Raw genomic sequence first — 130,425 nt, 5'->3', positions numbered from 1 at the left:
GGGGGGAGGGGTCGTGAGGGGGGTGGGGGGGAGGGGGGAGGGGTTGGAGGGGGAAGGGGTGGGGGGAGGGGTCATGGGGGGAGGGGTCGTGAGGGGGAGGGGGCGGTGGCGAGGGGGGATGGGGCAGTGTGGGAGTGGGTGGAGTCGGATACGGGGGAGGGGTAGGAGGGTTTGGGGGCGAAGGCGGAAAAGGGAGAGTGGGCAGCGGAGAGGGGGAGGAGGGCATAGGAGGTGGGGGTGACAGTGAGGTGGAAGAGGAGCGGGGGGTAAGGGAGAGGGAAGAGCGGTGTGAGGGAGTGAGGAACATCCTCTATTCTCTGGTCCAGAGAATTTCAAAGGCCAGTAACCGTCTGGGAAAGAAATTCCATATTATGTATCTTGGATGTGCGCTTGCTTATTTTAACTGTGCACCTGAGTTGTAGATTCCCTACAAGTCCATAGATGTGAGGGTTAGGTTGATTGGCCAAGCTGAGATGCGTAGGTTAGAGGGATTAGCGGGTAAATATGTAAGGATATGGGGGTATTGGCTAGGTGGAATTGTGGTCGGTGCAGATTAAATGGGCTGAATGACCACCTTCTGCACTGTAGGGTTTCTATGACGAGGAAATGTCTCAGCCTCTACATTTTTCAAGCCCCATGAGAATCTTGTATGTCTTGACAAGATTACCTTTCTTCTAAATTGCAGTGAGCATATGCCTAACCTGCTCAATCTCCTCAGATAAAACGCACATCTCAAAATCAGCGTTGCAAACCTCTGAACCACTTTGAGTACAAGTATACTCTTCCATAAGTAAAGACACTGTACTCTTTGTGCCATCTTACCAGTGCTCCTGCACACTTGTAGCAGGACATCCCTACTTTTATCCTCCACTAAAGGTCAATGTTTGGTGAATCTGCACTGCATTTCCTCCAATATTCTTATAATTCAATATTACTTCTGGTAACTTTCAGTGATTTCAGTTCCTGAACCCTAAATCTAGTTCATAGAGATGTAGGAGCAGAATTAGACCATTTGGCCCATCAAGTCTGCTCCGCCATTCGATCATGGTTGATCTGCTCCTCATCCCCGTTTTCCCGCCTTCCCCCCCCCGTTTTCCCGCCTTCCCCCCCGTTTCCCACCTTCCCCCGTTTCCCGCCTTCCCCCCCGTTTCCCGCCTTCCCCCCCGTTTTCCCGCCTTCCCCCCGTTTTCCCGCCTTCCCCCCGTTTTCCCGCCTTCCCCCCCGTTTTCCCACCTTCCCCCCCCCCTGTTTTCCCGCCTTCCCCCCCCCCGTTTTCCCGCCTTCCCCCCCCCGTTTTCCCGCCTTCCCCCCCCCCGTTTTCCCGCCTTCCCCCCCCCGTTTCCCGCCTTCCCCCCCCCGTTTTCCCGCCTTCCCCCCCCCGTTTTCCCGCCTTCCCCCCCCGTTTTCCCGCCTTCCCCCCCCGTTTTCCCGCCTTCCCCCCCCCCCGTTTTCCCGCCTTCCCCCCCCCGTTTTCCCGCCTTCCCCCCCCCCCGTTTTCCCGCCTTCCCCCCCCCCGTTTTCCCGCTTCCCCCCCCCCCCGTTTTCCCGCCTTCCCCCCCCCCGTTTTCCCGCCTTCCCCCCCCCCGTTTTCCCGCCTTCCCCCCCCCGTTTTCCCGCCTTCCCCCCCCCCGTTTTCCCGCCTTCCCCCCCCCGTTTTCCCGCCTTCCCCCCCCCCGTTTTCCCGCCTTCCCCCCCCCCCGTTTTCCCGCCTTCCCCCCCCGTTTTCCCGCTTCCCCCCCGTTTCCCGCCTTCCCCCCCCGTTTTCCCGCCTTCCCCCCCCGTTTTCCCGCCTTCCCCCCCGTTTTCCCGCCTTCCCCCCCCGTTTTCCCGCCTTCCCCCCCCGTTTTCCCGCCTTCCCCCCCGTTTTCCCGCCTTCCCCCCCGTTTTCCCGCCTTCCCCCCCCGTTTTCCCGCCTTCCCCCCCGTTTTCCCCGCCTTCCCCCCCCGTTTTCCCGCCTTCCCCCCCGTTTCCCGCCTTCCCCCCCCGTTTCCCGCCTTCCCCCCCCGTTTTCCCGCCTTCCCCCCCGTTTTCCGCCTTCCCCCCCCGTTTTCCCGCCTTCCCCCCCCGTTTTCCCGCCTTCCCCCCCGTTTTCCCGCCTTCCCCCCCCGGTTTTCCCGCCTTCCCCCCCCGTTTTCCTGCCTTCCCCCCCCCCCCCGTTTTCCCTTCTCCCCCCCACCCCCGTTTTCCCTCTCCCCCCCCACCCCCCGTTTCCCGCCTTCCCCACCCCCCGTTTTCCCGCCTTCCCCACCCCCCGTTTTCCCGCCTTCCCCACCCCCCGTTTTCCCGCCTTCCCCCCCCCCCGTTTTCCCGCCTTCCCCCCCCCGTTTTCCCGCCTTCCCCCCCCCGTTTCCCGCCTTCCCCCCCCCCGTTTTCCCGCCTTCCCCCCCCCCGTTTTCCCGCCTTCCCCCCCCCCGTTTTCCCGCCTTCCCCCCCCCGTTTTCCCGCCTTCCCCCCCCCGTTTTCCCGCCTTCCCCCCCCGTTTCCAATTTAAAAATCTGTCTAACTCCTCCTTTACGCACTGTCCCAGTATCCACCACACTTTGGGGTAGCAAATTCTACACATTCACACATTCCATACATTCAACTCTGTTTAAATTTATTACCCCTTATCGTAAGAATATGACTCCTCGTTCTAGAATGCCCCACAGGGGGCATCCGTTCCACGTCTACTTTATCCATACCTTTGTCATCTTGTATACCTCAATTTGATCTCCACTCATTCTTCCTAATTCCAGATTATAGGCCTAAACTGTTAACGTCTTCATACGACAAACTCCTCATCTCTGGAATCGATTTAGTGAACCTTTTCTGAACTGCCTCCAATGCCAGTATATCTTTCCTCAAATAAGGAGACCAAAACTGTGCACAATACGCCAGGTGTGATCTCACCAATACCATCCACAGCTGCAACGGTACTTCCTTACCTTTATATTTTATTCCTTTAGCTATAAAGGCCAACATTCCATTCACTTTCTTTATTATCTGCTGTACCAGGATGCTAGCTTTCTGTGACTCATGAGCCCTCTGCACTGGAGTGCGCGCGCGCCCCCCCCCCCCCCCCCCCCCCCCCCAAAAGTCTGTCCCCATTTTGAACCCATTTTGAATATAAATCGCTCTCTCACTTGTCAAGCCTCTTCTCATATGAAACATGAGAATTGTGTCTGGGTGACTTGTTCATAAGCTGCAGCTCACTAAGATGTCGACAGTGGAACTGAATATTTATTTAGGAACTGCCGTGGTTTCTTTGAGCGTGGGCTCTTGGTGCCGTTGCCAATTTGGGAGGCTCCACATGGTTATTTTAGAGAGGGGCAGTTGGTGTGCAAAAAGGTATTTATTGATAATTATAATCATAACTAGAAGTTATGATCAACTCTGATTAATCTAATTCTGACCCTAGTCCACCTGGCTTGACACCATGGGCCCAATGCATTTCTAGCCAGTTTTCCAAGTGGACGGTGTTGTCTTTCATATGGCACAGGAACGGGCCATTCAATCCAGTAGATCTGTGTTCATTGTCACACTTCACACACAACTTCTTCATCTAACCCCATCAGTGTGTCCTTCCATACTCCCTTTTCCTTCATGTTTATCCAGCTTCCCCTTAATTGCATTCATATTATTTGTTTCAGCTACTTCATACAGTAGTTAAGTTGCACATTCAAACCATTTTCTGGATAAAGAAATTATTCATGACTTATTAGTGGTTTATATATAACATGCAATGCTAGAAATATCCAGCAACATCTGTGGAGAGAGACAAACCTAACATTTGTGGTGATCCTTCGTGATGAAGGGGTCATAATGATTTGTAATGTTAACTCTGTTTCCATCTCCACACATGCTGTCCAACCTGCTGGGTATTTCCAACATTTCCTGTTTTTATTTCAGATTTCCACCACCTGAAGCATTTTGCTTTTATTATATTTATGGCCCCCAGTTCTGTACTCTTACCCCCCCCGCCATACACAAATGGAAAATTCATCTACCTGGGACAGCACGGTAGCACACTGGTTAGCACTGCTGCTTCACAGCTCCAGGGACCTGGCCTGGGTCACTGTCTGTGTGGAGTTTGCACATTCTCCTCATGTCTGTGTGGGTTTCCTCCAGGTACTCCTGTTTTCTCCCACAGTTCAAAGATGTGCAGGTTAGGTTGATTGGGTATGCTAAAAAAATTACCCCTTAGTATCCTGGGGTGCATAGGTTAGAGGGCTTAGCAGGTAAAATATGTAGGGATATGGGGGTATGTCCTGGGTGTGATTGTGGTCTGTGCAGACTGGATGGGCTGAATGGCCTCTCCGCACTGTAGGATTTCTATTATTCTATTTCTTCTATGATTAACCTATTGAAACTCTTCACAATCCTGAAGAACTCTATATTAGATCATCTCTCAGCCTCCTCTTTTCTATAGAAAAATCAGAGGCTGATCAATCTTTCTTGATAGTTGATAGCTGAAACGAATGCAGTGCCCAAGTAAATCTTCTTTTATACTGAGTAGCAGTTGCAGGTATAAATGGCGACGTGGCCAGTTGGCTGGACCAGGTGTCTGCTGCCAGGCCAAATCAGTCATCTGTAGCTGGACGTCTGTGACTGGGCCTGGCGTTTGTGGCAGGAGAGTTGTTTGCAGAAATGTACAGACACTTTCAGTTGCTGACGTTCCCTGAATGGCTGAAACTCATTACATTATATTGCATTACATCTTCCCGTATTTGAGGATGGGACTAAGCTGGAAATTGAGTCTATGCATCACTATAAGACCCCTGCCCTGTTGCTGCTGCTGCTAACTATAGGGAGAGACTCGAGTGGTCTCTGCAACAAAATGACTAATGATTTATTTGCAAGGTATAGTCAAAGTGCTTGGGACATCCTAGGTCATGAAAGGTGCCACATAAATTTCCTTATGAGTTTTTCTTTCTTTCAAAGGGGATTTTGAACATCTTTCTGTGAATATTTAAACAAATGGAAAATACCATGGATGGTGGAAGTCTAACATGCAGAAAATGCTAGAAACACCCAACAGGTCTGGAGAGAGAAACAGACTGGCCCCAATGCTCACTGTGTGAGGAGCGCTCCTATTAGCAGAGAAATATTGCTGTTCATTTGAGAGAGATGGGAAGTTGACTAACAGGGGAAAAAAATAATGAATTTTTCAAGAATGTCAGTTTGTGGAAGGAATGAAGCGTAATCCTCAACCTCCTGAATGTATCGGATGCACTGAGAGACAGGTGCTGAATAGTTATGACATGGGATCAGAAAAGACAGCAGAGTTGTTCAGCTGCCACCCTCCCCCAAGTTCCTCATCTGGTGCCGGCAGTACCCATTAGCAGATGATGAGAGCTGAGTGACTGATTCAGGCCATGAATGAGTGGGTAGCACTATTGTCTTCAGGTCAGAGGATTTTGGGTTCAAAAAGTACTCCAGAGACTTGAGTGCATTATCAAGGCTGACTTTCCTGTGTAGTATGGAGGGAGCACCATTGTCTTCTAGATGAGATGTTAACTGTGGCCACATCAGCTGTCTTGGGTAGATGTAATAGAGTTCATTGTTTTGAAACAAAGTAGGATAATTCTCCCTGGTGTCCTGGGCACTAAGTATGTTTCAAGTAACATCAGTTCAAAAAAACTTGTAGAATCATAATCTAGCACAGAAGAAGGTACCTCTCTGCTCATCAAATCTGCTCTAGCTCTTCTGAAGAGCAATCCAGTTACTCCACTCTCCCACTTGGCAACTATTTTGTCCCTTTCAAGTATTTATCCAGTTCCCTTTTGAAGATTGCTACTGAATCTGTATCCTGGTTTAAGTTTATTTATTAGTGTTACAAATAGGCTTACATTAACACTGCAATGACGTCATTGTGAAAATCCGTCAGTCATTATACTCTGGCGCCTGTTTGGATAAGCTGAGGGAGAATTTAGCATAGCCAGTGCACCTAACCAGCACATCTTTTGGACTGTGGGAGGAAACTGGAGCACCCGGAGGAAACTAACACAGACATGGAGAAAGTTCAAACTCCACACAGACAATGACTCAAGCTGGGAATCAAACCTGGGTCCCTGGTGTTATGAGGCAGTAGTGCTAACCACTGTGCCGCCCATCTACAACATACCTGGCTGTATGCTCAATCCTCGCCACTCATTTCATTTAACAGTATTTTTTCACCTCTGATTCTTTTGTCAATTACTTTAAATCCATGTCCTTTCATTGTTGACCATTCAAACTTTCAGAACAGTATCTCTTTATTTACACTACCCAACCCATTCATGATTTTAAATACATCTATCAAATCTTGTCATCATCATCTTTGCTCTAAGGAGAACAATCTTAGCTCTCCAGTCGGTCCACTTAACTGTAGTCCCTCTTTCCCAGAGCCATTCTAGTAAATCTCCAAAACCTTTTTTCCCACTTGGATCTCTGAAGTGCTTTGGGATACTTAAGCCTTCACCCCATACCTCCAGCAACATGGGCAAGAGGCTCATAGTTTTAGCAAAATCACAAGTGACATCCAATGTGACAGTGACCATAGTAAACTGTCCCTCTTCATCTTCAGTAATCCTGCTCAGTGGTCCCATTTTTACCAGTCTGATCACAGCTCGACTATCTTGTGCCATAGCTTCTCTTCCTGTCAGTTACCTCTGGAGTCCCCCAAGAGTCTACTTTGGCCACTCCTCTTCCTTATCTATGTGTTACCCCTCAGTAAAGTCATCCACATTCATGGGATCAGCTTCCATGAGTCAATTTATTGTACCTTGTCATCATCTTGTTCTGCCTTTCATCCATGCCTTTGTTATCTCCACACTCACTATTCCAACACTTTCCCGGCCAACTCTTCATCTTCCACTCTCTGTAAACTTTTGTTCATTCAACACTTTGCAGGTTAGAACATAGACAGCACCAATTCCTATCCACCCATCATTCAGGTGCATATGGACCTGTAGAGCATCTTGGTTGAGCCACACATTGTTTTTAAAAGTCTCACCGTTATTTTCAATGGCATCGCTGCTCTCTTTTTCTAATCTTCTCCAGCCCTACAATCCTCTGAGATCTCTGCATGTGTCCAATTTAAGCATGGTGTCCATCCCAATTCTGTTCCTTTCTCCCAACTCCTTTGTCTCCATTGCGTCTGTTCTGACAGTGCAACCTTCCGTAACAGTGCTTTGAGATGTTGTCTTTTCCTCAGCTAAGGATTCCCCTTCACAGTTGTTGATGGAGCCATTGACCATATCTGCCACATTTCCTGCACTTCTCTCCCCTTCTCCTTCCCAAGACCATGGTTGGATTCTTCTGGTTCTTTTAACCCATCAGCGTCCATATTCAACAAATCATTTCTGCTACCTATAACATAATGTCATCACCAAACACACGTTTTTTAGGCAGAGAAATATGCCTTCCTGGCCTACATATAACTCCAGACCCTGGCATTGTGGTTGACAGTGTGGTGTGACAAACTGCTCAATTCAAGGGCAGTTAGGGATGGGCAACAAAACAAACACTAGTCTTGCCAGCAATGCCCATCTCCTATGAAAGAATTTTAAAAAAACACATCTTCTGCATCCCCCCCCGCCCACCCCGGCCATTCCTCAGTCAACCCTAATACCCTCTTCCCATGGCACCTTTCCATTGTAAATGCAAAGGATGTAACATCTGCCCTTTTATCTCTTCATTTTACAAAAGCCCCTTTCCAAAAGCTGGGAATGGTTTGTGGAACACTGGTCTGCAAGCATGATCCCAAGATTCCAGTGACCTGTTTTAATTCCCACCTTGCTGTCAAGCTACCATCTCTGTCCTTGACCTGCTGCACTGTTCCAGTGAAGCTCAATGCAAGCTTGCGGAACAGTGTCTCTCTCTTTCAATTAGGCCTTCCGGACATTGAGTTCAACGATTTTGGACCTTAATCTCTGCCCCAGTATGTTCCTTTTTCTTTACATTGTTTGATTTTGCACTCATTTTTTGCTTGCAGTGAACAGCACGCCTGCTTTAGGCATGTTCTTTGTTTTGCCTCATCACCATTCTATTTGCCTATGGAACACTTACTCTTCTGTCATTCAATCTCTCCTGACTTTCATCCTATTGCATTTATCCTTCTACCCATTCCATACTCTTAATCTATTTCATCTCTAACATTTCCCCATGTTCTGATAACTCCTGACCTGAAACGTTAACCCTGTTTCTCTGTCTCCACAGATGCTACTTCATCTGCTGAGTATTTCCAGCATTTTCTGTTTGTGTTCCTGACTTTTGTTGATCCACATTACTACCTTTGTCTTTTTATCTTTTTTTTTCTCCTTTAAAACCTTTGCCATCTTCCAAAATCTTTGATACTTTGTCCACTTTTTGCCTGTAGAGTGCAAGAGGTGTTATTTTATGTGCAGGGCACTGTAGAAATGCAAATAGTTGTTGAACAAGAAGCTGATTTGGTGCAGAGGGGAAATAATTTTCCTTTGTGTTTTCAAAACTTTGTCTTGGTAAAACAACAGAGTGAGTAACAGCCTGGATTGCCCGGGGTGTGGATTGGAGTTTTAAGCAGGCTGCATGCACATTAGTCATCAGAAACCGGTTTAGTAACACAAGCCTGCGGGTATAGAATCACAGGCACAGAAGGAGGCCATTTAGTTTATAATACCTGTGCCAGCTCTTTGAAAGAGTTGTCCAATCTAGTTCCATACCTCAATTTCTTCCCCCACTGTCCCCTCGCCCCATTATCCTGAAAACAAGTTCACTTTAAGTGCATATCCAGATGCATTTGGAAATTTCCAATAGAATTTGCTTTCACCATCTTTTTCAGGTCTAGTTAGTGATTACCCTTCCTATGGAAACTATTTTCTTTTCCCCTATGGTTCTTTTGCTAATTATTTTAAATCTCTGACCTCTGGTTGCTGATCTATTTGCCAGAGGAAACTTTGTCCCTATTTGCTCAATTAAAACCACTCTGTGTACCTCTGTAGATCTCCCCTTAATCCTCTCTGCTGTAAGGAGAACAATCCTGGCTTGCTCCTCACATAAGAGTCCCTTATTCTGATGAACCTCCGTTGTACACTGGCCAAAGCCTCAGCTTCCTTCCTTCCTGAAGTCCAGTGTTGAAAATTGTACAAAATAGACCAGTTGAGGTCGAACCAGTTGTTAATAGAGGTTTAGCGTGATTTTGCTTTGTTTATGTCTTCAGTGTCAGTGCCACTTTAAAAACAATCTTCTATAATTTCTCATTTGCCTTATCAGCTTGTGGTGTTATCTTCAAAGATTTGTGAAAAGATGGATCGGTGTAGGGGACTGTGTGAGAGGGTCTTGCTGAGGTGCTGGGGATTCAGAGGTGTTTCACTTCACAGATCGGCACAGCTCCTGGGAAACCCAATAAACCCACATAAAACAGGATAAGCAATCCTGCCACTGGGATCGATGCCCCACGACCATCAATCCACCCTGTCTAGGCCGTCCCCTTGCTTCCTCATTCTACCCTGGAGCACGGGCCTTATAAAAAGCTGCCCATTTGTTTGTTGCCATGCTGTCTGCACTTTGCTCTGATTTTCCCTTCCCTGTAGAACTGGTTTGCTTCCAGCCACTTAAAAGTGGTTGTGGGAAAGGTGTGGTTGATGTGGGGTCCACAAAGCACTTTGCTTATTGTTGGGGTCGTCTCAGCGTGAGGGTTTCTGCCACTGCTCTGGGTACTTATTGTTATTTCTGTACCTGACTCTGCTTTTCCTAGGAGAGCAAGTGATGAACCCGCCAAAAGTTTCATTACAGAGCTTATTTAAGGTGGGGTGATTAGTTGGTATCAGTTTATAACAGTCTCAATGTTTAGGGTGCAAGTGCATTGCAGCTTCTGTTTATGGGGTGCAATTGTGTAAGTACTATCTCAATAATCTCCAGCACAACAACCCTACAAGGTATTTGCACTCAAGTTCTGGCCTTTAGCGCATCTCCAATTTTAATCAGTTGACTATTACTAGCCAAGTGTTCAGCTGCCCTGAGATCTGAAACCTCCTCCCTAACCCTTTCCACCCCTCTAATTTGTTGCATGTATCACCTGACCAAGCTTTTAATCATCTCTTCAAATGTGACTTTGTGTTAAACGTTGTTCAATGCTCCTTGAAGTATCGTGGGTTGCAGTCTCGACTGCACTGGGGAGACCACAAGCAGATTGGGTGATTGCTGAACACCTCCCTTCAGTCGACAAACATAACCTAAGCTTCTGGTTACTTGTCATTTCACTTCTCTATCCCAGTCCTACTCTTGAGCTTTCTCTTCTGCCTCCTGTGCTGTTCTACTGGAATTCAACACAAGCACAAATCACATGCTCTCCTCATTCAGATGTCTGAGAAATTTGTCACCATTCTCCGCCTGCCTCATGATGACATGCAAGCCGCAATCCTTGTCAGTGGAACCATCACAGACCCAGTACAAGTACAAACTGGGATCAAACGGCTGCATTATTGCATCAATGTTCTTCTCTGTCGTCCTCACAGCAACACTCCACCCCATCACCTTGAAGCTCCCTGCTGGACTGGAGCTAATCTATCGGACAAGCAGGAAACTATTCAACTTCCGATGCCTCCAGGCCAGAACCAAGACCACCCTGACTTTTATTATCAAGCTGCAATACACAGATGCCGCCTGTGTACATGAACACTCGGGCTGAGTTACAGACTGTTCTTGACACTTTCACCACAGCATATGAGAGAATGGGCCTCGGACTAAACATCCGGAAGACAAAGGTTCTTTACCAACCCACTCCTGTCACACAAAACTGTCCCCCAACCAATCAGGTCCATGGTGAGTCCATGGACAATATGGGTAATTTCCCATACGTCAGGAGCCTCCTTTTGGCGCGAGCAGACATTGATGATGAAATCTGGCATTGACTCCAATAGGCCAGTGCAGTCTTGGACACCTGAGGATCAGAGTGTTTGAAGCCCGAGACCTCAAATCCAGCACCAAGCTCATGGTCTACAGAGCAGCTGTGGTTCCTGACCATGTCTGCATCAGAAACATGAATATACAGCAGGCACCTCAAATCCCTGGAGAGAGATCACCAATCTTGCCCTCGCAAAACCCTGCAAATCCACTAGTAGGATAAGTGTACCAATATGAGGGTGCTCTCCCAGACTGATAGCCCCAGCATTGAGGCACTGATCATGCCCAACCAGTTGTGATGGGTGAGCCAAACTGTCCACGTGCCCGACATGACTACCAAAACATGTACTCTACTTCAGGCTCTGCAATGGCAAGCGATCACTAGGGCAGAGGAAACGCTACAGGAACTCGGAAAACCTCCATAAATAAATGCAACGTCCCCATCAACACGTGGGAATCGCTTGCCTTAGAATGCACAAACTAGAGAAGAAGCATCTGCGAAGGCACCAATCACCTCGAGCGTGGAACACGCATAGGCCAAGTACAAACAGCAGAAAGAGATTGCAGAATCCAGAGGGTCCCACCCACCTCAACAAGTACCCACTGCCAAACTATTACAGAGTCTAAGGCTCCAGGATTGGACTATTCAGCCACCGCAGAACCCACTTCCCCAGATTGTAAGCAAGTCATCCTTAACTCAGAGGGACTGCCGAAGAAGATAAAACCGTGTCTCATCTTTTGATGAAGAAGTTTACAACCTTCCAGCTTCAACTTAAAAGTTCCACAACTTCGGATTATTACCACACTCATTTTCATGGCATCTGCTACTGTTAATATTTCCACTTTTGGCATTTACAATTCCTCTGGAGCTATCTTTAGTTTTGTTTCACTTGATCCATCACCACTCCCTTCTGCATCACCATCTATTTAGTCACTCTGCCCTATCATATACTTTCCCTTTTGTTCGTTCTTTCTTTACCTCCCCTTCCAGCGATTTTCTCTCCCTCACCCACCATTTTTCTTGCCTCTTAGAAACTATTAGTTTTCTATTTTGTTTTTATACATTGAACAGCACAGAAATACATCATTTGGCCTAACAGTACCTCTAGTCTACATTATCAAACCCCTTCATAAACATTAGCATGGACCTCATATGTTTGCAGTAGCTTCCTCCCTACATCATCTCATCCTATCACCATATCCCTCTTCCTTTCTCCCTCATGTTCAATCGTGCTTCCCCTTGTATGCATCTGCTCTGACTCCTCATGGTAGTGATTCCATGTTCTAACACTGTCTGGATAAAGAGATTTTTCATGAATTCACTGGAGAATTTATCAGTAATTATCATATTTATAACCTCTAATTTTGGTCTCGGCCACAAGTGGAAACATTTCCTCTACACCTACTCTATCAAAACCTTCCATTGGCTTAAATACCTCTATTGGGCTGCCCCTTGGCTTTCTGGCTTCTAAATAAACTGTTTATTCTTCCTTTGCTAGCAATAACCTCTCAGTTCTAGTATAATTCTTGTAAACCTTTTTGCACTTTCTGCAGTGCCTCCATTCTCTTTTAATAATGTGGGGGCCAGAATTGTGCATGGTGCACCAAATGTGATCTAACCAATTTTCTATAAAAACTTAACACAATTTCTCTACTTTTTAGTTATATTCCTCTAGAAATGAACCCAGTGCATTGCCTCGCTATTTTATGACTTTCTTAAATTCTGTTGTTTCTTTGTGATTTGTGCCCCTATACCCAAGATCCCTCTGTTTATTTACCTCATTTAGACACTTATTTAGCAAGGGGTGCCACCTCAGATGTGACTGTCTAAAATGTCTTTGTTGACAATGTGCCTGTTCTGCTTGTTTATTAACATCTTTATTTTGTCACAGTCCTCCTCTATATTAATTGCACCCCAATTTTGTATCATCCGCAAATTTGAAATTCTATTTCGGATTCTGGAATCCAAATCATTTATGAAAATAGTGAACAACAATGGTCCTACCACCATTTCCTGTGAAATATCACTTCTCACCTTTTGCAGTCTGAGTAACTACCTTTAACCTTGACTCTTTTTGTTTTGTAACCAGCTTGCGACTTGTTCTGTTACTAGTCTCTAATACTGCATGTTCTGACCTTAGTCATGAGTCCACGATGCATTACCTTATCACAAGCCTTTTGGAAATGCAAATATAATGGGCCAGAACTTCTGAGGAGTAGCAATCGGTCAGATTGCCACTCCATTCCTTTTTACTTACCTTCCTCAGGATTTGCACATTTCTTGTCTGACCTTCTGACTTGAGCCTGGTGAGAAGTGTGCAGGGCAGTAGCACTGATGGAAGTGAAGGCAAGTCCCCTTTTTACAGTACTAACCACTGTAAAGCAGTAAGTTTAAAAGTCCCAGCCTCTTTGAGAAGCCAGAGATTAGGTAGGTGTGTAAGGTAAGTAGGTGAAACGAGTGGAGAGGCAGGGCGTAGAATTAGATGGAAGATAGGAGATAGGATGTGTCATAGAATATTCAAAAAGATAGCTACAGAGATAGTAAATGTACATACAATAATCTTCCAAGAATCCTTAAATTCTAGAAAGACCCCAGAGGATCTGAAAATTGCCAATGTAATACTCTGATTCAAAAAGGGAGGCAGACACAAAATTGTAGACCAGTTAGTTTAACATCAGTCATTGAGAAAATGTTAGAGTCCATTATTAAGAATGTAATACTTTGAAATACATGATATAATCAAGGAGCGTCAGTATGACTTTGAGGTGGAAATCATGCCTGACAAAATTATTACAATTCTTTGAGGTGATAAAGACAGGACCGATAAAATGGAACCAGTAGATATAATATACTTGGATATCCAAAAGCATCTGATAAGATACCGCACAAAATGCCTCTTGATATAAGAGCCCGTGGTGTTGGGAGAAGTATATTAGCATGGATAGAGGATTGGTTAACTAATTACGGGCATTTTCAGGAATGCAACCTTTACCTAATAGTGAAGTGTGTCTGGGATCACAATTGTTTACAATATATATTCATGACTTCAACAAGGGAAATTAATGTAAGACTGTCAAGTTTGCAGATGACACAGAAATAGGTGGGAAAGCAAGTGATGAGGATGGCAGAGTCTACAGAGGGATATAGACAGGTTAAGTGAATGGGCAGGAATTTGGCAGATGGAATACAGGAAAATGTGCATCTTTGCACGTTTGTAGGAAGAATAAAGGAGGTGAATATTTAAATGGAGAAAGACTGCAGAAAGCTGTAGTATAGAGGGATTTGGGGAACCTTGTACATAAATCACAAAAAGCTATCATACAAATTCAGTAGGGAAGGCAAATAAATATTAGCATTTATTTCAAAGAAAATGGAGTATAAAAATAGGGAAGTCTTGCTAAAACTGTACAAGGCGCTAGTTAGACTACACCTGGAATACTGTGAATAGTTCTGGTACCCTTATCTAAGGAAATATATACTGGTATTGGAGGCAGTCCAGAGAAGAATCACTAGGCTGATCCTGGGTATGGAAGGATTTTCTTATGAGGCAAGATTGAGTAGAGAAGAGTTTGCAAGAATGAGGGGGGACCTTATTGGGACATATAGAATTCTCAGAGGGTTTGATATTGTTGATGCTGAGAGGTTGTTTCCCCTTGTGGTAGAGTCTAGGACCAGAGGACATAGTTTCAGAGTAAGGGGTCATGCTTCTTTTTAAAGTTTTTAGTTTTACGTTTATTTATTAGTGCCACAAGTAGGTTTACATTAACACAGCAATGAAGTTACTGTGAAAATCCCCTAGTTGCCAGATTCCGGTGCCTGTTCGGACACACTGAGGGAGAATTTAGCATGGCCAATTCTCACCAGCATGTCTTTTGGACTGTGGGAGAAAACCTATGCAGATACGCGGAGAACATAAGAAAAGGAGCAGGAGTAGGCCATCTAGCCCCTCGAGCCTGCCCCGCCATTCAATAAGATCATGGCTGATCTGAATTGGCTCAGTTCCACTTTCCCGCTTTCTCCCCATAACCCTTAACCCCCTTGCCTACCAAAAACCTATCTACCCGCGTCTTAAATATATTTAGCGAGGTAGCCTCCGCCACTTCAACGGGCAGAGAATTCCAGAGGTTCACCACCCTTTGAGTGAAGAAGTTCCTCCTCAACTCTGTTCTAAACTGCCCCCCCCCCCTTATCTTGAGGCTGTGCCCTCTAGTCCTACTGTCCTTTCTGAGCGGGAAGAACCTCTCAACCTCTACCTTATCCATCCCCTTCATCATCTTATATGTCTCTATAAGATCCCCCCTCATCTTCTAAACTCCAACGAGTACAAGCCCAGTCTATTCAGCCTCTCTTCATAGCTCAACCCCCTCAACTCTGGTATCAGCCTAGTGAACCTCCTCTGCACTCCCTCCAAGGCCAAAATATCCTTGCGCAAGTGCGGCGACCAAAACTGCACACAGTACTCCAGCTGTGGCCTCACCAGTGCCCTGTACAGTTGCAGCAAGACCTCCCTACTCTTATATTCAATCCCCCTCGCTATGAAGGCCAGCATCCCATTCGCCTTCCTGATCACCTGCTGCACCTGTAGGCTGGGTTTTTGCGACTCATGCACAAGGAACCCCAGGTCCCTCTGCACCGTAGCATGCTGCAGCTTTTCGCCCTTTAAATAATAGTCCCTCCTACTATTATTCCTGCCAAAGTGGATAACCTCACACTTGCCAACATTGTATTCCATCTGCCAGGTCCTCGCCCACTCGCTTAGCCTATCTAGATCCCTCTGCAGACTTTCTACACCCTCCGCACAATTTGCTTTTCCACTTATCTTTGTGTCATCAGCAAATTTCAACACCCTACACTCAGCTCCCTCCTCCAGATCATCTATATAAATGGTAAATAGCTGAGGCCCCAGCACCGATCCCTGTCACCAAATGCAGACTCCACACAGACAGTGACCCAAGCCGGGAATCGAACCCAGGTCCAAGGCTGAGATAGTTAGGTTTTTAATTAGTTAGAGATTCGTGAGTTATGGGGATACAGCAGGAAAGTCAAGCTGGGGATTATTGGATCGGATCAGTTATGATCTCATTGGTGGAGCAGACTCAATGGGCTGAATGGTCTTCTGCTCTTAAGTCTTTTGGTCTTATGGGATAGCAAGGGCAATAGGTTAGATTGGGGGGGGGGCGGGTGCAGGAGGGCGATAGATTGGGTTGGTTGGAAAGGCAATAGTTTGGGTTAATGGGGAAGGCAGTAGGATGGGTAGAGGGAGAGAGTAGAAAGGGTCAGAATGGTATCATGGGGTCAGGGTTTGGGTCAGAAGGTGTTTTTGATTTATTATTGTCACATGTATTAACATACAGTGAAAAGTGTTGCTTCTTGCGCGCCATACGAAGCATACCATTCATAGAGGAGGAAATGAGAGAGTGCAGCGTGTAGTGTTACAGTCATAGCTAGGGTGTAGAGAAAGATCAACTTAATGCAAGGTAATTCAAAAGTATGACAGCAGCACGGAAGAAGCTGTTCTTGAATCGGTTGCTATATGACCTCTGACTTTTCTATCTTTTTCTCGATGCAAGAAGGTAGAAGAGAGAATGTCCAGGGTGCGTGAGATCCTTAATTATGCTGTCCCGCTTTGCCGAGGCAGCGGGAAGTGTAGACAGAGTCAATGGATGGGACGCTGGTTTGTGTGATGGATTGGGCTACATTTATGACCTTTTGTAGTTCCTTGCGGTCTTGGGCAGAGCAGGAGCCATATCAAGCTGTGATAAACCAGAAAGAATGTTTTCTATGGTGCATCTGTAAAAGTTAGTGAGAGTTGTAGCTGACATGCCAAATTTCCTTAGTCTTCTGAGAAAGTAGAAGCCTTGTTGGGGTTTTTTAACTATAGTGTAGGCATGGTGGGGAGCCAGGACAGGTTATTGGTGATCTGGACACCTAAAGATCTGAAGCTCTCGACCGTTCTACTTCATCCCCATTGATGTGGACGGGCATGTACTCCTTTATGCTTCCTCAAGTTGATGACAATCTCCTTTGTTTTGTTGACATTGAGGGAGAAATTATTGTTGCTGCATCTGTTCACCAGATTCTTTATCTCATTCCTGTACTCTGTCTTGTCATTGTTTGAGATCTGACCCCCCCCTATGGTGGTGTCATCAGTAAACTTGAAAGTCGAATTGGAGGGGAATTTGGCTACACAGTCATAGATGTATCAGGAGTATAGTAAGGGGCTGAGAACACAGCCTTGTGGGACACCGGTGTTGAGGATGACAAGGCCAGGGTTTTGGGTGATCTGTAGGAGTTGGTTGGGGAGGTTTACAGGAGTGAGGGGGTAGCTAGGGATCCAATGGAGGTTAAGAGGTCCATAGTATAGTTACCTAGGAGAAATATTGAAATTCTTCTAACCTTTTCTGGCTAACTGTTTGCCTAGAAAAATTGCTGATTTAAACCATTCTTGAATGGTTCCCAGTGCAGGTTAATTGCCTGTCTGAAGTTTGAACTTCACAGACAATGCTCATGCAGTCCTTGCGTGGGGACTTCCAGAGTGTGGGGGAGGTCCACCAGCACTGCTTCTGGGGTACGTCCTTAAGGTTAGAGGCTCTGGGTTATTCATTACATCTACTACCTTACTCTTGTCTACTCTTTCTGTTACTTCAAATAATTCAATAAGGTTAATGACGTATGCCTCCACTTAAAAATCTGGGCTGAGTGCACTTACATTTTGTTGAACTATTTTAACAAGTGGCCTTTCAGTCAGTTGGAGTATTTACTAAAAGCAGAATCACCACCTGGCCTGACTAGGAATGGTCCCACTGATCCCATCCTACAAGAGGTGATCCTGGCTATGGAAGGATTTTTTTATGAAAAGATGTTGAGTAGCGAAGAGTTTACAAGAATGAGGGGGAACCTTATTGGGACATATAGAATTCTCAGGGGGTTTGATGTTGATGCTGAGAGGTTGTTTCCGTTTGTGGGAGAGTCTAGGACCAGAGGCATTGTCTCAGGGTAAGGGTCATGCTTTTTTTTAAAGTTTAAAGTTTATTTATTAGTGTCACAAGAAGGCTTATATTAACACCACAGTGAAGTTAATGTGAAAATCCCCGAGTTGCATGAGAGCAGAAGTCGGCCTTTCAGCTAAGTTCGAACGTCAGACCAAACCCAAGATCAAGTGTAATGTCTTTCTTGTCAGCTTGTCTCATGTACGACTCTCGTGTGTGGAAAGGAAGAAGTTTCACAACACCAGGTTAAAGTCCAACAGGTTTATTTGGTAGCCCAAGCCACAAGCTTTCGGAGCACTACCCCTTCATCAGGTGAGTGGGAGTTCTGTTCACAAACAGGACATGTAAAGACACAAACTTAATTTACAAAATAATGGTTGGAATGCAAATCTTTGCAGGTAATCAAGTCTTAAAGATACAGACAATGTGGAGAGAGGGTTAAGCACGGGTTAAAGAGATGTGTATTGTCTCCGGCCAGGACAGTTAGTGAGATTTTGCAAGCCCAGGCAAGTTGTGGGGGTTACAGATAGCGTGACATGAACCCAAGATCCCGGTTGAGGCTACCCTCGTGTGCGGAACTTGGCCATCAGTTTCTGCTCAGTGATTCTGCATTGTTGTGTGTCATGAAGGCTGCCTTGGAGAACGCTTACCCAAAGATCAGAGGCTGAATGCCCATGACCGCTGAAGTGTTCCCCAACAGGAAGAGAACACTCCTGCCTGCTGATTGTCGAGCAGTGTTCATTCATCCGTTGTTGTAGCATCTGCATGGTCTCCCTAATGTACCATACTCGGAACGTCCTTCCCTGCAGCATATCAGGTAGACAATGTTGGCCGAGTTACAAGAGTATGTACCGTGTACCTGGTGGATGGTGTTCTTGTGTGAGATGATGGCATCTGTGTCGATGATCTGGCACATCTTGCAAAGGTTGCTGTGGTCACTGTTCTCTTGAAGACTGGGTTTTGCTGCAGACAGTGGTCTGTTCGAGGTTGTCAAGTTGTTTGAAGGCAAGTGGGGTTGTGGGGATGGCCTTGGCAAGATGTTCGTCTTTATCAATGACATGTTGAAGGCTCTGGGGAAGATTTTATAGCTTCTCCACTCTGGGGAAGTACTGGACGACGAAGGGTACTCTGTCCGCTGTGTCCCGTGTTTGTCTTCTGAGGTGGTCGGTACGGTTTTTTGCTGCGGCACATCGGAGCTGTTGATCGATGAGTGGAGCGCCATATCCTGCTCTTATGAGGGCATCTATCAGCGTCTGGAGGTGTCTTGTAGTGATCCTCCTTATCTGAGCAGATCGTGTGTATATGGAGGGATTGTCCATAGGGGATGGCTTCATTAATGTGTTTAGGGTGGAAGCTGGAGAAGTGGAACATCGAGGTTATCCATGGGCTTGTGGTACAGTGAAGCGCTGAGGTGACTGTCCTTGATGGAGATGCACGTGTCCAAGAATGCATCCGATTCTGGAGGGTAGGAACTTGTTGATGTTATCATACAGTTGTTTTAGTGATTGTTCACCATGAGTCCAAAGGAAGAAAATGTCATTGATGTATCTAATGTATAGCATCAGTTGAAGGTCCTGTACATGAAGATGTTGGATAATGAGGTGCGAATTTGGACTCATGGTGAACAATCACTGAAACAACAATATGATAACATCAAGTTCCATCCCACCATCAGACTCACCGTGGTCACATCAGCACTTCACTGTAACGCAAGCCCACAGATAACCTCACAATGCTCCACTCTTCCAGCTTCCACCCTAAACACGTTAAAGAAGCCATCCCCTACAGACAAGCCCTCCATATACACAGAATCTGCTCAGATGAGGAGGATCGTAATAGACATCTCCAGACACTGAAAGATGCCCTCATAAGAACAGGATATGGCGCTCGACTCATCAATTGACAGTTTCAACATGCCGCAGCAAAAAACTGCACCAACCTCCTCAGAAGACAAACATGGGACTCGGCGGACAGAGTACCCTTCATCATCCAGTACTTCTCCGGAGCAGAGAAGCTACAAAATCTTCTCTGGAGCCTTCAACATGTTGAAGACAAACATCTCGCCAAGACCATCTCCACACCCCCACTTCTTGCCTTCCAACAACCGCACAACCTGAAACAGATCATTGTCCACAGCAAACTATCCATCCTTCAGGAGAACAGTGACCACGACACCACACAACCTGCCACAGCTACCTCTGCAAGATGTGCCAGATCATTGACACGGATGCCATCATCTCACATGAGAACACCACCAACCAGGTAGACGGTACATACTCTTGCAACTCGGCCAATGTTGTCTACCTGATATGCTGCAGGAAAGGATGTCCCGAGGCATGGTACGTTGAGGAGACCATGCAGACGCTGCAACAACAAATGAATGAAAACCACTCGAAAATCACCAGACAGGAGTGTTCTCTTCCTGTTGGGGAACACTTCAGCGGTCACGGACATTCAGCTTCTGATCTTCAGGTAAGTGTTATCCAAGGCGGCCTACACAACAACACAGAATCGCTGAATAGAGACTGATAGCCAAATTCTGCACGTGAGGACGGTCTCAACTGGGATCTTAGGTTCATGTCACGCTATCTGTAACCCCCACAACTTGCCTGGGCTTACAAAATCTCATTAACCGTCCTGGCTGGAGACAATACGCATCTCTTCAACCTGTGCTTTAACCCTCTCTCCACTCGCATTGTCTGTACCTTTACAAGTAATCAAGTCTTAAAGACTCTCATTCCAACCATTATTTTGTAAATTGAGTTTGTGTGTTTATATGCTCTTTGTGCTCAGAACTCCCACACTCCGGGTGCTCCAAAAGCTTGTGGCTTGTACTACCAAATAAACCTGTTGGACTTTTAAGATGTCTCACAACACCAGGTTACTGTGCTTACCCTAGTCCAATGCCAGCATCTCCACATCATCTCTTGTGAGGACCATGAATTGGATTCAGTATGAATTGTTTTTTGTTGTAAGCAAGAAGATGGATTAAGTTTAAGATTGATTAGTACCACAAGTAGGCTTACATTAACATTACAATGCAATCACTCTGAAAATCCCCTAGTCGCCACACTCTGGTGCCTGTTCAGGTCCACAGGGAGAATTCAGCATCGCTGATGCATCTAACCATGTCTTTTGGACCGTGGATGGAAACCGGAGCACCCGGAGGAAACCCATGCAGACAGTGGGAAAGCGTGCAGACGCTGCACAGGCAGTGACCTAGGCCAGGAATGAAACCCAGGTCCCTATTGCTGGGAGGCAGCAGTGCTAACCACGTGGTGAGCTATCTCTGTCTACTTTGTTACTTAGTTTTGTAACTTTAAGTTGTTTTTTAAATGGGCCATTCAGCCCATTATCTGACTGGGTGCAGCAGTTGTGTTTACAGAATTGTAGTAATGCCCCCCATCTCCCTACATCCTCTGGACCTACCCTTTGCCTTCTCTACTGCCCACTTTTCCCTAAATTTGATGTCCAGAGTTCTGCAAATATCCTCAGACCCCCACCCCACCCCACCATGCTGTTGTCTGTCTGTCTGTCGGTAATGTTTAGTGAAGTGCATGTTTTTCCAATAAGTTCATTGCAGTGTTAATGGAAATCTACTTGTGACACAAATAAACTTTTAAAACTTTGTTGGGATCCCCCCCCCCCCCTCAAGCATATAGGTGTTGAGTGAAATTTCATCTTCTCTCTCTGACCCTTGCAGGTCCTTCAGTCCAGGCCATGCAAGGAGCTCGGTGGACAGCGGCTGCCCAGCGGGCTGCCCCCAAGCCCAGGTGTGTGAGCCCCCCGCCACTGTCGCCCGCCGCGGTGGACTCGCTCAGCCTGGAGGTGTCGGAGAGCCCGGCGGCGGGGGGCCGGAGGGCGGGCAGGGGCCACCAGTACAAGGCGGATCCCCGGGACTCGAACGGGAAGCACTCGGAGAGCCTGGGCTTCCTGCCGGGCTCTGCGGCCGAGGGGGCGGACGAGGAGGCGGCGGCGGCGGGGGCGGTGTGCCGCTGGTGCGGCCCGGGCTGTGCGAGCTGGCAGGCGGTGAGAGCGCTGCTGTGCTGCGTGCTGAGCTGCGGCCTCTGCAAGGCTGACTCGGGGGTCTACAGCCCGTGCAACAGCGCCGAGACGGCGGCCGGGGCCAGGGAGCTGGAGCGGGGCAACACCATCCGCTACCTGGAGAACCCCACCCTGGGCATCGCCCTCAGCTCGCAGCCCGGCCCCAGGAAGAAGCCCCCGCTGGCCGGCAGCAGCTTCAACTACTACGATGTCAAGCTGGGGGGCCAGCAGGTCATCTGGAAGAACAACGGCCGGCTGTCCGTGGACTCGTGCCGCAAGGAGCCGCCGCCGCCGCCCGCCGCCGGTCACCGCTCCGACAGCCCGGGCAGCGCCTCGCCCGCCTCCCACAAGCGCGTCTCGGACGAGTTCCCCTCCTTCCTGGAGGAGGACCTGGAGAACACGGAGCTGAACGTGTCCATGTCGAGCGCCGAGCTGGACCAGTACATCAGCCGCAAGCTGCTGGAGCTCTTCAGCATCCACCAGATCGACATGCTGGCCCAGTGCACCTCGGACACCACCTTCATCAGCAAGAGCAGCGAGATCAGCGAGCTGATCGGCAGCATCACCAAGGACTACAAGATCGACGAGAAGGACGCCGAGTGCCGCATCGTCACCGGCATCGTCCGCATCAGCACCCGCAAGTCCAAGAAGAAGAAGCGCTGGCAGGAGGCCAGCGAGGACAGGCTGCTGACTCTGACCTCTGCTGACCCCAAACCACAAACTGAGACCACTTTACCCAGTGAAGGTGAGGCGGGTGCCCCGGGGGCAGGGGGATGCACTGGGAGGCAGCACTGGGGAGAGGGGGAGGCAAGGGATGCACTGGAGTGACGCAGGGGGCGGGAGGATGCAATGGGGCTGCCTGGGGGCGGGGGAATGTACAGGAGTGACCCAGGGCAGAAAGGGATGCACTGAGAATAGATGTGCTGGAGCTGCATTAGGGGCAAGGGGGGGTGCACGGCAGCTGCATTAGGGGCAAGGGGGGGGTGCACTGGAGCTGCACTAGGGGCAAGGGGGGGTGCACGGGAGCTGCACTAGGGGCAAGGGGGGGTGCACTGGAGCTGCACTAGGGGCAAGGGGGGTGCACTGGAGCTGTACTAGGGGCAAGGGGGGGTGCACTGGAGCTGCATTAGGGGCAAGGGGGGGTGCACTGGAGCTGCACTAGGGGCAAGGGGGGTGCACTGGAGCTGTACTAGGGGCAAGGGGGGGTGCACTGGAGCTGCACTAGGGGCAAGGGGGGGTGCACTGGAGCTGCACTAGGGGCAAGGGGGGGTGCACTGGAGCTGCACTAGGGGCAAGGGGAGGGGTGCACGGGAGCTGCACTAGGGGCAAGGGGAGGGGTGCACGGGAGCTGCACTAGGGGCAAGGGGGGTGCACTGGAGCTGCACTAGAACAAAGATGAATACAGCACAGGAACAGGCCCTCAGATCCTCCAAATCTGTACCAATCAGGTGTTCCAAATTAGACCATCCATTTGTATCCCTCTGTTCCCAGTCTGTTCATGTGGCTATCTAGATAAGTCTTAAATGATCCTAGCATGTCTGCCACAACCACCTACCTTGGTAGTGCATTTCAGGCCTCCACCACCCTCTGTAAAAAAAAGTACCCCCCCCCCCCGCCCCGCATATCTGTATTGAACCTTGCTCTCCCCACCCCTTACCTTGAACTTGTGACCCATTGTGTTTGTCATTTCTGACCTGGGAAAAAGCTTCCTACTGTTCATCCTATCTATGCCTTTCATAATTTTATAAACTTCTATTAGGTTGCCCCTCAACCTTCGCCTTTCCAGGGAGTGCAACCCTAGTTTACTCAATCTCACCTCGTAGCTAATGCCCTCCATACCAGGCAACATTCTAGTAAACCTTTTCTGCACTCTCTCTAAAGCCTCCACATCCTTCTGGTAGTGTGGCAACCAGAACTGGATGCAGTATTCCAAATGTGGCCTAACCAACGTTCTATATAACTGCAACATCCTATGCCAACTTTTATACTCTATACCCCGTCCAATAAAGGCAAGCATGCCATATGCCTTCTTCACCTCCTTTTCCACCTGTACTGCCACCTTTTAAGGATCTGTGGACTTACACACCCAGATCCCTCTGTGTGTGTCTATACTCCTGATGGTTCTGCCATTTATTGTTTCCTCCCTCTGCATTAGATCTACCAAAATGCATCACTTCACATTTATCTGGATTAAATTCCATTGCCATTTCTCCACCCAATTTTCCAGCCCATCTATATCCTGCTGTAATCTCTGACAATGTTCATCACTATCCGCAACTCCAGCAATTTTTGTGTCATCCGCAAACTTACTAATCAGACCAGCTACATCATCTTCCAAATCATTTATATATATATATGTCACAAATAGCAGAGGTACCAGTACAGAGCCCTGCAGAACACCACTAGTCACAGACCTCCAATCAGAAAAAGACCCCTCCACTGCTACCCTCTGTCTTCCATGGCCAAGCCAGTTCTGTACTCATCTAGCTAGTTCAGCTTTGATCCCGTGAGATTTAACCTTTTGCTTCAGCCTGTCATGACGGACTAAGGGCAGGGGGATGCACTGGAGCTGCATTGGGTGGGGGGGGAGGGAGGTGGTGGGGGTGCGGGCAGAGATATGTTGGGGCTACACTGGGTTTGCAGAGATGCCCTGCAGTTGTGCTGGGGGACGGGGGCAAGGGGGAGGGGGAATGCACTGCAGGTGAACTGGGAGGGAGTAGGATTGCGTTGCAGCACCGCTGGAGAGGCGCAGGAATGTACGCACTGGAGTTGAACTTGGTCTGTAGTAGTTGGTTGTGCGCGTTTGGGATCTGTGCAGGGTTTGATGTTTATCTGCACCTGGGGGGAGAGGTGTTAAACGGGGCTTGACTGGAATGTGATTGCAAAACTGTGATTTCTGATTTTTTTCTGTTTAGAGCTTAACCTGGAGATTTCAGTCGTGGACCCGCTCGATTTGAAAGCAAGACAAATGCATGGCCTGGGTTCTCCAGGTAATTCCCAAATACAGTGCAAGTGGAGGAACTGAACTCTTCAAGGCTGAATAATCCAGACACAAAATTCCCTAGTTTGGGTTCGACAGTTGTTCAGCCAGGAATCCTGTTCCTCATCAGTGTCTAGGTTGCAGGATTTGTGTACCTGGTGGAGAGTGGGAAGCTGCTTTCACTTCATATTTAAAGATGTGTTGTGAATGACGCTGCCTTTTTTCTGTCCTTTTTCTCTTCAGTTATTTTGTCTGCCCCTCTTTCCCCCCCCCCTTTCTCTCTCCCCCCCACCCCCCCCTCTCTTTCTCCTCCCCACCCCCCTCTCTTTCTCCTCCCCACCCCCCCTCTCTTTCTCCTCCCCACCCCCCCCCCTCCTCCCCACCCCCCCTCGCTCTCTCCTCCCCACCCTCCCCCCTCCCCCCACATCCCATTCTCTGTGGCCCCAACTCTTACCTCCCCCCTTCAGAGAGGAGGAAGTGGGAGTTGGGGCCGCAGGGCTGGGATCAGGCTTCTAAACCTCGCCTCTCTGCAACCCCATCTGCCCTGCCCTCTCTGCAACCTCAACTCTCCCCCTCCCCCCCTTCACACTCTGCCCCCATTTTCCAATAGGTGTTGCTCTCATCTCTTATTTCCTCTATTGTGTAATCTGTGCACAGATGACTGTCATATGAGCATATGGATTAGGAGCAGAAGTAGGCACTTGGCCCTTATTTGCTCTGCCATTCAGTAAGATCATGGCTGATGTGACCATAACCGCAATTCCACTTTCCTGTCTCCTCCAATAACCTGTCCTGTCACTGTTCTGAGCGGTTGCTCCTGATTTGATGTGACCCATGACTTTTGTTCAAATGCTGCAGGCAGGACCCTCCTCTGTAACCCAACCTCAGGATATGCATCCCCATTGAGATCCTGATACTCACTTTTCTCTCTTTCTCTCAGCAGATTTGCAAAAATACGATTCTCTTCAGGATACAGAGACTGATTCATCAGGAGCACCACTGCTCAAAGTCTATCTCTAAGATTGGAGAGCAGGCCATCCCGCGATAAGAATTGGACTGGGGGATGTGGGTCTGGAATGATCAGAGAGGCCGGACATTCTAGGTCTGGAGTAAAGCGTGGAGTTGAATTTTTTAACTGTGAAGCTGTTTTTCCCCCTGCCAGCAGCACCCGGGGAGTTGCCCTGGTTCTGAGTTGAGTCTCCAGTATCCAAGTATGGTGCTGTTAGCCTGGGGGTGGCCAATCTCCCTCTGCTCTGCTCCACTCCACACCCCAGCCCCACTGCAGATGAGGAGCCCCCAGCTCAGTGCTGAAGATCAGCGATGTGGGAGGGGTGGGGTCGGGTGGGAGGTTCTCACAGCCCATTGGGAGCCAGTGAGACAGGAGCTGCTGTAAATATGGAACTGGTCACAGGTTTGCTCTCCAGATTGGGTGTTGTCTTGATACTGAGGAAGATTGGTGTGCGGGAGGGGTGGAGGTTGTACAGTTACTTTGCATATTTTGTACATTGTTTCCTGTCACTGAACCAGATGGTGAATTGCGGTGAGAGACGTTGATTTTAATAAGTTGTATTTTATATTAAAGCGAAAATTGGAATCTCGTCTGCAATTTGAAAATTGCTTCGGTCCCTGTGACCCCACCCTCTTGACTTGAACTATTTTTGAGCCCCACTGACACCCCATCTCATTTTCCCCCCTCAAAGTCTCCATTCAGGCAAAGGTCCAGGTAAGGTCGCCTCAGAACAGGACAGCTATACCTCAGTCACTATCCCCTCCATCTTGTCCACTGTACTTGCAGGATTGGACTCAGCTGTGATGCCCTGTATGGTTCAATATCCTGAATAGCCACACTGTCTAGATTTAGGTGGACCATCTCTTAGGATGAATCATCAGATGGTAGCTGGGAAGTTTAGTATTGCTGGAAGCTGTGAATCGATCCTAGGAAGGGTAGAGGAGCCCTGTGGTTCACAGTGGATTTCTGAAACTGAGTTTGCTGCTGCCTCTCTGCGCAGACAGGTGGTGCTGTAAACCTGTAGTGACCCACTCTGCCCATCAAAGCCATTCCTGTTGGTATGCTAACCCATTGAGGTCCTTTCCCGCTGGTATATTAACCCATCTGTGCTGTAAACTGTGGGACATTGTGTGACAGATTTCCCCATCTGTTAATTCTATTTCTGTAGGGTTTTTAAATTCATTTATAGTTTTTAAATATTTTACTTAATGGTTACATGAAAGGATGCTTCTGTTTCGTGTTTTCAACTGACAGCCTCATATGAACCAGTCTCTGCTGTGAACTTACTTCCAGTGAATGTAGCAGAGACCAATCTGGAAGGTTTTCCTATGGCAGGACAGGGTCTGGGAGTTGGGAAAAATGGAGGTTTAGCAGCGCCACCACTCATGGGAAGCTGTAATTACAACATGACTACACTAGTTTTCACTATAAAGGGATTTATAGTGGGAAAGGTCGATGATGTGGGTGCAGGTGTAAGATTTTTTTAATAAATAGTGGTCAAATACTTTAAAAAGAAAGTGCTTCTTTTTTCATAAAGAGCGACTTCTCACTCATTTTGATTGATCTGCTACATTCTGAATAATCGTAGAATCCCTGCAGTGCGTAAGGAATGATGTGGGTATGCCGGCGTTGGACTGGCGTAAACACAGTAAAAAGTCTGACAACACCAGGTTTTAGTCCAACCTATTTATTTGATAATATTCTCACTAGCTTTCGAGGGGACAGCCTCTTCGTCAGGTGAATGGAGAGTTCACCTCTCCATACTCTCCATTCACCTGACGAAGAGGCTGTCCCCTCGAAAGCTAGTGAGAATATTATCAAATAAATAGGTTGGACTAAAACCTGGTGTTGTCAGACTTTTTACTGTGCGTAAGGAAGCCATTTGACCCATGTACTCTCCAACAGAGCATCTTACCCCAGGCCCATGCATTTATCCTGCTAATCCCCCTAACCTACATATCTTGGGACACTAAGGGGAAATTTAGCATGGCCAATAAACCTGATTGCATGTAGAATCCTTAGAATTCCTGTAGTGCAGAAAGAGGCCATTTGGCCCATTGAGTCTACACTGACTCTTGGAGAGCACATTCCTCTGCCCCTATCCCTGTGCCCTGTGAATTTATAATGGCTAATCCACCTAACCTGCACATCTTTGGGCTGTGGCAGGGGAGGGGGAGAACCGGAGCAAACCCAAGCAGCCATGGGGAGAATGTGCAAACTGCGCGCACGCACACACAATCAAACCCAGGTCCCTGGCACTGAGGCAGCAGTGCTCACCACAGTGCCACCCTTTACTTTTAATCACATTTAATATTCTGCATCGCATTTAATATTCCATTTAAATTGGTTCCCTTTAACCATCTTGTCTGCCACTTAGTCTTTCACACTACTCCCTCTGCCAGCAGGATACAAACATTGTGTTTGTTGTTAGTATTGTTTATTTGCTTTCTCCATGTATTTTGGTACTTTCATTGCCCCAGGCAACTCATTTTCAAATCTCAGCATGGTCTTGCCCAACAAGCTCTGACTGTATCCTCAGCCCTCACCCTGAGGTCTCTGATTCCAATCAGCAAAAATTCCCAGCAGCCACTTGGGTACAGTGCCGCAGAATCAACTCATTGAGCTATTTTGTTCCAGTATTCACAGAATTTGGTCTGTTGTTGACTGTGTTCCTCATTCCCTCACTGATGCTTTATGGAGGAAACTGTAGATCACTCCTGCCTGCAAGTGTAGGTGGAAGTGGGGTTCTGAGGGCCCCAAGAGAACAAGTGAATGAGATGTATGTTCGGTTTGATGCTTATGGAGTTGCACACAGGTTTTTAAATCAGGCCGTGCTTAAATACTAACTGCAATTGGGCTGAATGGATTTAAAGCAATTGGGTAGGCTGGATTAATATGAGAGATTAGATAGGGCACAGGTTATTGGTGAGTGTTGGAGTAAGGTATGGTGCAGTTGGATCATTAAGAACTTCAGCTAAAGACTGAACTGGATTCCAGGTCGTGATGAAACCAGAGAGTGAAGCTGTGGGGAAAGCAGGAATTGTTCCTTGGCAGCAGGCTCCTTGTCCTTCCAATGGTTGATAGTGTGATTTGTCAACAACTGTGCTGGAAACTGCAGTGGTTTGTTTAATGATTACCAAAGGAAGTAATCAAAGTTGTTTTTTTCCCCATTGTTTGAGGTTCAATGGTACGTGGGTGATAGATTAACACAAGGCCACAGTAATGAGTTCGAACTGTCTACATTGTTTACAGCAGATCACTATAGTGAGCACAGAGTCACAGATGATGTGAAAATAGCCCCTTGTAAGCAATCACTGGATGAAATGTCAGTTCAAGGCCCACATTACGGTTACTCAGTACTGGAGAGAAACTTTCTATAAGAATCTATTCAATGTTTTCTCAATGGGAACCTAGATACCAGCAATCCATTAGGAATGGAGAACAGCGAAGGCCTTGCTCTTCAATTGCCAAAGTTTGTCTGTGGGCTTCAGGTCCCAAAATAAATGAATCTTGTTTGGAATAGCGTATCAACCTCAATTTTCACCAATCTTAAGGACTAAAGGTTCCACTTGGTGTAGCCTGAGATGTACAGATCAGGGATTTCAGTTTCAGCTTCAAAGACTCTTAAGCCACCCCATTCTTCAATCACTATGACATTAAACTCAAAAGTCTTTCACCAATCCTATGTATCTTCGAAGTCTGATTTAAAGTTTGCTTGTAGGACACTGGCTTTGGGCAGGTATTTGGTACAACTATCATCACCATTGTAGTTAGGCCATCCTGCAAAAGAGGATGGCCCTCAGATGACAGGGGACATGGCTGCTATGGTCAGAGTCCACATCTTTTACATTTGAGTTAGAATTCCCAACTTTTAGGAGAATTAGTTTAGATGAGGAGCTATTTAGCATTATACAGCTAATCTGTGTAATTAGCTGACCTGAACCTGTTGATCTCAGCACCCATATGTCAAAGGGTTAAAGTGCTGAGCTGTAAGAAGACTTGTGGGTGGTAAGCTCATTTATACTGCATGGTCAAATATCCTATCCAAGTTCACTGCAGTTCAGTGAAATGTTGATGTAGGGCTTTGGGTGATGGTGGATTCTTCCTCTGGCATTTCACTGTATTGTCTGCATTGGTTCTCTTTCCACCCCCACTCACCAACAACCCCCCCCCCCCCCCCCAACTCACCATCGCTGTCCCCCACCCCCCACTGAGGCAATGGGACACATTTGTCAATTCTAACCCACGAGGAGACCAGCACTGTCTGGACCTGTAACAGCCACCACTATCTAAACGCCTTTACTAAATACTTTCAGGCAGCCTTTGTCAATCCAAAACTAATCCCACAGCCTCACCCTCTCAGTTGAAAAGTAAACTCTCAACCTAGCAGCCCCCTCCTCCTAACACACGCCACCTCAACAACCACCTCCCCTCACCACCACCCCCACCCCCCAACTACCTAAAATATGACAAAATGGATGAGAATATAAGAGCATGGTTAGTAAGTTTGCAGATGACACTAAGATTGGTGGCATAGTGGACAGTGAAGAAAGTTATCTCCGATTGCAACGGGATCTTGATCAATTGGGCCAGTGGGCTGACGAATGGCAGATGGAGTTTAATTTGGACAAATGCGAGGTGATGCATTTTGGTACATTGAACCAGGGAAGGACTTATTTGGTTAATAGTAGGGCATTAGGGAGAGTTACAGAACAAAGAGATCTAGGGGTACATGTTTATAGTTTCTTGAAAGTGGAGTCACGGGTGGACAGAATGGTGAATTATTATAGAAAGGCATTTGGCATGCTTGGTTTCATCAGACAGAATATTGAATACAGGATTAGGACGTCTTGTTGAAGTTATACAAGACATTAGTAAGGCCACACTTGGAATACTATGTGCAGTTCTGGTCACCCTATTGTAGAAAGGATATTATTAAACTAGAAAGAGTGCAGAAAAGATTTACTAGGATGCTACCAGGACTTGGTGAATTGAGTTATAAGGAGAAGCTGGATAGATTGAGACTTTTGTCTTTGGAACGTAGGAGGCTAAGGGGTGATCTTGTAGAGGTCTATAAAATAATGAGGGGCACAGATCAGCTACATAGTCAATATCTTTTCCTAAAGATAGGGGAGTCTAAAACTAGAGGGCGTAGATTTAAGGTGAGAAGGGAGAGATACAAAAGTGTCCAGAGGGGCAATTTTTTCACACAGGGTGGCGAGTGGAACAAACTGCCAGAGGTAGTAGTAGAGGTGGGTACAATTTTGTCTTTTATAAAGCATTTATATAGTTACAGGGATACAATGGGTATAGAGGGATGTGGGCAATTGGGATTAGCTTAGGGGTTTTCAAAAAGAAAGGGTGGCATGGACTGTTTCCATGCTGTATATCTCTGACTCTAAAAGCAGACCATCACCCTGTTTTCCTTTGTTCTTGCCCTCACCCCCACCCCCACCCCCACTCTTCTGCCTCGGAAAGTATCCCCATTCACCACCCCACACAAGAGAAAACTAACATAAATGTTAATTTTTAAGAAGAAAAAGGCCCAGGAGACAAGAAGGCAACAAGCTACAAGATAAGGGCAAGGCATTACAAGGAGCAACAAGGGTTGGATGTGAGCTGAAATATAAGTGGCAGATCACAAAGAAGAGAGGCCATGTCCTCTGCCCAATCTCAGTTGAAGAGCTAACACAAATGAGATGGGTGTCCTGGTTGAATAATTCAATCATCTGTAGTCTTGTAAATGTTTCCTCTTCAGGTAATGATCTAAGTATCTTTTGAAAGCCATGTTTGAACCTGCCTCCACAACACTCTCAGGCTGTGAATTCCAAATCAATGAACTAAAGGAGCTCAGAGGTGGAGATGTTGACATAATGCTACTGTCACTGGACTTGTTATCCAGAGGCTCAGGCTCATCCATGGGTATAAATCTTACTCTGGCAGCTGGTAGAGTTTAAATGAGTTAAGCAAAAATCTGGAATTGAAAGCTAGTCTTAGTAATAGTGATTGTGAAGCCATCATTGATTTTTGTAAAAGCCCACCTGGTTAGGAATGTCCTTTTAAAGAAGGAAATCTGCAATCCTTACCCAGTCTGGCCTCTATGTGACTCCAAAACCACAACCCTCTGAAATGGCCTAGCAAGTCACTTGTACATGGGCAACTGGGGCTGCATAACAAATGCTAACCCTGACAGTTATGCCCACATGAAAGAATTGGTGCGACCATTCACACTGATCAGCCATAAATGTTGGACTCTTGTTCATCAGATAATCCTAAACGGTTCCTCTGCTCAACTTGGTGCATTGCAGTCTCACCTAAAGAGAGCTGTTCCTGGAGCTTATACATGTGCTTACACATGTCCTCCCACTTATCAGTAAACATCCAGATCACACAATCATTTCCAGAACAGCAGCAATGCTAAGATAATGAAGGTGAAAGCTCTTGACTAACCTTGAATACCCATTGGTGTTTGCAGATTCACAGTTTACTTTACAACATGAAAACAGGACAGGGTAGAATGAGTCAGAAACTGATCCTCAGATTGAGCCAGTGTAAATAGCTATGGCCCTGACAGATTACAGTGAAAGAACAAAGAACGAAAACAGCCTGGGAAACAGGCCCTTTGGCCCAACGAGCCTGCGCTGCAAGAGCTCAGCAAGAGTTGTGTGTGACAAGTGAACTTAGTGCAGATACTCGGCCAAGGATGCTGGATTTCTGCTCCACTTCCTGATTATTATCCTCAAGCACTACAATTACCAATGCTCAAATCAAAGCCAAACGTATTAGAGTCAAAAATAGAAAAATGCTTCAATTATTCAATATCTGTAATCACAGGGTACTAATGGGTTAGCAGTCTCACGCCTGTGACAACAACTATCATTTAAATAGCACCTTTAACACAAAACAACCTAAGGGAGCTCATAAAATATGATTTGGTACTAAAACACACAGGTATTAGGAGAAATAAACAAAAGCTTGGTCAGAGTGGTAGGTTACATAGAGACCTATAAGAACATAAGAAATAGGAGCAGGAGTAGGCCATCTAGCCCTTCGAGCCTGCCCCGCCATTCAATAAGATCATGGCTGATCTGAAGTGGATCGGTTCCACTTTCCCGCTTTCTCCCCATAATTCTTAATTCCCCTGAATATCAGAAACCTATCTACCCGTGACTTAAATATATTTAGCGAGGTAGCCTCCACCACTTCAACGGGCAGAGAATTCCAGAGATTCACCACCCTTTGAGTGAAGAAGTTCCTCCTCAACTCTGATCTAAATTGCCCCCCCCCCGCCTTATCTTGAGGCTGTGCCCTCTAGTCCTGATATCCTTTTTAAGCGGGAAGGATCTCTCTACCTCTACCCTATCCATCCCCTTCATTATCTTATACGTCTGTATAAGATCCCCCCTCATTCTTCTAAACTCCAATGAGTACAGACCCAGTCTGTTTAGTCTGTCTTCATAGGCCAAACCCGTCATCTTCAGTATCAGCCTAGTGAACCTTCTCTGCACTCCCTCCGAGGCCAATATATCCTTCCGCAAGTGCAGCGACCAAAACTGCACATAGTACTTCAGCTGCGGCCTCACCGGTACCCTGTACAGTTGCAGCAAGACCTCCCTCTATAAGGTCTATATAAGATCTCCCTCGCTATAAAGGCCAACATTCCATTCGCCTTCTTGATCACCTGCTGCACCTGCAGACTGGGTTTTTGCGACTCATGCACAAGGACCCCCCAGGTCCCTCTGCACAGTAGCATGCTGCAGCTTTTCACCTTTTAAATAGTAATCCCTCCTACTATTATTTCTGCCAAAGTGGATAACCTCACACTTGCTAACATCTGCCAGATCTGCCAGGTCCTCGCCCACTCGCTCAGCCTATCCAGATCTCTCTGCAGACTTTCCACACCCTCCACGCAATTTGCTTTTCCACTCATCTTCGTGTCATCAGCAAATTTCATCACCCTACAAATAGACCTAGAAAATAGGAGTAGGCCATTCATATGATCTTGGCTGATCATCACACTCACTAACCTGTTTCTGCTTTTCCCCCCCATATCCTTTGATCCCTTTAGCCCCAAGAGCTATATCTAACTACTTCCTGAAAATATTCAATGTCTTGGCCTCATATGCTTTAAGTAGTTTAAGGAGCATTTTAAAAGTAAGGAGAGAGAGGCAGAGAGGTTTAAGGAGGGAATTCCAGAGCTTGGAGTCTAGGCAGCTGAAGACAGCTGTCAATGAGGGAGAGATTAAAATCGGTGATGTGTGAAAAGCCAGAATTGGAGGAACCCTGATATTTCACAGGGTTGTAAGATTGGAGAAGGTTATGGAGATAACCATAGAGGGATTTGAAAATGAGGATAAAATTCTAGGTTAGTGAACATAGGGATGATCGTTGAATGTAACCTGGTGTGAGTTAGGGTAAAGAGAGCAGAGCTTTGGATAAGCTCCCAGTTTCTGGAGGGTGAAAGTTGGCAAAGCAAGGATAGCCAAGTTTAGAGATAGCAAAGGCATGCATGGAAGTTTCAGCAGCAGATGGGCTGAGAAACAGATGAAGACAGGTGATATTTCTGGTGGGATATGTGGTCTTTATAGAAAACAGTGCATCAGAAACTAACATGGTCTGGTGCAACTTCAGACACTGGCCAGCGCAAAGTACAGAATCTATGGTCTTTAGAGTTTATAGATGGAACTGGAGACAATGGTTTCTGCCTTCCCAATATTTAAAGTTTCTGTTAATTGAATACTGGATGTCAGACAAGGCATGTAACAAATCACCAACAATGGATGGGGTTAAGACATGATAGTCAGGTGGAGTTGGGGCTGGCTATAGAAGTAAACTTATTGTGCTTTCAGATGATGGTATTGAGGAGGAAGCATATTGACAGGAAATAGAGGGGGCTATGAATTGGTGTTTGAATCCTAGAGTTAATGACGCAGGAGATTTTTTGGCTGTGGCTGGACAGATTCCAATACAACCCAGTGACACCAGTTTCCAGCCAACTGGATAATGATTTGATTTGATTTATTATTGTCACATGTATTAACGTACAGTGAAAAGTATTGTTTCTTGTGTGCTATACAAACAAAACATACTGTTCATAGAGAAGGAAAGGAGAGAGTGCAGAATGTAGCGTTCCAGTCATAGCTAGCATGTAGAGAAAGATCAAAATGCAAGGTAAGGCCATTCAAAAGTCTGACAGTAGTAGGGAAGAAACTGTTCTTGGGTCGACTTTGGTATCTTTTTCCCAAAAGAAGAAGATGGAAGAGCGAATGTCCAGGGTGCATAGGGGCCTTAATTATGCTGGCTGCTTTGCCGAGGCAGTGGGAAATGTAGACAGAGTCACTGGATGGGAGCTGGTTTGCGTAATGGATTGGGCTACATTCACAACTTTTTAGTTTCTTGCAGTCTTGGCAGAGCAGGAGCCAGACCAGTGATACAACAGAAAAATGCTTTCTATGGTGCATCTGTAAAAGTTGGTGAGTCATAGCTAACATGCCAAATTTCCTTAGTCTTCTAACAAAACAGAGGCATTGGTGGGCTTTCTTAACTATAATGTTGGCATGAGGGGTACCAGGACAGGTTGTTGATGAATTGGACACCCAAAAACTTTAAGCTCTCGACCCTTTCTTCTTTGTCCCCATTGATGTAGACAGGGGCATGGTCTCCTTTACGCTTCCTGAAGTTGGTGACAATCTCCTTCATTTTGTTGACATTGAGGGAGAGGTTATTGTTGCCACACCCCAGTTCACCAGATTCTCTATCTCATTCCTGTACTCTGTCTCGTCATTGTTTGAGATGTGACTCCTTACGGTGGTGTCATTAGCAAACATAAAATCGAATTGGAGGGGAATGTGGCTGCACAGTCATAAGAGTATAGTTGGGAGCTGAGAACACAGCCTTGTGGGGCACTGGTGTTGAGGATTATCACGGAGGAGGTGTTGTTGCCTATCCTTACTGATTGTGATCTGTGAGTTAGAAAGTTCAGGATCCAGTCACAGATGTAAGTGCCGAGGCCCAGGCCATGAAATTTGGAGATGAGTTTTGTTGGAATAATAGTGTTGAAGGCTGAGTTGTAATCAATAAGTAGGTGTCTGACATAGGTGACATTATTATCTAGGTGTTCCAGGGTTGAGTGCAGGGCCAGAGAAATAGTGTTTGCTATGGACCTGTTGTGGCAATAGGCAAACTAGTGGATCCAGGTAGTCCGGTAGGCTGGAACTGATTTGTGCCATGATTAATCTTTCGAAGCACTTCATAATGCTGGATGTCAGAGCCACCAGCTGATAGTCATTAAGACACATTGCTTGGTTTTTATTAGGATGATCATCTTCTTGAAACAGATGGGAAAGTCAGATTGTTGTAAAGAGAGGTTGGAGATGTCATTGAATAGCTCCTCCAGCTGAATGAAGGCTTTGGGGGAAGATGTTCAGTAGGAGAATGGCGTGGTCAACATGTAAAAGACTGTAAGCAAGTCAGGAGAATGAGGAGGGATAGTTTAGGATGGTCTGTAACATAGGATGTCATTTGTAATTTTAATAGGGGATGTTTCAGCGCTGTGGTAAGGACAAAAATATGATTGGAGGCATTCAAACATTAAGTTGTTGAAGATGGGTACAAATTTGGGAGGCGACAGTAGGTTGGAAATGAGATTGCCTATCTGCAAGGGCAGTGGTGGCACCAAGACCAAGTGATATTGGTAGATTTGGAGGGGATAGGAAAGCATGAGGAAAGTGGGTTGGCAAGACTTTGGCAGTACAAAGAACAAAGAACAACACAGCATGGGAAACAGGCCCTTCGGCCCAACGAGCCCACGCCGCCATTTTAAAATTATGAGTGCCCTCCCCTACCCATGTAGATTTGGTCTCATGGACAGGATGTGCTTTGCAAGGCCGTGAAGGGAGATAGGAGAGAAATTATGGAAAAATGTGAGTTCAGGGCTATTAGAGGGCAGAACCATGAGGAAAATTTGCCCAGGTGCCCATGGGAAAGAGAAAGAAACAACAGAAGATTTCAATTTTAGTAATAGAAATCCTCGCACTTGTTGTGAGGGTAGAGGTGACAGAGTGGAATTTGAGGCAGCGAAGTCAGGGGTTATCTTTGCAGATGATCCTGGAGTAATGAACAGTTTAGTAGAGGAGGGCAGAACCTGACCCAGCTTTATGTATGTGGTCTAGTCAAATCTGGCAATACATGGCTAAACCAATTGTTCTTGAAGCCGTTGAGATTCCCTGGGCACGTGACTAGAGTGTGTATATTGGTCTTACGGGGGAAAAGATAAAAACTAGAAGCATGAAAAGGCCGTTCGGCCCTTAGAGCCTGCTGCACCATTCATTTTGATCACTGAATTCAATATCCAGACCCACCCCCCCCTTCTCCCATATCCCTTGATCCATTTAGCCCCGAAAGCTGTAACTAATTTCTTCTTGAAATCACAATATTTTGGATTCAACTTCATTCTGTGGTAGTGAATTCACCATCTCTGGCTGAAGAAATTTTTTCTCACCTCAGTTCTGATAGGATAGGGGCAACAAAGGATAAGATAGCACAGTGGCTATTTGAAAGTGCAGTTGTAAGTGAATTTGAAAAGATTATCTCCCTCTTCCCTTTCTCTCTCCACCTCCTCCCTGGGGTGGGTTCAGAAGGAGGTAACTGGTTGGAGAGCAATACATGGAAATGACTGGAAATGTTCCCATCTGTTCATGAGAAAGCAGAAGCCATGTAAAGGTGTGGCTGTCAATACAGGTCTGGAAGATATAAAGACTTTTAACTTGCACTTTTTTGATCACCTCCATTAGTACGAATCCCTCACGCCCTCCCAATTTGGGAACTTTTGCTTTAGCCTGTTTTCACTGCAAAATATTTATTTAAGATCCTCCCAACCAGAATCCAGCCAGGCCTTACACTCAGTTAGTATGAAGCTAAACACAGGCTCCAGATGCAAGAGGTCAGTGTTCCAATGTGGTAGTTCCCTATTGCTCTGGAAATAGAAGCTTTTACAGTCAGAACTTTGATGTAGTGTGTCTGTGGCACTAACACAGCTTTAAGTTGTGTTGCTGCTGAACAAAATAGGGTTAATTTAGCTTATCACAAGGACAATGAACCACAGCAGCCAATGGCTCAACTTTATTGAGAAATGAATTCCAGCATCATGTTCAAATGCATAAATGCAAACAAACTAAAAATAAACATAAAACACACTCCATGAAGGCCAGTGCTCCGCTCACTGATTTATCTGGCCACCCTGTTACTGACCTGGAAACATTGAGACAGGGAAATGGAGAGCAATGACCCTGATATTTACAACACATTGGCCTTCACCTGGCACTGTGTGGCAGTTCAGTCAACCAGACAACTTCAAAACTGAACAAAGTAGCCCATCTGGAAGCAGCACTTGTGTCAATATGGACATGACCTTGCAAGAGTAACACAAGCTCACCCTATTTCAGTTAATCAGCAGGTAGGGGCTTGCATAGCACTCACTGAAAGCTTCAGTGTGGAGTGAAAGGGAGAACTTCTAAAATGGTTGATTTGCATATATGTTGATCAAATAAGTTACTGAAACACAGAAGACTAATTTGAACTCTGTGGATAGCAAGGGGAACTAACCATCAAGCAACCTCTGGGTGACGCTTGTCATATAATGTCCTTCGCGCAATGCTGTTTAAATTCTCTCTCTGAAAATGATATTTAGATACAGAGAGATCATCAAAACTGCCCTGTAAAGAGACAATGATGAGTGCAGTGACAGCAACTCACATTTCCCTCATTGATCTGGCAATTGCCAGAAGGAACAGTCTTAAGATAGTTACAAAGTTATTCTGTTTACAATGAGCCTGGGAAACTGGCAACACCAAAGGGTGCTCAGGTTGTCAAAAAATGCAAGATATGATTAAATGGGCAGCTGGTGGATGTAAGCTCAGTAACTGCACTGCAGGTGCCAGGTGCACAATTGCTCTCCATACAATGAATAACCTGAATGATGTATGAGCTCAGAAATCAGATTGCACAGCACTAGGCAATGCTCAAAGGGAGTCCTTCCTGCAGAAAATCTTCCAACAGTCCGATTATCCCCTTCAGCTTTAGGGAAGATGCACATTCTTTTTAACTGAACTTGGCCTTCGAGAAGTCCATTTCTGGGTGTTGCTCCATGAACCTGCAGAGTGTGGCACAGGAGGATTAGATCTGGCTTACATAACTAAGTAGCATATTCACAATTAATCAAGTAGCCTTAACTGAGAACTATCACCTCAGGATTGATTTAGAGGCACCAAGCCTGATTTTTAGCACTAACAACCATCCCGCCCCCCCCAAAAAAACAAATCGGTATTTGTACACATCTGTATTTCCAAATAAATTGTTGGAAATCTGAATCTAAATCCAAAAATGCTGGAAATTCTCAGGTGGTGTCAGAGTTAATGAGCCTGAACTTCTACAGAGTGGCAAATAGAGTCTCATTGCCACTCACTCCTAGTTTTGTACCTGGAATTCCAGCTGCTCCTTTCTTGCACGGACTTCCAACTTAGGCCAGTTCAGAACTGTGTAGGACAACTCGCAACTGAGGCTTTCAATTGGGGGCAACACAGTCGGAGGAGGTGAGGAAGCCACACCCCTTTTACAGTACTTGCATAAAGCAGAGAAGTTTAAGGGCCAGCCACTTTCAGATGCCAGGAAAACGGTAATTTTATAAGGCAAGTGGGCAAGTGTGGAAGTGGGGGCAAGTCGGAGGCAGAGCAGTAGAATCAATACCAGAGTTACCCAGTAGATAGTGGTTTTAATTATTCCAATTTCTCCTGGCTAGCTGTAAGATAGTCAGAATCATCCGAAGTTTACAATTTATAATTGTACTTTTGGATAGTTCCCAGAGCAAGGTGATTGTCAGGAGTTTGGGCCACAGTTAACTGTGGCTCACAATCATAGTGGAAATGATGATAGGCTGAAAAACTGCAGGATGTAGCTGGGGTGAGAGATGGGAAGTTCATTGGTTGAGAGCATTTGGATGAGAGGCAACATGCACAAGAAGAATTGGCCCTTAGATCTACCGATTGCAGTGGAGCAAAACTGTGGAGGATAATAGGAAGGGAGGTTTACAGGAGAATTACTCACTTTTTCTGTTGCAAACAATCCCAAAGCCTAATGTAGGCACAATGACATGAGGCGCTTTGAGGAAACCAGTGTTACAATGGGCACCTGAAGCAATTAGGTCCTTTATTTACTAAACACCTCACATCTGCTTCAGGCATGAATAAAGGAGTATTTGTCCTTACCCATTTCAATTGGCCATCAGTTCTAGCAGCACCTAAAGTGTATGCTGCCAGGATCGAAATAAGGAAGCAGAAGAATGGCCTAATGGAAAACTGAAAACAGATAAGCTCAGAGACTTGGGCAGAGGGGGTTTTGGGCAGATTAGGGAGAGGGACAAGGAGTGGGTCCCTCTCCTTAATCTGTTTAAGGCATCAGGTGGGTAAGATGAAGGAGAATGGGGTCCTATCTTAAGCAGCACAGTGGTTAGCTCTGCTGCCTCACTGCACCAGGGACCCAGTTTGATTCTGGCCTTGGGTGACCATGGAGTTTGCACATTCTCCCTGTGTCTGCGTGGGTTTCCTCCAGGTGCAATGGGTTTTCCAACAGTTCGAAGATGTGCAGGTTAGATAACTGGCCATGCTAAATTGCCCCTTCGTTTCATAAAGATATGTAGATTAGGTGGATTAACCATAGCAAATGCAGGGATGATTTCAGCATTCAGTGTGTGTTGGAGCCGACGAGGGAGCGAGCTATCTTGGATCTGGTGTTATGTAATAAGGCGGGTAGAATTAGGGACCTTGTGGTGAAGGATCCTCTTGGGAAGAGTGATCATTGTATGGTGGAGTTTCTGATGCAGATGGAGGGGGAGAAAGTGGGTTCCCGGACATGTGTCCTTTGTTTGAACAGAGGGGAGTACGATAGGATGAGAGAGGAATTGGCGAATGTTGATTAGGGGAGCGCATTGGAAGGTAGGTCTGCTGAGAAACAGTGGAGGATCTTTAAGGAGATCTTTCTTGGTGCTCAGCAGAACTTTATTCCGATGGTTAAAAAGGATCGTAGGAGGAGAGATAATCAGCCGTGGATAACGAAGGAGGTAAAGGAAAGTGTTAAATTAAAAGCGGATGCGTTTAGAGTAGCTAAGAGTAGTGGGCGAGAAGAGGATTGGGAGAGGTTTAAATATCAACAAAGAATGATGAAGAAGTTGATAAAGAAGGGTAGGATAAACTATGAAGCTGGGCTAGCGCTTAATATAAAAAAGGATAGTAAGAGTTTTTATAAATATATAAAAAGGAAGAGGCTGACTAGGGTAAACATTGGGCCCTTAGAGGATGAGAGTGGCGACTTAGTGGTAGGGGATGGGGAAATGGCTGAGGCATTGAATAACTTTTTTGTATCGGTCTTCACAGAGGACAACGTGAATAATTTGCCGGGTGTTAGCAATGGAAAGATGGTAGGAGTGGAGGGCCTGAATGACATTATTGTTACTAGAGAGGCAATGCTCGAAAGACTGGAGGGACTGATTGTGGACAAGTCCCCAGGACCAGATGGAATGCATCCAAGGGTTCTGAAAGAAATGGCAGAGGTGATAGTGGATGCCTTGGTGATTATTTTCCAAACCTCACTGGATTCCGGGGAAGTGCCGGAAGATTGGAAAACGGCTGATGTTACGCTGTTGTTTAAGAAGGGTGGCAGGCAAAAGGCAGGGAATTATAGGCCGGTTAGTTTAACCTCTGTTGTAGGTAAAATGTTAGAATCCGTGATCAAGGAGAAAATAGCAAGGCATCTTGAGGAGAATTGTTTGATAGAGCAGACGCAGCACGGTTTTGTTAAAGGGAAGTCGTGTCTGACGAATTTATTGGAGTTCTATGAGGATGTGTCTCGGGCGGTGGATAGAGGAGAGCCGGTGGATGTGGTCTTTCTTGATTTTCAGAAGGCGTTTGATAAGGTGCCGCACAAGAGGTTATTACAGAAGGTCAGGGGGCATGGAATTGGGGGTAGGGTGTTAGCGTGGATAGGGGATTGGCTGTCAAATAGGAGGCAGAGAGTGGGGGTCAATGGGTGCTATTCAGATTGGCGGTTGGTGACTAGTGGAGTGCCCCAGGGGTCGGTGCTGGGGCCTCAGCTATTTACCATTTATATAGATGATCTGGAGGAGGGAACCGAGTGTATGGTGTCGAAATTTGCTGATGACACCAAGATTGGAGGAACGGCAAATTGTGTGGAGGGTGTGGAAAGTCTACAGAGGGATCTAGATAGGCTGGGCGAATGGGCCAGGAACTGGCAAATGGAATTTAATGTTGGCAAGTGTGAAGTTGACCACTTTGGTAGGAATAATGGTAGGAAGGACTATTACTTATGTGGCGAAAAACTGCAGCATGCGACGGTGCAGAGGGACCTCGGGGTCCTTGTGCATGAGTCGCAAAAACCCAGCCTGCAGGTGCAGCAGGTGGTCAGGAAGGCGAATGGGATGCTGGCCTTCATAGCGAGGGGGATTGAATAAAGAAGTAGGGAGGTCTTGCTGCAACTGTACAGGGCACCGGTGAGGCCGCAGCTGGAGTACTGTGTGCAGTTTTGGTCGCCGCACTTACGCAAGGATATTTTGGCCTTGGAGGGAGTGCAGAGGAGGTTTACTAGGCTGATACCAGAGTTGAGGGGGTTGAACTATGAAGAGAGGCTGAATAAACTAGGCTTGTTAGAGTTTAGAAGAATGAGGGGAAATCTCATCGAGACGTATAAGATGATGAATGGGATGGATAGGATAGAGGTGGAGAGACTCTTCCCGCTCAGAAAGGACAGTAGGACTAGAGGGCACAGCCTCAAGATAAAGGGGGGGGGGCAGTTTAGAATGGAGTTGAGGAGGAACTTCTTCAGTCAAAGGGTGGCGAATCTCTGGAATTCTCTGCCTGTTGAAGTGGTGGAGGCTGCCTCGCTAAATATATTTAAGACGCAGTTTGATAGGTTTTTGATAGGCAAGGAGATTAAGGGTTATGGGGAGAGGGCGGGAAGGTGGAACTGAGACACGACAGATCAGCCATGATCTTATTGAATGGCGGGGCAGGCTCGAAGGGCTAGATGGCCTACTCCTGCTCCTATTTCTTATGTTCTTATTCACCCATCACTTGCAGCCCTTTTCCTTTTTATTCATGTAGCCCTGTCAGGGCTACAGATCAATTCTATAGAGCAGGTTAATTCTGCCGTTACAGCACCTTCCCGCACCTCCACAATCAGACCAAAGACAAGGTCACAGCTTACAGCTTCATTAATCTTTGACTATCAAGGAGAGAGGGAAACATAAAAAAAACCACATTGCAACATGAGTATTGACCTGATTGGGAAATGATCCATTGGACACAGCATTAACACATACTTAATTCCACTCAATCCCCATCAATTCAATGCTAATCTTAACTAACATCAAGCAGTTAGAAATCAGGAGATAGACAATCTGTACATTTTAACTCAGCGTGAGGTCATGATCCTGCAGTCAATGCCAAGCATGGTATCTGCGCTCAATAGATCAGAATGTGCTACTCTGACTGTTGGCCTGCAACCCATATGGGGGGCATCATAGGTGCACGACCTCTGGACCGTGGGAATAGGGGTGTCATACCCCATTGAGAGCCATGTCCATAGCAACCATAAAGGAGCAAGAGCCACACCCATAGAAACTATTACTCAATGAGAGTCACATTAACTACTGCCAGACGTTTTGTTCCCTCCTTGGAACTGACAGACTTTTAAACAAAGAATCTTGCTTGGAGTGTGCGTGAAGTTTTGGCTAAGTTGAGAATTTGCAGGGAGGTTTGTTGAAATTTTTTTAAATTGAATATTTATTTAACAGCTTAACGTAGTTTTAAAAAAATCCCAAGGCACTTCAGAGAAGTGATTTTAAACAAAAACAAAGCAATGCAAGATTATGTTAGCACAGGTAACAGACAATGTTGTCATAAAAGTAAGATTTAAGGATATCTTCGAGGAGAGGCAGGTAAGGGGAGGGTGAATTTTCAGGGAGCAATTGCAGAGTTTAGGGACCAGTCAACATAGCTGTCAGTGATGGGTATGACTAATATAAAGGATGCTCTCTGAAGATGCCTGATCTCAGGGGGCAGGGGTGATGCAGAAGGGTAAAAGATGAGGAGGGGAGAGGTTAAGGAGGGATCTGAAAACAAGGACCAAAATATTACAATCGACGCTTTGCCAAACTGGTGACAGAACCTATAAACCAGTGAAGCCATCAGCATATTTTCAAAAGACATTCAATAATGGTGGCTATTGTTGTTAGGTAACATTAGAGCTCAAGGGATTGTGAGTAATCAGAAATCATAGAAACCCTACAGTGCAGAAAGAAGTCATTCGGCCCATCAAGTCTGCACCGACCACAATCCCACCCAGGCCCTACTCCCATATCCCTACAAGTTTTACTCATTAATCCCTTAAGCTACACATCTCAGGACACTAAGGGGCAATTTTAGCATGGCCAATCAACCTAATCCACACTTTGAACTGTGGGAGGAAACTGGACCACCCGAAGGAAACCCACGCAGGCACAAGGAGAATGTGCAAATTCCACACAGACAGTGACCCAAGCCGGGAATCGAACCCAGGTCCTTGGAGCTGTGAAGCAGCAGTGCGAACCACTGTGCTATCATGCCGCTCAAATATGTTACAATGTAATATATTACACTGGATTTAAGATTGCATTTACAAAAGAGACAAAGGATGGAGGTGTGAATGGCTAAAGTGGCCAACTTAATGCAACGTGAAGGGATGAAGAAACAGACAAGGTTTTTTTGTTTCTACTGGCACACATCTATGTCAGCTTGATACTGATGCATATAAAATTTATTCTGCACGTGGATGGAAAAAGAATAGAGCGAACATTGTTAGCACCAATATAATTAGATATCATACTTCACAATTGAGTAGGTGTTCTCAGGTTTTCATTTCATGCTTCCAGTATGAATAATGCGAGCTCATACCTCACAAACTAGTACAAGTGTTCAGGTCTCACACATTTCACATTCCAGTACTGTACAGTGTGGTCCACTCATCCTCCACACCAGATCCATCCCTGGTCACAACACTCTTGCACACTATTAACAAATCACAATACTAAAGACACTCAAGTGTGTCTAGAACAAGAATCCAGCAAAATGCACCCAACCCACCTCCATCTCCTATAATTATTCTGTTATCACTTCCCTCCCAAACACACAATTTATTCAGTATAAACAAGCAACCAGACCAACATCTTCCAGACTAGAGATGAGCAAACCCCTTATTCCCATTAGCTTCCCCATCCAAGAAGACAACACAACCCTAGGTTCATCAACAAAACACAATGTATCCCATGTTCATCAGAAAAATCCATATGTACTGATCCTACATGCAGCATCTAGATTCACTCAGAGCATGAACTTTTTGTTTCAGCCAGACCAGCTTAGGTTACCCCCCTTTCCTTCATCTAGCAGTCTGCTTCAAGCTCCACTCCCACCCATACCCTACAGCCTTGACCCCATCTCGACCTCAACTCTCCAGCCCTGACCCCACCTCCACTCTCCACCCCAACCAAAACTGAGTACAGCCACCCTGCTACAGTGCCTCTATTATCTGCAGGAAGAATTTGCCCTGGCTACAGTGTGTCACAGACCGGTTACGTCAACCAGTACAACTGATCTTTATCAACATGACAGATTGTCACTGCTGCAACGGAGGCCTTACTTTTTCAGTATGTCTTGTTTTTTTTGTTCCTCTGATGTGGGAAGCCCCATAGCTTTCTGCCGTTGATCATACATCATCTTCTCCACCATACTCCGGGTCTCACCATCCAAGTCTGATAACTGAGGGGACAGAGAACAAGCAGTTTTTCAACATCCTCACTCATTACTATTGAACAGTCATCAAATAACACCAGACAGGCTTATATTGATAAAACAGCAAGTCTAAAATGGATGATCATGGATACACAAGCTATGGGAATAAGTCTGATTATCTGTTTGCAAATTAACCAGGATGAAAGGGGAGGGACAAAGTGTTTAAAATGTTGTGGTAGGTCACAGTCCAACTCATCAGACTGATCATTTATATTTTAGAAACCTCAGATGTTATATCCTGGATTGCATCACTGCTTCTTGCTTTTTCAAAGATAATAAATTGTGATCTCCAGAAAGGAGGCGAGGTTGTCGAAGGCTGTCAAAGGTAAAATGACGAAGGGGATGAGATGAGATGAGATGAAGGCCAGGATCAGAGGTTCAGAGAACATGAGAGGGAGAACACGAGGCTGGAGCAGATCATATGTGACTGTGGAAAGATTTCAGTATAAGTATGAGGGCAAAAGTTTGAAATTTGGAATATTGGAGGACAAGAAGTTACTGCAGGTCAGCAAGGACAAGGATACTGAGCAAATAGGATTTAGTGAGGCAGAATGCAAATACAGGTTAAGAGGCCAGCAAGGAGCACAGTGGAAACCGAGTCTAGAGATAACAGAGTGATTTAAGTGTTTAATTACAGTATGCTGGGGCTAAAGAATAAGAAGAAATTACTAACTGATGATTTGTGGTGTTCTAAACAGCGGTCACAACTGCTTTGCTTTTCTTGATGTTCTATTGGAAGAAAGACCAAACCTCAGCCAAGACGTGGGTTTTAAAGGTGGATCTTAAATGCAAGCAGGTAGAGTTTTAGGAAGGGAACTCCAAAGAATGAGGCCTGGGTGGTTGAAGACATATTGCTAATAGTGGGAGTGACACGATGCAGGGTGGGTGGAAGATGTGCAAGAGAAACAGAGTTTGAGAAGCATGCAGGGACAGACGGATTTAAGCACAAGGATGGAATGGATATTTTGTGTTTGGCAGGGCTGAAAGCCAATGCATGCAAGGTTGATGGGCAATTTGGACTTAGTGCAGGATCACAGGCAGGCATTTCAGAAACACAAAATGTTAAAATTCATTGGTAAGGCTGCTTATTAGCAACACTGCCCCTTGAAACTAAGCAACTGCTTTTTTTAATATAGGGATTTGGGTGCTGCTTCTAGGCCAGCATTTATTGCTCATCCCTAATTTCCCTTGTGAAGGTAGTTCCGAGAGCTTTCTTGAACCAATGCAGTCCATTGAACCACTGTGCTGTTATAAGGAGGGATTTCCAGGATTTTGACCCAGCGCCAATTAAAAAATGGTGATATAGTTCCATGTCAAGACAGTGAGTGGCTTGGAGGGGAACTTTCTGCTGGCGCTGCTCCCAAACATCAGCTGCACTTGTCCTTCTCAGTGGTAGAGGTTGCAGATTTGGAAGATGTTGAAAGAACCTTGGAGAATTGCTGCAATACATTTTGTACACGGCAGGCACTGCTGCCACTGTGCATCGGTGGTAGTGGTGGCAGAGCCAATCAAGTGAGCTGCCTTGTCCTGGCTGGTGTCAAACTTCTTGAGTGTTCTCGGTGCAGCATTAATCCAGACAAGTGGAGATCATTCTATCACATTCTTGACTTGTGCTTTATTTAACTTGTTTGTTAGTGTCACAAGTAGGCTTAAATGGAGTCACTGTGAAAATCCCCTAGTCGCCACACTCCAGCGCACATTCGGATACACTGAGGGGGAATTTAGCACCTAACCAGCACATCTTTCGGACTGTGGGCGGAAACCGGAGCATCTGGAGAAAACCCACAGACACTGGGAAAGCATGTAGACTTTGCATAGACAGTGACCCGAGCTGGGAATCGAACCTAAGTCCATGGTGCTGTGAGGCAGCAGTGCTAATCCGGTGCCACAGTGCTGTCCCAGATGTAAATGGTAGGGAGGCTTTAAGCAATCAGGAAATGATTTACTCACCACATAATTCCCATCCCCTGACCTGCTCTTGTAGCCGCAGTGGTTCAGTTCAGTTTCTGCTCAATGGTAACCTCCAAGACATTGATATTGGAATTCATCAATGGTCATGCCACTGGGGAAATGGTTGGATTGTCTCTTGTTGGAGACGATCAGCTGGCAGCTGTGTAGCATGAATGTTACTTTCAACTTATCAACCCAAGCCAGAATGTAGATCTTGCTGCATGAGGGTCTGGATTCAGTATAGTGAGTAAATAAGAAAAGGGTGGGGAGATGCAGGGCAATGATAGGAAGAATCTGAGATGGTTGCAAAGGAATGGAGATGCGCTGGCTGGAATGAAACTATGATGCGGGCCTAAAGCACAAAGTTAAAAGGATTGTTTGAGCTTCTCGTTATCAATCAGTTTCACTGTAGATCAAGCCTCTGCTACAAGGTTCTCACCTTTGATATATTTGTGTTTCCTGACTGAGATGATCACAGTGGATGGGATTTTCCAGTCGTGCCTGTCCAGAGACTGGGAATTGTCACCTGAGGTTAATGGATCTTTAAATGACCCACCAAATTTTCTGTTCCACCCATGACAATTTTCACAACAGACATGCGGAACCAGAAATTCCACCATTGTGAATGTCAGCAAGCAATGCATCCCAATTAGAGGGGTTAACTATTTGCATTGATTCAGTGTAGCAGCAAGTAAAAGATCATAAAATCAGGCAGTTTTCATATTGCCCAAATAGAAACAAATCCCTTTAAAATCACCGTGCTCACCCAACAAAGCACTAGCTCTCCACATGACAGAATCGGATTATGAAAATGGTAATACTCACTTTTGAATTCTCAGGGTTAATTTTTTTGGTATTGAGCTCAGGGTCTGTTGTCACAACTTTGTTCCACCATTCCATTTTGTTGATCTGAAATTTGGAAAAAAGAATCCTCACAGGTGCTGATGCAGCTCACAAGGAAATACAGCAAGAGCACAACTAAACAAGAGTTCTCCAGAAATCCCGCAGGCACAGAAAGTCACCCAGCCAAACTGGGAATTTGGGGCTACAATCACCCACAGCCCTCTGTAATCCTTATCCATAGACAAGAAAACCTTAAGTTCATTCAAACTTAGAGTTCAATATAAACCTTACCAACAGAATGGAGGTCCCATATGGATTGTACATCTCTCCATATAGGGACAGATCTCATTCTCCAAGTCCAGAGCTGCGGAACAAGTTGAGAGCCAGGACATGGGAATGTCCACAGTGGCCAGGGATATGATTGGGGTTTCATTCTTCTACAGTGATGCCAGCTCACCTTCTCTAGATGTAGGTTAACACTTTTTCCATCCTCCAGCAGCCATGAGCTTTCCTCCACTTTCACATCATTGAACATCTCACCATCAATCACAGGAGGATGGCCTTTCAGACCCACTTTCAAGTGACGCCTTTGGATCTCTACAATGAGATCCCGACTCTTCAATCTGAAGTTGACTTGGAATGGAACCAGGAGCTGGGAGCATAATACAAGAAAGTTTTTTTTTTAAAAAGCAAATAAAATGAGTTTCTCAATCCAATAACCTTATCCTATATTGCATCCAAAATCCATCCATTTTCCTTCCAAATCCTTCAGGATTGTAACAGTATTTACTAGAGGGTGGAATCCTCTAATACAGGGGCTCCCAAACTATAGGTCACAATCTCCCCTGGGATTACGAGCTCCCCTCTCCAAGGCAGCAAGAGTGGTGACTGTGAAGAAGAGGCTACCAGTCTGAAGGCTCTGGTGAAAAAGCCCTGGACCCATTAGATCGATGCTAACAAACAGCAAGGGGCAAATAGTGGGCCCAAAGCATGCTTCAACATCAGAAACCACTTTTCATGGTGAGTGCAAGTGTGCCTGGGATGTTTTTGCATCGAACTGGTGCACTTGGAACATAGTGCTCAATTCTGGTCGCCACACTACCAGAAAGATGTGGAGGCTTTGGAGAGAGTACGGAAAAGATTTACAAAAATGTTGCCTGGTATGGAGGGCATTAAGCAAGAGAGGAGGTTGCAGAAACTTGGTTTGTTCTCACTGGAATGACAGAGTTTGAGGGGCGACCTGATAGAAGTCTACAAAATTATGAGGGGCATGGACAAAGTGGAAATGCAAAGCTTTTTCCCAGGATGGGCATCAATTGCTAGGAGGCATAGGTTTAAGGTGCAAGAGGCAAAGTTTAAAGGAGATATCCGAGGCAAGTTTTTTTTCTAAAACGCAGAGGGTAGTGGGTGCCTGGAACTCGCTGCCAGGGGAGGTAAAGAAAGCAGATACGATACTGATTTGTAAAGGGGCACCCTGACAAATATATGAATAGGATGGAAATAGAGGGATATGGTTCTCAGAAGGGTAGGGTGTTTTAGTTTAATTGGACAGCATGGTTGGTGCAGGCTTGGGGGGGCCGAAGGGCCTGTTCCTGCGCTGTAGTTTTCTTTGTTCTTATTTAGAGGCAAGCGTAGCTCAGGCACCGACTGCAGGAGAAACTGGAAGGTCACATGCCTCAGCCGCAAAGTTAAGCGGCTGCTTCAAACTTTCTTGTGCCATTTTACAGGAAGTTACCCCAGAGTAGCAGCTCAGTTTCTTAGACATTGGCAACCAAGGAGGAGAACAGGGACTGGTGAATGACGGTGGTGGTGGTTGGGGAGGGGGGCGGTGTAGGCAGTGAGTTCAGCAATAAAGTTGTTGACTCAGTGGTAAGGACAGGGGTTGGAGGTAGGGGTGTGTGTGTGTGTGTGTGTGTGTGTGTATGATGATGGTGGGGGAAGGGGGCATGGATTACAATATGTGGGAGGAGCAGGGGATTTGCTGACTCGGAACTGGAGAGCTTGGCTGAAACCTACAGAACCGTAATAATTACATAATATCCTCTGAAATTATGTTAACTTTCAAGTGTTAAAATGGAGTCACATTGGAAAACAGTTTGGAAAGCATTGGTCTAATATACAAATCAGCCAAATGTAAAATTATCCTGGCGTTTACCTCAGATCATATTTTTTCCAGTTTATAATCACATGCCCAACTCACCACCAAAATCTATCACCTTATTTTCACTGTGAAGATCTTCAATTCCTATCTCACCATGAAGGTTTATATTTGTCGTACCATTTCCTACCCCAGCCTGGACCTACAAGCACTGTGGTACCGCGCTAAATAAACAGAGCAACTAACACACAATACTTACATCCACCTCGGAGAGAGTCTGGGTCCACCGATAGTTTGGCAGATCAGCACCATTTCCAGCATTGGGCTTCAGTTTCCCTTTATCCTTCTCATCCTCTTCACCATCAGACTCAGACTCTAACTACAGGAATGCGAGGATCACAAGAGGACTGTCAGAATACAGGGCACAAGTATGTAGCATTGTAAACATTACTTCTCACAATGTATATGAAATGTTTCACAACAGTGTGCAAGGCTGCTGGACAGACAGAACAAAGACAGAATTGTTGCTATAATATACTAGGCACAAAGTGGCCATGCAGTCACGTACCGTGACTGCGCAGAAGCCAGGCAGAAATAGTTGTCAAAATTAAAAATTTAACAAGATGAATCTAAGGAACAAATTTAAACAGATTTAAAATCTAAACTTTAAGATGGAATGAAGTTAGAGGTGTAATTTGATGATGCCTGGAACTCACTTTGTGAGCAGTCTGTGTCAGTTTTGTGTATAGGATGTCCAATTTCAATATTTTTCTCACTGCTTTGTCCATGACATATGTCATGGGAGACATATTTAGTAGAAGCAAATTTCCACACAGACTTTGTTTTTACTAAGTTATAAATAGGAATTAAAATACAGAAACAAGCCATTCAAACCAACTAGTCCATTTTTGTGTTTATTCTCCACATGGGCGAATAGTCTAAAATCACATTTACCCATCCTGTCCCCAAATCCATTCAACACTTTTTCCATCATCCAACCGCCTGATTGACCCAAAAATTATGTCAACATTCCAGATTCAATCACTAACCCTACAAGTAAATCATACAACCTGTTAAGTAACTTATGCTATAAAGACTCTGCAGTGATGCACCCTGTGGGTGAAAAGTTTACTATCTGGACCCATACAATAATGAAAGACTAGTTTAGTGAGACACTGAAGACTGTCAAGAGTTTCAAGTGGAGACAACAGCCAGAAAAATCTCAACAGATAAAGAAATTAAGATAGAACTTGTGGATTTTAAATATGACCTTTCCTTCCTTTACTTAAATCCCATAAAAGAATTTTCTTCTCCCTGCTCCACGCTGACTCAATTCTACATTACCTGTTTTGTTTCTGTTTTTTCTGAATTCCCTTCTCCATTGGCAGTGATTCCATCTCCATCATTTTCCTGGTTCTTGTGCTCTTTTTTCTAGATGAAAAATACAATAGTAAATATTCTCATCATAGTATACCAGGCCAGTTATTAATCTTAGGTCTTGCAATGTTTATTAATGACAGGCACAAGACATAGATGCCTGGTAAAACACATTTGGATAAAGAAACAAAAGGAAACAGATTAAGTTTTGGGTCAGATGGGATGCTGGCAAGTTACAGGCATTTAGGGTGACCCTGCAGGCAGCTTGTACATGCCCACTGCGGTCCCAGCACCAGCTGCAAGAGCTCTAAGACAGCCACCTATACATGGCAGGGCTTTTGTTCCTGAATACTGCTCAGATATTCCTAAGCTTAAGCAGATTCGTAGTTCTTAAAGTTGAAACTGGAGCTGGCTCAAATGGTGGCCACAAATCTTAATGGTTACATTCTGTACAGCTCCCTAAATCCACTCCCTCTCCCCCCCCCAAAAAAAAATGCTGGAAATCTGAAATAGGATGGGAATATGCTGTAAATACTTGGGTTTAGCAGCAGCTAATGAGAGAGAAACTGGAGTTAATATTTCATGTCCTGACCTGAAACATTAACTCCATTTCTCTCTCCAGAGATCCTGCCAGGCCCACTGAGTAGAGTCATAGAAGTTTACAGCATGGAAACAGGCCCTTCGACCCAACTTGTCCATGCCGCCCTTTTTCTTTAAACCCCTAAGCTAATCCCAATTGCCCTCATTTGGCCCATATCCCTCTATACCCATCTTACCCATGTAATTGTCTAAATGCTTTTTAAAGGACAAAATTCTACCCACCTCTACTACTACCTCTGGCAGCTTGTTCCAGACACTCATCACCCTGTATGTGAGAAAACTGCCCCCTGGACACTTCTGTATCTCTCCACTCTCACCTTAAACCTATGCCCTCTAGTTTTAGACTCCCCTACTTTCGGGAAAAGATATTGACTATCTAGCTGATCTATGCCCCTCAATATTTTGTAGACCTTTATAAGATCACCCCTCAGCCTTCTATGCTCTAGAGAAAAAAGTCCCAGTTTATCTACCCCCTCCTTATAACTCAAACCATCAAGTCCCAGTAGCATCCTAGTAACTCTTTTCTATTTTTATATCTAATTTTAAGTTTATGCTCTCTTTGTTTCTAGAAAATAGTTTCTATCAATTCCTTTGTTAAGTTTGAACAGCAAATTCACAAATATATAAGCCGAGTGTAATCAACCTCATAATTAAAGACTTCTGGTCCCAGTATAATTCTGATGAATCTATGCTGCATCCCCTCCAGCACCAATATATCCTTCCTGAGCTTTAGCGCCAGAATTGGGATCTAAGAAGGGCTTTATAAAACTGTAAGAGAATATCCACTCCTTTGCACTCAGCCTCAACATTCCATTTGTCTTTTTAATAAAGTTATCTCTCTCCATCCGATTAACAATTTCTGTACTTGAACCCTTAAATCAATGTGCTCCTCCAGGGTTCCTAACTTATCACCGTCTAAAACTACTGTGATCCATCTTTCTTAGATCTGAAGTGGAAGACATAAACTTTCCCAATTGAACTGCCAACCAACTGGGTGTCATCAGCAAACTTAGGTGACCAGTTCTCTATTCCTTAAAAGTAACTCAGAGTGAAACATTAAGGCCCTTGTACAGATCCTTGGGCAACACGACAACTCACATCCTACCAATATGATTACATACAAACCAGTTATCCTTACTCTTAACTGCCTCATACTTCCTCAACAACTTCTAATCCAAGCCAATAGGTTGCCCTTAATTCCATGATCCATCATGGAATCACTGGCTGTGATTGCCAGTGGATGCTGCACTTACCTGGTCGATTTCCTTCTGCAATTTCTCTGCCTCCTCGTCAGTCAACTCTTTGATTTTTGGCTGCTTCAAATCTGGCTCAGATTTCTCCTTCTCCTCAGCAAGCTTTGCCCGTTCCAATTTATCTTTTCTCTCCGCTTCCTTTTTCACCTCCTTCTCCATCTGAACCTGTAATGCCAACTTATGGTGGCGTTTGAACGTCTCTGTGACCAACTGTGGAAAATAAATGACCAGAATCATCATTAAATGGGATTACACCATTAGTATGCTGGGAGAAACTGGCACTCCCATCAAATTAATTTGAGATGGAGATGCAGCAGGGCCCCTGTGACTGAGGATAATGAAGATATAATGAAATTGCCTATACTCACTTTATTAGCTGCTCCCTGCTCCCCACCAGTGAAGAAGTCGGTTTTCCGCCTCAGAAAACTGAAGAACGTATCCACGAGCTGAAATAAAAATTGAGGGTTTTTATTCAGATCCCCTGAAGTTGACAGGGCACCCAGCATCAGCTATGTAGATATTCCCATAAAAATTACTCACTGCAAGAATGTATAAAGCAACTCAGAAGCACAAGGAAAATCCACTCAGTTTAACATGGAAATAACCAAGGCAAGGGGCAATCTATCCACAGACAGATGAGGGTTGGAGCAGGAAACTATCCACAGGCAGTGGTAGGACGGAGGATCCAGCTCCGGGCAGTGGGTATGTTTGTGGGGGAGGAGCCAAGATCCATCCCCAGACAGCGGGTGTGTTTGGGGGGTGTGGGGGGGGAGGAGATCTATCCCCAGGCAGTGGGTGTGTTTGGGGGGATCCTTCCCCAGCCAGTGGGTGTGCTGGGGGGGGTACTCCATCCCCAGGCAGTGGGTATATTTGGAGGGGGATCCATCCCCAGGCAGTGGGTGTGTTTTGGGGGGGGGACGGCGGGATGGTGAGATCCATCCCCAGGCAGTGGGTGTGTTTGGTGGGGGGGGGGGAAATCCATCCTTGGGCAGTGGTTGTGTTTGGCGAGGGGGGGATGGAATCCATCCCCAGGCAGTGGGTGTGTTTGGTGGGGCGGGGGGGGGAAATCCATCCTTGGGCAGTGGGTGTGTTTGGCGGGGGGGGGGGGGGGGTTGGAATCCATCCCCAGGCAGTGGGTGTGTTTGGGGGGAGGAATCCATCGCCAGAAAGTGGGTGTGTTGTGGGGGGGGGGGGGAATCCATCGCCAGAAAGTGGGTGTGTTGGGGGGGGGGGTGCGGTGAGATCCATCGCCAGGCAGTTGGTGTGCGGGGGGTGGGGGGGGAGACCCATCGCCAGGCAGTTGGTGCGCGGGGGGTGGAGGGGGGGGGGGGAGGAGATCCATCGCCAGGCAGTGAGTGCGGCGGGGGAGACCCATCCCCAAACAGAGCAATTACTCCGTACCTGGTGAACCCCTCCTTCGTGCTGTTGGGCCATAGCTAGTAGAATACCATCGAAACGATCCTCCCCGGACGAGTCCCCCATCGTGAATGTGTGTGTGAGTCAATGCAACTCCCTCAGGATACAGCCCAACTCCACGCTTCAGGCCCAGGCCGCTCACCCGGAAGTAATGTTGCCCCTAGGTCAGTGTGTGATTGACATGCGTCTTAGCCAATCGGCGGACGCGCGTCCTCCTGACGTCCGACGCTGAGGCAGCGCCGCGCGAGTGGAGCGAGTGTTGATGGCGCGGTCTCCATGGAAACTGGAACATTCGGGAACCTGGCCCTAGCAACCCGGGTCTCAGTCGCAGCTTACAGAGTTTGACCCGAAAGACCGACCCGGAGTCGGCAGGTATTATTGAGAAAGCGGCATTGTGGTGTAGAAGCTGGGGAAAGGTTATAATGGCTAGAGGCTAGGAATCCTGCAGCGAGTATTTCACTCCTGACTCCCCAAAGCCTGCCCAGTCTTTATAAGGAGCAAGTCAGGACAGTAATGGATAAGCTTATCCATTACTTGGGACAAAGCAGTTTGTTTTGATCAGTGCATTAAGTGTCCACTTTACACTAGTGTGTACAATCTACAAGATGCATTACACTTTCCAGGACACCACCCACACCCATGACTTCTACCATCTGGAAGGATGAGGGTGGCAGATACATGGGAACACCACTATTTCCCTCCAAGCCACACTATCCTAACTTGAAAATATATCACCGCCATTCCTTCACTGTCACTGGGTCAAAATCCTGGAATTCCCTCCTTAAAAGCGCTGCAGGTGTTCCTACACAACATTAACTGAAGTGGTTCAAGAAACCTTTGCCTTTTAAGGGCAATTAGGGATGGACCATAAATGCTGGCAGAGCAAGTGATGTACATATTTCTTGAAAAGATGAAAAACAAGTGAGAGGATGTACCTATCAAGAAAAGTTGGGGATCTTTGACTGACGGTTAATCTTTAAGGTTACAAAAGGGTTAAATGTAGTAGACATAGAGATGTCTCCACTCACTTGCAGGTGAGGCCAGAATTAGAGGATAGTAATATAGCCACCGCCATCTCCAATAGTGAATTCAGGACAAATATACTTACCCAGAGAGTGCTTTTTAAATTTATTTTCCCTAGAATAGTAGTGTCACAGACAAGGCCATGCCATCCCTAAATGTCCTTAAGAGCTAATCAAATTGCTGTGTGTCTGAAGTCACATGTACACCAGACCAGGTAAGTTTCTTTCTCCAAAAGAATATGAATGAACTAGACATTTTTTTATATGACAACCAATTATAGTTTCATGGCGATACTGAGACAAGTTTTCAATTCCTTTTTTCTCAGTTAATTGAATTGAACTTGTCCTCAGAGCCAGGATTTTGAATCCATTCACATTATCACTATACTACCATCTCCCCATGCAGAACTTACTTCAAAAGGGATTAGCTGGGGAAAATCTATTGATGCATTCATGTGTAAAATAGATAAACACATGAGGGAGAAAAATTATGATGATGGATTTAGATGAGCAAAGGTGGAAGGAGGTTGGCAGAACCCTTAGAAGTATTAACATACAGAGGGATCTAGGCATACAGGTCCACAGTTCCCTGAAAGTGGCAATACAAATGGATAAGGTGGTCAAGAAGATGTATGGCATACATGCCTTCATCACATAGAGTATAAAAATTGGCAAGTCATGTTGCAGCTGTATAGAACTTTAGTTAGGCCACATTTAGAATACTGTGTACAGTTCTGATTGACACACTACCAGAACAGTATGGAGGGTTTGGAGGGGTACAGAAAAGGTTTACCAGGATGTTTGGAGGGTATTAGCTATGACGAGAGGTTGGACAAATTTGTTTTGTTTTCAGTTGAAGATCGGAGGCTGATAGAAGTTTACAAAATTATGAGAGGCATGGATAGAATGCATAGTTGATATCTTTTTCCTAGGATAGAAATGTCATTGCTAGGGGCCATAGGTTTAAGCTAAGAGGGAGAAAATTTAAAGGAAATATGAGAGGCAAGTTTTTTTACACATAGGGTGATAAGTGCCTGGAATACGCTGCTAGAGGAGATGGTAAAAGCAGACATATTTAAGAGGCATCTTGACAGATACATAAATAGGCAGGGAATAGAGGGATACAGCTCACGTGGAGGCAAAAGGTCTTTAGTTTAGAAAGGCTCAGCCTTGGTGGGCCAAAGGGCCTGTTCCTGTACTGTACTGTTCTTTGTTCTTAGAAAGATAAACACCAGCATAGGCCATTTTCTGTGTTATTAATACATTATAATTCATTGTAATTTGAGTCAGATGAGAACTCCATGCAATTGATCACCCCCCATGTTCTTCCATAAACTTTTCAAAACACTATTCCTGACCTAGCTCATTCTTACTGTTTTCAGATTTGGTGTGGTGTGGTCCATGCACCATAACAGATTAGTTTTGACATAAACTATAAATGGTGATGAGACAGCTACAGTGGAGAAGTTATTCAATCACATTTTTTCAGTGAACGAGCCATATGAAGCTGTCAATCTCCATGAACGGTTGTGCAAGGATTCCACTTGGGAGAAATGTTTGTCCTTACTCCCTTCAAACAATGGACATCATATCACAACTAACAGAGAATAAAGTGCAAGATATCTGGGGATTATTGGCGGCAGATGTGATTTAGTGGGTTTCATTCATCTCTTAGTCAGAAACTTATGGGCTCAAGCCCCAAATGAGGTTTGAGTCTATAAGGCTGATATTCTCAACAACAATTTAACTTATATTGTGTCTTTAATGTAATAAAATGTCCCAAGGTTCTTTACAGGAGGGTTATAAATCAAAGTATGACACCAAATCACATAAGGAGATATTAGGTGAGGTGACCAAAAGCTTGGTCAACAAATAAGATTTTAAGAAAGTTTTTAAAAGAGAATAATAAGATAGGCTAGGAATTCCAGGGTTTAGAGCCCTGGCAACAGAAAACACAACCACCAATTGTGCAACAATTAAAATCAGGAATGCTCAAAAGACCAGAATCAGTTGCCACCACTCCAGAGGCAGTGTCTAATCCAACTGCAGCACATGCTCAACCCCGTTTCGCACCCTGCTCCAACTGACCCAGCCTTTGGAGCCAATCACCCTATCTGATGCTGAAAGAGTTTTGGGATAGGGAGGGATGAGGCCATGGAGACATTTGATAACAAGAATCAGAATTTTAAAATGAAGGCATGACTTGACCATAGCCAATGTAGGTCAGTGAGCACAGGGCTGATAGGTGGATGGGGCTTGGTGTGTATTAAGACACAGGCAACAGAGCTTTATTTCACCTTAAACATACTTAAGGGTCAGCACTAAGGGAGTGCTTCACTGTTTAAGGTACTGACTCTGCGATGTCGTGTCATGAAGGCCACCCTGGAGAACGCTTGCCCGAAGATCAGAGGCCGAATGCCTGTGACCTCTGAATTGTTCCCCAACAGGAGGTGAACAGTCTTACTTGGTGATTGTCAAGCGGTGTTCATTCATCCATTGTCATAGTGTCTGCATGGTCTCCCCAATATACCGTGCTTTGGGACATTCTTTCCTGCAGCGTATCAGGTAGACAATGTTGGCTGAGTTGCAAGAGTATATACCGTGTACCTGGTGGATGGTGTTCTCATGTGAGATGATGGTATCCGTGTCAATGATCTAGCACGTCTTGCAGAGATTGCTGTGGCAAGGTTGTGTATGTCGTGGTCACTGTTCTCCTGAAGCATGGGTAATTTGCTGTGGACAATGGTCTGTTTGAGATTGTGCGGTTGTTTGAAGGCAAGAAGTGCGGGGGTGGGGATGGCCTTGGCGAGATTTTTGTCTTCACCAATGACACGTTGAAGGCGCTGGAGAAGATGTCGTAGCTTCTCCACTCCAGGGAACGCAGAGTCGCTGAGCAGAGTTCTGCACACAAGAGGACAGCCTCAAGTGGGATCATGGGTTCATGTCGCACTATCTGTAACCCCCATGACTTGCCTGGGCTTGCAAAATCTCACTAACAGTCCCAACTGGAGACAATACACATCTCTTTAACCTGTGCTTAATCCTCTCTCCACTCACATTGTCTGTACCTTTAAGATTTGATTACCTGTAAAGACTCACATTCCAACCATTATTTTGTAAATTGAGTTTGTGTCTTTATATACCCTGTTTGTGACAGAACTCTCGCTTAAAGAAGGAGCACCGTTCCGAAAGCTAGTGGCTTTTGCTATCAAATAAACCTGTTGGACTTTAACCTGGTGTTGTGAGACTTCTTACAGTGTATTTATTCACCATTGTATTGCTGCTCCTCACAATCTTGATTGAAACTTACAGCAGATTGAAACATTTATTGAGAGAGGGAGTGAGAGAAAGAACAGCCAAAAGCAAATTACTGCAGATGCTGGAATCTGAAACCAAAAGAGAAAATGCTGGAAAATCTCAGCAAGTCTGGCAGCATCTGTAAGAAGAGAAAAGAGCTGACGTATCAAGTCTAGATTACCAGAGGGCCTTGACAAGGGGTCATCTGGACTCAAACCATCACCACTTTTCTCTCTTTACAGATGCTGCCAGACCTGGTGAGATTTTCTAGCTTTTTTTTGGAGAGAGAACAATTGCTCTATTAGTAATGCAGTGATCTAACATCAGATAGAACTGTTTATTAGTTTATTTCTTTCAAGGTTGCAAACAGTAAACATTGTTTATCTAATTAACCTCATATCACTTTTTGCAACTGAATGTACCTGATTGGTGTCCTGTTAATGGCCCTTGGTGCATTGGTGCAAGATGAGTTTGAAGTCTGTATACATTATATCAGGTAATCGAGATAAGCCACTTCCATCTGTCTGACCTGCCATTTCATTGAAAAGAAAACCTTATCTTTTGTTGGCCTGCATCATGGCATAGAGACAAGCCCCTTGGCCAATGAGTTACTGCAAGCTTGTTTTTCATTGAAAGGTGCTTGTTCTTTGAGGCCAAGGTCGCTTCTAGTCACTGAATGAAGCGGAATATAAATAGTTTTAGGTGTAAGCAGCTCAGTCGGTGTCTGTGGAAGCTTGTGCTGCACTGAACGCTTTAGGCGAGCCTATCTGATTCATTCTCAGTCAACTCCCGCACAGCGTGGCTCCAAAAGCAGTTGTTTGAAGTGTTAGGGGTTAGGGATTTCGGTTGCCAGTTAAGATTAGAACTTTAAACTACCTTGAACTGTGCACACCAGTAAGTCAGCGTGCTAAATTCAGAGTGGTTCTGGTTTGGCACTGAGGTGGCTATGGCTTGTGTCGATGTTTTACTCGAAAAATGCCAATGTGCTTCAGGAAAGAGACAGAGTGCAATTTTATACACCATCCTGAGCCAGCAGGGAGATCTCAAGGCCTGCTGCGAATTCTCACATCATAGCTGCTCCAGTGAAGCGAAGCGGGCGGTTTGCTTGAAGACTCCACAGATTACATGTCAGGCGGTATCTGATGTGTTGGTGAAGACAGTCAGTTTTATGAGGAACCTCCCCTCATTCCAACACCTTCCCAAACCAGACCAGCTGCTGCTGCTGGAGAGTTGCTGGCTCCCTTTGCTTCTGTTGGGATTGGCTCAGGAGAGAGTGAGCTTCGAGGTAACAGAGACCCCATGCTACAGCATGCTGAAGAGAATCTTGCTGAATGGATCGGGTCTGATCAGGACACAGGAAGAGGAGAGGCTGCAGCCAACACTTGCTGGCGTACAGAGAATAAAAATGTGCCTGAACAAATTCTGGGGGTTGGACCTGAGCCCCAAGGAATATGCGTACCTTAAAGGAGCAATCCTTTTCAACCCTGGTAAGTAAGCAGTTTCTTTCTTTATTCCAGTGTGTGTGTGTGTGTGTGTGTGTGTGTAATAGAGCAAAGGAATTGTAATAAATTGCAATTACCATTACAAATTACCCTTTACTTTGGGCACCCCGCCAGTAATTCTACCATGGCAGTTTGAACACCAGCCAAGGGTCTGAAATCTGGGAGATTCTCAATCGGGGATACTCTCCACTTTGGAATGAATAAATGGTGTGGTTCTATTTATCCACGTCAGAATCTCAGATAGGTTTTCCCCCTTTTCCCTGATTCTTTAAAGACAATTCCAGTACTTGGGGTCTGACTGCCCTGCTCAGCATGACAGGTATAACCCGCAAAACCCACCGGATAAAAAATATTTATTTCTGTGAATAAAAGCACTGCGAACGCTACTGGAGCTGCTGAGTTTTCCCCCAGCATTTTCTGGGATTGTGTGTGAGATCCAGCCGGGGGTTGAGGTGGGGTGTCGGGGGTGGAGATGGTCACGGATCCGAGGATCAAAGATTAGGGAGCAGGAAATAGATCTAAATGCAGAACCATCTGGAAACACCAAGCAGCTCCAGGCTTTTAGTGAATCCGGGTTGTGAAGCAGTGACTATTCCTATAGAAGCCACTAATACTGCATTTCCAGGACTGCTACTTCCTCACATTCTGCTGCTTGTGTCATGTTCTTTGCTTGGGTTTTGGGTCTGACCTTATTCGTGCTCTCCTCGTGTTTTTACAGACCTGCCAGGACTCCGAGCCCCTGCCTACATCGAGAGCCTTCAGCGGGAAGCTCAGCGTGCCCTGCATGAGCTGCTGGTGCCTCTGCCTCGCAGAGACAGCAGCCGCTTCGCCCGCATTCTGCTCACCGTCTCCGCCTTGAAAACCATCAGCAGCAGCCTCATCATTGAACTCTTCTTCCGGCCGGTGATCGGGACAGCAAACATGAAGGAGCTACTACTGGACATGCTCTACACCCAGTGAGGGCACCTCACTCACCCACCCATCCAGTGAGCGCACCTCACCCACTCACCCACCCAGTGAGGGCATCTCACCCACCCACCCACCCAGTGAGGGCATCTCACCCACCCACCTACTTGCTTCCAGCCATGCTTCGCTCCTCTCAACATTTGTTTTGTATTAAATTATTTTTTTATCTTGAATAAAATTATTTTGCTTATTTTGAAATACTGGTCATTTTATTAAACACAGCGTTTCTCTGACAGGACTATGGTTTCCAATTTAAAGAAATCCACATGTTTAAGAGAAGACATTTAATTCAGGTTGATATCAATGGCCAGTCACTGCTGATTTACATGCTGTATCTTTAGGGAGCCATTAAATGTCTAATCCCTCCATGAATTATGTGTCTATGGGGACACTGGGTACACAGAACAGTCCAAAGGGCCTACTGATATTCCTATTAGGTGTCAGGAATTCAAGACGCCATTTCTGACTGCACAAATTGAAGGGTAGTGGAGATTGGATGGTGCAGTGGATGTTTGCATTCCTGGGATTTGGAATAAGACTCAGGCATTTCTCATGGGCCCAAGTCTCTACTTCCTGCTGGTTATGAATATCCAACACGAATGCAGTTTTGAGATGGAGCTACATGGAGTACTGTACCCAGAGTTCACCGAGCAAAGGTGCACAGGGTGTCTGAAATCTGGCTCACGGCAACACCTTGCCCCTCAGTGATAGAGGTCTAGACAGGGTGGATAGTCAGAGGCTTTTTTCCCAGGGTGGAAGTGTCAATTACAAATTGGCACAGGTGAAAGGGGGAAAGTTTAAGGGAGATATGCGGGGGAAAGTTTTTCACACACAGTGTGGTGGGGGTCTGGAATGTGCTACCAGAGGAAGTGGTTGAAACAGGCACATTAGCAACATTTAAGAGGCATCTGGATGAGTACATGAATAGGAAAGGAATACAGGGACAGGGACCGAATAAAGGCAGAAGGTTTTTTTAGTTTAGTTAGGGCATCATGATGAGCACAGGCTTGGAGGGCTAAAGGGCCTGTTCCTCGACTGTACTGTTCTTTGTTCTAGCAGAAGATAAAGTGGAGTTCTACAGGGATTGGTGGTAAGAACTCCATTGTTTTAAACTTCTCATCCTTTTTTGAAAAATGTCCATGATCCGTCCATTGACAGTGTCAATGAATGGGAAGCTGGTTTGGGTGATGGACTGGGCTTCATTCAAGACCCTTTGTAATTTGTTGTGGTCTTGGGCAGAGCAGGAGCCATACCAAACTGTGATACAACCAGAAAGAATGCTTTCTATGATGCACTATAGAAGTTGGTGAGAGTTGTAGCAGACATGCCAAATTTCCTTAGTCTCCTGAGAAAGTAGAGGCGTTGGTGGGCTTTCTTAACTATAGTCCCCATTTGGAAGGACCAGCACAGGCTGTTGATGATCTGGACACCTAAAACCTTGAAACTGTCGACCATTCCTACTTCATCCCCATTGATGTAGACAGGGACATGCCCTCCACTACACTTCCTGACATTGATGACTTTCTCCTTTGTTTTGTTGACATTGAGGGAGAGATTATTGTCATTGCACCAGCTCACCAGATTCTCTATCTCTTCCCTGTACTCTGCCTCATCACTGTTTGAGATCCGACCCACATCAGCAAACTTGAAAATCGAGTTAGAGAGGAATTTGGCCAAACAGTCAAAGGTGTATAAGGAGTATAGTAAGGGGTTGAGGACACAGCCTTGCAGAGTATCAGTGTTGAGGATGACTGTGGAGCGGACATCATTGCCTATCCTTACTGACTGAAACTTGGATCTTGTTAGCTCTGACAAGACACTAATGACACACACACACACACACACACACACACACTGCTTCCCCCCCCCCTCCCCCACAGTAGGTTGCAGAGGCCAAATTCAAAGAGAAGCTTAGAAAGATCGACTGCATTTCATAAGCCAGACATGGCTAACTGGAGTCTATTAATTTGCTAGGACAAAGGACCCATGACCTTCCTTTTAACTCTTAATGGTGAGAATACTTAACAATTACAAGCATCCACACAAAGGGATACACATCCTTTGTCAAAGCCAGAGTGGAGAAGTGGGAGTCATGTGGCGTGAACCTTTAAATGGTGGAACCAGTTGTATTGACTTGCTGTACTGAAAACTGTCTGCCATCTTACCATCTACAAGCAACAGCACATAAAAGGGGCTGTGCCCAGATTGAATATTTAGCCACATCTACACTATTTCTACTTCTGTAACATCGCCTACAAGTCTGATTCGTCTCTGTGTGCTTATTTTCTCATGTGAAATCAACTTTACTGGAAAGGGGAACAACGCAGCAGCAGTTTTCATTGCTTACGAGATTGATTCACCTCCATGTGCTTATCTTCTCACATGAAGTCAACTCAATTCAGGAAGTGAATTATGTAGCAGCAGCTTACAGCCTGTTGATCTCCATGAAGGAATGCCCCTTGGAATTCAGTTCTGGGCTGTGGAATTCTGGACTGTGGAATTATTTTCTCTGTAGTCTTTGTCCTGTAAACCTTCCTTTTCTTGATCCCTCTTTTAGTGTATGAGTGCAAAGGAGGAAAAGTTGCTATTCTCTCCTGTGTTTGAGTGTGTGTGGAAATAAACCTAACCCTCCAAGTTCATCCTGTCTCAAGTTGGTTGTGGGGTTATTACTAATGATTGGATCACACCAAAACTGAAATTTTGGGAAATACTCTATTGCTTATAAGGGGAAGCAAATCAAAATCAAAACTCCTTTCTGTTTGTGGACAGGTGACGAGAGGAAAAATCAGGGCTATTTACATTCGCCACCCCTCTCTTGTCCATAACAATATATGGTGCTGACGTTACCAATTCCACAGATATTGTTGAGTTCAGACAATACACAGAGCTACTAGGTTCAGATAGAAAACAGTAAGGTCGTTGAGGATTTGAAAACAAGGATGAGAATTTTAGAATCAAGTTGTTGCTGGACCAGGAGCCAATGTAGGTTATGAACATAGGGTGAATGGGACTTGATGTGAGTTAGGATACAGGCAGCAGAGTTTTGAATGAGCTTAAGTTTATAGATTTTTGAAAATCTTTCATGGCATGTGGGCATCATTGGTTAGGCCAGCGTTTTTATTGCCACTTCATAATTGCCCTTGAGAAGGTGGTAGTCAGCTGCCTTCTTCAACTCTGCAGTCCATGTGGTGTAAGTACATCCATTTTGCTGTTTGGAAGGGAGTTCCAAGATTTTACCCAGTTGCAGTGAAGGAATGGCAATATATTTCCAAGTCAGGATGTTGTATGGCTTGGAAGATTTGATTTTGACTTATTATTGTCACATGTATTAACATACAGTATTGTTTCTTGCACTCCATATAGACAAAACATACCATTCATTGAGAAGGAAACAAGAGTGCAGAATGTAGTGTTACATTCATAGCTATTGTGTAGAGAAAGATCAACTTAATGCAAGGTAAGTCCATTCAAAAGTCTGACAGCAGCAGGGAGCAAGCTGTTTTTAAGTCAGCTGGGACATGACCTCAGACTTTAGTATCTTTTTCCCAAAAGAAAAAGGTGGAAGAGAGAAGATCTGGGCTACGTGGCATCCTTAATTATGTTGGCTGTTTTGCTGAGGCAGCAGGAAGTGTGGACGGAGTCAATGGATGGGAGGCTGGTTTGTGTGATGGATTTGGCTGCATTCACAACCTTCTGTGGTTCCTTGTGGTCTTGGGCAGAGCAGGAGCCACTCCAAGCTGTGATATAACTATAAAGAATGCTTTCTATGGTGCATCTGTAAAAGTTGATAAGAGTCATAGCTGACATGCCAAATTTCCTTAGAATTCTGAGAAGGTAGAGGCGTTGGTGGGCTTTCTTAACTATAATGTCGGCATGGGGGGGGGACCAGGACAAGTTGTTGGTGATCTGGACATCTAAAAACTTGAAGCTCTCTTCCCTTTCTACTTTGTTTCCATTGATGTAGACAGAGGCATGTCCCCCTTTACACTTCCTGAAGTCAATGATAATCTCCTTTGTTTTGTTGACATTGAGGGAGAGATTATTGTTGCTGCATCAGTGCACCACTTTCTCTATCCCACTTCTGTTCTCTGTTTCATCATTGTTTGAGATCCGACCCACTTCAGTGGTGCCGTCAGCAAAATTGAAAATCGAATTGGAGGTGAATTTGGCCACACAGTCGTAAGTGTATAAGATGTATAATAAGGGGCGAAGAACATAGCCTTGTGGTGCACCGGTGTTGAGGATGATCGTGGAGGAGGTGTTGTTGCCTAACCTTACTGATCGTGGTCTGTGAGTTAAGAAGTTCAGGATCCATTCGTGAAGGAGGTGCCGAGGCCCAGGAGTTTGAAGACAAGTTTCGTGGGAATAATAACGTTGAAGGCTGAGCTGTAGTCAATAAATAAGAGTCTGACATTGGTGTCCTTGTTATGTAGGTGTTCCAGGGTTGAGTGCAGGGCCAGGGAAATGGCGTCTGCTATGGACTTGTTGCAGCGATAGGCAAACTGTAGTGGATCCAGGTAGTCCGGTTGGTTGTAATTGATTTGCACCATGACTAACCTTTCAAAGTACTTCATAATGATGGATGTCAGAGCCACTGGCCAATAGTCATTGAAGCATGCTGCTTGGAGAACTTGCAGGTGGCGGTGTTCCCATGCATCTGCTGCCTTTGTCCTTCAAAGTGGTAGAAGCTGTGGGTTTGGAAAATGCTGTCGAAGACTCCTGGTGAGTTGTTGCGTTGTACATGGTACACACCTGCTGCCACTGTACATCACTGGTAGAAAGAGAGGATGTTGATGGTCATAGATGGGGTACCAATCAGTGGGCTGATTTGTCCTCGATGATGTTGAACTTCTTGGGTGTAGTTGGGGCTACACTCATTCATGCAAATGGAGAATGATTCGTCACATTCCTGACTTATGCCTGGGAAAGGCTTAGGGAGGTGAGTAGTAAATGGATATAGTTGGGACAGCAATAGAATACTTGGAATGAAAACAGAAAATGCTGGAAAACTCAGCAGATCTGGCAGCATCTGTGGAGAGAGAAACACAGTTAGTGTTTCAAGTCTGTATGACTCTTCTTCAGAGGTGGAATACATGAGTCTGGAAATAACAAAGGTATGGGTCAGTTTTTCAGCAACAGGTGAACTAAGGTGGAGGTGACTCACTTCTCTCCTTTGCTGTTTGTTTTTTGCACCTGAACTGATTCCACCACTGAAACTCTACCGCCTCGCCCACCATGGAATTGTAGCAGGCGAGGTTCATAGAATGGAGATCTCCATTGGTCTCGGGCGGGATTTTATGATCTAACCCAAGCAAGGTTGTAAAATCCCGCCCTACATCTTGATCCTTTGAACCAAGATCATTTCTCACCTACTATACTGATCTCATCCATATGTATGCAAGACTCAGCTATGGTCACTTCACAACCGTGTCAATGGCTCTCATATCATGCTCATTAATTTCTATTTGTGTTACCAAATCATCCATCTTGTTATGAAATGATGTGTGCTTTCAGATAAACATCCTTTAATTCTGTCTTTTTATAAATGTTTTGTATTCAAAACTCAAATGCCATTGCACTCATATTTGTATGCATTGTCCCTTCCTGTCATACTCTGCATAACATTACCTAGATGACTACTCTATCTATTGCCTTGCCCCCCCCCCTCTATTTCTCCTTATGTGAACCCTCTCCCACACTATTTGATTTAAAGCCCTTTCTAGTAAGACAATTCGCTAGGACACTGTTCCCAACATGGTTCAGTTGAAGACCATCCCAATAGTATAGCTCCTCTTTCCCCAATGGCTGATGAATTAAAACCTTTTGTTCCCACACCTATCTTTCAGTGAAACGTTCAACTCTTTTATCTTATTTACCATGTGCCAGTTTTCTCATAACTGAGGTAGTAATCCAGAAATTATTACCTTTGTGGTTATGCTTTTTAGTTTAGCCTCTAGCTACTCATAATCCCTCAGCAGAATGTTTCTCTTAGTCCTGCCTTTGTTGTTAGTACCCATGTGGACCGCAACAATTGAATCCTTTCCCTCCTACTCCAAATTCCTCTCCAGTTGCCTAACTCTTGCACTGGGCAGGCAATTCAACTGTTAGAACTCCATTCTTGGCTATAGAGAACAGTATCTATTTCCCCTAACTATACTGTCTAACCATAGTTATCTACGTTCCTTTTTACTCCCCCACCATTTTGAAAATCCCCCTGCACCCTGGCACCATGGTTAATTTGCTCATCCTCTCTGCAGTCTTTGCTTCATTCACAAAAACTGTAAAAACATTAAACCTGTTGGACAATTGCAAGAGTTGAGACTCCTCCATTGCTACTTTCTGGATCTCTAAACCTGCCTCTCTGACAGAGATTGTGTAAGAGGAAGTTTAGAATAACTTGGGACTAAAAGACTAACAGATCAGGGTAAATTAATTGAGAATGAAGTCACAAAGTGCCTAAAATATATTTTACAAAGGTACTATTTGCATAGAGACACATATAACCACTGTTAGAGAATTTAAATGTGCATTTTTGAAACCATTATATTCTGTATTAAAAGCATATATCTTGACTAATGACACACTGCTCTAAAGCATGATGGGATGTAGTCAAGTAAAAACAACTACATTCTTCAGAACAATGCAGCTAATGAGAAAGGAAAGGCATTTCTTATCGGTGTCTTTAGACAGCCCTAATGAATAGAATATTCACTGGCCAAGGACAGCAATAGAGTTCTCAGACAGTTCAAATTAATAGATCAGGTACGAAAGTCTAGAGAATGTTAGGAGACTGTGAGAAAGACTCACAAAGACCATGAACTCACATATTCCCATGCTATCAGAGGGTAATTGTTATTGGCCAAAGTAAACAATCCAAACTAATGATGATTGGCTCATATCCAGCTGGGTTATACAGAGGGACGGGTAAATTACTTTTGAAAATCGTATAATTGTAATACTGAAAGTAATGTAATTTCAGAGTGGTTTAGAACTGCCCTAGATTTCTCTCCCTCATATGTGGACCAAGCTTGAGAAATGAAGAAGCATCTTTAACCACAATGCTACCTCTGTGAGTCTTTGCTTTAGCTGAGTCATAATTAAGAGAGGAAAGCCTTCACTTGAAAGCCAGCTTAATAATTAGTTTTGGACAAAGCTCCTATACATACTCTCCTATCCCCAACCATGGACCAAATCTGAAGTGTCTAGCCTAAGGAGTGCGATTACTTTCTGGAACAAGTATCCAGGTAACTTGACCTTGTTGCACTCAGATAAACTGCATCTTTGTGGTGCTTCCTTTTACTGACCCTGTTGACAAGGGAAATAATTTCCCCCTACCTACTGCATCAAAACTGGGCATAATTTTAATCTTTTTAGCCTTGATATTATTCTGATGATTCTTTAAACCTCATTCTGCTTTCTGTTTCCATTCATTCTGATGCTTGTTCCCAATAGAGTGAGATGAAGACTGGGAGGAGACTCGTGTGGAGCGTAAGCATTGGCACAGAACTTTTGGCTGAATGGCTCAATTCTATGATGTAAAATCCCATCCAGTTCTTTGTAAGGTACCCCTGTGCTGGTCACCAGTAACTGCACCTCCTATCCCATGATGCGGAGATGCTGGCATTGGACTGGGGTAAGCACAGTAAGAGTTTGCACAACACCAGGTTAAAGTCCAACAGGTTTATTTGGTAGCACAAGCCACAACCTTTTGGAGCACTGCCTCTTCATCAGGTGAGTGGGAGTTCTATTTACAAACAGGGCATATAAAGACATAAACTCAATTTACAAAATAATAGTTGGAATGTGAGTCTTTACAGGTAATCAAGTCTTAAAGGTACAAATATTGTGAATGGAGAGAGGGTTAAGCACAGGTTAAAGAGATGTGCATTGTCTCCAGCCAGGACAGTTAGTGAGATTTTGCATGCCCAGGCAAGTCGTGAGCATCGTGAGGGTTACAGATAGTGTGACATGAACCCAAGATCCCGGTTGAGGCCGTCCTCATGTGTGCGGAACTTAGCTATCAGTCTCTGCTCAGCAACTCTGCGTTGTCATGTGTCGTGAAGGCCGCCTTGGAGGACACTTACCTGAAGATCAGAGACTAAATGTCCGTGACTGCTAAAGTGTTCCATAAGAACATAAGAAATAGGAGCAGGAGCAGGCCATCTAGCCCTTCGAGCCTGCCCCGCCATTCAATAAGATCATGGCTGATCTGTCGTGGCTCAGTTCCACATTCCCGCCCTCTCCCCATAACCCTTAATCCCCTCTCTTATCAAAAACCCATCAACCCGCGTCTTAAAAATATTTAGCGAGGTAGCCTCCACCACTTCAACGGGCAGAGAATTCCAGAGATTCACCACCCTTTGACTGAAGAAGTTCCTCCTCAACTCCGTTCTAAACCGCCCCCCCTTTATCTTGAGGCTGTGCCCCCTAGTCCTACTATCCTTTCTGAGCGGGAAGAGTCTCTCCACCGCTATCCTATCCATCCCATTCATCACCTTATATGTCGAACACTCTTGCCTGGTGATTGTCGAGTGGTGTTCATTCATTCATTGTCATAGCATCTGCATGGTCTCCCCAATGTACCATGCCTCAGGACATCCTTTCCTGCAGCGTATCAGGTAGACAACGTTGGCGGAGTTGCAAGAGTATGTACCGTGTACCTGGTGGATGGTGCTGTCACATGAGAATGACGGCATCTGCGTCGATGATCTGGCAAGTCTTGCAAAGGTTGCTGTAGCAGAGTTGTGTGGTGTCGTGGTCACTGTTCTCCCGAAGAATGGGTAGTTTGCTGCGGAGAACAGTCTGTTTGAGGTTGTGCTGTTGTTTGAAGACAAGAAGTGGGGGTGTGGGGATGGCCTTGACGAGATGTTTGCCTTCATCGATGACATGTTGAAGGTTCCAGAGAAGATGTCATAGCTTCTCTGCTCCGGGGAAGTACTGGACAACGAAGGGTACTCTGTCCGCCGTGTCCAGTGTTTGACCTCTGAGGAAGTTGGTGCGGTTTTTCGCTGTGGCATGTCGGAACACAAATTGAGTTTGTGTCTACAGATGCCCTGTTTGTGAACAGAACTCCCACTCACTTGATGAAGGGGCAGCGCTCCGAAAGCTTGTGGCTCCTCCGTTGAGAAATCATCGACTTGAAATGTTGGCTTTGTTTCTCTCCAAAGATGCTGCCTGACCTGTTGTACAAAGAAATATTGCCAGTATCATTCTAATTGTCCAGTGCGCACGCGCCCCAATGCCAGTCTCAATGATGGCGGACTGTGTTTACGCTGTTGTCGGGAATATTCCGCGAACTCTCCGCTCTGCCGATCTCCGTAACCAGTTCTCCCAGTTCACCGAGAGCGGCGGTTTCAGTTGTTTTCATTACCGGCATCGGCCCGAGTGGCGGCGGCCAGCTTCGACTCCAGCCCAAGCCCCGGCCCCAGGCCGCAGTCCGACCTGCTGTTGCGTGGTTCGCCTCCCCTCGGACCGAGCCTGCCTCTTCCTACAGATGTATGATGGCTGCCAGTGGATGGACAGGGCCGGGGAATCTCTGCGGAGTCGCTGCTTCATCCGCATCGTCCGAGCGGCAGAGATTGCAGGTAGGAGAGGGGTGGGGGTGCTGGGGATTAGGGTCTTAAAGTGGGGTGAGGTTGTGGTTGGAAGGGCCATGGGAATGGCTGAAGGCCAGTGTCTAAAGAGGGTAGGCAGAGAACGGTAGAACTTCGGGTGCACCCCCACCACTACCCCTTATTCTCAGCAGCTAGTGGTTAGCATTGCTGCCTCACAGCTCCAGGGATCTGGGTTCAATTCAGGCCTTGGGGGACTTTGTGTGGAGTTTGCACATTCTGTCTGTGTCTACGTGGGTTTCCTTCGAGTGCTCTGGTTTCCTCTCACACTCCAAAGATGTGCCAGTTAGATGGATTAGCCAACAATGGGTAGGTCAAGGAGATTAACAGGATAAATACACATAAGAAGCTCCCTCGGAGAGATCAGTGCAGACGCGATGTGCCAAATGGCAGCCTCCTGCACTGTAGTGATTCTATGAAAAAATACAAATATTTGCATTTATACTTGAGCTCTTCCAAAACTCTAGCCTATATCTTAACTTACTCCAAATCTTATTCACCCATCACCCTTGAGCTTGCTGACCTTCACCAACATGTCTGATAATGTGTCAATTTTTAAAGCCACAACCTTGTCCACATGGAAGACATCTTATGGGATAGTGGATCAGATTATTTTGTGCAATGCATCAAACTCATAAATGTGCCTAAAGCTGTCACTTTTAGCCACAAGAAGTACCCAGTTACCTCAGATTACCCTGGAAGGGCAAGGTACCCCAAATATTTGAGCAATAGGTGAGGTTAGTTGTTTCACGCTGTTACTATGCAGTAGCAATATGTGTGACATTTGCCACTAATGGGATGCTGCTGCCAACCGAAAAAGATATTCTGCCTGCCACGCACGTGACTAATGTGTTATATGAATTTCAGTGTCTTTGTGAAGGTAGGTTGGCTAGTCATCACAAAGACTGGCAGATCATAGTAAATGACATGTCCCAGCCGCTGTTTACAATGGGCAAGATACAGACCGTTACCCAATTAACCTGTGCTTTCAAAACTCAAAACACAGTGACCAACATTAGATGTGATTCCGCGACGGGACAACATTTGCTAAATAATCCTCAGTGTGCTAAGAATTACGCTGACAGCCAATTTAAGATTGTCAACCGGACTCCCAATATTTTGCTTGTGCATGTGTTGGAAACTACATGTATATTAATATACACCTTTCATCTGCAAAGGACCTTATCCTTTGCAGATGGAAGGAACATGTACACATTGTGTCTGTTTCAGCTAAACAAATAAGTGATAGACATTTGTTGACTCATTCCTAAGGGCCATGTCTTGTCCAATCAGGGTCGAGCTTTTTAATTGTACACATGAAAAAATACAAATATTTGCATTTATACTTGAGCTCTTCCAAAACTCTTGCCTATATCTTAACTTACTCCAAATCTTATTCGCCCATCACCCTTGAGCTTGCTGACCTTCACCAACATGTCTGATAACGTGTCAATTTTTAAAGCCTCATCCTTGTCCACATTGAAGACATCTTATGGGATAGTGGATCAGATTATTTTGTGTAATGCATCAAACTCATAAATGTGCCTAAAGCTGTAACTTTTAGCCACAAGAAGTACGCAGTTAACTGTCAGTCACCATTAACTGGTGTGTCCTCCATGACAACATCTTTACCAATCAGCATTCTCTTTTCATAGAGTGTAAATTGCTGTTTTCCCCTGCTATTGGTATTTTTGTGCTGTTGAATGTAAGACAAAAAGCTTTAATGTGCCTCTTTTTCAGCAATATCCAAGTTTTGTACTACCAAATGGCTACTTTTATTGTGGTCAGTATTGTAATGTAGAAAACAAGGCAGCTATAGCAGACTCCCACAAAAGACTAACAACTTGATACTGTCCAGATAATCTGTATATTTAGTGATGTTGATTGAAGGATAAATATTTGCTATGATCCTGAAGATAAATTCTCCACTCTTCATAATAATGCCATGATATCTTTTACGTCCACCTGAGAGATGAATGAGGTCTTGGTTTAAAGTTTCATTGAAAGGCAGCACTCCCTCAGAACTGCATTAGAGTGTCAACTTAGATTTTTGTGCTCAAGTGTCTGGAGTGGGATTTGAACCACAACTTCCTGACTCGAGCGAAAGTGCTATCCACTGAGACACAGCTGACATTAGATGAGTAGAGAGTTTAAGGAAGGAATTCTGAAAATTGGGTCGCAGTGGCTGAAGTGGAGCGATTAAAATCAGCAAAGAGCACAACTGGATGAAATGCAGAGACCTTTGAAGGTCTGTTTAAAGGAAAGCTATATATTTGATCAAGCAATTAATGACCTGTTTTAATATTTCCTTATGTGATTTGGTGTTGGATTTTTGTTGGATAAAATTCCTGTGAAGTGCCTTAGGATGTTGTGCTATGTTGAAAGATGCTATATAAATGCAAGCTATGGTATTTTGTAGCTTGGTTGCATGAACTTTAAACCTCATGTTTTTCCTGCACCAGCTGATCACTACTCGCAAGAATAGTATCATCCATGACAGGAGAACAATCCATGGGTTGGGGGGACAGACACATTCAAATGCTGCATTTGGCAGTTTAATTAGCATGGCATTGGTGCATGTACACATGGGGTTGGTACATAAATGTTCATGTGTGAACTGGGGAGGTTGTTAGTGTGAACTAATGGATGTTTGGCCTTTGCTGTTCCCCTCTGAGCAGAGAATAATGTTCTGTGTGTTTTGTGGCAAATGGAATTTAATGTTGGCAAGTGTGAGGTGGTCCACTTTGGTAGGAAGAATGGTAGGAAGGACTATTACTTACGTGGCGAAAAACTGCAGCAGGCGACGGTGCAGAGGGACCTCGGGGTCCTTGTGCATGAGTCGCAAAAACCCAGCTTGCAGGTGCAGCAGGTGGTCAGGAAGGCAAATGGGATGCTGGCCTTCATAGCGAGGGGGATTGAATATAAAAGTAGGGAGGTCTTGCTGCAGCTGTATAGGGCATTGGTGAGGCCGCAGCTGGAGTACTGTGTGCAGTTTTGGGCGCCGCACCTGCGCAAGGATATTTTGGCCCTGGAGGGAGTGCAGAGGAGGTTTACTAGGCTGATACCGGAGTTGAGGGGATTGAGCTATGAGGAGAGGCTGAAGAAACTAGGCTTGTACTCGTTAGAGTTTAGAAGAATGAGGGGAGATCTCATTGAGACGTATAAGATGATGAATGGGATGGATAGGATAGAGGTGGAGAGACTCTTCCCGCTCAAAAAAGACAGTAGGACTAGGGGGCACAGCCTCAAGATAAAGGGGAGGCGGTTTAGAACGGAGTTGAGGAGGAACTTCTTCACTCAAAGGGTGGTGAATCTCTGGAATTCTCTGCCCGTTGAAGTGGTGGAGGCTGCCTCGCTAAATATTTTTAAGAAGCGGGTTGATGGGTTCTTGATAAGAGAGGGGATTAAGGGTTATGGGGAGAGGGCGGGAAAGTGGAACTGAGCCACAACAGATCAGCCATGATCTTATTGAATGGCGGGGCAGGCTCGAAGGGCTAGATGGCCTACTCCTGCTCCTATTTCTTATGTTCTTATGTTCTTATGTTCAACAGATTCTAACCTCTTTGCATATAAGACGAGAAAAGAGCTGCGGAATCAGAAAGCTCAGAGTGAGACTTTCACACCTGAGGACTTGTCTAGATTGCCAGAGTTAAACCCCCCGACATTGATGCCCAATGGGAATGTTGGGACGCCATTGAAAGTTTTCCTGGAACTTATCCAAGCTTGCCGCCTGCCTCCCCGTATCATCACCAAGCTTGACCTGAAGTTTCCTAAGACCAGCTCCAGCAGGCGTTATGGTAATGTTCCATTCCAGTACCAGGACTCAGCCCCTGTGCACAGAGGGGAAACAGTTTATACAACTGCAGGAGGAGTAATCCCACAGGGAGATAAGTCTGTTCCTGTGCTGCAGCCAGGAAAGGAGCAAAAATGGGTAAGACACAGGAAGTCTTTAAAGAGAAAAAACGATGAGGAAGGAGAGACATCTCATTCTGATGATGTAAGTGACATTTTCTTGCTTTGTGGTCAAAAGTCCTGTGATGATTGAGTATTACACTTGAATAGAGATGCAAATTCCCAGGCAGCCCCAATGCCAGTCCCAGTCCTCCTCAGGCTGATGGAGTCTTATCTTTTGATGGTGAGCTGAGTACTTCAGGGACCAGAACAGAGTCTCTTCACTTGAGCTTGGATTGGAATGGAGCACAAATAGATACGGATGGCTCCCTGGGCCTGGCCTGCGCCCAGTGGGCGGCTTCCAGGGCCTGGCCTGTGCCCAGTGGCTGACTTTGTTGCTTTAGTACAATAAATGCAAGCAGATGTTATGTGGCCTGTTATTGAACTTTTATGTTTTGCCCAGGACAATGATACATGTGAAGAGTGGGAAAGACATGAGGCGCTCTATGAGGATGTTACAACTCAGGAACGGACAAAGGAACGACTGTATGAGGAAGAGATTGAGCTGAAGTGGGAGAAGGGCGGGTCTGGCCTTGTATTTTACACAGACGCCCAATATTGGCAGGAGGAGAAAGGAGGTAGGTTGGGGCGTGGGGATTGGTAGGGCCAGGGGTTGGCAGGATAGTGATCATGTAATTGCTGGTCTCTGTGATTGACTTCTGTTACTTTCTTCCAGATTTTGATGAGGAAACAGCAGATGATTGGGATGTCGATATGAGTGTCTATTATGAGAAAGGTCAGTTTGGATGAATGGATAGTTTATAATTTTTTTGTCATGTTTGATATGGCATTAGAGTTTGGTGTTTTATACTCCTGACTCCCTTACACCTTTGCAAATGTAACAGAATGGAGAATTGTTCTTGGTAAAACAGTCTTAAATTAATTGTGTGGATGAATAAACAGTGAACATAAATTCATGCTTGCAGTAAAAAATAGAAATGTAATATTTGGGACATGAACAATCTGCAATATATCAATGAGATTACACAAGAGGATACAAAAATAGCATGGAGGAGGAGGGAATCTGAACCTGCATTTCTGCAGTGTGCAGTAGGACATGGGCTACAGAGTCTGTGTTTCTTGCATTTCACCATATGTTGCGTAGCCTACAGTAATGATGAGTTCCTGCTTCCTTTGCGTAGAGATGATAACAAGACTGTTCAGAGTTTCCTGTGGAAACTTAGAATGGTGTGTGCAGATATTGCTTGCTTTCCTGTACCGTGACCTTTGAAAAGCTTATCCATAGTGAATTTCTGCTATAAGCGCAGAGGCTAGTATGAAATTACTTTTTGAATTTTGCACAGATGGAGGAGATAAAGATTCCCGGGATTATGTGCAGATGAGATTGGAACAACGACTCAGAGAAGGTGTTGAGTGTGTCTCTGTGCAGTCCCCACGTATTGGAGGCTTTGAAAGATATACTAAGGTAAACTTTTTTTTTGATTAGTCAGAATGGTACTTAATGATAACAGTTCTGTTTAAATCATTGCCTTTATTCCAAACGTCCCCGCAAACTTAAGTAACAGGTTCATCTTTGACATTTGTAAGAGTCCAGATCAGAAACTCCACGGTAAGGTATGAAGTTAACCTGGGCCGTAACTTTTACTTTTGATTTTAGCATTAAGATGAACATTAGGTGCTTTTCTCCAGGTATGATTCATTTGACCCACTGGAAAACTTTTATCAAGGCAAACTTTATTTAAGATCATGGTATATAACAAAAAGTATTATCATGACTTTTACCAATTAAAATACTTAAACACGACAAAGTATAATTTTTAATAGTTATCCATCTTCATTGTTCTAATTTAGCAGTGTCCGCAAAGACCTTAATTCCTTCTTCAGAATCAGTTAGCACCAAAAGTAGATATGTTTATACAGATGCACAATTTCTAGGCTTTTAACACCTCGGGACAGAGATCCAGACGCACACCTGTCTTCTGAGTCTCATATAGCAGAATCTCAGAGAAAGAGACTTATTTCCTGGCAGCTTCCAGTCTCCAACTTCAGAGAGGAAAAGAGAGGTGCTGCTCTCTACCAACTCCAAGCAGCATCTAACTTGAATATTCTGTGTAAGCCTAGCTCCATTCAGTCACATGATTTGTTCCCTGTCAGTCAAGCCCTACTATGCAAAATCCCAGTGGAACACTAAAAATAACAGAACAGCATTAGTCCAAATTAAAACAAACATTCTGCCAAGTATACTGCTCCAGTAACAATAGAGGATGCTGTTTAGAGTAAGTGTTTAAAAAAAAAAGCCTGAACAAGAAACATGACTCAAATACATTTCTTAAAGGCACAGTGTCATCACACGTGAAACATGGAATGAACAAATATTTAAAAAGCAGTTGGCATGACCACTTCAAATATTGCATATTGTATACTTGCACAAAAGCAAAATATTACAGATGCTGGAAATCTGAAATAAAAAAAATACAAAAAAACTCAGCAGATCAGGTGGCATCTGTGGAGATAGAAACAGTTAACATTTCAGATCTGTGACCTTTCATCAGAACTGTCCTGATAAAAGATCAGGGACTTGAGATGTTAACTGTTTGCCTCCCCATAGATGCTACCAGACCTGTTGAACATTTACAGGATTTTCTGTATTTATTATCTATAGACTTACTCTGTTCATTGTTACTGCGGTTATACAGGAAACGTTTGCGTTATACAATGCTTTTCACATCCATGTGATTTCCCACAGTGTCTCATAGTAACAGTTGTTGTTCATTTGGTCCCTCCAGCCTGTTAATCCTCACAGCAAATTCAGTACTTTTGAAATAACAAAGCCAATTGCACACAAGGCCCTGTGGGCAACAAATGAAATCATTGGACCATCTTATGTGTTGCAGGATGAATGTTAACCAAGGCACAGAACTCACGTGCTTATCTCAGGAAAAGTTCCCTGAGATCTAATGCCTACTTGAACAAATAGGTAGAGGCTTGATTGATGGTATCTCCAACAGTGTGGCACCCCTTCTGTAACCCTTTGGAGTTTCAGACCCAGTGATGGGCTTTGAATATCGAGGAAGTTCAAACACGCTTGTCTTGAAGATGCTCAACCAAGATACATAGAGAGTAGATTAGGGACTGATAGAGAAATTATTGAAGTTGATGTCACAGCATTAGTTCATTCTGCAGATCAGTAAGTCCCTGTCACAGACACATGCCCAGTTACTGTTGTTTCTTGTGCCATAATGGAATGGTGATTAGGTTTCATGAGCTTCGCATTTTAATTTAGTCACCTTCTCCATTTTGAATAATGTTGATAAGTTTTTGTGATCTTCTTATCTAGGGAATTGGCAGGAAGGTGATGGAAAAGCAAGGGTGGAAGGATGGACAAGGCCTTGGCTCCAATAATTCTGGGCTGGCTGATGCTTTGGACAGCGATGGGCAAAACCCCAAGTGTAAACGTGGATTTGGGTACGTGATGCTGTGTGTAGGGGCGGAAGCCCAGAATATTCTCCTGAGGGCAAGTGTCTGATAGTGACTGGTGGTACAGTGGTTAGCACTGCTGCCTCACAGCGCTAGGGATCCAGGTTTGATTCCTAGCTTGAGTCACTGAGCAGAGTCTGTATGTTCTCCCTGTGTCTGCATGGGTTTCCTCTGGGTGCTGAGGTTTCCTCCCACAGTCTGAAACATGTGCTGGTTAGGTGCACTGGCCATGCTAAATTCTGCCTCCCTGTATCTGAGCTGACAGGGAGTGTGGTGACTAGGGGATTTTCACAGTAAGCTCACTGTAAAGTAAACCTACTTGTGACATTAATAAAATAAATTTTAAAAGAGTCCTCCATAAGTGGGTCTCTTTGCTGCGTAAAGTCTCAGTTGGTAATAGGATGGCAGTGGGTGATCCTAGGTGTACAGAAGTTGTATTGAACAACTGCTGTGATTTTTTCGGAGACCCACTGGATGGAGTGTTGAAACTGGGAACTGTGTGTTCCTGAAACTCTTGTTGCTTTCAAACTAGTGAGCTGACTAAAAACAAAATTCTAATTTCACTAGTCTGTGCCAGGAAACTCATTATCAGAGTGAAAATGCTTTTTATTTTCAAACCACATTCATACAATGAAAGATCAAGCCCAGTGTCTGTCTGCCCTTCCAAGAAAGGTGGGGAGGGGAGGGGGGAGATTTGCATGATTTTATAATATGGTTACAATCTCAGTACAACACTAGTGTTGAGACTGGATTTTGTGCTCAAGTCTCTGAAGTTAGAACTTGAATAATCCAGCCCTTTGGACTCGGAGGCTATCCCTGAGCCAAGCTGACACCCAGTGCAGCACGACAGAGCTCCAGTTCATCACACGGACACTACCACGGGTATCATCTGAATCTCACTTCCATCAGTCGGATCAGAAGAAGTTTGGATGGTTATGATGTATTTGAATGCCCTTGCTGACTTCTATTTATTGCTGTGTGCCACTTTGACTCTTCAGGTATCATGGAGAAAGAATCCAGAACTTCCAGCCAGCGAAGAAAGAACGTCGACTAGCCAAGCATTTGATTTCAACTGTGTACGATCAGCCTGAGGAGATGGACCAGGGTGACGCACTGCTCCGGAGACAGCCAGTGATTGGCATGAAATACAGAGAGGACGTGAAGTTTGTTAAAGGGTCAGAACTCAGCAACCACATCCAATTACTCCAGTAGTGACATTCTGCGGCTACCGGTACCTCCTGCGCTGAAGCTGCTATTTCTGGGAAATGCATTGTTAAATTCTTGTTATTTGCTGGTCTTTGACACTGACAGCATAGCTAGGGGTAATGTTCAATCGGGCAGAAACTGTGATGGTGATTTCCTCCAGCGCCAATCCAACATCAACCATAGATCAGAATACATTCTGAGACTATAGTCTATAGTTATTGTATGAAACAACTGAGGGACTTGATAAAGTTCTAGCAAAATAAACAGAGGAAAAACAATAACAACTATTTGCATTTTATAGTGCCTTTAACATAGAAAAATAGTTCAATGGTGTGTTAAAGGAACACCCTCAATATAGTCTTCATGGTGAAGCAGATGTTAGGTGAGATGACAAATCTTGTAAAGAAATTGTACTAGAGACACTTGTTGAAGGAATGATATGTATGGGGTCAGATGGATTTCCTATTTGAGAAATAGGAAAGGGATGAAGAGATTTGAACAAAAAATGTTGAGAATAATAATTGAAAGGTTTTGGAGACCAGGAGATTTGATCATAGACATGTAACTAATCTATCCAAAATAAGTTTCACCAAGTTTTCTCTGGCACCTCAAGGTCAAAAAGTAGTTACAGATGGGAAAAGCCATTCTGTCCGTCTAAATTCATCCATCAAGCAAGATCCTGAAGTCCCCAGTGTTTGAGTTTTTGCCTCTTTATCTCTACCTGGTTGATTCCAGGTGTTGTTCATTCCTTGTCTGAAGAATTCCCTGTAAGTTTTTATTTTCCTGTCATGAGATTGAACCTGAGCCCCTATCCAACTTCTATAATGAAAGAACATTTTGGGTTAACACTTTCAATACCTTTAACCTTGTGTACCTGGATGCAGTTATCTTGCATGTGCCTCATTACCAGACTAAATAGCCCAAGTTTCTCCAGTCATTCCACTCAAACTGTGACACTGGAAAGCAGCTCTTTTTGACACTGCCTCCAGTGTTCTATTGTCTGTCTTGCGTCTTTACAATCAATAAAACCAGTAGCAAGGAGAAATCTGACCAGATCATAGAATCAGAGGTTTATAGCATGAAAGCAGGCTCTTCGGCCCAACTTGTCCATGCGCCCTTTTTTTTTTAAACCCTTAAGCTAGTCCCAATTGCCTGCATTTGGCCCATTTCCCTCTATACCCACGTAACTGTCAAAATGCTTTTTAAAAAACAAAATTGTACCCGCCTCTTCTACTACCTCTGGCAGCTTGTTCCAGACACTCACCACTCTGAAAAAATTGTCCCTCTGGACACTTTTGTACTTTTCCCCTCTCACATTAAACCTATACCCTCTAGTCTTAGACTCCCCTACTTAGGGGAAAAGATATTGACTATCCAGCTGATCTATGCCCCTCATTATTTTATAGACTTCTATCAGATCACCCTCAGCTTCCTATGCTCTAGAAAAAAAGTCCCAGTCTATCCAGCCTCTCCTTATAACTCAAACCATCAAGTCCCTGTAGCATCCAAGTAAATCTTTCCTGCACTCTTTCTAGTTTAATAATATCCTTTCGATAATAGGGTGACCAGAACCGTACACATTATTGCAAGTGTGGCCTTACCAATGTCTTGTACGACTTCAACAAGACGTTCCAATTCCTGTATTCAGTGTTCTGACCAATGAAACCAAGCATGCTGAATGCTTTCATCACCACTCTGTCCACCTGTGACTCCACTTTCAAGGAGCTATGAACATGTACCCCTAGATCTCTTTATTCTATAACTCTCAGCAATGCCCTACCTCCATTAACTGAGAAGGTCCTTCCCTGGTTCAATCACTGCTGGTCACAGGCCTCCAGTTTGAAAAACAACCCTGTAAAAGCACTCTTTGGTTTCTGTCATCAAGCCAATTTTGTACCCATTTAGCTACCTCACCCTGGATCTTGTGAGATACCATGCGGTATCTTGTCAAAGGCCTTGCTAAAGTCCATGTCGCAATGTCCAGTGTAGCATCAGCTGCACTGCCCTCATCTATCTTCTTGGTTACTCAATCAAATTTATGAGACATGATTTTCCACTCACAAAGCCATGCTGACTGTCCCTAATCAATCCCTGAATCTCTAAATGCCTGTAGATCCTGTCTTTCAAAATATCTTCCAACAACTTAGCCACCACAGATGTGAGGCTCACTGGCCTGTAGTTCCCAGGCTTTTCCCTGCAGCCCTTTTTAAACAAAAGGGGAAAATTTGCTACCCTTCAAACTTCAGTCACTTCATCTGTGACTATCGATGATTCAAATATCTTCACTAGAAGACCCGCAATTTCCTCCCTAGCCTCCCACAATGTGCTGGGATACACTTCACTGGGTCCCTGGGAATTTATCTACCCTGATGTGCTTTAAGACTTTCAGCACCACCTCCTCTGTAACATGTACATTCCTCAAGATGATCACCTCTAACTTGTGGCCTGTGTAGTTCCGACATCTCATAGGCATTGTTTATTATTGCTTTGCATTGACTGGACTTGTGGACTTTACAAAGTTACCCAGCTTCACCCTGAGCTGATGCACTGCTGTTTATGGATATTGTGTGTGATTTATATTTCCATCCCATCTGCACTACTTCACAATTGCCTGTGCTAAATTCTAGGTCCTTTTGGAAATACTGAATGATAGTACAAAAGGAGACCATTTGATCTATGGGGTGTGGGCCAGTCCTTCAGTATAGCTAGCCAATTAATTTCATGTTCCTGTGCTTGCCCCATAGACCTCTTAATTTTTTTTATTTCTCTTTTGCAAGTTACTAATGAATGTGTTCCATCACTTTTTTGAGCAATGGATTTCACATTGTAATTTGCTGAATAAAAAAGGTTTCCCCATTGTTCTGGCCAGCTGGATATTTTGCTTTGCTGCTCTGTGATTTCTCAGCAGCCTCTAACAATTTCTCTATTGGCCAATTTGGAATATTTAACCAATCCAAATTTGACCACTTTATACTGGGTTTCTAAATTATGTATTTATATGCGTGCACTAGGTTTTGGGAATTCCTGTACATGGAATCCCTAATCTCTATGCTCATCCACAGTTCCTAACTCCTTGTCGTTTAGAAAATACTCTGATCTATCTTTCCTTGGTCCAAAGTGCACTTTCCACAATGATGGTGTAATGATAGATGGAATTCAGTGTTCCATTGCAGCATTCTAGTCCCATCTATACCAGTTATTGTCACATAATTTGGTGTCAACTTAAGATACGGTGCATGGTGAAAAGCTCAACTCAGTAAGTTTGGGTCAAATTTGCCACAGGTTGGAGACTAAGGGCTAGTTGGTGCAATGATGGAGCACGTTAAACGAAACCCACAGCTGACAGGATTCCGGCTAATCTGGAAAAAGACAAGAACCAGTGTAGAAAATGTAAGAAAGCTGGGAGAGATAAATTAGCAAATTATGGACCTCTTAGTCTTAAGTCTGTTGGAGGGAAATTAAGAGAATCTTAACACAGACTGAACAATTGGACAAACATGACCTGATCAGAGCAAGCTAGCATAGATTTTTAAGAAGTAAGTCATACCTAAAGAACCTAGATTTTTTTTTGAGGAGATAACTAGGTTGATAGATGAGAAGTATCCCAGAAGGAAAAACTCCAGAACTGTGTGCTGAGTTCAGTCACTGTGTGATGAAGGGCTTTGTTATTAAGAATCTTATTTTGTATACATAACAATGAGCAAAATATTGCAGATGCTGGAAATCTGAAATAAAAACAGAAAATGCTGGAATAAAATCAGCAAATGTTGGAAATACTCGGCAGGCTATTTTGATGAAGGGTCATCATCAACTTGACATTCTGTTTCTCTCCACAGATGCTGCGTATTTCCAGCATTTTTTGTTCTATTAATGGTCAATGTTCATTCAGATGGCTTAATTTCAGGAAAAAACATTTTGTACATTATATTTAAATAGGAAAATGTTTTATTTAATGTTTAATGAACTTTGAATTTCTTACTGTTGAATATTCCTGTACAACTAAAGCATAAACGCCTTACTTTTGTATTTGGTTCCCTTTGGAATAAACAAAAACATTCATATTAAGTTTCCAAATTACTTGCTGCACCTACATGCTTACCTTTTGTGCTTAATGCACCAGAATCCCTCTGAATCTTAGAGCTCTGCAATCTCTCGCCATTCAGATATGTTTCTATTTTATTCTTCCTGCCAAAATGGATAATTTTATATTTGCCTATATTATAAATTCAAATATTTCTTTCTGGCACAAAAACGCAACAAGAAAAGTGGCCTAACTATGGCTACAAAACAAATTAGGGATAGTATTTGATCCAAAGAAAAGTCATATAAGGTTGCTCAAAAGGAGCAAGCCTGAGGATTGGGAACAGTTCAGAATTCAGCAAAAGAGGACCAAACAATTGATTAAAAAGGGAAAAATAAGAGTAGATTTGTAAGTAACATAAAAGTGGACTGCAAAAGCTTCTACAAGCATGTAAAGAGAAAAAGATTAGTAAATAGGTCCTTTTACAGTCCAAATTAGGAGAATTAATATTAATCAGTGCTGGGTCCATTGTTGTTTGTCATCTATATCAATGATCTGGATGATAATGTGGTAAATTGGATCAGCAAATTTGCTGATGATACAAAGATTGGAGGCGTAGTGGACAGTGAGGAAGTTTTTCAAAGCTTGCAGAGGGATTTGGACCAGCTAGAAAAATGGGCTGAAGAATGGCAGATAGAGTTTACTGCAGACAAGTATAAGATATTGCATTTTGGAAGGACAAACCAAGATAGAACATACAAGATAAATGGTAGGACACTGAAGAGTGTAATAGAACAGAAGGATCTGGGAATACAGAAACATAATTCCCTAAAAGTTGCATCACACGTAGACTGGTTGTAAAGAGTGCTTTTGGAACATTGCCCTTTATAAATCAAAGTATTGAATGTAAGAGTTGGAATGTTATGGTGAGGTTGTATAAGACATTGGTGAGGCCGAATTTAGAGTATTGTGTGCAGTTTTGGTCACCTCGTTACAGGAAGGATATTAATAAGGTTGAAAGAATGCAGAGAATCTTTACAAGGATGTTGTCGGGACTTAAGAAACTGAGTTACAGAGAAAGGTTGAATAGGTTAGGCCTTTATTCACTGGAGTGTAGAAGAATGAAGGGAGATTTGATAGAGATGTATAAAATTATGATGGGTACAGATAGAGTGAATGCAAGCAGGCTTTTTCCACTGAAGCTAGGGGAGAAAAAACTAGAGGACATGGGTTAAGGGTGAAAAATTTAAAGGGAATATTGGGGGGGGCGGTCTTCACACAGAGTTGTGGGAGTGTGGAATGAGCTCCCAGATGAAGTGGTAAATGTGGGATCACTTTCAACTTTTAAGAAAAACTTGAACAGGTAAATGGATGAGAGGGGTGTGGAGGGATGTGGTCCAGGTGTAGGTCAGTGGGACTAGGCAGAAAAATGGTTCAGCACAGCCAAGAAGGGCCAAAAGGCCTGTTTCTGTGCTGTAATGTTCTATGGTTCTAATAGTAGAGAATAAAGGAATGGCAAAGTAATTAAATAACTACTTCAGTCTTCACGGTGGAAAACACAAATAACTTCCCAGAAATACCAGGGGACTAAGAATCTAGTCAGGAGGAGGAATTGAAGGAAATTAGTATTAGTAAACAACTGATGCTGGAAAAATTAATGGGACTGAAAGCTGATTAATTCTCTTGACCTGATAATCTACATTCCCAGGATATTAATGGTAATGGCCATGGAAATAGTGTTTGTTTTGGTTGTCATCTTCCAAAACTTGTAGGTTTTGGAACAGGATTTGCCACTCTCCAGCAGATTGGAGAGTGGCAAATGAGAGGACATAGGTTTAAGGTAAGGGGCAGGAGGTTTGGGGGAATGTGAGGAAAAACTTTTTTACCCAGAGGGTGATGATGGCCTGGAATGCGCTGCCTGGGAGGGTGATAGAGGATGGTTGTCTTATAAAACGTATCTGGATGAGCTCTTGGCACATCATAACATTCAGGGCTTGAGGCCAAGTGCTGGCAGATGGGATTAGGTGGGAGTTAAGGTGTTTTGGCAAGTGTTGGTACGGACTTGATGGGCCTCTTCTGCACTGTTTTATTCTATGATTCTATAAAATATAATCCTAACGTTTCAAAAAGGAGGGAGAAAGCAGAGAATCACAGGCTGGTTTGCCTAACATTAGTAGGGAAAATGCTGGAATATTATAAAGGATGTGATAACAGGACACATAGAAAATATCAACAGGAATAGACAAAGTCAACATGAATTCATGAACGAGAAATCATGTTTACCAAACCCACTGAAGCCTTTTGAAGACATAACTAGCAGAATAGATAAAGGAGAAGCAATGGATGTGGTGTATTTTCAGAAATCTTTTGATAAAGTCCCACAAAAGAGAGTAGCGTACAAAATTAAAACATGTGGGATTGGGGATAATATACTGTCATGAATTGAGAATTGGTAAGCAGATAGCAAACAGAGAGTAAGAACAAATGGGTCCTTTTTGAAGTGGCAGGCGGTGACTTGTGAAACCTACAGGGTTCAGTGCTTGGGCCCTAGCCACTCACAATATGCATCAATTTGGATGAGAGAACCGAAATGTGATATTTCCAAGTTTGCTGACGACACAAAACTTGGCGGGATTGTGAATGGTGAGGAGGATGTTAAAAGGCTTCAACGTGATTTAGACAAGTTGAGTGTGTAGGCAAGTACATGGCAAATGCAGTATAACATGGGTAAATATAAAGTTATCCACTTTGAAAGGAGAAATAGAATGTCACAGTGTTATTTAAATGGTGATAGATTGGGTAAAGTTTACATACAAAGGAACCTGGGTGTCCTTATGTTGCATGCCAGTCATTGAAAGCAAGTGTGCAGCAAGCAGTATACAGTCACATAATGCAGAAAGGGTCCTTGGCCCTTCAAGTCAGCGCTGACAATATCACGAAAGTCATGCCCATCCTCATAAGGCCAATGGTATGTTGACCTTTAATGCAAGAGGGCTTAACTACAGGAACAAGAATGTCTTTCTGCAATTATTCAGGGCCTTACTGAGACCACACCTGTAGAATTGTGTGTAGTTTTAGTATCCTTATGTAAGAAATTATATATTTGTAGGGAGTGCAACAAAGGTTCACCAGACTCATTCATGGGATGGCAGGATTATTGTACAAAGAGAGATTGGGTCGGTTAGGCCCATAATCACTGGAATTTGGAAGTTGGAGGGATCTCACTGAAATGTATAAAATTCTGACAGGGCTGGATAGACTGGATGCAGGAATGTTGTTCCGCTAGCTGAGGGAGTGAGAGATTCTAGAACAAGTAGTCACAGTCTCAAGATAATGGGATAGGCCATTTAGGATCAAGATGAGGAAAAACCTCAACACGGGTGAAACTGTGGAATTCTTTACCACAGAAGTCTGTGGAGGTCAAGTCAGAATATATTTGAGGAAATAGACTCTAAATGTGTCAGGTGTGGGGGACTGCATGGGAATAGCATTGGAATAGAGGATCAGCCATAATCATAATCATATAGCAGAGCTGGCTGAAAGGGTTGAATAGCCTATTGCTCCTATTTTCTATATTTCTATCAACTTGTCAGTTCTTCGTCCAGTCACTTAGCTTTTGTCCCCTTGTGTCTGCTTCACAATTTACTTGCTTACTTATCTTTGTATCATCAGCAAATCTATCAACCATACCATTGATCCCTTCATTCCAAGTCATTTACATAAAATTTTAAAACTTGAGGGTCCAGCACTGGTCCCTGTGGCACACCATTTGTTATATCCTGCCAAACAAAAAAAGGCCCATTTATAGCTACGTTGTTTCCTGTTAGCTAGTCAATGTGTTTTCCCCTACACTGTGAGCTTCCACTTTCCCCAATAATCTTTGATGTGACACTCATAACATTTTACATTTTTGAAATCTAAGTACACTACATCCACCAGTTCCCCTTTATCCACATCACATGTGACTCATTCGAAGAACTCCCATAAATTGGTTAAATATGATTTCCCTTTAACAATGCCATGTTGACTGCCTGATAGCCTTGAGTTTTTCTAAATGCCCTGCTGCAACATCTTTAATTAATAGCTTCCAATATTTGTGACACGTTAAGCTAACTTGCCTCTCATTTCCTGCTTTCAGTCTCCCTTTTTAAATAAAGCAGTTACATTTGCTATTTTCCAACTAATGGCACTTTCCTCAAATCCAGGGAATTTGGAAAATTGAAATCAGTGCATCAACTATCTCACTTGCCACTTATGTTGAGACTTTAGGATTAATTCCATTGGGATCCAATGAAAGTGGGTACCCGGACACGCGTCCTTTGTTTGAACAGAGGGGAGTACGGTAGGATGAGAGAAGAATTGGCGAATGTGGACTGGGGGAGCGCGTTGGAAGGTAGGTCTGCTGAGGAGCAGTGGAGGATCTTTAAGGAGATCTTTCTTGGTGCTCAGCAGAAATTTATTCCGATGGTCAAAAAGGACCGTAGGAGGAGAGGTAATAAGCCGTGGATAACGAAGGAGGTGAAGGAAAGTGTTAAATTAAAAGCGGAGGCGTTTAGAGTAGCTAAGAGTAGTGGGCGAGAAGAGGATTGGGAGAGGTTTAAATGTCAACAAAGATTGACAAAGAAGTTGATAAAGAAGGGTAGGAGAAACTATGAAGCTGGGCTAGCGCTTAATATAAAAAAGGATAGCAAGAGTTTTTATAAATATATAAAAAGGAAGAGGCTGGCTAGGGTGAACGTTGGTCCCTTAGAGGATGAGAAGGGGGACTTAGTGGTAGGGGATGGGGATATGGCTGAGGTCTTGAATAACTTTTTTGTTTCGGTTTTCATGGAGGAGGACGTGAATAATTTGCCGGATGTTAGAGATGGAAAGGTGGTAGGACTAGAGGGTCTCGATGACATTACTGTTACTAGAGAGGTGGTGCTCGACAGACTGGAGGGGCTGATTGTGGACAAGTCCCCAGGACCGGATGGAATGCATCCGAGGGTCCTGAAAGAAATGGCGGAGGTGATAGTGGATGCCTTGGTGGTTATTTTCCAGACGTCGCTGGATTCCGGGGGAGTGCCGGAAGATTGGAAAATGGCTAATGTTACGCCGTTGTTTAAGAAGGGTGCCAGGCAAAAGGCGGGGAATTATAGGCCTGTTAGTTTAACATCTGTTGTAGGTAAAATGTTAGAATCCGTCATCAAGGAGGAAATAGCGAGGTATCTTGAGGGGAACTGCTTGATAGAGCAGACGCAGCACAGTTTCGTTAAAGGAAAGTCGTGTCTGACAAATTTACTGGAGTTCTATGAGGATGTGTCTAGGGCGGTGGATAGAGGAGAGCCGGTGGCTGTGGTCTTTCTTGATTTTCAGAAGGTGTTTGACAAGGTACCTCACAAGAGGTTATTGCAGAAGGTCAGGGGGCATGGAGTTGGGGGTAGGGTGTTAGTGTGGATAGAGGACTGGTTGTCAAATAGGAGGCAGAGAGTGGGGGTCAATGGGTGCTATTCAGATTGGCGGATGGTGACTAGTGGAGTGCCCCAGGGGTCGGTGCTGGGGCCTCAGCTATTTACCATTTATATAGATGATCTGGAGGAGGGAACCGAGTGTAGGGTGTCGAAATTTGCTGATGACACCAAGATTGGTGGAAAGGCAAATTGTGCGGAGGGTGGGGAGAGTCTACAGAAGGATCTAGATAGGCTGGGCGAATGGGCCAGGAAATGGCAAATGGAATTTAATGTTGGCAAGTGCGAGGTGGTCCACTTTGGTAGGAATAATGGTAGGAAGGATTATTACTTACGTGGAGAAAAACTGCAGCAGGCGACGGTGCAGAGGGACCTCGGGGTCCTTGTGCATGAGTCGCAAAAACCCAGCTTGCAGGTGCAGCAGGTGGTCAGGAAGGCGAACGGGATGCTGGCCTTCATCGCGAGGGGGATTGAATATAAAAGTAGGGAGGTCTTGCTGCGGCTGTATAGGGCATTGGTGGGGCCGCAGCTGGAGTACTGTGTGCAGTTTTGGGCGCCGTACTTATGCAAGGATATTTTGGCCTTGGAGGGAGTGCAGAGGAGGTTTACTCGGCTGATGCTGGAGTTGAGGGGGTTGAGCTATGAGGAGAGGCTGAATAAATTAGGCTTGTACTCGTTAGAGTTTAGAAGAATGAGGGGAGATCTCATTGAGACATATAAGATGATGAATGGGATGGATAGGATAGAGGTGGAGAGACTCTTCCCGCTCAGAAAGGATAGTAGGACTAGGGGGCACAGCCTCAAGATAAAGGGGGGGCGGTTTAGAACAGAGTTGAGGAGGAACTTCTTCACTCAAAGGGTGGTGAATCTCTGGAATTCTCTGCCCGTTGAAGTGGTGGAGGCTACCTCGCTAAATATTTTTAAGACACGGGTTGATGGGTTTTTGATAAGAGAGGGGATTAAGGGTTATGGGGAGAGGGCGGGAATGTGGAACTGAGCCACGACAGATCAGCCATGATCTTATTGAATGGCAGGGCAGGCTCGAAGGGCTAGTTGGCCTACTCCTGCTCCTATTTCTTATGTTCTTATTTGTCAGCCCACAGTTCCAAGAGTTGCTAAGTACCACTTCCCTAGTGACTGTAATATTCCTCATTTCTCCACCCCACCCCCATTCCAGATTTATAGCTGTTACTGGGAGGTTACTTGTATCCTCTATGATGAAGACCAATGCAAAATACCTATCTAGGGTACAAGATCAGAACCTGAAGGTATATTATGATGTTAGACTGGACCCCAAGTATTTGCTATTTTGACATTAATATAAAGATAAGATGTTTCACTCCAAGCATGATTGTCCTGGGATGCTTTTATCAACAAGTTTCACTATAATAAATGAACTGGCTTAATATTTAACATTTCAACAATGTTTAAACATAAGATATAATTCTTAACTGCTAATTATCCCCTATGAGTTCCAATTGAAGCAATGTTCGTCTTACAGACTTAAAACCCCTCATCAAAAGCACAGTCTTATTTGTAATTAGTTTGTCTGTCATAGAGTTCTCAGAGCACTTCTGGGGAGAGAGAGAGAGAGAGAGAGAGAGACAGCTTGCTTCTTTGAGAACTTAGCAGAAGCTAACTTTTTTTTAAAAAAAGAAACTGTATCTTCCTTGCAAGCTTAGCTCCTCTTATTAGCACATGACTCTGTCTCTGTCAATCAATTTAATCAAAACTCTACTCTGATCCCAGGAAAACCTAAGTAAATGCAAATGCATGAACTCTGTTTAAACAAACAGTTCTGAGCTAAAATCAATCATTATCCTGCATTCTCAACATTTGAGCTGCTTGCTGCCCAGACAAACAGATAAACAGAGCTGACTTTGAAACACGGTATCATCATATAAGAACATAAGAAATAGGAGCAGGAGTAGGCCAACTAGCCCTTCGAGCCTGCCCCGCCATTCAATAAGATCATGGCTGATCTGTCGTGGCTCAGTTCCACATTCCCGCCCTCTCCCCATAACCCTTAATCCCCTCTCTTATCAAAAACCCATCAACCCGCGTCTTAAAAATATTTAGCGAGGTAGCCTCCACCACTTCAACGGGCAGAGAATTCCATATGTTCAATTCATCTGCCATCTCCTTATTTTCCATCATTAATTCCTCAGTGCTGTGGGGAAATTTCAAGGGGTGGCCAATTGTGTCTTAAACTAAGACAATTCAAAACTCACAAGGCAAATATCTCTGTGAAAGACATAAAAAATTATAAAACATAACACAATACGATTCAAACATACAGTCAATCAGTCTCCTGAAGGGTTAAATAGACAGAGCAACAGAATTTCTCCAAAAGGACTGGACTGCAGAGCCAAATACAGATCAATTATACTTGCTCATTATCAATAATTCCTCCTTTCATTGGTTTAAAATCAGTTCCATTTAACGGTTATACACCAATATAAATCTGTCAAATATCTCAGCCAATCATAGCTACTTAATAGCATAGTGATATCTTATTTGTCCAGCTGATTCCTGACATAGTCTCTCCTCTGCCACTAACTAACTCCCTGTCACTTGGTAACGGCAGATGCTACTTCAATGACTGTTCCCATCAGCTCACTGCCAAGTTGATTGGACATGTCTTCCTGCATCCAGGTTCATATCTATTCCATGTCTGGGCAACAAATACATCTATTCATAATGTTGCATGATGCGCTTGCGAATGCCCCCTCTTACAAATGCCACCCGATAAGATTTGCTGTCTAGACTGTTCCCAGACCTTTGGTTTTAAATTATTGACTTTGACCATGTGCCTTTTGGTAACTTTGCTTGACTAAAATGTGCACTACTTTGAAAGACATTTAAAATATCAGCGTATGTTTTAAAATCATAATTACTTGTTTTGATTTACTTACTGCATTCACATATGTGTAAACTGTTTGTGTAAGCTTGCCCAATAATTATTTAACTCTTTACTGATTCCTTGTCCTCTGAAAGACTGCATTCTGTCTATAAATTTTATCAGCTGGTTAGAAATCCCCTTCCACGCTCAGACTCATTATTTTAGACAGGCCCATTGCCCACTTTGTTAAATCTTTGTATTTAAGTACATGTAGAAACTCTTACTATCTGTCTACATTTCTGGCTGGCCTTCTCTCGTAATCTCTTGTTTAAAAGAGACGTAAGGGGCAAGATTTTCACACAGAGTGGTGACTGCCTGCAATGCACTGCCAGAGGTGGTGGAAGTAGATTCTATAACAACGTTCAAGAAGCATCTGGAAAAATGAATAGGCAGGGAATAGAGGGATATGGACTACGTAGAGGCAAGAAAATATTACAGAGGCATCTGGGCTGACAGACTTGGTGGGCCAAAGGGCCTGTTCCTGTGCTGTAATATTCTTTGTTCTTTTTCTGTCCTTTTTATCATTCCTTGCTGTTCTACAAATTACAAATCAAGAGTGTGGTTGAGTACTACTCACTCAGCTTGGTTAGTGCAGTTCTAACGACACTCAAGAAACTTGACACTATCCAGAACAAAGCAGCCTCTTTGATTGGTACCCCACCACCACTACTGAGTGCACTGATTCACAGTGGGTGTCATCTGCAAGGAGCACCTCGCCAAAGCTTCTTTGACCACACCTTCCAAACCTGTAACCTCTACCTTGAGGATAAGAAGAGCAGAACATGGGAACATCGTCGCTTCCAAGTTACACACAATTCTGCATTGGAAATGCTTTGCCTTTTCTTCATTGCTGCTGGGACACAATCCTAGAACTCCCTAACAGGTAAGGTGGCTTATCACCAGTTTCTCGACGGCAACAGACGTCAAGCGATGGAAACAACAAACTCACGCATAACATGCAGAAAGCCGTATGGTTGTGGAGCTTTCCTGAACCACATTGATCGAATATTTCCTCCCAAGCCTGTTACGTTTACCACCTGTCTCTGCCTTCAAACAGTAACGCCAGGCAGCAGTGACCCACAGCACATGCTTGGGAAGGTGGGAGAGGGGGCTGCGCATGCTCGGGGGAAGCGGGCTGTAGGTTCTGCGCATGCTCGGGAAACTCGGGCAGTGGGTGCTGCGCATGCTCGGGGAAATCGGGCGGTCGATGCTGCGCGTACTCGGGGGCGGGAGAGCCGCGCATGCTCGGGAAGCGGGGGGAGGTAGGGGATGCGCATGCTCAGTGGTGCCGATGCAGCTTGGGGCCTGTTTCGTTTGCGCTCCTGTTGCTCTGTAAGGTGGGCGAGTGAGGATTTGGCTGTCTGTTGTGTGGCTTCAATGTTCTTGCGGTCGGAGATGTTGCGTGGGTAAAGCGGACCGAGACAGGTTATCCAGAGTTGGCTGGGCTCCTGAGGGAGGCGCCCACCCTCAGGAAAGGAAAAGAGGAGCCTGGAAGGTGCTGAGTCCGGTCACGGTGCTGCTGCTGCTTTCCCTGTTTGTGGAATTATTTTGTCTTTTTGGAGAAAACTGCTTCATGTGAGTTTAGAGTGACACGACACAGAAGGAGGTCATTGTGGCAGTGCTGATTATTTCAAAGATCTATACAATCAGTCCATGCTCTCACCTTAACCCTTCAAGTTTAATGCAACTCCATTTTGAGCACACGAATTAGGAACAGGAGTAGGCCATTCCGCCCCTCGAATCTGGTCCGCCGTTCATTAAGTTTACGGCTAATCTAATTGTAACCTCAACGCCACCCTCCCTCCTCCTCCTCCTCCCATAAAAACTTCTTGCTTATCATGAATATTTCTACCTCAAAGACTCTACTTCTCGTTTCAGGAAGAGAGATCTGAAGTCTCATCACCATCGAAGAAAAAGAAATTCGCTTCGTCTCTGCTTTAAATGGCAGTAACCGGTGGTTACTGTTAGTTACAAAGAAACATCCTCCCGACTTTCACCCTGTTGAGACCCCTCAGGTTTTTACATATTTCTATTAAGCTGCCTCTTTTCTAAATTCTAGCGGATTCAAGCCTAGCCCGCCCAATCTTTGCTCATAAGACAACCTACCTATTCCTGGTATTCTAGTAAACTTTTTCAGAACTGCATTTGTATAATTCCGTAAATAAGGAGACCAATGTAGTGCATGGTACTCCAGATGTGATCTCGTGAGTATCTTGTATAACTTGCACAACTTCCCTGCCCTACTTTGACATACAATTTCCTTCACAATGAATAATAAACTTTTTTTGGTTGTCTAATTACTTGTACCTGTCTCTTGTGATTCCTACAGTAGGGCATCCAGATCCCTCTGAAGCTCAAGTGTTCTGCAGACTCACCACTTAGATAATATGCTTTTTTTGCCTATTCACTTAATCTATCTGATTCCCTTTGTAGCGTTCTTGTGTTCTCCTCCTACTTTCCTACCTATCTTTGTGTCATCAAATTTAGCAACCATATCTTCTGTCCCTTCATACAAGTTTTGAAAGTCACTATTGATTCTGCTTCCACCTCCTTTTCAGGCCATGCATTTCAGATGGCAGCATTCTTGTCTCCTAATCAGGGTGACTCTGGTATTTTAGAAGCCTTTATTTTGCCTTTTGTCCTGGGAAAGCTATTGCCTCCATTTTGTGAGCATGTACAGCCCCCTCCCCACAGCATCTCCCCAATACCTCTTACCACGTCCTATGGTTAAAGTGTCCCTTATTTCATAAGCGATTACTTTGCTCATTCCCTGCCACCTCATTCAAATTCTCAGGTTGCCAAGGTGGGATTTGAGGGCATCTTCTGCATTCATAGTGTTTTCTATCTGTTCCAGGCCTGTGGAACCATGATGAGCCTCTAGGAATCTGGTTAGGATGTCAGAAGAACCCAGGTCATCCACTGTGATTTTTGGCCAGGTGGTTATTGGGCCACCTGGCTCGGGAAAGACCACCTACTGCATGGCAATGCAAGAGTTTCTCTCAAAACTGGGCCGCAAGGTGGTAGTAGTGAACCTTGATCCCGCAAATGATCTCATTCCATACCAGTGTTCAGTAGATGTTGCTGAGCTGGTGAAACTTGATGATGTTATGGATGGCCTCGGACTGGGCCCTAATGGAGGACTTATTTACTGCATGGAATACTTGGAGGCAAATCTGGATTGGTTACTGGAAAAGCTGGAACGCTTCAAGAACTGTTACTTCCTATTTGACTGTCCTGGTCAGGTGGAGCTGTACACCCACAACTGTTCTGTGAGGAATATCCTTGCACAATTAGCCAAGTGGAATTTCAGGGTGAGTTCACACTTGGGGATCAACAAAGTTGGAAATACTCAGTAGGCCAGTCAGCATTTGTAGGGAGAACATTCAGTGTTTCAGGTGTGACCCTAGAAGTTATACATGAGGCTTAGCCTATTATTCCTCCTCAAAGAAGCTGATTAATGACACTTCTTTCCCCTCAACTTATTAGACAGCAACTAACATGGCAGCACACTGAGACATGTAGATCAGAGGCTTGGATTCCTGATCTGTGCTTAGTTGGTGACCATGTTTCAGGCTTGTGACAGAGATGCTTTAATTACTGTTGTGGATTTTGTTGAGAGAGGGGAAATGAGGCCAGAATTGCTGAAGGAAGTTCTGAGACTGATTCCAATGTCATTCATTGTTGAAATTCACGCTATTGAGTTGCTTGTGTGAGGAATGAAGGGGGAATCCAATAGATTCAGCTGAAGGTTAACTCAGGTGAAGACTGGGGGAGGTTTTGGAAGGGTTCTGACCCTATGTTAATCTGTCCATGTGTTTTCCTGTAGTTAACGGCTGTCCACTTGGTGGATTCTCACTACTGCACCGATCCAGCGAAGTTCATTTCCATCCTCTGCACATCCTTGTCCACCATGCTGCAAGTGGAGTTGCCTCATGTCAACATCCTTTCCAAAATTGATCTCATCGAACAGTTTGGGAAACTAGGTAAAGAGGTATTTGCAATAAAGTGGAGTGGGGCTAGGTAATCCTTGAGTATGTTGTGGGGTGCTGGGTGATTCCAGGGTTCCAGGTTTGATGAGAGAATCTGGGTTCAAAGGGGTCTGAGAATCCTGAGACTATGGGGAGGGGATTCATCTTAAAACACTAGCAAACTTTTAGAAAGTCCAGGAGCAAAATTCAGTCTTTAATTTGACAATAATTTACAAGTGGAAATATTTTGCTTTTCTACTAATTTACTGTTCATGTTAATGTAATGTATTGAAAATACAGCAAGTGATTTGCAGAGAAGGGATGAAATCATAGAAACACTTGACTGTCAGCAAGTGTGAGATTACACTTGGGCTAAGGTCTGTTTTCTTTCTTTTCCAGCATTTAATTTGGATTATTACACCGAGGTGTTGGATCTGTCTTACTTGTTGGATCATTTGGCCAAAGACCCTTTCTTCAAAAATTTTCGACAATTAAACAAAAAGTTGGTGGAAGTGATTGAAGATTACAGCCTGGTCTCCTTTATACCTCTTAATGTGCAGGTGCGTAACTGCTCACTCAATGGCTTTCTGGCAATATCAACACACATTTTAATGTTTGAGAAAATTATAAACCAATCATGTCACAGTATTGCACTCACTGGGATTATAGGGTACAACCTGAGTGGTGTTCACATGTTGTGCAAGAGACTAGGATTAGCAGCTGTGATTGTTGGGATTTCCAAGTCAAGGACACAAATAGGGATGTACAGAATGTTAGGATTAAATAAGGGGAGTGTGAGGGGATTATCCAGTACAAGATGTGAGCAACATTGATTTTTGAGATGGATGTGGAAGTATTTGATTGTTGGGGGTGAATGTATTTTTGGGTCCATGTGGATTTTATTTCAATTTCAGGATTTGAGTTTGAGAACTTACCTTCTCTGGCTTCCATGGGTACACACTGAGGGTGGTTTGATTAAATTTGAAAGGTGAGTGTGATCTTTCCCACAGGATAAAGAGACCATGAAGCACGTGATGAAGGCTGTCGATAAGGCAAATGGATACTGCTTTGGGGACTCAGAGCAGAGAACGTTGGAAGCCATGATGTCAGCAGCAGTTGGAGCAGATTTCCAGTTCTCCATGTATCCTTGAAAGAGATCATTTCATCATCAACATTGTAGTGAGCCAGTGATGGCTCCCCATTTCTCTTAGCAGTATCACCACCACCTCCCATCCCGCCCAACCCCCAAGATCCCAGTCCAGACTCTCCTACAGCCCAGCCCCCCCATACCTCCTCTTCCCACCACCAGCTCCCTGCCCTCTTCTCTTCCTTCTCATGACCTGTCCCTCTTCTCCCCCCCACTCCCCCCCAGCCCCACGACCTGGCCAGCTGTTCCCCCCATATCTCTTTTCCCTCTCCTCACTCCATTTTGCACTTGCCCTGATTTACATTTCCATTAAAGAGCTGCTTTCTTTCCCTGTCTCCTCTCTCCCTCCGTCACTCTAACTCTCTGGATATTGCTTCTGTTATGTTCCCCACCTGAGCAGCAGCAGCAATCATCATTGTTTCTTGTAAGTGTATTGGCCTTGGAGGGAGTGCAGAGGAGGTTTACTAGGCTGATACCGGAGTTGAGGGGGTTGAGCTATGAGGAGAGGCTGAATAAACTGGGCTTGTACTCGTTAGAGTTTAGAAGAATGAGAGGAGATCTCATTGAGACGTATAAGATGATGAATGGGATGGATAGGATAGAGGTGGAAAGACTCTTCCCGCTCAAAAAAGACAATAGGACTAGGGGGCACAGCCTCAAGATAAAAGGGGGGCGGTTTAGAACGGAGTTGAGGAGGAACTTCTTCACTCAAAGGGTGGTGAATCTCTGGAATTCTCTGCCCGTTGAAGTGATGGAGGCTGCCTCGCTAAATATTTTTAAGACGCGGGTTGATGGGTTTTTGATAGGAGAGGGGATTAAGGGTTATGGGGAGAGGGCGGGAAAGTGGAACTGAGCAGCGACAGATCAGCCATGATCTTATTGAATGGCGGGGCAGGCTCGAAGGGCTGGATGGCCTACTCCTGCTCCTATTTCTTATGTTCTTATGTATTTACTAATATATATTTGCTAATTACCCTGAGTGTTTCCTTAGCGATGAGCAGGTCAATGGATGCCCAGGAGAAGTATGTGAAATCGATTGAGGAGGATGTGGAAGAAGAAGTGATGCAGCTCTCCCATCCACATAAAAACTTTGATGCAACGTGAATTCTTTCATTGAGTGACTGCCTACAGTTGCTGGGCTCACCTGGAAGTGATTCGGTGATGGAGATGGCATCTCCCCAACATGCCTGCTGATTCCAAGTGTGGAAGTTCAATCTGGGAGTGGTAGTTTTCATACTTGCCACATTTAGGCCATAGATTCAGTTGCTGACCTTCTTTAGGCAATTCTGTTAATGGACAACTTGCATTGCTTGCAGTGGGAATGTTTGAAAAATAATTTTTTCAATGTTTTCAGGGACCTTTGTTTTACCCTTTTCTAAAAAAAAATGCCTAATAGAGATGTATAGTTTCAATACATCTTCCCCCCAGAATAATAACAGGATAGTCAAGTTAGAGACTGCTGAAAATTAAGGAACTGCACACATCCAACTTAGCTTTATAGATTGGTACAATGATGTGTCATTTCCCACCTGTATCCTGCAACATTGGTCCTCCTGAGAAACCCAAAGGAGGACCATTTGTTCCATCTTAGCTCATCTTCTCCTGCAGCCATTCCATCATCACATCCAGTTGCTGTCACTGCCTAGGAAACCATTACATTTTGAGTTTCTGCGGTCTCTCCTTTTACCTCTTTGCCCTCTTGCTCCTTTAAGTGTTGCAGTAAGCAGGAGGTCACGTTAGAGCTATTTCCATGCTGCTTGCTGTCGATAGAGCTCTGAAAGCTATCTGAATTCAAGCTGAATTGTCTAATTTCCATTCACTATGGGATTATTTTGTGGCTTTTTTTTCTAACCCCCTTTGTGTCTTGGGGACCAGATCTTCTACAGTGCTGCAAGTTCATACCATGGACCCTCTTGAGGCAGTGTCTAATGAGCAGAGGCAGAAGACACATCAGCTCCTCATGATGGGTACTGCAGTGAAGTGACAGATCCCAGCATATCATCACAACAACACTAACTTCCACAGTGTCTTTTGTGGGGAGAGAGACAGCATAATGGTAATGTCACTGGACGTATAATCTAGAGACCCAGGCTAATGCTCTGAGTACATGGATTAAATCTCACCATGGCAGCTAGTGGAATTAAAATTCAATATTTTTTTAAATCTGGAATTATGAAGCTAGTCTCTGTGGTGATGACCATGACAACTATCATCCAATGTCCTTTAGAGAAGGAAATCTGTCATACTTGTAAGGTTTGGCCTGTATGTTACTTCAAGGCTACAGTAAGGACTCTTAACTGCTCTTTGAAATGGCCAAGCAAGCCACTCAGTTCAAGGACAGTTAAGGATGGACAATAAATACTGGCCTCAGCAGCAACATCTGCATCCCATGAAAGAATAAATAATAAATGTATTGAAATATTTGAAGGCACTTCACAGGAGTATTATAAAACAAAGACTAACTCTGAGCCACATGAGAAGACGTTAGATCAGATGACCAAAAGCTTGCTGAAAGAGGAACGTTCTAAGGAAGAGTTTCTCAAACCATTTTCCAGTGTGACCCCATTTAACACTTGAGAATTAACATAACTCCTTTTGCCAACAAAACAAAACAGCAATAAAGGAGCATAATTATTAAAGTTTGCTATTAAAAACATACACACCAAAATAAGAATATTTGTGTTTTTAAAACACTGTGAAAATGTTGTTTTATGTCCTCATTTAGGTTTCAGCTAAGTTCTCCATAGTCCCTGGTGACAGAAGACACCCACACACTGCACGTACACAGTAGTCAGCCCCACTTCCCTTCCACACAAACGTGCTGAAATCAACCCTTATCCTCTTTTAGCCCTGCCCCACCTTTTTGAGGCTGCCTCTCACTGACTCAGCTGCATGACCACTGGTTTTCCCCCATACTCGGGACATCAGTCAGTTACTGAATTACACTTGCCTGTGCCAAAAGAGATTGTGCTAAATAGCCATACAGACATCCTGGGTCCACTCAACGTTCACTGTCAAAAGTGCTTTCTGAGGTAGAAGAGGGCTTTGGGTTTACTGTCCAAACCTTGCTGTTTAGCTATCCAGCACTGTTCCACCAGAGCCTGCATACTGTGCAGTATCCTCCTCACAGTCGCTACTGCCTTGGAGGAGGTGGAGGTTGCAACTTGTGGTGAATACCTAGTCCATTTTCATCTTAATATTTTAAGAGGTAATGTTTAATTCTGGAAAGATTAAAATTTAACCATAGCAAACAGGATAAATGTAACTAAAGAGCTCGGAATCGTTTACATTTAAAAGGTTGGAGCCACAATGATTTAAGAAGTTAACAGCTAGAAAGGTAAGATCATAAAACAGCGGGTGGACTTACTTAATTGGAGAACTGGAGACGTGGTGCATACACTGCTTGTAAAGTGCAGTCCAAAGAGATGTTTTGGGAGTTAGAGCTTGCTTAATTTAAAAGCATTTTGGAAAATCATATCTTCAAGCTCTGTGTTGTCTTTTAAAATTTGGAATGTTTTTGCATTATTTGTGCACAAGAGATTTTTAAAAAATCATAAACTATGAGCAAATATACCTTCCCTGAGAAATCATTGGACCAGCATGACACTTGACAAGGAAAACTATTTGCTAATTTGAACAGTAATTAATAGTTTTTAAAAAAAACTATTTTAAAGGCAAAGACACTGGAGATTTACTGGAAATCATCTATGAAGATGAGCTTTACATTTTGAATTCATTTAGGAATGAACTGAGTTAAAGAAAAGCTGTCCAGCTGTCACACTTCGTGCTTTGTATGAATCCATATTATCAGTAGCTAGGAATCCTCAACTCAGCGGAACTTAGCCTCTTGGATTTCCAAATATAGATGAAACGAGAGGGAGGTTGCAAGGATTTATCCAGCTGTCTTCTTCTCCACGTTGAAGTTGGTGAGGACCTCCGGGCATCTACTGGGACTAGTGATGTCGTCGCACGGGGGGGAGCTCCAGATTTGAGTGTTGAAATCCTATGAATGTTTCTTTTAATAAAGTCTTTAACCACCCATCTCTGCAGAGATCTTATTTGTTTGTCCTTTGTGCAGGTTTGTGTATGCTGGAATATTTAAGAAGGGATAGTTGCACTTCCAGGTTACAAATTGTATGTTAACCAGTTCTTGCAGATTATTTTTGAAAGCTTTATAATAAATCAATCACTGAGTTTATTGAAAGAAACCTGGTTGAAGTATTTTTTATTCTGGATCTAACAGTAGCATAGGCAAATAATTGGCCATTTTGGTGAGCGAATTAAACATTTGCATTAATATTGTGACCTGTGGAGTTGCTGGGCTAGATTTCTTCCCATCCCAGTCTAACAACATCCAGTGAACCCTGAAAGTCTACACTGCTGTGGAGATGGGTGGAACTTTAGATGGTTCTCTAATTTCAATTGATGGGTTTTTTATTTTTTTCATAGAATATGGGTATCACTAACAAGACCAGAATTCATTGCTAGTCTCCAATTGCTCTTGAACTGAGTGGTTTGCTGGGCCTTTTCACAGGATAGTTAAAAGTCAACTATGTTGCTGTGAGTCTGGAGTCACTAGTAGGCCAGACTGAGTAAGGGTGGCAGATGGCCTTACCAAAGGGGACATCGGTGAACCAGATTGATTTTTACAACAATTGTTGAGACCAGCTTTATAGTCTAACTTTTTATTATTTGAAGTTAAATTGCACCAACTTCCATGGTGGGATTTGAACTGTGTCCCAAAGCATTAGTCTAGGCCTCTGAATTACTAGTTCATTAACACTACACCATTGCAGCAGGGGAAATAACTATAATGAAAGGGTGCTGGTGTTAGCAAGCTCCAGGTAGTTGGTGATCAACAAAGTGCTGGAGAGCTGAGTCACTGGTTCTGTGTCAGAACATAATTAGGAGCAGGAGTAGGCCATCTGGCCCCTTGAGCCTGCTTTGCCATTCAATAAGCTCATGGCTGAACTTTTTGTGGACTCAGCTCTCCACTTATCCGCCCTCTCACCATAACCTTCAGGCATGGAGAAGTCCTGGCAATCAATTATAGGTCAGTGTTGCCAGGAAACTGGAGTTTAGAAAAACCCAGGGCTGTGCCAGTTTAGTAAAAGAGTAAGTTATGCTGGTAATTATAGGTGGCAGTGCAGCCTTGTGAATCTCATGGAGTGCAATCTGATGAGGAAATTGAGCCATTGTGATTTGAGACAGTCCAAGTCAGAGCTGCTTGTGAGGGAATGCAGAGGATAGATCTTTGAAAGTGTGGAGTTGAAATCCTTCGTGAAGGAGGCAGAGTTTTAATGAGGTTTTGTGACTCAGTGGTCGTTGATGTCTGGGTGGGATGCTGAGAAATCCGTAGGATCTGTCTTAGTTGCATCTGGTATTTAATATGCAATGTGATGTGTTCAATCTCAGCTAGCCTGTTAATTCATATTTACTTCCTGTTAATTCTGAATATTCTGAGAGTATACAATATATATTGTAAATTGATGTACCTTTCTGACTTTGTATAGCAACATTTATTTTGTTTAAGATTGTGGAATCTTGTGGCTTTATTCTTCTAGGTGGTAAGTGGGATTTCAAACTTTGTCTACTTTAAATACTGGTCCCTTGGTGGCACGGTAGCACAGCGGTTAGCACTGCTGCTTCATAGCTCCAGGGACCTGGGTTTGATTTCCAGCTTGGGTCGCTGTCTGTTTGGAGTTTGCACATTCTCCTTGTGTCTGTGTGGATTTCCTCCCACAATCCAAAGATGTGCAGGTAAGGTTGATTGGCTATGCTAAAAACTTGCCCCTTAGTGTCCTGAGATGCATGGATTAGTGGGTAAAATGTAGAGATATGGTGGTAGGGCCTGTGTGGGATTGTGATTGTTGCAGACTCGATGGGCCAGGTGGCCTCTTTCTGCACTGTAGGGATTCTATGATTCTATAAATAACATTCCAAAAGTGATCTCAGGTGCTATTTGAAGAAGGTTAGGTGAATTCTTGCAATGCACTTAGTAGAACACACACTGCTGCCAGAAGGCTGGTGGTGAAGGGAGTGAATGTTTTAAGGTGGTGAATGAGCTGTCAATCAATTTTGGGTTGCTTAAATATTACTGGAACCGCATTCACCAGGCAAGGGGAGATGATCCTATCACACTCCTGACTTAACGGCTTATAGATAGTGGACAGGATTTGAGGAGTCAGAAGGCGAGTTACCACAGAACTTGAAATGCTAACTCTGCCAGACTGGGTAAGTGACAGCATCTCCTGAGCTTTTCCAACATTTTACATTTTTATTACAGAATGCCCAGCCTCTGATCTGCTTTTGTAGCCACAATATTTATGTGATTGGTCCAATTAAGGTTCTGGTCTTTGGTAACCCCAAAATGTTGCTATTGGAGGATTCAGTGATTGTAATGGTTGAACATTCAGAAGGTTAGATCTATCGTTGCAGATCGTCATTGTCTGCCATTTAAGTTAAACAAATGTTATTTGCCACTTATTAGCTCAAGTCGGAACGTTGTCCAGGTCGTTATAGCATCTGAAATGTCTTGATGAGGCACAGTAGGATAGCAACACCTGATGCAGAGATCATTTGAGGGAGAGGGGATAAAGAGAACAGGTGTATGGTGGGCATGGGGTGGCATGCATGAATTAAATACTAGTTTATTATTAAGCCTCAACTTTACCCCGTAGGTCAGGAAATGTAACTCATAGCCCTTCCTGTACACGGTGAGACATCGGGGGAAATGTGATCAGCAACTTGTGTGCCACCTGGACATTAAACATCTCATCACAGTATAATCTACTCGCATAACTGGTACAATGAGCAGTATAATGGGCTTGTCATTATGTGTACAAAATCAAGAGCCAGTAAATTTTTTATCATAATTAGAAATATTTGCCGATGGAAATTGGAAGTTCTCGTCCCTTTTAAGCAACAACGATCCCTTTAATTTTCAGGTGCTCAGACCTCCTCATTCCTGAAACAAGCTCCCGTACAAAATAAGTCCACAACTAAATTGTAAAACATTCGAATGTTAAGCAAGCAATTGCCGATCGACAACACAGATTTGCTTTTCTAATCATTAACGGTTCATAATTTGTTTTTTTAAAAAAATAATTTAAAAATAAGTGAATAGAACCCACTGAGTGATGTCAGCAAGGAAGTGATGCAGCGGTTGACGCGGGAGTGACGTGAACACGCAGGGGCGACGCGTCAGAAGTCAGAATGCCGGTAACTCGGTGAGTTGGAGGCGGAGTGCAGGCGGCTAGCTGAACGGTGCTGGCAATAGGTCTACCGGAGGAAGGAGTAGGAGATGGAGGATTAAACTTGATCTACAGAGTCGGCTAAATCTCGGGATCGCTTTGCGGATCCATTGATTGCCAGGTGGGGCCGGGGTGGGTGACGTGAACATTTCTTATTGGTTGGGCCTGCTGTCGATCAGAGGGCGGTGTGAGGCTCGGAGTCTGATTGGCCGCCAGTGGTCTGTGGGTAGGCTTAAGTAAAGGTTAAAGTTCAGAGGGAAATAGAAGGCTGAGAGAAGACCTGGTAAAAGGGTTCCATAGTTAGCTACTGTTAAATCCAATAGGTAATTCAGGATAAATTTATTTACTAGGACTGTATGGTTAGAATATTGGATCTAAAACCGAAAGAGGAAAATGCTGGAAAACCTCAGCAGAGCTGGCAGCATCTGTAAGGAGTAAGCTGACGTTTGGAGTCCAGATAACCCTTTGTCAAAGCTAAAAGGTACAGAAAGTGGGAGATGTTTATACTGTAGGGTGAGGGAATGAAAGATGAGTCATAGCCACAAAACCAAGGGGAAAGGTGGCTTATGGCTATCCAGAGAGAGAATAAAACGTGTGATTGGCAGAGAAGCTGAATTCTGAGGTTGAGTTGTAACAGATGAAGATATGGGGAGATGGACGGGAGAGAGGTTAAATTGAGAAAAGGGGGGAGAAAAGGAAAGGGAAATGTGGGTTTCCCTGGCCACAAGGTGTTGTGGGGCACCCAGCATCTGAAAGGAAGCTAGAGAGGAAAGGAATAGACAATCCCAGTGATGGGATGAGAAGAAGAGGGGTGGAAGGGAAGGAGGTTCAATGAAGTTTAAACACAAGCATAGAACAATTAGGTGGAATTGCCTGATTCTCTTTTGGACATGATTATTGAATCAAGCAAGAAAAGAAAGTCATTCAACCTGTCACACCTTTAGCTATCCAATTTATCCCCATAATCTTGCAAATGAATCCTCTAAATGCATTCCAATTGCCTTTTTGGAAGTTCCTGTGGAATCTGCTTTCAATATTATTTTGGGCAGTATATTCCATATCATAACTTTGGGGTGGGAGGGGAATGCTCTTGTTCTCTTTTGTCTGCCTCCCCCCTCCCCCCTCCCCCCTCCCATTTAGATTAATCACCACTCCACTCACCTGATGAAGAAGTGGCACTCCCCCCAAATCTTCATCTATTACATCTTACCCTCAGATTTCAGCTTTTCTGCCGTTTAGCTATTCACACCTTTTATTCTTTGTATGGACAGCCATAAGCTGCCTTTCCCCTTGGTTTTTGAGCAATGACTCATCTTTCATTCCCTCACCCTACAGTATAAATATCTCCCACTTTCGATGCCTTTTAGCTTTGACAAAGGGTCATTTAGGTATCTGGCTTGTGATACCAAATAAACCTGATGGACTTTAACCTCGTGTTGTGAAACTTCTTACTGTGTCCATCTCAGTCCAATGCCGGTGTCTCCACATCGTGGCCCTTTAGATTAATGATATTCACTTTATAATTTCTGGTTACTGTGCTGCTTCCCAGAGGAATCTATTTCTGTCAAAATGTCTCATAATTTTCAATATCTTTATTAAATGATCCCATAACTTTTCTGTTCCAATCTCTCCACATATCTGAAGTCCCTCAGGCCTGTTTATCATCCTAGGAAATCTTTGTAACCTCTCCAAGATCTTGATCTTCCTGAAGTATGGTGCCCAGAATTGTGTACAACATTCTATTTAACACACATTCACCAGTTAATTGGAGAGCTCAATTTACTACTTTCAGCTGCATTAACTATGAAGTGTGGTCCTCCCTTCAGAGAAAAGTCACTCAATTTCAGTACTACCAAAGGACCTTTCTCTGTTCTTGCATGTTGTTACTGGCCATAAGAAACCAGGAGGCATTGGTACGAACAAATGGACCATCTGATCCTTCACTGTGATTCACGATTAACTCCTTTCCCAGTTTATAGAATCCTACTGGGTCCATTTCTGCTTTGAAGAGAATCAAATCCCTGAGAATGTCTTGGATCCAAGAGGCAGAGCTGAACCTCTTTGAGAGACTGTGTGCATCCATTTTAAAGGTAACTTTATTCATTTATCTTCAAGGACAGGCAAATTTGGTGGTTGGGGTGAACTACTACATGGCAAAAACCTGATAAAGACACTTAGCTTTCTAAATTAACCTTCAAATTCCTTGCTGCACATCCACCAGCTGCTCCACTTCTTTGTCCTCACATTGGTCATTGATCATGCAAAACTATCTGTTTCCCAGAGAGGTTCCTGTGTTAATAATCTTGCAGTCCAATATCCTGATGAGCCAAACGTGCATGTAATGGAAATGGTGCCTTATAGAAAGGCTACAACTTTGACCTTCCCAAATTCCAACATTACTGGTTGCACTATGGGAGTGTGGGAGCCTTGTCCATTGCTAACCTCCATCTAAATGATCTGCCAATAATATTGTGGGTTGTGTTCTTTCACTTGGAGTAGGGTATTTCTTCTATATTGGATAAACAAAAATCTCACTGGTTGTTTTGGATATTCTGGAGCTCAGTAATTGGCTTGACTGACAGAAACCAATGATTTCTTTTCACACTATAAGGTATGTAATCCTATGTCAGAGTAGTGTCTGAATAATTATCTTTGTAGAGTAGAGATTTCTAATATCATGTAGTCCTGTTCTGTAGGTTGGCCCAATGCCTGAGCATGTGGCATTCATTATGGATGGGAATCGACGATATGCACAGAAATGTCGAGTGGAGAGAGCACAGGGTCACTCTCAGGGGTTTGAGAAGCTGGCTGAGGTAAGAAGCCACATCTACATTTCATTGACGCCCTAAATCCTCATCTCTTTGAAGCATCAGAGATTTTTGTTTTCCAGTCAGGTTCCAGGAATGTATCAAAGGCACTTTGTGTAAAATCAAACTTTCTGGCTTTTGAATTCTTCACTTTTTGGGGATCTCTCAAACTGCAGCTTTTCCCTGGGAACAGCCTGAAATGTTGTAAAAAAAATTATTATTAAAAAGTTTAATTTATTTAAATGAAATGCCAGGAGCTCAATGCTCCAGACAAATGTTCACAATGCTAAAATTCATATACGTTACTGTTAGTTATCTGGAAGATATGGGGAATTAAAATCCAAGACAACCTGGAGTTAAAAGGGTAGAAAAGACTGCATTACATGGGGTTGGGAGGCTTGGGAATTGAGGATCCTTGAGGTGAGGCTTCAAAGTATAAAACTGAAGTGATGGCAGGTTGGCACTTTTTTTGCAGACCCTTCGCTGGTGTTTGAACCTGAATATCCGAGAGGTGACTGTTTACGCTTTCAGTATTGAAAATTTCAAACGCTCCAAAGAGGAAGTGGATGGGTTGATGGAACTCGCACGTCAGAAATTCACAAGACTCCTTGAGGAACAGTAGGCTTTCAGGAAATTACACCAACCTTGAGTAACTACTCAGAAATTGGTAATGGATGCCTCCTATGTCGCTCTGTCACAGCCAGAGCAATGTCCTGTGGCTGACCCAGGCCCCCTATCCCCAATTTTCCCTTTACCTGAGTGTGAATCCCAGGACTGAGGAGGTGCAGAAGCCATCCAAAAGGCGTGGGTTATAGAGGGGAAAGTAGCCAATGTTTTCACTCCTGATTACTGGTCCGTTGGCTTCTGGACTTCATACCTAAAACCAGAATCCTCATGATAGCCATGTGTGCAGTAACGGTGCTGCAAATACCAGTAAGGTGAAGAGATTTCCACCCCACCCAACCGTGCAAAAACACAATCAAATTTGTTGATTTTTATATTAATTTAGATTGACTAAGGGCTTCTTCATTTTAGTCAATGCAACAGCCAACTTGTGCAGAGCAAATTCCCATGAATAGCAATGTGATAATGACCAGGTAATCTGATGTTGGTTCTGCTTAGCAGATCACTGGGATAAATCCTCTTCTATTCAAAATCGTGCCATGGAATCTTTACGTCCAGAGGGCAGATGGGGCCTTGGTATAAAGTCTCATCCAGGAGAAAGCACTTCCAATAGTGCAAAACTTCCTCAGTAATGCACTAGAATATCAGCCGTGATTTCTGTGTTCAAATTCTGGAGTGGGATTTGAACCTTCATACGCAGTTGAGTGCTACTTACTGAGCAACGACTGACAGTGTCATGCACAGTGATGGCATTAGGGTTAGACTGGTTAAGTTGTGATTTCTTGATAGTAGTTGAAATGCTTTTATTTTCAATCTCTAGGGAGAATTTGAAGAAACATGGTGTTTGTATCAGAGTCCTGGGAAACTTGACCCTGCTCCCTGTTGATATCCAGGAGCTCATTGCACAGGCAGTACTGGCAACACAGAGTTATAATAAGTAAGAAGTTCTACTGTACTCTGTACATCTGTGTGTGTGCGCCTGGTGGATGGATCTACCTCTGCCGTCAGTCCAGATGAATGGGCATCCACTTTCACCCACTTCTTTTTATTCATTTGTGGGACATGGGCATCGTTGACCCAGTCCTTGATATTGTTCTATTAACTAGTTCACTGTATTGCAGGTGTTTCCTGAATGTGTGCTTTGCCTACACCTCCCGACATGAGATCACCAGTGCAGTTCGTGAGATGGCACTAGGAGTGGAGGAAGGGTTACTGAAACCCAGGTAATGTTACCTCATTGCACATACTGATCGTAGGGGCTGATATGTGTGGAGCCTCCAATGAGATGCATTAATCAGTATTGAGCCTAGGAAGTGGTTATTCAGTGCCAACCTTTAGAGGGTAGGGATGGAAGTATTAATCAGTCTTCAACCTGGGGAAGGGCTGGTTTGTTTCTAACTCCTTGGAAAGGGCAAGTTGCCCCATTGCACAGCATTAATCTGAGTCCCTTCTGTATTTCAGTGATCTTTCAGAGTCTCTACTGAGCAAGTGCTTGTACTCGAGTGGCTCCCCAGACCCAGACCTGCTAATCCGCACGTCGGGAGAGGTGCGGCTCAGCGATTTCTTGCTGTGGCAGGTGAGGAACTGACACTGGGCTGTTCCTTTAGCCTGAAAAATGCACATCAATTGTGTTAATTCACAAATTTCTGCTATAAATATACTTCTGCATTTAACAATCATGCACGCTGACACACTATCTAAAGATGTAAAATTATATCCACAAGACAATGAGACTGGCATTTAAGGTCAATGTGTTGCTGTGAAACATTGTAGAATGAAAGTCAGCAGATTTGCTCTGAGTTTAGAGTAAAAGCTCCATACGGTGAAACTGAGGTAATATGGCTCTGGGAAGTGTTTGCACACAGTCCAAATCTTTGTTGAATGATGAATTTGATGTTAGACACTAACCCCAGTGCATAAACTGATTCAGGGCAAGTGTGAACAACTACACTCGATGCACACCAACCCCAGCTTTAATTTTGTTGAAATAATTTTATATCTGCTTTTTTTATTGTCATTTTAAACATTGTGGTTTGAGTGGGACTGGGTTTGAGTGGCAAGTGGGACTGATTAAACCAAGGAAAGCTTTTTAATGGAACTGAAAGAAAACATCAAACAGGAGAGGGCCATTCAGTCTGATTTGTAGCTGAGCTGAGGCCTAATTCCAAAAGGCCACCTTTGTCCATCCTAATAATCTTAAGTCTGAAATTTATTAACCAAATATAACAACTGACTACCTTCCACGTACACATTCTACCCATGTGTGTGTGCTCATGCGTTTATGTAAACCTGTTTCTTAATCTTCTAAAGGATCTGCCTCTGAATTGTTATGTTCCAAATCAGCAGAAATAATTTCTAACTACTCCATCACTTCCAATTAATATCTTTAAAACATTTGATCAAATCACTCCTTAACCTTTTCAACTTTCAAGGAATACCTCAGTGTGATCGTTCATCTTAATTTAACTTTTGGAGTTCAGGTATCACTCCTACAAATTTATACCCCACTCCCTCCAAAGCCAATATATCCTTACTAAATGTGTGGTGCCTGGAATAGAACACATCACTCCAGATGTGATCCAATCAGGGCTTTGTATACCTGTTGTATGACTTTTTTTGCCCTTGTATTCCAGTCTTCTAGATATACAAGGCATGCTGTATGACTTCCTGATTTATGTCCTATCTATGCAACCATAACATTTTAATGAACACTACATTTGGAGCCCTAAATCTTTGGACCTTCACTCTCTATAAATTTTCACCATTTAAAAATTACTCTGATCTATCCTTTGTCATCCACTTTGGACACAACTCACATTTGTCTACATTAAAAGCCATTTGCCACATTTTTGCCCACTTAATCTATTAACCTCTCCTTGAAATTTCATGCTTCTACTGCTTACAGTAGTGCCTATCATTATATTGCCATCAATTACAGCACTTACCTATTATCTGCTACCTACCTATTACTCTGCTTCCTGACACCCAGCTAATTTCCTAACCAGATCAATAATTTACCTTCAATTCCATGAGCTACTTTAGTCACCTATTCAAGAAATTCAGTCAGGTTCGTCAGGCATGACCTACCCATTGCAAATAGATTTGGTCTGAAAGCCAGAATGTATCACGGTCCTCAATCACATTGGTAAATTATTGTACATAATGAATAATCATAGACATTAGGTTAACCGATGTATAATTTGCCCGTTTCCCTCTGTCACCTTTCTTTAAAAAACTGAGTGACATGTGGAAGTTTCCAATTTAATAGAATGGTTGCTGAATTGAGGGAATTTAGGAAGAGTACCTGCAATGTTCTTTTTCTTAGTGCAGAAGGAGGCTATTTGACTCATTAAGTCTGCACCTACTCTCCAGGAGTATCTCACCAGGCCTTATCGCTCTAACTCCACATAATTACCCCGCTAATCTCCCTAATCTACACATCTTTGGACATGAAGAGGCAATTTAGTATGGCCCATGCACCTAATCTGACATCCTTCAGATTGTGGAAGAAAACCAGAGCTCCTGGACAAAACCCACAGACATGGGGAGAATGTGTAGATGCTACACAGACAGTGACCCAAGCGGGGAATTGAACTCAGGTCCCTGGCACAGTGAGGCAGCAGTGCTAACCACAGTGCCACTGGAATGTCTAGTATGCTGTCCTTTCCTCACTGCAAATGTGGAAAGGCACAACTAGATATTGACATCTGAAAGAAAGAAAATGTAATTTTTGATGCAAGACCACCCAGGGTTGTCTGAGACATTTTGGAGACAGTCGTCTTTATAGTATTGTATGGTACAAAGTTAAACTTTGAGCAGGAAGACAAAGCTTGCAGTTGTTTAAAATTTTATCAGATCCTCGGGACATCCCAAAGCTGTTCACTCCAGTGATTTGTTTTCAAGGTATTATTTAAGCAAACTTGACTGCCAATTTCACGTAACAAGATCCCACAAAAAGGAATGACAAATCGCCCTTTAAAAAGGTTGGTTGTGAGGATTGTTGCCCCAAGACACCCGAAAAATTCCTCCTTGCTGAATAACGATCAAACTAAAGCATAATCAATATAACCGTAGAAATCAAAAGCCAATTGGCCCATTGCTGCACGCCAATGCAAATACTGCAGCTGGAATTATCTAATGCTATTTCCCATATCCTTTTATAATCTTCCTGTGTGTACTGTTTCTCAACATCTTAATCATTGTCACCATTCATTAATTAAACAATGATTGTTCACTGTTGCAGACTTCTCATTCATGCTTGGTGTTTCAGCCTGTGCTGTGGCCAGAATATTCCTTCTGGAATCTGTGTCAAGCCATCCTACAGTATCAGGTCAATCATCCTGCCCTACAGGTGAGTGTGTGGAAACCTGCAGCAATTGCGTCAAGAACGTGGCAGCTTGGCACTAAACCTATTTTGGGTGGTGGAGAAGGAGTAACATTCTAAATCTGCTCTGCTATCCTGCAGACAGTGTAGCGAAGGTCAGTGGTTCATTGGGGGAGGGTGGATGCTGAAAGGATGTCTCCTCTTGTGGGAGAGATGAGAACTAGGGGGCACAGCTTAAAAAGGGATCTCCCATTCAAGACACAGACGAGAAGAAGTTTTTCTCTAAGCATTGCAAGTCTGTGGAACACTCTTTCCCTGGAAAGTCATGGAGGCAGGGTCATTAAATATTTTTAAGGCTAATCAAGGGAGTCGAAGGGCATTGAGAGTATGTAGGAAAATGAGGTTGATGCCACAATTAGATCAGCCACAAACCTATTGAATGGCAGAGTCGGCTCAAGGGGCCAAACAGCCTACACCTGCTAATTTATATGCTGATCAAAGGAGATTGCTGCTGCTACTCCTTTCTCGGGGTTAGGTTTAAAGCTTCAATGCCTTCAATACATGGGATCATTGTGAAGGTAAACATTAAATGTAGAGGAAATAGCCCTTGATCAATAGTTCCCATCATACTGCACATGGTTAATCTTTGGACACCATTACCTAAAATTAGTCTAATTTGACTGTTTGACAGATGATACTTTGGACAGTGGCTTTGAGTGCAGCTTCGTGAGATCTAGATATTCAATAGGAACTCAGTGTACCATTTCTATTACTTGTCAGCCCAATGTCCTACCCACCCACAACTTGTCCATGTCGCCCTTTTATTTTATGACTAAGCTAGTCCCAGTTGCCCATTTTTTTTTTTGGCCTATATTCCTCTATACCCATCTTACCCACACAACTTTTCAAAAACATTTAGACAAAATTGTACCTTCTGTGTGGAAAAACTGCCCCTCTGAATCCTTTTATATCTCTCCCCTCTCACCTTAAACCTATGTCCTCTAGTTTTAGACTTCCCTACCTTTTGGGAAAAGATGTTGACTACTTTATGCATACCTTATCTATGCCCCTCATTATTTTATAGGTGTTGTATAAGATCTCCCCTAAGTCTCCTATGCTCCAGGGAAAAATGTCCCAGTCTATCCAACATCTCCTTATAACTCAAACCATGAAGTCTCGGTAGCATTCTAGTAATTTTCTGCACTCCTAGTTTAATATCCTTTTTATAATAGGTGACTAGAACTGTACACAGTATGCCAAGTGTGGCCTTACCAAAGCATCTTGAATCTGTTGGACAATTGTAAAGGCTGAAACTTTTCTGCTATTTTGAGCTCCCATACCTTCCTGAGTCACACCCTCTTTCCCTGACCTAATCAAAAGACCCTATTCTAAGGGTTGCAACTGCTTCATAATACTCAATTTCCAGGTAACTTTCCCCCAGCCTAATGTATCTCAGTATCTGCAGCTCAGTAACTCTGGAGCCAAAGCTTCTTAAGCTGCACTTGGTGCAGGTGTGTTTGCTCTGGATCACATGGTGTGCAGGAACTCCCTCATTCTGTAGTTGCAACACACCACCTGTCCTATCATCTCTATTGTGTGTTTATTTATTTTTATCTAGGTTATTATTAATAAACACTACTATCCCAATAAGCTTTACTACTGTTGATAAATCTTATCAGAACTAAAGACATTACAATTACTAATAAATTACACAGGTTTTGAAGATAAACAGCGCTGCTGCCTTACAGTGTCAGGGACCTGGGTTCGATTCCTGGCTTGGGCCAGTGTTTGTGTGGAGTCTGCACATCCTGCCCGTATCTGTGTGGGGGTTCGTCCAGGTTTCAAGTTTCCTCCCACAGTTTGAAAGATGTGCTATTTACGGGCATTGACGATGCTAAATTCATCCTCAGTGTACCCGAATAGGTGCTGGAGTGTAGCAACTAGGGGATTTTCACAGTAACTTCATAGCAGTGTTAATATAAGCCTATTTGTGACAATAATGAATAAATAATCTTTGTGTCAATTTTTAAGGGCAGCACAGTGGTTAGCAGTGCTGCCTCATGGTGCCAAGAGACCCACGTTCAATTCCAGCCTCAGTCTCTGTCTGTACAGAGTCTGCATGTTCTCCCCATGTCTGTGTGGTTTTCCTCTGGGTGCTCTGGTTTCCTTCCACAGTCCAAAGATGTGCAGTTCAGATGGCTTGGTCATGCTAAATTGCCCTTTAGTGTTGGGAGATAAGCAGAGGTTACAAGGATAAGGCAGAGGCCAGTTCGGTGCAGGTTCAATTGGTTGAATGGCCTTCTTTTGCACAGTAGTAATTCTATTTTAAACTATTCACCAACCAACCATTCATGTTTTTCTCTGATTTCTCTCAAGCGTAGTTGCTCCTCTGGAGCCACAGACTAACTCTTCTAAGTGCTGCTTTGTCAGCAAATCCTCCTTTCATCCACTCTTCTAGCTGTCACTGACTGCCTCTGGGTCGTTTTTGTTTGCTTGCTGCCTCCAGATTCTCTTTCACCCACTTCTCTGCTGGAGTTATCTGAGGTATCCTGTGATGAATAGCTGTGTCCCTTGTTCCAAACCCTTTAAAATTTACAAAGAATTTGTCTGCTGCGATGCATGGGTGTGTGTTGGTGCAAAACAATTTAATGGGACTATGTCTCTGTGCACAAAGACCACATTTTCGAGGAAATGTTGATGACAGACTATTATTTAGATAGACAACTGCTGCTCATTAATGATGTACCGACTTGGGAACAAATTTAATTAGCATATATGAACTAATATTAAATGTGCTAATCTATGTATTGACCTTTGCATGTCAACTTAAACTGATTTTATTTTGCAGAAAGCAAAGTTGTTGCATGAGGCAGCGTGTCAGCGTCAGCAGGTGGAGGCAGATTTTGCCTGTGTGCTGGAGCAATTGGGCACATTAGGGGAGGCTGCAGGCGCAGAATGCAAACAGGAACTGATCCTAAAATACAGCAGAGAACGAGAAGAGAGAGTCTCCACCTTTCTGCAGAGGCTAGAGAACAAGCGAAGGAAATTCCTCACTGACTTGGTGCAGGGCTCTGCACTGTTTCTACATGCTTAGGGGACACAGACTGCACAGCTCAAACAACAGGGTGAGAATTGTGATGTGATCAAGTGATAAATCTGTAGCAGGTTGTTATTGGATGTTACGAATCCAGATTGCTCCACAGCCTGAAATTCAGCTAGCAAGTGATGGATTCAAGGTCTTCGTGCTCTGTTTCTACCTGCAAAATTTTTTAGTCTGACGTGAGCTAGTTAAATGTAGCTGTGTCCAGTTGTGCATTTTCTGTATTCCCTTCTGCCATACACATTTGATTGCTGTACCTTTCATGTTGTGAAGCTGATATCACATAATATGGAAATTGATTATATTTGAGTTGTGAAACCTCTGCAAATGGGAATCGTGCAGTAGCTGCAGTCTTCTGTGAACTTGGTGCCAAGGATAAAACATGGAAGTATTCTGTCCCTCTAAGGGGGCTTTAACCTCATAGTTTGGCACTGTGACTGCAACCCATTGTTGGCACTGTGCTGGCAGGGGCAGTAGTCTGACTGCCTGTTGACAGTGTATTTCCAGGTTTCCTACTCCTGATCACTGTCCATTGACCATTGAATGATATGCATGTTTAGACAGAAACAAGTTCAGCTATGTCTCTTCCAAAATTGAATTATCACTGGGCTCTTGTGTTAGGAGTACTCACAAGTAAGAAACTAGTGATCAGTAAATGATTTAGAAGACTGCTGTGAGTGGCAGGTGCTGAAAAAGCTGATTGTTTGTTTCCATTGGATGGAGATCATTCTTCAATAAGATGATTGAGCCACTGAATATGGGCAATGTTTCAAATTGAGCCTGTGGGAAGTGTGAAGGCAAAATATTTTCCCCAGTTATATACAAAACCTCTGAATTTTTACATGAGTTTTTCATGTTCAGTGAATCAGTGTTATTTAAGGAGCATTACTGCATCCAGCCTTTGCTCCGTGTCTGTCTAATCTGTCAGTTCTGAGATTAATACCTCATCTGAATAATATAAAACAGCATTTTGTAAGAGGTTTGAATGGCTGCAGTGTGTTTTGTAGTTGAGTTGTTGTTAGATAACAAATGCACAGTAGTGTGGACTAGATACTTTGGATTACACACCTACATTCTTCTGATTCTTCTCTTCTGGAAAAGAAGGATATTGATCCAGATAAATCCCATCTCAGAAAAAAAGCCAGACTGATTAGTGGCCCACTCCACCAACTTCAGCTAAAGAGGCTTATTAATCAAGAAGTATTTGCTGGGGCAAAGACTAAAGAGTGGGACTAAAAGATAAACCACAGACACTGCAAATGTATAACAAATCTATCAGCATCTAAGCAGACAATCACTCCCAATCTTTTGAATATTTTGATGAATATCAGCTAAAATTGTTAACCACTCTTAGGCTGTGGATTCTATCACATCACGTTTAGATTTCTGCTCCTTGCATTCAGTGCTGGGAGTTGGGGCTCATGAGTTCAATGTTTTCATGATTTGCCTGCATACTTTCTCTCCCCATTTGCCTCAGAAGTTCTGGATAATCTGTGTTCATGCATTATTTGCATGTTCCATAGTTTAGCACCAAGACATTGTGATTCCAACCCTGCAAATTTGTTTAACTGCCTCAGTGAACCATCTGCCAATATCCTCACCAATTTCTAATCAACAGCCTGGGAAGAAGTTAGAACGAAATGTCAACTTTCCTGATCTGTTTTGCCTGATCTATCAGAAACTATAATTACTAACATTATTATCTGAGATGAGATTCAAGGGAGAGCCAGCGCTTGCAGGAACTCCAGGGAGAGTCACTTGACTTGGTGTGTGGGGCGTAGGTATGCTGTCGTTTTCTGCAGCTCCTGAAAGGCCAGAATTCTTGTCTTTTGAAAGATGACATTTTTGTCAATCTGTTGTGAGGAGACTAAGACCTCACACTGCACATTTTATAAACTCTATAAAGATATCCTCGTGGCTATTTCTAAAATGTTAAAAACTGGACAAAGATCTTTTAAAATATCTGAGTATGTCTGTTTGTGAACCTTGACCAAAAGGAGCAATATCGAAGAAACTTGCACCTTGTTAGCCCTGAAGAGATGCTGACAATCCCCTTGTGGGCTGCACTGATCAAATTCAAAGTGAGTTATACAAAGACCATCTGCATTTCATAACCCAAGTAAGCCAACTGGACTCTACTCATCTGCTAGGATGAACGGCAAGTCTTGGTTGAGACGTTTAATCATCTTGGGGACCCAAACGTGGGATACGCATCTGGTCAATGACAATGTGGAAAGGTGAGAGTCATGTGACATGGACCTTTAGCTGGTGGAGCCAGTTATGTTGCCTTGCAGCACTTCAAATTCAATCTGCCATTTTACCATCTAACTAGCACAATCACAAAGAGATTCTGCTCATCTAATATCTGTCCCCATCTACACTGTTTCTGGTGGAACTTCTGTATCTTTGCTCACATGACTGTTAATCTCTGTGCACTTAACTCATCACGTTAACACCACTGGAACAGTGACTTCTACGGTGTTCATTTTCAGCCAACTGACCTCCTTGAAGGAATACCTGATTGGACTTTGATTCTGGACTCTCTCCATGTAAAACAATATTTCTATTCTCTATCTTTTATTATATGGAGGCAATGTTGAGATCCTCTTCTCTGCAAATAAACTAACCTTTTGAATTCATTGTATCTTGAGTTTGCTGTTAGGTTATTAATAGAAACCTCAATCACACCAAAACTGGAGGATTGGGAAATACATTGCTACTTATGAAGTGGGAAGCAAATCAAAAACACCTTGTAACATACTGGTGGCGAGAGAAGATTTCAGTGCTGTTTAAACTACCACTGTCCATAACCTTGCTAAATAAAATGGTGCTGAACAGCAATTATTTGCACTGATACAATGCCTTTAATATGTCTTAAAGTGATATTAGCACATGTAATTAAAATTGCTGTTAAAAAGGTAGCTTTTAAAGTCTTAACTGCGATCATAGGCAAGCTTAGTATTGGCAGTTAACTGCCAGTCATCAGGTAGCTGATGTATTCTCCATGGAAATACCTCTACCAATCAAAGTCCACTTGCTAACCAATCAGCACTCTCTTCTCATGAAGTTGTTCCCTTCGTGTTTGGTATTCTTGCAAATTGTCAAGATGAATGCAAGATGAAAGGCTGTGTTGTTGTCATGGATAAGGTGTCTGATGTCAGTGCAAATTGTTACATCAGAAGACCTTAAGACAAAACCTTCTGTAACGTGAATTTTTTAAGCAATAAAGAACAAAGAAAATTACAGCACACGAACAGGCCCTTCGGCCCTCCAAGCCTGCACCGACCATGCTACCTGACTTGACTAAAACCCCTTAGCCTTCTGGGGCCCATATAAAGAACAAAGAAAAAATACTCGTGTTCTGTGCAATTAAATGACAATTTATCATTCCAATCCAAGGGTGACAGGCAACAAATAAAATAAAAATAATTTCTCAATGACTTATTAATGAAAGGTGTTGGAGAAATCGTGGCCTGGGGAAAATGGCTGCCAAACTGGGGAAAGTTATTTATGAAGCATCAGGACTAGAAAAAATATCAAAGTGTAGAGCCACTGAGCCAGAGTGATCAGAAAGTTTCAGGACTGTTATAAATATCTAGTTCATGGTTGATATTTTGGAATTTTTAAAATTTTTAGAAATTAAACTTCAACTGTAGAAAATGGGATAAATGCAATTAGAGCAAACTCGGAGGCTATTACATTTAAAAGGTTGCTGTCATATTGCCTTAAGAAGAGGTTAATAACCAGAAAGGTAAGACTATTAAAATGCTGGGCTTCAGAGATTGTCTAGAAACTTCAAGGTATGACAGTTCAAAAGATTAGCCAGGTTTGTTTACTAAAATTAAAAGTGACAGAGCTACAAAACAGTGGGTTGGCTTACTTAGTTAAAGAGCTGGAGACATAATGTCTGCAATAAGAACTAAGAGCAGGAGTAGGCCATCTGGTCCCTCAAGCTTGCTCTGTCGTTCAATAAGATCATGCCTGATCTTTTCATGGATTTACTTACCCACCATAACCCTTAATTTCTCTACTGTTCAAGAATGTATCTATCTTTGCCTTAAAAACATTCAATGAGGTAATCTCAATTGCTTCACTGGACAGGGAATTCCCAGATTTGATGGAATTTTTTGAGGACATTATGCTTTGTAATATAACTTCCCTGTTTTTAAATGCCACCCCTCTAACAATGAAGCACAACGTTCTATTTGATGCCTTAATTACCTGATGCACCAGCAAATCAACTTTTGCAATTCATGCACAAGGACCCCAGGTCCCTCTACACAGCAGCATGCTGCAATTCTTTACTCTAATTAATAGTCCATTTTGTTGTTGTTCCTACCAAAATGGATGACCTTACATATACCTACATTGTAGTCCATCTACCAGACCCTTGCCCACTCATTTAGACTATCTAAATCCCTTTGCAGACTTTCAGTGTCCCCTGCACACTTTGCTCTACCAATCATCTTAGTGTCATCTGCGAATTTTGACACACTATACCTGGTCCCCCAACTCCAAATCATCTATGTAAATTGTAAACAGTTGCAGTCTCAGCTAACCCTCATCCCTGAGGCACACAAGTCACTGATCGCCAACCAGAAAAACACCCATTTACCCCCACTCTTTGCTTTCTGTTAGTTAACCAATCCACTGTCCGTATGAATACATTACCCATAACACCTTGCATCTTTACCTTATACAGCAGCCTTTGGTGTGGCAGTTTATCAAATGCCTTCCGGAAATTCAGATACATCGCATCTACCAGTTCCCCATTATCCATTGCACACATAATATCCTCAAAGAATTCCACCAAATTAGTCAAACACGACCTGCCCTTCAGGAACCCATGCAGCGTCTTCCCAATGGGACAATTTATATCCAGATGGCTCGCTATTTCTTCCTTGATGGTAAATTCAAGCATTTTCACTACCACAGAAGTTACGCTAACCGGCCTATAATTACCTGCCTTTTGTCTACCTCCTTTTTTCAAATAGTGGGGTCACATTTGCTGTTTTCCAATCTGCAGAAACCACTTCAGAGAGCAGTGAATTTTGCTAAATTACCACTAGTTTCCCCCACCATCTTTTTCAGTACTTTGGGATGCATTCCATTATGGTCAGGAGACTTGTCAACTTTAGCCCCATTAGCTTGCCCAATACTACCTCTTTAGTGATGATAGTTTCTAGATCCTCATCTGCCATAGCTGCCTTGTCATCAATTTTTGGCATGTTATTTGTGTCTTCCACTGTGAAGACTGACACAAAATACCTGTTCAATGCCTTGGCCATTTCCTCATTTCCAGTTATTATATCCCCTTTCTCATCCTCTAAAGGACCAATGTTTACTTTAGCCACTCTTTTTTTGTTTGATATATTTGTAGACACTTTTGCTATCTGTTTATATTTGTCCTTTTCTTTTATTTGTATTCTGAGCTAGTTTATTCTCAATCCATCTTACTTTTCTTTATAACTTTTTATGTGACTTTTTGTTGACTTTTAAAGATTTCCCAATTCTAGATTTCTAGTTTCCCATTAATCTTTGCCACTTTGTATGCATTTTCTTTCAATTTGATACCCTCCTTTATTTCCTTAAATATCCATGGCTGATTATCTCTTTTCTGACAGTTCTTCCTTATCACTGGTATATACTTTGCTGAGCGCTGTGAAAAATCGTTTTGAAAGTCCTCCACTGTTCCTCAGTTGTCCCACCATAAAGTTTTTTTCTCCAAGTCTACCTTAGCCAACTCCTCCCTCACCCCATTGAAGTTTACTTTGTTTAAGCACAAGACACTGGCATTAGATTTTACCTTCTCATGCTCCATCTGTATTTTAAATTCAATAGTACTGTGATTGCTTCTTCCGAGAGGATTTCTAACTGTAAAATCATTAATTATTCCTGTCTCATTACACAGGACCAGATCTAGGAAAGCTTGCTCCCTCATAGGTTCTGTTACATACTGTTCAAGGAAACTATTGCGGATACATTCTATGAACTCTTCCTTAAGGCTGCCTTGACTGACCTGTTTGACCAATCAACATGTAGGTTAAAATCTCCCATGATAATTGCTATACCAGTTTCTTTGATTATTTTTGCCTCTTCATGATATTATTCAGTGGGCTATAGACTACACCTATCAGTCACTTTTTCTCCTTACTATTTCTACTTTTCACCCAAATGGATTCAACCACCTTTTCCATAGGATCTATATCCTCTCTCTACCACTCTGCTGTCATCCTTAAATATCAGAGCTACACCACCTTCCTCGTGTCTGTCCTTCCAATATTTCCAACAGCATGGTAATCCAGGGATGTCTTTGTTTAGTGATGTGGGGCTAAATTAGTTTAAACCTAAAGGTTGTAAAATCCATTTACTTTGTGATAACAAAGATGAAACTAAATGAGGGATAATTAATTTAAAGATCAGTTTGAGTACAGCCCAAAACAGGCTATATTGCCATGGAGATAGGTGGAGCTTGGGAAGATTCCCTGGTTTTAATTTATCATGGTGTTTACTGGGAGAATTAGTTGTGGTTTGAACCTTATGCAGTTTTCAGATCACTGAGAAGTTAGCTAGAGTAAATGACAGACCTGCACCTTGAGCAGAGCAAATAACAACTATCATAATTAACTGTGTAAATGCAGGTGAGGCTTAGTTGGTAGAATCTTACAAAAGAACAGGCGCTGTTAAATTGCCTAATTTGAGGAGAGTGAGAGAATCTATACAGGCCTCACCGTGTCATATTACAAAAAAAAATTAGCTTGAAAGTATTGAAAAATACCCAGAACAAGAGTCTGGAGCATCCACTCTAGTGATGGTAAATGAAAGTGTAAATGAAAGAGCTGAGGCAAATTAAACATCCAGAGGACTATGGCATATGTATAGGTGGTCCCTTCATAAGTAAATAATCTTAAGAGGTGTCTTATAAGAGAATTAATTGGGGAAGGAAGTAACATACTTACATAGTTATAAACCATACTGTTAGATTAATTATATTTGCTATGTTAAAAGACAACTTTTTTTTAAAAAGTGAAATGTTGTGGTGTGGTTCTATTGATTGAAATTAGGTGTCCGGATTTCTTTTTAAATGCTAATTGTCTCTAATGTCAACACTAGTCAATGCTGCACAAATTGATCTCAGCAATAGGACCACTAGATAAAAGCAAATTACTGCAGATGCTGGAATCTGAAACCCAAAACAGGAAATGCTGAGAAACCTCAGCAGGTCTGGCAGCATCTGTAAGGAGAGAAAAGAGCTGAATTTCAAGCCCAGAAGACACTCTGTCAAAACTAAAAGGCATAGAAAGTGGGAGATATTTATACCATAGGGTGAGGGAATGAAACATGAATCATAGCCATGAAAACCAGGGGAAAGGCTGCTAATGGCAGTCCATAGAGTGAATGGCCAAATGACAGAAGCTGAAATTGGAGAATAAGCTGTGACAAATGAAGATGTGGGGGGAGGGGAGAAATGGGTGGGAGATAGGTAAAATTGAAAAAAGGGGAAGCAAATGGGGAGAAAAGGTAAGGAAAGGGAACAAAATAGGGGAAAAGAGTCTGGGTAGAAAGAAAAATAAAGACAATAAAGAAATAAAAGGTAGAGAACAGTTAAAAATTAAATAAAATGAAAACAAAGGAGTCGAGATGGGGTGGAGCTAATCATCTGAAGTTGTTGAATTCAAATGTTGAGACCAGAAGGCTGAAACCTGCCTAGCTGGAAGATGAGGCACAGTTCCTTCAGTTTGGTTGACCTTCACTGGAACATTGCAGCAGGCCAAGGACAAACATATGGGCACGGTAGCATGTGTTAAAATGGCAAGCAATGGGAAGGTCAGGGTCCTGATTGCATACAGATTGAAGGTGCTCCGCAAAGCAATCACCCAGTCCGTGTTTGGCCCCTCCAATATAGAGGAGACCACATTGGGAGCAGCAAATGTAATAGATCAAATTAAAAGTGGGGCATGTGAAATGCTGCTTAACCTGGAATGTGTTTTAGACCTTGGAAGGTAAGCATGGAAAAGGTAAAAGGGTAGGTATTACACCTTCTGCAATTGCATGGGAAGCTGTCATGGGTGATGGGAGAGGTGTTGGGTATAGTGGAGGAATGGACTAGGTTATTCCGGAGGGAACGATCTGATTGCTAACAGAGGGAGTGAAGGGAAGATGTGTTCAGTGATGGCATCATGCTGGAATTGGCAAAAATGGTGGAGGATTATGCTTTGCATGTGGAGGCTGGTCGGGTGAAATGTGAGAACGAGGATGTCTCTATCCTTGTTCTGGGAGGGATGGGAAGGGATGAGGGTCATGGCGTTAGAGATGAACCGCACGCTGTTAAGGGCCCCGTCATCAATTGTAGGTGGGAAACCACAGTTGAGGAAGAAGGAACAGATATTAGAAGCAGCACTTTGGAAAGTGGCATCATTGGAACAAATGTGATGGAGGCGAAGGAGTTGAGAGGAAGGGATGGAGTCTTTACAGGACGTAGGCTGTGAAGAGCTGAAGTCCAGATATCTGTAGGAGTCAGTGGATTTGTAATGGATATTGGTATGTCGTTTTTGCCAGAAATGGAGTCAGAAAAGTCAAGGAAAGGAAGAGAAGTATCTGAGGTGGACCAGGTGAAGGTGATGGAGGGGTGGAAACTGGAAACGAAGTTGATGAATTTTTCCAGGTCCGGACGAACACATGATGTGGCACCAAAATAGTCACTGATGTACTGGGAAAGGAGTTGTGGGAGGGGACTTGGGTAGGCCTGGAACAAGGAATGTTTCACATACTCCATAAAAAGTCAAATGTAACCAAGACCCATGTGAGTACCCATTGCTACACCTAGACCACTAGAATTTCTCCTATTGCCCTGGGCCATTGCTTTCTCAGACTTGTGTAGGCATGGGCTGATATGGTGCTCAAAACTGTGGCACTAAGATTTGATGTTGGTCTCCATTACTAGAATGGCATATGGAAGTATGAAGCGCAGTAATAGTTACAACTTAATAGGCCTGAATTTGAGTCCCGTAATTGCACCCAGCTGCACTCTCCGCACCATCTCATTTTTTTTGTTCATTTGTGGAATATGCGCAGCGCTGCTGACCTGCATTTATTGCCCATCCCTAGTTGCCCTTGATCAGAGGGCAATTGAGAGCCACCCACATTACTCTGGCTCTGGAGTCACATGTAGGCTAGACCAGGTAAGGAGAGCAGATTTCCTTCCCTAAAGGACATTAGTAGAAACATTGAAAAACTACAGCACAACACAGGCCCTTTGGTCCACAAAGTTGTGCCGAACATGTCCCTACCTTAGAGATTACTAGGCTTATCTCTATCCCTCTATCTTACTAAGTTCCACATACTTATCTAAAAGAATCTTAAAAGACCCTATTGAATCTGCCTCCACCACCATTGCCAGCAGCCCACTCCATGCACCCATCACTCTGAGTGAAAAACTTACCCCTGACATCTCCTCTGTATCTACTCCCAGCACGTTAGTAGAAACATAGAAAAACTATGTTTGGCATATGGAGTAATGGAGTCTTTGTGGAGACTGAGTTGACCAAGTTATTTGTGAAGTTGGAACCACCCTGTATAGAATTTCTCCTAAGAACAGTCAAAGTTCTGTTCAGAACCTCTGCTTTTTGCACATTGTAGCGTGTGTCTCAGCCCATCTATACATCTTAGTAAAAGATATATATCTACACTTCATTCCTGTCTGCAAATTGTACTTCCTGTTCTCATATTTTATTCACATGTTTTTGTTGACTTTCAGTATTAACAGGCTGTACTAGATTTAGTAATGAGCAGAACTGATCAACAATCTAATGGTAATGGAACATTGAGCTAGCAGTGACTATGGCGTGATTGCATTTATTATTAAGTTTCAGAGGGAGAAGGGTGAGTTACAAACAAAGTTTTTAAATTTCTATAAGTTGGACCTTGAAGGACACAATAGGGGATTGAACAGTAATGTTCTAAGGTAAAATTATGGATAAAGAGCAAGAACAAGAGAGTTTAACCTTAAATTTAGAGCTCAGCCATTCAAGAAACTGTTACTTATATAAAATGCTGTGGAGGCTGGGGCCAACTGAAAATTTGAAAACTGAGATTGATAGATTTTCTTAAGAGTATCAAGGGTTATTGAACTAAGGTGAATTGATTGTGTTAAGTTACAAGACAGCCAAGATTAAGTGAAAAACAGAGCAACTCAAGGAGCTGAATGGCCTATTTCTGTTCCTACTTCCTTTGTTCCAATTTTGAACTTCAATCTGCTGCCAACCGCTAATGATTGTAAATACAGACTGGCACCAACTCTAACTGATCTGGTAAGTTCATTTTAAACTTTCAAATGGAGGATATTTGTTTTGATTTTAGATATTGTTATATTATTCCTTAGCTGTCCAGAGTCCACTCGACTTCTCCCTCCTGCTTCTTAAAACTGCAACTCTATGCCACCCCCCACCCCAGTTTACAGATTGGTGTGTTATGATCCATTGCCATTTTCATTAAGTTACTTTGGGCTTCTACATTTTGATTTTAAATTTATATCCCTCTTGAACTTTGTATCAAATATTTTCTGAAGAATAGAAACTGAAATTATTCAGTCTCCTAAATTAGCAACATTTTTCTTTAAATCCCCAAACTAGTTATGCAATCAAACATTAAATAAGCCAAAAATTAACAGTTTAGTACTTGATTGGTGAGATTAGGCTGTTGCAGTCTGGACATAGGTTCTGATGCTGGGACAGGCTGGCTGTTCACCTTCAAATGCCGGTACTGAAGTAGAACTCTTCACCAGTAGATCTAGGTTTACAACAACAAAGATATGCAGTTATTTGAAAAGAATACTTGATTACAGGCTAGGAATAGAGTATCAGTTCCTCCACCCATGTTGTTTCAGGGATCTTGATTACAAGCCCTGTAGGATGCTGGGGACGTACCTGAAAACATTCACAAATCTTTTGTAGGGTGGGGCTGGACATGGGAAGCAGCAACAGGCCATTCAGCCTATCCACCACTTATTGAGATCATGGCAGATCTGTGGCCTAAAACTCCATATATCTGTTTTTGGCCCATATCCTTTAAACTTTTGTTAAGCAAAAGTATTATCAATTTCCGATTTACAATTAGCAACCAATCTAGCATCAACTGCCATTTGTGGAAGAGACTTCAAAACCTCTACCACCTCTTTGTGTGTAGAAGTGCTTCCTAACATGTCTCCTGAGTGATCTATCCCTAATTTTTAGACAATGCCCCCAGTTCTAGAATCTTCAACCAGTGGAAATAGTTTATCTTTATCTACCCTGTCTTTTTCTGTTCGTATCTTAAAAACTTCAATCAGATCATCCCTTAAACTTCTAACTTCGAGAGGAAACGGGTCTAATTTGTATATTCTCTCATAGTCATAGAGGTTTACAGCATGGAAACAGGCCCTTTGGTCCGACTTGAACATACCGTCCCTTTTGTTTTAAACCCCTAAGCTAGTCCCAATTGCCTGCGTTTGGCCCATGTCCCTCTATACCCATCTTACCCAAGTAACTGTCTAAATGCTTTTTAAAAGACAAAATTGTATCCGCCTCTACGGCTACTTCCTACAGCTTGTTCCAGACACTCACCACCCTCTGTGTGGAAAAAATTGCCCTTCTGGACCCTTTTGTATTTCTTCCCGTTCACCTTAAACCTATGCCCTCTAGTTTCAGACTCCCCTGCGTTTGGGAAGGTATTGACTACCTAGCTGATCTATGCTCCTCATTATTTTGTAGACCTCTATAAGATCACCTCTCAGCCTCCTACACTCCGAAGAAAAAAGTCCCAGTCTATCCAGCCTCTCCTTATAACTCAAACAATCAAGTCCTAGTAGCATCTTAATAATTATTTTCTGCACTCTTTCTAGTTTAATAATATCCTTTCTATAATAGGGTGACCAGAATTATACATAATATTCCAAATGTGGCTTTACCAATGTTTTGTACAACTTCAACAAGGTACCCCAACTCAATGTTCTGACCAATGAAGCCAAGCATGCTGAATGCCTTCTTCACCACTCTGTCCACCTGTGACTCCACTTTCAATGAGCTATGAACATGTACCCCTAGATCTCTTTGTTCTATAACTCTCCCCAATGTCTTACCATTAACTGAGTAAGTCCTGCCCTGGTTCAATCTACCAAAATGCATCACCTTGCATTTATCTAAATTAAACTCCATCTGCCATTTGTCAGCCCATTCGCCCAATTGATCAAGAGCCCATTGTAATCCTAGACAATGAACTTTCTTCATTGTCCACTATGCCACCAATCCTGGTATCATTTGCAAACTTACTAACCACGTCTCCTATATTCTCATCCAAATCATTAATATAAAGCACAAATAACAATGGACGCAACACCGATCCCTCAGGCACACCACTGGTCACAGGCTTCCAGTTTGAAAAACACCCTACAACCACCCTCTAGCTCTGTCATCAGGACAATTGTGTATCCATTTAGCAACCTCACCCTGGACCCGGTGAGATTTAACCTTGCACAACAACCTATCATGTGGTACCTTGTCAAAAGCTTTGCTAAAGTCCATGTAGACAACATCAATTGCAATGCCCTCATCTATCTTCTGGGTTACCCTTTCAAAAATCTCAATCAAATTTATGAGACGTGATTTTCCACTCACAAAGCCATGCTGACTGTCCCTGATCAGTCTTTGCGTCTCTAAATGCCTGTAGATCCTGTCTCTCAAAATACCTTCTAACAACTTACCCATTACAGATGTGAGACTTAACGGCCTGTAGTTCCCCGCCTTTTCCCTGTGTTTTTTTTTAAACAAAGGCACAACATTTGTCACATTCCAATCTTCAGGCACCTCACCCGTGACTATTGATGATTCAAATATCTCTGCTAAAGGACTCGCAATTTGTTCCCTAGCTTCCCACAATATCCTTGGATACACTTTATCAAGTCCCGGGGATTTATCTATCTTGACTTCCAGCACCTCCTTCTCGGTTATATGTGCACTCCTTAAGACATCACTATTTATTTCCCCAAGTTCCCTAACATCCATGCTTTTCCCATACTCATCTCATACTCTCCTCATAATAAAACCTGTGAAGTCCTCCTAACAGTTTTGTAAACCAATGCTGCATTCTCTCCAAGGCCAATATATCCTTCCTAAAGTGTGGTGCCCAGGTCTACTCTCAGTACTCCAAGCGGAATCTAACCAGGATTTTGTACAACTGCAACATAACTTTTATGTCCTTATATTCCAGTACTCTAGATATAAAGGCCAGCATTCCATTGGCTGCGTTCATCTTTTTTCCTGCAGCAGCACATGGCATTTTACCTGAGTCCTTTTTTTAGACAATTATTGTATTTAACCTCATCTCATCTAGAAAGTACTCTAAACTATCAGACCAAATGCAAGTTCTTAAAGGAGTCTTTGCCTATGGGCCCTGGTGCTTATTTTGACTCAAGTTTGCCATAATAAATATATTCTGTTGTTTGAAGAGAAGGCTTGGCAAAGACAAAGTAAAAGTCTGGCACAATGGATAGCACTGCTGCCTCACAACACTAGGAAACCAGCTTCAATTGTGAAGTGGGTGACTGTAGATGTGAAATTTGCACATTTCCCCATATCTGCATGGGTTTCTACAGCTGCTCTGATTTCCTCTCACTGCCCAAAGATGTGAAAGTTAGGTGGATTAGCTATGCTAAATTGCCCCTTGGTGTCCCAAGATGTGTAGGTTAGGGGGATTAGCAGGGTAAATGTGTGGGTTACAGGATAGGGCAGGCAATGGGCATCTAGGTAAGATGCTCTGTCAGAGTTGTGCAGTGCAGAAAAGACCCTTTGGCCCATTGAGTGCACCGAAATAACTATCACTAAAGTCACGCTAATCTCATTTTCCAACATTTGTCCCATATAAAGTGCTCATTTAAATATCTTTTAATGGTTTTAAGGTTTCTGGCCTCTACTACCTTCCCAGGCAATGCACTGCAGATTCTCATCATCATAGAAACCCTACAGTGCAGAAGGAAGCTATTGAGCCCATCAAGTCTGAACCAACCACAATCCCGAGAGTACAGTGGTTAGCACTGCTGCTTCACAACACCAGGGACCTGGATTCAACTCCCAGCTTGGGTCACTGGGTGGAGTTTGCACATCTTCTCCATGTCTGCATGGATTTCCTCCGGGTGCTCCGGTTTCTTCCCATATTCTGAATGATAAGCATTGACTCGAACAGGTCCTGGACTGTGGTGTCGAGGGGAATTTCACAGTTATTTAAATTGCAGAATTTATGTAAGCCTTACTTGTGATAAATAAATAAATGTTTCTACTTGTCTCCCTGACACCAAGTGGCAAATTAGCATGATCAATCAGCCTGACTTTGGACTGTGGGAGAAAACTAGAGCCATCTAGAGGAAATCCAGCAGATACGGGGAGAATGTGCAGACTCCACAAAGAGTTGACCAAACCAGGAATTGAACCTGCAACTCGAGTGCTGTGAGACAGTAGTACTAACCATTGTGCCACCTCAAATTATTTTTTCCTCTCATATCCCTTCCGAATCTCCT

At 43.8% G+C, this 130,425-nt stretch overlaps 6 protein-coding genes across 15 annotated transcripts; 5 read left to right on the top strand and 1 right to left on the bottom strand.

Moving 5' to 3' along the window:
• Positions 1-21,540: 21,540 nt before the first annotated feature.
• On the top strand, positions 21,541-26,450 carry LOC145338802 (keratinocyte differentiation factor 1-like). Of its 2 annotated transcripts, none has more exons than XM_080183204.1 (3): positions 21,541-22,621; positions 24,792-24,866; positions 25,800-26,450. In XM_080183204.1, the coding sequence occupies exons 1-3, from the start codon at positions 21,553-21,555 to the stop codon at positions 25,874-25,876; spliced, it is 1,221 nt and encodes a 406-aa protein (XP_080039330.1). In that variant the 5' UTR covers positions 21,541-21,552; the 3' UTR covers positions 25,877-26,450. The 2 variants fall into 2 exon arrangements, with proteins under 2 accessions (XP_080039330.1, XP_080039329.1); XM_080183203.1 differs by having other exon boundaries at positions 25,797-26,450.
• An 11,508-nt stretch (positions 26,451-37,958) lies between these two features.
• On the bottom strand, positions 37,959-55,448 carry nudc (nudC nuclear distribution protein). Its single transcript, XM_080183201.1, has 9 exons — positions 55,280-55,448; positions 54,247-54,324; positions 53,879-54,088; positions 51,993-52,079; positions 50,908-51,027; positions 49,008-49,202; positions 48,533-48,616; positions 45,606-45,724; positions 37,959-39,015 (listed from the first exon to the last, which is right to left on the bottom strand). The coding sequence occupies exons 1-9, from the start codon at positions 55,358-55,360 to the stop codon at positions 38,964-38,966; spliced, it is 1,026 nt and encodes a 341-aa protein (XP_080039327.1). The 5' UTR covers positions 55,361-55,448; the 3' UTR covers positions 37,959-38,963.
• A 4,624-nt stretch (positions 55,449-60,072) lies between these two features.
• On the top strand, positions 60,073-62,107 carry LOC145338795 (nuclear receptor subfamily 0 group B member 2-like). The gene is made up of 2 exons (XM_080183187.1): positions 60,073-61,100; positions 61,834-62,107. The coding sequence occupies exons 1-2, from the start codon at positions 60,560-60,562 to the stop codon at positions 62,073-62,075; spliced, it is 783 nt and encodes a 260-aa protein (XP_080039313.1). The 5' UTR covers positions 60,073-60,559; the 3' UTR covers positions 62,076-62,107.
• Positions 62,108-70,348: 8,241 nt separating this feature from the next.
• On the top strand, positions 70,349-84,312 carry gpatch3 (G patch domain containing 3). Its single transcript, XM_080183195.1, has 7 exons — positions 70,349-71,665; positions 75,244-75,689; positions 76,047-76,221; positions 76,320-76,379; positions 76,948-77,069; positions 78,942-79,069; positions 80,080-84,312. Exons 1-7 carry the CDS (start codon positions 71,320-71,322, stop codon positions 80,291-80,293), a joined length of 1,491 nt encoding a protein of 496 aa, XP_080039321.1. The 5' UTR covers positions 70,349-71,319; the 3' UTR covers positions 80,294-84,312.
• Positions 84,313-93,935: 9,623 nt separating this feature from the next.
• On the top strand, positions 93,936-101,962 carry gpn2 (GPN-loop GTPase 2). Of its 4 annotated transcripts, XM_080183198.1 has the most exons (7): positions 93,937-94,152; positions 94,536-94,672; positions 95,512-95,968; positions 96,484-96,640; positions 97,025-97,185; positions 97,636-97,766; positions 98,774-101,962. In XM_080183198.1, the coding sequence occupies exons 3-7, from the start codon at positions 95,552-95,554 to the stop codon at positions 98,874-98,876; spliced, it is 969 nt and encodes a 322-aa protein (XP_080039324.1). In that variant the 5' UTR covers positions 93,937-94,152; positions 94,536-94,672; positions 95,512-95,551; the 3' UTR covers positions 98,877-101,962. The 4 variants fall into 4 exon arrangements, with proteins under 4 accessions (XP_080039326.1, XP_080039324.1, XP_080039323.1 ...); XM_080183200.1 differs by lacking the exon at positions 94,536-94,672 and having other exon boundaries at positions 93,936-93,994; XM_080183197.1 differs by lacking the exon at positions 94,536-94,672.
• Positions 101,963-104,761: 2,799 nt separating this feature from the next.
• dhdds (dehydrodolichyl diphosphate synthase) lies at positions 104,762-118,519 on the top strand. Of its 6 annotated transcripts, none has more exons than XM_080183194.1 (9): positions 104,762-105,001; positions 106,998-107,115; positions 107,722-107,838; positions 108,308-108,450; positions 109,277-109,393; positions 109,578-109,679; positions 109,918-110,032; positions 112,700-112,807; positions 115,629-118,519. In XM_080183194.1, the coding sequence occupies exons 2-9, from the start codon at positions 107,053-107,055 to the stop codon at positions 115,872-115,874; spliced, it is 1,011 nt and encodes a 336-aa protein (XP_080039320.1). In that variant the 5' UTR covers positions 104,762-105,001; positions 106,998-107,052; the 3' UTR covers positions 115,875-118,519. The 6 variants fall into 6 exon arrangements, with proteins under 6 accessions (XP_080039320.1, XP_080039315.1, XP_080039318.1 ...); XM_080183189.1 differs by lacking the exon at positions 104,762-105,001 and adding an exon at positions 105,010-105,146; XM_080183192.1 differs by lacking the exon at positions 104,762-105,001 and adding an exon at positions 105,281-105,348.
• The last annotated feature ends 11,906 nt before the right edge of the window (positions 118,520-130,425 follow it).

Source organism: Carcharhinus amblyrhynchos, unplaced genomic scaffold, assembly GCF_965287045.1.
Source record: "Carcharhinus amblyrhynchos unplaced genomic scaffold, sCarAmb.v2.hapA chromosome_178, whole genome shotgun sequence".
Classification (NCBI taxonomy): domain Eukaryota; kingdom Metazoa; phylum Chordata; class Chondrichthyes; order Carcharhiniformes; family Carcharhinidae; genus Carcharhinus; species Carcharhinus amblyrhynchos.
Note: the sequence above shows the minus strand (reverse complement) of the source record. Positions and strands in the feature narration are given on the sequence as shown.

Excerpts from the sequence above, each read along its gene's own strand:
- dhdds (XM_080183194.1), top strand. The coding sequence starts at position 107,053 with ATGTCTTGGATCCAAGAGGCAGAGCTGAACCTCTTTGAGAGACTGTGT. Across the intron at positions 110,033-112,699 it reads GCGATTTCTTGCTGTGGCAG|ACTTCTCATTCATGCTTGGT; the intron begins GTGAGGAACTGA and ends TCACTGTTGCAG. Across the intron at positions 112,808-115,628 it reads TCAATCATCCTGCCCTACAG|AAAGCAAAGTTGTTGCATGA; the intron begins GTGAGTGTGTGG and ends TTTATTTTGCAG.
- gpn2 (XM_080183200.1), top strand. The coding sequence starts at position 95,552 with ATGTCAGAAGAACCCAGGTCATCCACTGTGATTTTTGGCCAGGTGGTT. Across the intron at positions 96,641-97,024 it reads CGAACAGTTTGGGAAACTAG|CATTTAATTTGGATTATTAC; the intron begins GTAAAGAGGTAT and ends TTTCTTTTCCAG. Across the intron at positions 97,767-98,773 it reads GCAGATTTCCAGTTCTCCAT|GTCAATGGATGCCCAGGAGA; the intron begins GTATCCTTGAAA and ends AGCGATGAGCAG.
- nudc (XM_080183201.1), bottom strand. The coding sequence starts at position 55,360 with ATGGGGGACTCGTCCGGGGAGGATCGTTTCGATGGTATTCTACTAGCT. Across the intron at positions 54,325-55,279 it reads ACGAAGGAGGGGTTCACCAG|CTCGTGGATACGTTCTTCAG; the intron begins GTACGGAGTAAT and ends TTTTTATTTCAG. Across the intron at positions 52,080-53,878 it reads TGCAGAAGGAAATCGACCAG|AAAAAAGAGCACAAGAACCA; the intron begins GTAAGTGCAGCA and ends TTTTTCATCTAG.
- LOC145338802 (XM_080183203.1), top strand. The coding sequence starts at position 21,553 with ATGCAAGGAGCTCGGTGGACAGCGGCTGCCCAGCGGGCTGCCCCCAAG. Across the intron at positions 22,622-24,791 it reads GACCACTTTACCCAGTGAAG|AGCTTAACCTGGAGATTTCA; the intron begins GTGAGGCGGGTG and ends TTTTCTGTTTAG. Across the intron at positions 24,867-25,796 it reads GCATGGCCTGGGTTCTCCAG|CAGATTTGCAAAAATACGAT; the intron begins GTAATTCCCAAA and ends TCTTTCTCTCAG.
- LOC145338795 (XM_080183187.1), top strand. The coding sequence starts at position 60,560 with ATGGCTTGTGTCGATGTTTTACTCGAAAAATGCCAATGTGCTTCAGGA. Across the intron at positions 61,101-61,833 it reads AGCAATCCTTTTCAACCCTG|ACCTGCCAGGACTCCGAGCC; the intron begins GTAAGTAAGCAG and ends GTGTTTTTACAG.
- gpatch3 (XM_080183195.1), top strand. The coding sequence starts at position 71,320 with ATGCCAGTCTCAATGATGGCGGACTGTGTTTACGCTGTTGTCGGGAAT. Across the intron at positions 76,222-76,319 it reads TTGGCAGGAGGAGAAAGGAG|ATTTTGATGAGGAAACAGCA; the intron begins GTAGGTTGGGGC and ends ACTTTCTTCCAG. Across the intron at positions 77,070-78,941 it reads GCTTTGAAAGATATACTAAG|GGAATTGGCAGGAAGGTGAT; the intron begins GTAAACTTTTTT and ends CTTCTTATCTAG.